The sequence below is a fragment of the Callospermophilus lateralis genome, chromosome 7 (genome assembly GCF_048772815.1).
Source record: "Callospermophilus lateralis isolate mCalLat2 chromosome 7, mCalLat2.hap1, whole genome shotgun sequence".
Classification (NCBI taxonomy): domain Eukaryota; kingdom Metazoa; phylum Chordata; class Mammalia; order Rodentia; family Sciuridae; genus Callospermophilus; species Callospermophilus lateralis.
This window is the reverse complement of record NC_135311.1, coordinates 29092992-29237170: the sequence shown is the minus strand read 5'-3', so window position 1 is coordinate 29237170 and position 144179 is coordinate 29092992. Positions and strand designations below refer to the sequence as shown.

General features: G+C 38.2%; 1 protein-coding gene, 2 non-coding genes and 2 pseudogenes across 4 annotated transcripts; all 5 read left to right on the top strand.

Annotated features, from left to right (window-relative positions):
• The first annotated feature begins 8635 nt into the window (after positions 1-8635).
• Positions 8636-9953, top strand: LOC143403925 (large ribosomal subunit protein eL19-like; annotated as a pseudogene).
• Positions 9954-62759: 52806 nt separating this feature from the next.
• Positions 62760-143632, top strand: Eeig2 (EEIG family member 2). 2 transcript variants are annotated; one of them, XM_076863158.1, is made up of 11 exons: positions 62760-62981; positions 101980-102100; positions 104702-104731; positions 112306-112422; positions 117546-117592; positions 125517-125620; positions 130463-130558; positions 130721-130910; positions 131095-131222; positions 132076-132145; positions 139083-143632. In XM_076863158.1, the coding sequence occupies exons 1-11, from the start codon at positions 62845-62847 to the stop codon at positions 139123-139125; spliced, it is 1083 nt and encodes a 360-aa protein (XP_076719273.1). In that variant the 5' UTR covers positions 62760-62844; the 3' UTR covers positions 139126-143632. The 2 variants fall into 2 exon arrangements, with proteins under 2 accessions (XP_076719273.1, XP_076719275.1); XM_076863160.1 differs by lacking the exon at positions 112306-112422.
• Positions 91462-93342, top strand: LOC143403398 (zinc finger protein 24 pseudogene; annotated as a pseudogene).
• LOC143405296 (U6 spliceosomal RNA) lies at positions 93836-93940 on the top strand. Its single transcript, XR_013092016.1, has one exon. It is a non-coding gene; the product is annotated as a U6 spliceosomal RNA (small nuclear RNA).
• On the top strand, positions 115025-115128 carry LOC143405371 (small nucleolar RNA U13). Its single transcript, XR_013092073.1, has one exon. It is a non-coding gene; the product is annotated as a small nucleolar RNA U13 (small nucleolar RNA).
• Positions 143633-144179: the final 547 nt, after the last annotated feature.

Here is a 144179-nt window from a genome sequence, read left to right as displayed (position 1 = left end):
TCTTCATGTTGGGTCTGAACTGGGGGCCCCTTGCTTGGGTCTGCCAGAGAGCTCCCCTAGGTGCCCCTTGAGCTTCCCTCTGTCTCATGGTCATCGTGCAGCCCATCTTCCCCATCCCCTCGCGAATTCCCCTGGTGTTCGTGAGTCTTCTGCTTTTTGGGTCCCTCGTCCTCGGTGGGTCGGGTGGGTACCTTGTCTGAGCACCTGGCTACAGTCATGGCTCTCCTCCCACCACACACCTACCGCGACCCCCAGCCGTGCCCTCCCATAGCCCTCCTTCTGGCCCCCTTCCATTGCCAGGCCTCCTTTGCCAGGTCCCTCTCCATGGATTCTCATCTGGACCAGGGTGCCTTATGAAAAACAGAGTCCTGCCCCTCGCCTGGGCCACTTACTCTTTCTGGGTGCTTGGTCCTGCACCAGGAACCATGACACCTGGTAGTGGCCCTGGGTCTGGAGCCTGACTGCCCCCTGCTGGATCCCTGACTTCCCTCCCAAGTCTTGCCCACTGTCCTGAGCCCCCTGCCCAATCCCTGGCCCTTGGCACTCCATTCCCTTGCCTGGCTCCTCACTTGAGCCTCTGGTGGCCCTTCTTGTTCCTTTCTTTTCTGGGCTTTGCCTGAGGGCCCCTCACTGGGGCCGCTTCTCTCCTCCCCTTGGCCTTCAGCCTTCCTCCCGCTGTGCCACCTGCTCAGATTTCTCCCCTCCCTCCCCTCCCCATCCATATCCATTTTCATTCACCCTGCCCCAGATGCTAGCACTTGACTCTTCATTACTGGGCATGGCTCCTTGCTTGAGCCCCTGGCTGTCCTTCTCAAGGACCCTTTCCTTTTCCTTGGTTTCAGGCCTCTTTTTATAGACCCCATCCCCTGCCTCCCCTCTGTTCACTGGTGCCATGGTATCCTGGCACTGCCAGGACCCTTCACTTTCCCTGCCTCTCCCTAGCCTGGGCTCCTCGAATGGGTCCAGGCTGCCAACTGACCACCCCCACAACCTCCATACACCAGGTATCCCCTCACAGTGCCCTCTTTGACCCTCCTTTGGTCCAGGTCCCTCTCTGAGGATCTACTCACCTGGGGCAGAGGAGCGGAATTGGGTGGTCTCTGCACCCTGAATGCTCCCTATGGGAAATACAGCCATGACTCTTGCCTGAGTCCCCTTTGCTGCCTGAACCTTGAGGCCTGGCAGTTAACATGCGACTTGCTTCAACCCAACCCTGATAGATCCACTCCCTTACCTCCCCTGCCCTCTGGCCTTGCATGCTGCCCCTACCCCAACCCAGACCTCCCTAACCCTCACCTTTTGCACTTCAGTCCCCGGGCCTGGCGCTCACATAGCCCCTGACAGTGTTCCTCATGTCACTTGGCGTAGCATGGAGTCTCTTCCTGTTGGGTCAGACCTGGTGATCCCTTGCCTGGGACTGCCAGCGTGCTCCCTTAGGTGCCCATTGAGCTTTTCTCTGTCTCCTCGTCCTTGTGCAGCCCTTCCTCCCCTTCCCCTTGTGCTTTCCCCTGGTGCTTGCTGGTCTCCTAATCCTTGGGCCACTCATCCATGTTCACTCAGGTGAGTCCTTTGCCTGGGTACCTGGCTTGGGTCCTGGATCTTGTCCCCCCACGCACCCACCGAGACCCCCCTGCTGTGCCGTCCCATCGCCCTCCTCCTGGCCACCTTCACTTGTCAGGCCTCCTTTGCCAGGTCCCTGTCCCTGGATTCTCATCTGGGCCAGGGCGCCTTATGGGAAACTGAGTCCTGCCCCTTGCCTGGGCCCCTTGCTCTTTCTGGGTCTTTGGTCCTGCACCCGGAACCCGGACACCTGGCAGTTGCCCTGGGCCAGGAGCCTGCCTGCCCCCTGCCAGATCCCCTGCCATCCCTGCAAACTCTTGTCTACTGTCCTGAGCCCCCTTCCCAAGCCCTGGCGCTTGGATCTCCATTCCCTGGCCTGCCTTCTCGCTTGAGCCTCTGGGGGCCTTTCTTGCTCTGTGATTCCCCGGGGATTGGACTGCGGGCTTCGCTGGGGCCAGTACCCTACTGCCCTTGGCTTCCCTGAACCTCATAACCCTACTGTCACCCACCTACCCAGCCCCGCCCTTCTCTGCCCTTTCCTGGCCTAGGGCCTCCTGTTGGTCCCTATCCTGGGCTCCTTTCTGGAGTCCTGGCCAGCACCCCATCAACACCCTTACTCGGGCCTTTCACGCTATACCCTCCTTCATCTGTCCTGTTGTCCCTGTTCCTGCTGAACCCCTTTTCAAGATTTCTTTCCCAGGATGCTCACCATGTCCAGGGGACTGGAACTGGGTATTTGGCCCTGTGGGCTCCCTTTAGGAAAACGTAGCTGTGCCCCTTGCCTGGGACTTTGGATTCTCTCTGCCCAGTCCATGCTCCTCGATCCTAACACCCAGCAGTGAACCTGGGCCTTGAGCTCTCCTCACCCTGTGCCATCCACTACCCTTGCTCCCCTTTCTCCCCTCCCCAGCCCTGTCTATTTCTATAGGACCCAGAACCGGGTCCTGGCACTTGGCTCCCCATTCTTGGGCCTGGTTCCTTGCTGGAGCCCCCCGTCACTCTTCTTGAGGACTCTGTCCCTGTCCCTTGATTTCAGGCCCCTTGCTTGGCCCCCCTCCCCTTCCTCCCCTCTGTTCCCCTTGTACTGTGGTATTTTGTCATTGCCAGGACCCTGCCCTCCCCCTGCTTCTCCCTAGCCTGGTCTCCTCCAATGGTTGCTGGCTCCCCACCAACACCCCCCCAATCCTGGACCAAAGGTATCCCTCACATTGCCCTCCTTTGGTCCTGGTCTCTCTCTGAAGATCTACTCACCTGGGGCAGAGGAGTGAAATAGGCTGGCCTCTGGGTCCTGAAGGATCCCTATGGACAACACAGCCCTGCCCCTTGCCTGGGCCCTCTTTGCCGCCCAAACTTGACAACTGGCAGTGGACTTGGGCCTCATGATGACCTTGCCCTGGGCGATCCCCTCCCTTCCCCCTCCTGCCCTCTAGCCTTGCAAGCTGCCCCTAAGCCACCCCAGCCCTTCCTCACCCTGACCCTTCGCCCTACAGTCCCCTGGCCTGGCTGCCAGCCTGAGCTCCTTACTGCATTACTCGAGTTGCATTCCTTTCTGTGGTGTCTCTTCCTGTCATGTCTGACCTGGGCGCCCCTTGATTTGGCCCCCAAGCTTGCTCCCCTCTGTGCCCTTCGCGCAGCCCTCTGTCTCCTCATCCCGGTGCCAATTCTATCTCTCCTTCCCCTAGTGCTTTTTCCTGGAGCAGGGGCCTCCTGCTCATTGGGTCCCTAATACCTTTTGGTGGGGTCCGTTCCTTACCTAGGCTCCTTGATTGGGTCCTGGCTCTTGTCCCTCTCTGCACCCGCTGTGACCCCCCACTGTACCCTCACATGGCCCTTGATCCTCATTTGGGCCAGGGCACCTTATGGGAAACAGAACCCTGACCCTAGACTGGGCTACTTGCTCTCCCCTAGGCCCTTGGGTCAGCACTAGGAAACCTGACACCTGGCAGTGGGGCTGGGCCTCAAGTCTCCCTCCCCCACTGCTGGATCTCCTGCCTTCCCTCCCCAGCCCTGTCCACTGTCCTGAGCCCCCTGCCCCAGTGCTGGCCCTAGGCTCTCCATTCCCTGGACTGGCTCCTCTCTTGAGCCTCTGGGGGTCCTTCTTGCTCCGTGCTTCCCTGGGCTTGAACTTTGGGCCTTGCTGGGGCCACTTCTGCCTGCCCTGCCCGCCCTTCCCTGCTCTCCCCTAGCCTGGGTCCTCCTCTAGGTCTCTATCCTAGGGTCCTTTCTGTGTTGTGTCCCTGCTGGGCTCCTTTTCCAGATCTCTTTCCCAGGATGCTCACCAGAGCCAGTGGCTGGAACTGGGGAGGTTTGGCTCAGCGGTCTTCCTTTGAGAAAAGGTAGCAGTGCCCCTTGCCTGGTGTCTTTGGCCTCCTTCAGCCTGGGCCCTGCTCCTCAATTCTGACACACTGCAGTGAACCTGGGCCATGAGCCCTCCTCTCCCTGTGCCACCCATTCCCCTTACTCCCCTCTCTCCCCATATACCACCACAGCCAGGGTAGAGGGGATTCACGCCTCCAGTCCCCTCTACCCTGGCTAACTTACTATACAAGCTCCCTACAACACCCAGGGGAGTATGGGCCTCACCCCACACTTACTGAGTTAGAGTCTTGGGATTAGCAACCAGGCTGAATTTTTAAAGTAACTCAGGTGTTCCATGAAAGAGAAGTGACCACAACACTCAGAGCGACCAAGAGAGCTTTATTGCAGCAGTGCAACAAAGGAGAAAAGAGAGAAAGAGAGCACAAGAGAGAGAGCAAGAGAGACAGAGAGAGCAAGAGAGAGAGGCCCAGCAGGAGGGAGTATTTATAGCCCAAATCTAATGGGGTCTCTGGGTCTGCAAGCTGCCTTGTTGGCACACAAGCGGGTTAAGTGCTCGGCCTTGAGCGGCAGGCAGAGTGTTCAGCCTTGAGCAGGGGAGGCAAAGTGTTCAGCCTTGAGCGGGGGCTTGGGCGTTTGGGCTTGAAAGCAAACAGGTGATAAAGAACCAGACAGAGGGTTTGAGTGGCCAGGTCACCCTGCAGCTAACTTTGGCATGCCCTGCAAACAGCTTACTCAGCCTGTCCTGCACCTAACATTCCGAATGAGAGTCAAGTTGAAAAACAACCGAGTTCCATCCTATAGAATCCTCCACCTCAGAGTTTCAGACTCATATATCTTAATGCAAACACATCTGCATGAGGAAATGCAGTAAGAAAAAGTTCTAGACCAACACAATAGCCATAGATAATATCAAGTATGGCATGAGAAACAAATGCATAGATGAAAAAATAAACATAAAATTGTCAGAGATGAGAAAAAGCATAGGAGAATAGATTCTGCTGTTCATTTTTTAAAATTGTAAATAAGGGCATCAGCTAGTTCTAATTTGAAAGGTAAGGTTTGAACTCTTTCATTATTGTGATGTAGTTAAAACCAGATAGAATTATACATATAGAAATTATCTAGAATGCATGCAATTTATTTTAAAGCTATACAACATTTCATTCTTATCCCAGAGTTATGAATAACAAAGTCCTACATAAGACTGCATATGTTGTACAGGAAAAATAGAAGTGTAAGTAATATGCTCTGAACATGTATGAGCATATATTCACAGCCACATTTAAACAAATTCCAGGTGGTCACATATCAAGTGAAAATAAGTCAGAGATTTGCAGTCTGGTAAGGAGAGGTTCTCTGAAGGGCACTCTGTGGAATGCATTTCTCTTAGTAGTAGCTCTGGTGGACTCAATACAATTCTAAGCACATTTCTTTAATCCTGGCCTCTCACTAGGTCAGCACCATCTGATTTCAAGCATTACTGTAGGAGACAGAGGGACAGTGATTTTTGAAAGGGCTGTGACAAACTTTCTCTGGAAATTGCTTTTTTCTTTTTTCTTTTGATCATGCTCAGAAACCCTGGTTCACCTTGGTTGAAAAATCCCAGGATCACCTCTATTTCAGCATAGGGGACAAACTGAGTGCAGCTGGTGGTCCTCAGACAGTAAACATTCCAAAAACTCCATTAAGGGATTTAGTTGTGTTTTTTTTTTTAATTGGCTGCTTAAGAAAGTACTTAATCAGCTTCCTATATTCTTTGTATCAGTTCAGGAAGATTCATCTGGGTAATTTAAGGACATGGTCTGGAAGAGAATATTCAGAGTTGGGAGGATAAACATATTTTAATATCAGATGGTCTAAAGGATCCTGAGGTTAGCTTTCACCTGAGGTAGTTCTCAACAGGTGGCCCAGTGACAATGATTCAAGGCAGCTCTTAGGTGCTGCCTGTTAAGTTAGGATCATTTTGGTATTTGCCAGCAGCTTACCACATTCTTTTGGTTTTTGTAGTTTGGGTGTTTACATTTACAATTATATTTAATAGTGATCATTTATTTGATCTCTTCTTTCCAAGGTCTTTACCTCTACATCCTTTCTGGTCTATTTTTGGGGTTTTTTTTTAGATTTTAATTTTTTGGTGCATGGGATCAAACCCAAGGCCTTGCACATCTTTCTCTTGTTTCACTATGTCGGATGCTATTTCTAGTGCAGAGTTAAATAGTAAACAGCAGCTACAGCCCCATTCTTGTCGTGTTGATCTACATCAAGGCACCACCACTGTGTTGTTTACCCATTGAGAATGATGCAGGTTGCCATCCCTCTCAGTCCCCAGATGAAGTGACACTATTAGGTTTTATGTGACAGGACCACCCAGGCATTCCTGGAATAAACTGTAGAACTGACAAATATAAGCAGCACAAGCCTGGCTGGGCCTAAAAAACGCTGCAGTACCTTTTCTCAAGTAAATAAATGAATAAACCAATTTCTAGACTGAACAATCATCACGGGAAACATACCTCATCTACCTCTGTATTTGTAAATTTTGAGATGTATGCCCTGTGAGAAGCATTTTCAAATGTCCTTACATATTTGTAACTGAGTATTTAAGTGACAAAGCCAGATGACTAGAGGAGATCTCAACCTTCAGAGAGTCTCTTACTACCCATTACACTCCTTCTACCAGCCAGGAAGATTTTGGAGGGTCAGGAGCCCAGGGAAACTCAACCCTGTTGCCCCTTCCCATGGGTCAGGTCTCACTGCCATTTGCAGTAGGTCACCTTCCAGAGCAGTGATTTGCACAGGAGAGACAGCAGCTCCTTTTCTTGTTTACTAGACTCAAAAACTGAGACATGTATTATAAAGCTGAGGATTATAAATAGGGTGAGATGCTAGAGACCCCACAAAGGCATGATTTCTTGACTTACTCCAGAGTGTACAGGTGTGTGGGGAATGGAGAAGAGAGACCAGGCAACAAGAGGAATGACAGCAGAAAATGACATTCCCACTGAGGTCTGCCAGTGAAGGAAACAAAGATATCAGTTTACCAGGAAACTCCATAATATTCTCTAGCCTGGTTATCTTACCATGTTTAAAGGCAGGTGGAAGTATTTTTTATTTAGAAACTGTTATGATAAAATTATACCTAAATTAAATTTATAATTATATCTATGTTGGGGTATAAAGTGATGTTTAATGATTTACAAATAATTAAATCAAGATAATTAACATCTGTCACCTTGTGTGAAGGTATTTCAAAGTGTATAAATACTTACTCCTATTATTGTGCGATAGTGGTTAAGAGCCTTGCCTTGATAATCTAACAACTCTACGAGTGAGCTCCAGCTCTGTCAGTTATGGGTTGTGTGATCTTGGGCCAGTGTAGTGATTAAGCCTTCATTTTCACATTTGTAAAGCAACGAGAATACACCACTCTCCTTCTTAAGGATGGATGAAATGAGAAAATGTACATGGAAGTACCATGAAAGTTCAATAAATGTCAGCTATCATTATTTTCTCTTTAGGTTTCTATAAGTAATATGATTCTTTTACGTTTCACACAATGGGGCTGGTGGGGGAAACCCAAGACCTTGGGGCAAAGAAAAGAGCTATTTATATCCCTGTAGTTTTTAATGATGTTAAGAACTATAATACAACTTCCTATAAAATACATTTTAGTTCAAAGTCAAGGGAGGTGTGATTCAGAATGTTGAATAAAGTCTAAGTGACCACAAATTCAGAGGAGACATGAGTCCTTAAAATAGATTGTTTACAAAAATTATATATAATATATATATATATAATGGTCATGCAAAGCAATATTCATTACTAGTGAATACAATATGCATATACTAATATAGACATTTAGACTTTTTTGTTCATATTGTATTCTATTTTAAACACATTAGTCAAAACCCAGAATATTTAGCTCACAGTATGACACATTCATCAAGCCCATGGGTCAGCACCTTTTTTTTTTTTTTTTTTTGTAACAAGATAGTAAATCCTTCAGGCTTTGCAGGCTGGTAGATGTGTGTCCCAACTACTCAACTCTGGTATTGTAGAGGAAAGCAATTACAGACAACTTATAAAATAAATGAGGATGATTGTGTTACAATACAATCTTATTTACACTGGCTTGTGATGCTAAGCCAGGAAGATCTCATGTTCCTCAAAGCCAGCTTCAGCAAAAGCAAGGTGCTAAGCAACTCACTGAGATACTGTCTCTAAATAAAATATAAAATAGGGCTGGGGATGTGGCTCAGTGGTCCAGTGCCCCTAAGTTTAATCCCCAGTACCCCCTACTGGAAAAAAACAACAAGTTGCAGGCCAAATATGGCCTGTGTGTTTTGTGAAATATATATATATATATATATATATATATATATATATATATATATATATATATATATATATAGAGAGAGAGAGAGAGAGAGAGAGAGAGAGAGAGAGAGAGGGAGGGAGGGAGAGAGGGAGAGTGTGTGTCATGCATTGCATACAGGATGTTTTGGTCAAATGTGAAAGATGAAAAACTAACATGATTCACTGAATGCTTCAGAAACAAGCTTAAGTAAATATGATCTCTGTACTATGTAACAATTTGTGCACTATTAACAAATGAAGACAATTGTGTGAATATATGGGTACATTATATATATGTAACATGTTACAAGTATTTAATGTTTAAATCTTATATATATTATGAAAAGCTTCAAACTATATTGGGCTCTTTCCTTTCACAGCTACAGCCACAGCCAGGAGGATGCTCAGGCTTCAGAAGAGGTGCCTCCAGTTCCCCCTATCATGGCAAAAAGAAAGTCTAGTTGGATCCCAATGAGACCGATGAAATCTCCAATGCCAACTCTCGTCAGCAGATCTGGAAGCTGATCAAAGATGGTTGATCATCCACAAAGCCAGTGACTGTCCATTCTGGGGCTCCATGCCAGAAAAATACCTTGGCTCCCCAGAGACACAGGCATGTAAGCATAGGTAAGCAGAAGAGTACAGCTAATGCTCCAATGCAGGAGAACCTCACCTGGGTGCAGAGGATGTGGATTCTGTGTAGGGTGCTCAGAGATACCGTGAATCTAAGATTGACCACCACATGTATCACAGCCTCTATCTGAAGGTAAAGGGCAATGTGTTCAAAAACAAGTGTATCCTCATGGAACATATCTGAAAGAAAAGTGACCACAACACTCGGAGTGACCAAGAGATCTTTATTACAGCAGTGCAACAGAGGAGAAAACAGAGAAAGAGAAGAGAGAGAGAAAGAGAGAGAGAGAGAGAGAGAGAGAGAGAGAGAGAGAGAGAGCAAGAGAGAGACAGAGATAGCAAGACAGATAGAGACAGCAAGAGAGAGGGGCCCAGCAGGAGGGAGTTTTTATAGCCCAACTCTAATGAGGTCTCTGGGTCTGCAAGCTGCCTTGTTCAGCCTTGAGCAGGGGGTTGAGTGTTCAGCCTTGAGCGGGGGCTTAGGCGTCTGGGCTTGAAGCAAATAGTTGATAAAGAACCCGACAGAGGGTTTGAGAGGCCAGGTAATCCTGCAGCTAACTTTGTTTGGCATGCCCTGCAGACAGCTTACTCAGCCTGTCCTGCACCTAACATTATCCCCAAGCTGAAGGCCAACAAGAAGCTTCTTGGAACAAGGGAGAGAATTAAATTACAGCAGATGGGATAGAGAGAGAAGATGGGAGGGGAGGGGAGGGGGGATAGTAGAGGATAGGAAAGGCAGCAGAGTACAACAGTTACTAATATGGCATTATGTAAAAATGTGGATGTGTAACCGATGTGATTCTGCAATCTGTATAAGGGGTAAAAATGGGAGTTCATAACCCACTTGAATCTAAAGTATGAAATATGATATGTCAAGAGCTTTGTAATGTTTTGAACAACCAATAAAAAAATTAAAAAATTAAAAAAAAAATAAAAATAAATAAAAGAAGAAGCTTCTTGGCTGACCAGGCTGAGACCTGCAGGTATAAGACCAAGGAGGCACACAAGTGCTAGGAGGAGCGCTCCAGGCCAAGGAGGAGGACATCATCAAGACTCTGTCCAAGGAGGAAGAGACCAAAAAATAAAGCTCCCCTCTTGTGTTTGTACATAGTGGCCTTGATGGTTACATAGATACTCCTTGAAATAAAAACAAGCTTTATCTGTTAAATATATTATATATATATATATATCCACAATTTTAAAAGTTAGCAGTTTTATAAATCTTCTTTTTTACAATAAAAAAAATACAATTAATCTGCTCTTTGATTTGTGAGGTTTAAAGAAGTCATGTTGCTTGTTTTAAAACCAGTAATAGTTCATCACTCTCCAAATATTTCTGCTCTGTTTCACATACTTTAATTTTTTTTAAATCTTCAACACCTTTCTGAACTTCTTTCACCATTACATAAAATATTCAAATTTTCAGCATTGAATTTTATTAGAAATGTATGATTTTCTTGTTGAAACCCATGTCATGAAAGTCTATGGATATATTTAAAAAGCTAAATAATGAAATGTAACTAAACCATAATATTCAGAAAGAACTTTAAGTGCATCCTGATGATGGTCACTGGTAAAAACTGGCAAAAACAAAAATCTTAGTACAAGAATATGTAAATGTAGTTGGCAACCTTTGGCTGATATGGAAAATATTAGAAAATGAAGCTGTCAATTGTCATTTGGAAAATAAAAGCTATGCTTAACAGAGGACAACTCTTTTTTACAACCATATAATTTATATATTTAAGATTTTGTTTTAACCATTGTGGTTAGAAATAATAATTCTATACTTAAGCACTTAGTTCCAGTCTAGAAAATGAAGCACTTTCTGGCTAATTCTATCAGTTTGACAACTGTAGTTTTTTGAAGATGAACTAAAAGTGACTGCTTTTTCATTATGAGAATGAAAAATCAATGGAACTTTGAATCATCACACTGTCTTTATAAGTTCCAAAACACAAAGTGTAGTGATGTGCATAATGAGCTCAGAAGGTTTAGAGAACATCACGGCCTGTTTGGGCTGCACTATTTTCTGCATTCAGAAAGCAGTTCAAGAATTTGAAGCTGAGCAAGATCTAGACATCTACTGAATTATTTTTTTCAAGAGGACCTTGGTTCAAGGGCAAGAACTTAATGTTTCCTGACAAAAAAGACAAGTGACTTTCTTCCTTTCTTTTTTCTTTTCTTTCTTTCTTTCTTTCTTTCTTTTTTTTTTTTTTTTTTTTTTTTTTTTTTTTGGTACTAGAAACTGAACCCAGGGGTGCTTTACCACAGAGCTACATCCCAGACCTTTGTATTTTGAGTTCTCCCTAAATTGCCCATGTTGTCCTTGAACTTGAGATTCCCCTACTCCACTGAGATTACAAATGAGTGTCACTGTACCTGGTATGTGTCAAATTTTTTTTGCAAACCAAACTTGAATGGCATTTAATTAAATAGCAAAGTTTGAGGTCATAGATGCATAACCTTGTAGATTAACAAACAGTTCCTTTGAGTTTGTTGAGTGAGATGAAATGTGCTTAGAACAGTACTTGACCTAATAAATTCTCAGTACACTTCACCATCTCTTTGTGAAGATCAATATTTCTTATTGTGTACGGTATATCTTGGGATAGTGGAACTGTGTACCTTGACACTTGACTGATAGTTTTGCCACTGGCCATGTTCACAGCCCACAATCCTCGTCCCTGCCACCTGGTCCTTCTCCCACATTCTTGGGCAGTGGTTTGCAGAGAGGTGCACACCAGCATCACTTGCAGGTTCATCATCTCCTCTGACCTCCTTCACCTGGGTTGCTGGCCTCTGTTCCGTGGTTCCCAGGCAGTGCTCATGTAATAAGCAGTCAAAATTAAAAAAATTTTAACTTATCTTTTTTAAATATTCCTCATTAGGAGCCCTAGATCTTAGGAGAGTAAAATAAATGGAAGCTAGCTGGGTTCAAATTCTGACTGAATGACTCATTGGGAGAGTAATTTGGAGCACATTATTAAACTAAGATCAGCCTGTTAGGCTATGGGATTAATACTACCTATTTCATAACACATAGTTGTTACAGAAATAAATAAGATAAATGGAATTAAGCACTTTGCATAATGCCCAGCATGGAATAAATAGGAATTACTAAACTTCAGTGCAGTGTTTTTTAGACCTTATAATTACTGATACCAGATTGCAGATCAAAGGGCCCTATTTTCATGTATCAATTAGAATTTAGCTCTACTAGTATCTAGAACTGCAGTAGCAACAAATGGTTTTTTTAATCAGTGTTATGAACTCTTGCAATAAAAATATATTAGAAAAAAAGTTAACAAAATGTAGTTAAATTTAAAAGTATATTCACTTATGTGCATAATGAGCTAAAGGCAGACCACAGTAAAAAAAAAAAAAAAAAATTAGAAAATTCCTCATGAGTTTCAGAAGTCTAGTTTGATCCCTGTTGAGCAGTTAGTCAACAAAAAACTTTCACTGTTTTAACACACCTCTCGCTTGGCTTTGTTTCATGGAAGAATTTTCAATCTGTTATTTTAGTGCTGTGCCAGTATGCATTTGATGAACTAGTTTTCCTGGTTGGTTTTCTATTTGTAACATTCGATTGATAATCAACCCAGATTTGTACAAAAGAGTTGGGACTTTTAAAGTCATTAGGATGCTTTTTTGTATATATACAGCAAAGAGGCTATTTTCCAAATGATGCTATTTTGCCAACATCATGAATGGGCTGCTGCCAATTTGACTGGCTTGGTAAAAAGATCCTCTTTTGGTTTCAGGATGTCCTCTTGTAGGTCACAATTTGCTAAGTGTTTTTTTTTTTTTAATGTAATGTTTTGAACAACCAACAATAAAAAATAAACATTTAAAATAATAATAATAATAATAGAGCCAAACTGTACGTGCTCTCACTATGTAGTGACAGGGGCCTTACTAAGCACCACATGTAGAGAGGTTAACTATCTTGCTCCAAGTCTCATGGCTGGGAAATGGCATGGCTGGGGTTGGCCTTGGACTTGGGGACCTGAGTCTTCTGCTTTTGCCTTCTAAAGTTAGCCCCTAATAATATGCGTTTGGGCACTTTTTGGCAGAGCTGGTATCTTCTGGCATAATTCCTTGTGAATGCATGCACTCCATAAATGTTTTATTGAATTGAATGCCCCAAACATTAAATTTCAGCTTTGACATAAAAAAAAAACTTTAGGAGTCAAATTTTTTTTAATATTTATTTTTTAGTATTTGGCGGACACAACATCTTTGTCTGTATGTGGTGCTTGAGGATCGAACCCGGGCCGCACGCATGCCAGGTGAGCGCACTACCACTTGACCAACATCCCCAGCCCAGGAGTCAATTTTTTTGTTTCAGGAGTCCAGCTATTTTCTACTTTGACTTTAATTGATGACAAAGAAGTAAAGGTGAAAACAAATTTCAGAAAGAGAAGAAAAATAATTTTTGAATTTCAAGATATCTTTTCACAAGAAAGAAACAAAGCATGACATTCATTTAAGTGACATTCATTAATCTATTTCAATGGCTAGCAAAGTTAACTAATAAAACCTTGAAGTTTGAACTTACCTCAACTTAATTCACCTTTTTTTAATTTTTTATTGTTGGTTGTTCAAAACATTACATAGTTCTTGATATATCATATTTCACACTTTGATTCAAGTGGGTTATGAACTCCCATTTTTACAGATTGCAGAATCACATCGGTTACACATCCATTGATTTACCTATTGCCATACAAGTGTCTGTTGTATTCTGCTGCCTTTCCTATCCTCTACTATCCCCCCTCCCCTCCCCTCCCCTCCCCTCTCCTCTTCTCTCTCTACCGCATCTACTATAATTCATTTCTTCCCCTTGTTTTTTTTCCTTTCCCCTCACTTCCTCTTGTATGTAATTTTGTAAAACCCTGAGGGTCTCCTTCCATTTCCATGCAATTTCCCTTCTCTCTCCCTTTCCCTCCCACCTCTCATCCCTGTTTAATGTTAATCTTCTTTTCATGCTCTTCGTCCCTACTCTGTTCTTAGTTACTCTCCTTATTTCAAAGAAGACATTTGGCATTTGTTTTTTAGGGATTGGCTAGCTTCATTTAGCATAATCTGCTCTAATACCATCCATTTCCCTGCAAATTCTATAATTTGTCATTTTTCAATGCAGAGTAATACTCCATTGTGTATAAATGCCACATTTTTTAATCCATTCATGTATTGAAGGGCATCTAGGTTGGTTCCACAGTCTTGCTATTGTGAATTGTGCTGCTATGAACATCAATGTAGCAGTGTCCCTGTAGTATGCTCTTTTTAGGTCTTTAGGGAATAGACGGAGAAGGGGAATAGCTGGGTCAAATGGTGGTTCCATTCCCAGCTTTCCAAGAAATCTCCATACTGCTTTCCAAATTGGCCGCACCAATTTTCAGTCCCACCAGCAATGTACAAGTGTACCCTTTTCCCCACATTCTCACCAGCACTTGTTGTTGTTTGACTTCCTAATGGCTGCCAATCTTACTGGAATGAGATGGTAATCTTAGGGTGGTTTTGATTTGCATTTCTCTGACTGCTAGAGATGGTGAGCATTTTTTCATGTACTTGTTGATTGATTCTATGTCCTCCTCTGAGAAGTGTCTGTTCGGGTCCTTGGCCCATTTGTTTATTGGGTTATTTGTTTTCTTATTGTTTAATTTTTTGAGTTCTTTGTATACTCTGGATATTAGGGCTCTATCTGAAGTGTGAGGAGTAAAGATTTGTTCCCAGGATGTAGGATCCCTATTTACCTCTCTTATTGTTTCTTTTGCTGAGAAAAAACTTTTTAGTTTGAGTAAGTCCCATTTGTTGATTCTAGTTATTAACTCTTATGCTATGGGTGTCCTATTGAGGAATTTGGAGTCCGAACCCACAGTATGTAGATCGTAGCCAACTTTTTCTTCTATCAGACACCGTGTCTCTGGTTTGATATCAAGCTCCTTGATCCATTTTGAGTTAACTTTGGTGCATGGCGAGAGAAAGGGATTCAGTTTCATTTTGTTGCATATGGATTTCCAGTTTTCCCAGCACCATTTGTTGAAGATGCTATCCTTCCTCCATTGCATGCTTTTAGCCCCTTTATCAAATATAAGATAGTTGTAATTTTGTGGATTGGTTTCTGTGTCCTCTATTCTGTACCATTGGTCCACCCGCCTGTTTTGGTACCAGTACCATGCTGTTTTTGTTACTATTGCTCTGTAGTATAGTTTGAAGTCTGGTATCGCTATACCGCCTGATTCACACTTCCTGCTTAGAGTTGTTTTTGCTATTCTGGGTCTTTTATTTTTCCATATGAATTTCATGATTGCTTTATCTATTTCTACAAGAAATGCCATTGGGATTTTGATTGGCATTGCATTAAACCTATAGAGAACTTTTGGTAATATCGCCATTTTGATGATGTTGGTTCTGCCTATCCATGAACAGGGTATATTTTTCCATCTTCTAAGATCTTTTTCTATTTCTCTCTTTAGGGTTCTGTAGTTTTCATTGTATAAGTCTTTCACCTCTTTTGTTAGGTTGATTCCCAAGTATCTTATTTTTGGGGGGGATATTGTGAATGGAGTGGTTGTCCTCATTTCCACTTCAGAGGGTTTGTTGCTGATATACAGGAATGCTTTTGATTTATGCGTGTTGATTTTATATCCTGCCACTTTGCTGAATTCGCTTATTAGCTCTAATAGTTTCTTTGTAGACCCTTTTGGGTCTGCTAGGTACAGAATCATGTCATCTGCAAATAGTGATAATTTAAGTTCTTCTTTTCCTATTTTTATGCCTTTAATTTCTTTCATCTGTCTAATTGCTCTGGCCAGTGATTCGAGAACTATGTTGAACAGAAGTGGTGAGAGAGGGCATCCCTGTCTTGTTCCAGATTTTAGAGGGAATGCCTTCAATTTTTCTCCATTCAGAATGATGCTAGCCTGAGGCTTAGCATAGATTGCTTTTACAATATTGAGGTATGTTCCTGTTATCCCTAGTTTTTCTAGAGTTTTGAACATAAAGGGATGCTGTACTCTGTCGAATGCTTTTTCTGCATCTATCGAGATGATCATATGGTTCTTATCTTTAAGTCTATTGATGTGGTGAATAACATTTATTGATTTCCATATATTGAACCAGCCTTGCATCCCAGGGATGAATCCTACTTGATCGTGGTGCACAATTTTTTGGATATGTTTTTGTATCCGATTCGCCAGAATTTTATTGAGGATTTTTGCATCTAGATTCATTAGATATTGGTCTCTAGTTTTCTTTCTTTGAATTGTCTTTGTCTGGTTTAGGAATCAGGGTGATGTTGGCCTCGTAGAATGAATTTGGAAGTTCTCCCTCTTTTTCTATTTCTTGGAATAGCTTGAAAAGTATTGGTATTAGTTCTTCTTTAAAGGTTTTGTAAAACTCTGCTGTATACCCATCCGGTCCTGGGCTTTTCTTAGTTGGTAGTCTTTTGATGGTTTCTTCTATTTCCTCAATTGATATTGGTCTGTATAGGTTGTCTATATCCTTCTGACTCAATCTGGGTAGATCATATGACTTAAGAAATTTATCGATGCCTTCACTATCTTCTATTTTATTGGAGTATAAGGATTCAAAATAATTTCTAATTATCTTCTGTATTTCTGAAGTGTCTGTTGTGATATTGCCTTTTTTATCCCGTATGCTAGTAATTTGAATTCTCTCTCTTCTTCTCTTCATTAGCATGGCTAAGGGTCTGTCGATCTTATTTATTTTTTCAAAGAACCAACTTTTAGTTTTGTCAATTTTTTTCAATTGTTTCTTTTGTTTTGATTTCATTAATTTCAGCTCTGATTTTAATTATTTCTTGCCTTCTACTTCTTTTGCTGTTGATTTGCTCTTCTTTTTCTAGGATTTTGAGATGAAGTGTGAGATCATTTATTTGTTGGTTTTTTCTTTTTTTGAGGAATGAATTCCAGGCAGTGAATTTTCCTGTTAGAACTGCTTTCATTGTGTCCCATAGATTCTGATATGTTGTGTCTGTGTTTTCATTTATCTCTAAGACTTTTTTAATTTCTTCCTTGATGTCTTTTATAACCCATTGATCATTCAGTAACCTATTGTTCATTCTCCAAGTGATGCATGATTTTTCCTTCCTTCTTTTATCATTGATTTTCAGTTTCATTCCATTATGATAAGATAAGATGCATGGTATTATCTCTACTACTTTATAATGTCTAAGAGTTGCCCTGTGACATAATATATGATCTATTGTTGAGAAGGATCCATGTGCTGCTGAGAAAAAAAAGTGTAACTGCTTGATGTTGGGTGGTATATTCTATATATGTCAATTAAGTCTAGGTTGTTAATTGTATTATTGAGTTCTATAGTTTCTTTTTTCAACTTTTGTTTGGAAGATCTGTCCAGTGGTGAGAGAGGTGTGTTGAAGTCTCCCATAATTATTGTATGGTGGTCTATTAGACTCTTGAACTTGAGAAGAGTTTGTTTGATGAACAAAGCTGCACCATTGTTTGGAGAATATATATTTATGATTGTTATGTCTTGTTGGTGTATGGTTCCCTTGAACAGTATGTAGTGTCCCTCTTTATCCCTTTTGATTAACTTTGGCTTGAAATCTATTTTATTTGATATGAGTATGGACACTCCTGCTTATTTCCGAAGTCCATATGAGTAATATGTTTTTTCCCAACCTTTCACCTTCAGTCTATGTATGTCTTTTCCTATCAAATGCATCTCCTGTAGGCAGCATATTGTTGAATCTTTTTTTTTTTTTGATCCATTCTACTAGCCTGTGTCTCTTAATTGGTGAGTTTAAGCCATTAACATTTAGGGTTATTATTGAGATATGGATTGTTCTTCCAGCCATATTTGTTTATTTATGTTACTTAACATGGTTTGTTTTTCCTCTTTGATTATTTTTTCCCTTTACTATACTACCTCCCACTGTTGGTTTTCATTGTTATTTTCCATTTCCTCTTTCTGTAGTGTTTTGCCGAGGATGTTTTGAAGAGATGGTTTTCTAGCTGCAAATTCTTTTAGCTTTTGTTTATCGTGGAAGGTTTTAATTTCATCTTCCATCCTGAAGCTTAATTTCGCTGGATACATAATTCTTGGTTGGAACGCATTTTCTTTCAGCGTTTGAAATATGTTGTTCCAGGATCTTCAAGCTTTCAAAGTCTGTGTTTAAAGATCAGCTGTTATCCTGATTGGTTTACCCCTAAATGTAATCTACTTCCTTTCTCTTGAAGCTTTTAAAATTCTCTCCTTATTCTGTATGTTGGGCATCTTCATTATAATGTGTCTAGGTGTGGGTCTCTTATGATTTTGCACATTCGGCGTCCTGTAGGCTTCTAGGATTTGGGATTCTGTCTCTTTCTTCAAGTCTGGGAAGTTTTCTCATATTATTTCGTTGAACAGATTGCTCATTCCTTTGGTTTGGACCTCTATTCCTTCCTGTATCCCAATGACTCTTAAGTTTGGTCTCTTTATGTTATCCCATATTTCTTGGATGTTCTGCTCATGGTTTCTTAAGAGTCTCGCTGAGCTGTCTATGTTCTTTTCAAGTTGAAATACTTTGTCTTCATTGTCTGATGTTCTATCTTCTAAGTGTTCTACTCTGCTGGTAGTATTCTCATTTGAGTTTTTAAGTTGGTTTATTGCTTCCTGCATTTCTAGGATTTCTGTTTGTTTTTTATAACCTCTATCTCCCTGTTTAGTTGATCTTTTGCTTCTTGGATTTGTTTATGTAATTCTTTGTCGAAGTGATCTTTCATTGTCTGATTTTGCTGTCTAATGTCTTCCTTGAGACTCCAGATCATCTGAAGCATGTAAATCCTGAATTCTTTATCTGACATTCCATCTGCTGCAGCTATTACCTCTTTAAAGTTGAGTTGACCTGCATTGCTTGTGGTCCTTTATTTCCTTGTCTTTTCATACTGCTCGCGTTTCTTTCTGCTTGGTGAAGCTGTTGTGTTATTGAATTTTCCCCCTGTATATTTATATTGCTCTTGTATAGTTGCAAAGTCTCCCTTGCAGGGGCGGTTGGCGGCTGTGCTCCTCCTCCAATTGGGGTGATCTGTCTATCACGCCGGCGGGCCTTGGGCCCCTTCTCCAGGTCGTGTGGTTTGCCTACCTTGCAGGCAATGGCTGGGCCCCTCCTCCAATAGGGATGATCTGTCTACCACGCTGGTGGGCCGCTGGGCCTGTTCTGGTTGGTCGCAGGTCTGCCTACCTTGCAGGCGCGGGCAGCAGCTCTGCTCTGCCCCTACTTCAATTGGGGTCACATGTCTACCATGCCAGCGGGCCGCTGGGCCTGTTCTGGTCGGTCGCAGGTCTGCCTACCTTCCGGGCACCTGCAGCAGCTCTGCTCTGCTCCTACTCCAATTGGGGTAATGTGTCTACCCTGCCGGCGGGCTGCTGGGCCTGTTCTGGGCGCAGGCTGTGGCTCTGCTCTGCCCCTCCTCCAATTGGGGTGACGTGTCTACCACGCCGGCTGGCCGCTAGGCCTGTTCCGGGTCCACCTTTTTTTTTGAAAGAATAAGAATTGTAGATGGACACAGTATTTTTATCTTTATTTATTTATTTTTATATGGTACTGAGGATCCATTCCAAGGCCTCACACATGCTAAGGCAAGCATTTTACCACTGAGCTACAAGCCCAGCCCTCACTTTGGTTTTTAATCACGACTTCTTGGCAAGGATTGAAATATGCAAACATATATGTTACATGACGATTCACCAGTGAGACATGCATCCCATTTTTCCGATGTATTTTGCTTGCATTCTGATTCCTCAAATGATGTAACCGATTCAAAATTTTCAGTTTCAATATCTGCAGTGTGGATATCCTATTGATACAAGAAAAGTTTTAAACTAAAGGTAAAACACATCTCAAAACAAACAGTTCAAAGACTATTAACTTGTTAACATAAACATCACAATTTTAATGCAATACTATAATGGTCAAAACTCACTTGCTTTGTAGAAAAATATTGTGACTTTGTGGAATGTTCTGTTGATATCATGGGTTTGGAAGAAGAGCTTTTATCCACCCGATGTGCAATAATATCTGTACTACATAAAACATTTTGTGGCTCTAGGGACCCATTGAAGATCTGTGCATTGGTAATGAGGAACTCTACCAACAAGGCCTGATTGGCATATGCAGCAAGGGAGGAGGAGATGGTACCAGGAGTGGTTGTAGGTCTGGGCCTCATGAGACAAGGTCCAAATACCACCCCCAAGTTTTTTGAGTTCATCAGATTTTCTTCAGAATGGTCCATAACCCTGAAAAGAAGAACACATAAAGTGTATGAGATTTGCCTATTAAAGGTCCTTAATGGTAGTTTACTATGACTTGAGAGGGTGGAGAAAACACAGGCTACAGAAGACTACAAAACATTTGTCAAGGGTCAAGTTTGGTGGGTCTAGGGAAAGAATCAATTGTTTCATTATGATACTTACCATACACCAAACTGAGTTTTTGAGTACTATATTAGGATAAAATGCATGAAAGTAGAAGGAACTACTGAACTCTTAGTAGCAGAAGGAAGAAAAACACCCCTAAAAATTGCTCCATTTTTGTATGTGGTATATACTCTCCATTTCTTATACTGGAAATTGAAACATCACTGTCAACTTCTCTCTCACTGCCCAGTTAGGTTTCTTTTCAAAAAATATTTTTAGAGATGGACACAATATCTTTATTTTATTTATTTATTTTTATGCTGTGCTGAGTATCAAACCCAGTGTCTCACATGTGCCAGGCAAGTGTTGTACCACTAGCCACAATCCCAGCTGCCCACAGCTAATTTTCTAGCCTAGATGATTCTCTCTCCTGAACATCTCTCTGTTCCATTGCCACTATCAATGTTCTGGTTTTACTTCAAACACTCTCAGCTTGTTATTTCTATGACTATCCAAGGAAATGTGTCTCTGCCTGGTTTAGCTATCAGGATGATACTAGATTCATGTATGGGTAAAGAAGCTGTGATATATATAAACTACCCCATTTACTATATATATAGTAAATGGGGTAGTTTTGCTATTTGTCTTTCAGAGGATTCATCACTGATGTATAGAAATGTATTTGATATATGGGTATTGATTTTATATCCTGCTACTTTGCCAAATTCATTTATTATTCTAGAAGTTTTCTGGTGGAGTTTTTTGGCTCCTCCAAGTATAAAATCATGTCGTTGGCTACTAGAAAAAGGAAGATGGTGTACTTTGGTTATATACAGGTCTGTCCCCCAAGAGGATGAGCCCACAAATAACAGAAACCCTGTATTTCCATCCTAGTTTTCCCAGCCAGAGCCTGGCACACAGGAGGCATCTGAGGGAACCATGTTTGCTGAATGAACATGTATTCAAGGCCTCCCTTTCCCAACAAGTAATAAAAACATCCTAAAAATCATTTTAAAAATCATACCTCAATAATATAAATGTTCTGAATACTATTACCCTGTACAATTAAAAATGGTTAAGATGGTATAAAAATTCTTACCACTTAAGATGGACGATAAGGTAATGTAGAGTGTTGTCTTAGAAGGTCCTTGGTTTTGAGAATAATTTGGTTGATTTCTATATATGTGTTGTCTTCAGAGTTGTCCCTCTTGGTGTCCTGTTCTTGGTTAATATGTTGGATGACATTTGCAAGCTCCATAAATTACTGGTACCATCGGAATAAAACCAATGGTTCTGGTAACTAAAGAAAAAAATTATATTAAAATTATATTTGGGCTGAGGTTGTGGCTCAGAGGTAGAGCGTTTGTCTAGCACATGTGGGGCTCTGGGGTTGATCCTCAGCACCACATAAAAATTAATATTTAATTAATAATTCAGCTACAACCAAAAAATAAATATGTTTAAAAAAATCTTCTACCTTTTTTTTTTTTGTTAAAGACAACTATAAGTGAGAGTTACTCAAATAATTTAGTATGTCCCTTTAGATTAACAAAATCTAAAGTCAATCTGTATTTATTTATCTCTTTTTCAGTACTGGGGATTGAACCAGGACCTCAAGCATGCTAGGCAAGCACTACAGTACTGAGCTTTATCTCTGCCCATAAAATATATGTGTTTGGTAGAGAAGTGACTTAGTGTTGAGAGCCAGCGGAGTCTGTATGGCCCCTGGCATTTTGCCAACAGTATTGATTGACAGGCGAGGCATTACTATACGCCTCTGCCGCTACTTTTGAGTTCTCGCACTACTTTCGAGATCTCGTGGGGATTTCCAGAGATTACCCGAGAGTTCCCATTGGTTGGGGAAGTGCAGGAGGAGGGGTTTCCTGGGGAGATATTTCCGGCTGCGGGGTTCCTGGAGGAGCCGCGTGGCATTCGGGAGAATTCCTGAGGAGCGTGTGTGAGGTTTCTTCTTGCAGTTCAAAAATAAAGTTTGTTCCTGCTTCAGTGGCTCATGATTTGTGCCCAGCCAGACTGCAGCAACTTAGAAAGCAAATCAAAATCTTCACTATAAATTGCATTTATGTTAATAAAAAATTAATAGATAATAAGTGAAATTCTAAACTTTAAATGAAGTTTAAACTTCAAGCTTCATTATGGGATTTTAAAACTCTTCATCTCTATCCTAAACACATTATATTCGCATCTGCCCCCCAAATAGCATGATCTTCAGCTGTTTTACTGGAACAAACCTAGGAGAGAGCACAAAATCAATAAAATGAATCAGAAGAGGCACAGATTTTTTGAGTAAGGGGTAAAAATATCAAAGTGCTACAGGGCCCATATTTTACTTGGGGCAAGAAAGAATATCAGCACAAGATAATATGACCTACAAATACATACTGTCAACATCTCATGAAACTTTAAAACAGGCTGATTTGCCATGAATAGATAAAAAAAAATCTTACAACAAATATCCACTGCCATAATGAATTTCAGTGTTTCTACTGATCTACAATAGAAAATTCAGTGAACCGTTAGCTACCTGATGTCCTATAATATCTGCGGAAAGTTAGGGTGTTGCCTTGTGATCAGTTACTATCTTCACCACTCTGGGATCTGAAGCAAGTCACTTAACCTCTTGGAGCTTTAGATCAATGAGTCAAATAAAGGCTACTCTCTGACACTATTGCAAGAATTGAGCACACTTTCCCAAATGAAAGTCTTACGCATACAAAATTCCCCAACAGAATGCAAGTTTATCATATTTGACCCTATTCATCTCTTCTCCCTGACTAACAAAATGAGACTAAGGATGACACATTATGAGACTTACAGTCATTCAAAAGTATCAACCTCTATTTCTCAGTTGAGGTGTCTGTAAAATGTGATTAAAGAGTTATCAATGCTTTCCTGGGCTAACATTGTGGATCCAGCAATTTACACTTAATTTCTTTCCCTCCTGCAACCCCACTAAAATATAGTAGGCTCATAAGGACTAGGAAAATAGAGAAAATAAAAAGCAACAATTCACAAGTAGAAGAGCAAATGAACAAGTCCTGATAACAGCATTTCCAAGAGAGCTGACCCCTTGTCACTCAACATGATTTACAGAATCCTAAAGGGACGTGGACAATCACTACCAGGTTCTCTGATCTTGGATTAGGTTGCAGGTGGGCCAACTGAGAAAGCTTAGCTCTTTATAGAATCCTGTCTCCACTCCATGTACTAGAGCAATCTCCTTCACAAAACTCTGGAAAATTTTTCTCTGTGATACAGAGGCTGTCTGCATCAAGGTAATGCCAAACATAAGAAACAGAGAGGTAACCGTCTTCAAATGGGGATTTGTTAGCTATATGCACTCTGAAAGCACAGATCCTAGTCATCTTATGCACCCTGGCTCCCACAGTATTGGTACTGTATCTCTAGGCAAGGAAAAAAAAACCTTTCCTGGGGGGACTGGGGTTGTGGCTCAGTGGTAGTGCACTCATCTGGCATGTGTGAGGCACTAGGTTTGATCCTCACCACCACATAAAAATAAGAAAATAAACTAAAGGTATTGGGTCCATCTACAATTTTTAAAAATGCCTTCCCAGGAGGATCACACCAGTACCAGAACAGGGAACTAGAGATATGTAGTTAGGCATATACCAAACAGTCCACCTAGACCACTTTATAGTAAAGTTCAAAGTTTTTAAAAAGCTTTGATGTGTTCAAGTGCTTCCAAAGCGATTTCAAGTCCAAACTCTAATGTAACTAGACACCATAAAAGACAAAAATCAAAATGGGTAGAAAAAGAACAAATTGAGGGTCTAAAACGATGCTGTCAATATGCTGCAACTAGTCAGATATGGTGAAAGAGTACAGGAAATGCAACTGATCTAAATTGAGATGTGCTCTAAATGAAAAATAGATACCAGATTTCAAAGAAGAAGAGCTCCAATACAAATAAATAAATAAACAAAATACCTCATAATTTAAATTACTAGCTATTTAAAATGTTAAATGATATATTAAAATTCGCTCCACCTAATTTTTAATTTTTATGTTGCTATAGAAAATTTAACATTATATATGAGAGTCACATTGTATTTCTACAGAGGTTAGAGGCCAAATAGAGATAAGAACCCTTAACAAGAAAAATCTATGAATAGCCACAATAAAAGAGCATCATATAATCATTTTTAAAAAATGTTATCAAAGGAATAGAAAATCAGACTTCTTGAAAATTAAAACATGATCTCACGAATGGAGATCATGTGATTTCTTTTAATGAAAAAGAGACTTTAAGAAAATCAGCAAGAAGAAAAAGACAAGGAAATGTCTTAGAAAGTTTTTGAAGAAAAACAAAAAGAACAATACAGGAAAGGTAAGGGAACTAGAGAACATGTATGCTTGCCAAGCAAGCGCAAGACCCTGAATTTTTAATTCCCAGGAGTACAAACAACAAATTTATATGTGTGTTAGTGTATGTGCACACACACACACATCTCCAAACAAGAGCTTCAAGTACAAATTACAAAGACAGAGGGTGGGTGGGGAAATGGGCAATAAAAATCAAGAAAAGTTCCATGAACTAAAGTGCTCACAACTGACAGAGCTCATGGAGTGGCCAGAATACTGGATGGAAATATATCCACATCAAAGTACATCATTATAAAATCTTAGAATAATGGGGGGGCAATGACATAGTCTATACCAATGAAAAATATGAAATATAAAATATTTTTGCTTTTTATTTGATGGTAGGTTTGGAATAAAAATTTAACCTGTTGAAGGTATAATTTTAACACTTCACAGATGTCATGTGAAGTAAATTCGGACAGATCTACTAAATGCCTTCCGTTTTCCAGAGCTTGACACAGTATTGCAGTTTTTGCCTTGTTGCCACTGAAGTGATAAATTCCCTTGAAGAGAAAAGCAAACAGTATACAATATTTTAATTTAGTACAAACGGCTAAATACAGACATCTAAACAGAGTTGATGGATCTACTTCAATTTTTATTAGTATTTAAAAAAATACAAGTTGAAGTCAAATAAATTAACATTTTCCAAATAAATATGAATAAATTGTTATTACAAATGGAGAGTGCTGATTTTCTTAAAGTCTCTTTTTCATTAAAAGAAATCACAAAGGCATCTATGTTTTTAGCGTTTTCAGAGTTAACAACATACTTGTAAACACAAAGCTGTCTTTTCAATCTCTTTAGCACACATTTTTATTATGAAAGGAATGCCATCTGGCTCCTTTTTGGCAATGCGTGAAAATTCTGCTCCAAATAAGTGAGTTTTTCCCCAAAGTTTCCAATGTCTGCAAATGATAGCTAAGTTTGCCATGCATTTTTTTTATGGCAGACAAGAATACACTGTAAGAAAATGATATTTGAAAACTGATTGACTCACCTTAAAATTATTCACAACTAAGCAAAGTACAGGCAGACTAATAATGACAAAAATAGTTAAAAAATACTACCTGTGGTTTTTGAATTACATTTAACAGCAAAACAAAGTAGAAAACTATAGAAATAAACTGTGGGACTTTATTAAAAATGTACTGGCAGAGCCAGGTGTGATGGCATATGGCATATGATTCTAGCTACTTCAGGGGTTGAAACAGGAAGATCACAAGTTGAAGGCCAGCTCAATCTAGCAAGACCCCATTTCAAAACACAATTTTAAGAAGGGTGCTTACCTGGCATGCGCAAGACCCTGAATTTAGTTCCCAGGAGTACAAACAACAAATTTATATATATATATATATATATATATATATATATATATATATATATATATATATATATATATGTGTGTGTGTGTTTGCGTGTGTGTGAGGACCACATTGTTTCCCCCAGTTATGTTTGGCTGGAGAGTCCCACACAATTTTGATTCAGCCTCTAAACTGGCTGAGTGGTTGTGTTTATGAGGTGGTTGTTTTATTCAGTTGTGCTCAAAATCAAGGTTGCTATAGATAAGCTTCTGTGTGGTCCTCCTGGGCCAAGGGAGAAATATATATATATATATATATATAAATCTTTTTCAAGATAAAAAACAGAATCAAACTCGTAAAGAGAAAAGAAATAATGTTTAATAAATTTCTCTCTGGAAGACATGAAGATATATATATATATATATATATATATATATATATATATATTCATGTGAATATATATGCATGTGTATATATCTAAAACAAAATCCTAATGTGTTTGTGTGTGTGTGTGTGTGTGTGTGTGTGTGTTAGCAAGTGCGTGTGCATCTAAGGGAAAAAATTAACTTTCTGATATGTAACATGAATTAACGATTGCAAATGTGTACAACATATAAATATATGTTTACACATTCAGGGTAGCTGAACAAGGAAATTTGGAGCCTGTTCCTCCTGTGTAATGGGAGAAACCACCTGGTCAGTGAGTCAGTGAGCTACCTGAAAATGACTTAGGAAATGATTGGATCATATGGGTTGTAACCTCATCGGTGAATTAATCCATTTGATGGATTAATAACATGAATGGATTATTGGGAGGTGGGACCCAGTTGGAGGAAATAGGTCCCTGGGGTCATGCCCTGGAAGGGTTTATCTTGTGCAGTGATGTTCTTCTACCTCATATCAAGTCCAAAGCAATGGGGCCGAAAACCATCAACTGAAACCTGGAAACCATGAGCTAAAATAAATCTTTCCTCCCTTTTTTGTTTATTTCAGATATTTTGATCACAACAATGAAAAGCTAACCCAGGGAGAAATTTAGAAATCTGTAATCACAGCAGCCACAGGGAGCCAACACAAACACTGAGCCAAAGAACAACTCAGCCACAGACCCACACAACAATGGAGACCAGCAGCAAAAGAACCAACCAGCATGCTAGAAGGATGTGCATAGGTCATGTGCCCCAATGCAACAGAAGTCACATCAGTGCTGGATGCTCTCTTGGGTAAAGCTTTAGTAAGCGATTGTTTTCTAAGATAAAGGAAGTAAATAATTCTCTCTTTATTTAAATTTATTTATTTTTTAGTTTTCGGTGGACACAACGTCTTTATTTACGTGGTGCTAAGGATCGAACCCAGCATCCCACACATGCCAGACGAGGGCGCTACCGCTTGAGCCACATCCCCAGCTGGTAAATAATTCTCAAAGGGGCTAATTCAGTTGCTTGACTAAGCTTTCAAAATATTCAGTTAATTTTCTTTCTCTTTTTCTTTTCTTTTTTGCCATTATTCAAAAGCTGGGACTTAGGAGAAAAGCCAGTTTAGACAAAACAAGCGCATTTTCTGTACATGTCGAAATTTTTGTTTCTGCTGAAATTTAGGAGCCTTTGTCCTATGAGTATTATTCTGGGCCCATGTTTTAAATCCTTTCCCTGTGAATTGATATTGCTGAATATTTCCTTTTGATCTCTAATGATATTGGGTCCACAAGACTAAAGGTGGTAGCCAACATTTTGGAATAGCAGAGCAGACATGTAAAAAGAACCCCAGTTTGCAAGTTGGGTACAGTGGCACACACCTGTAATACCAGCTACTCAGGAGGATCCCAAGTCAAGGCCAGTCTATGCCTCTTAATGAGACACTGTCTCAAAATATAAAAAGAGCTGGGGATGTAGCACACCAGGTAAGCACTTGCCTCGCATGAATAAGGCCCGGGGTTCAATCCCCAGCACCATTCAAAAACAGGAAGAAGTCACAGTCCTTGATAACATCACTGAGTCAGTGAACCAATTCTGAAATCAGCTTCCACTGGGATTCTTCAGATAAGAGATAAATTCAACCTCTATCTATTATTTAAGCCACTCTTTATTGGAGAAATCTGTCACTGACAGCTAGCAATAGAGTCAGAGAAAAAGCATACCACTTAGAATAATTATAAACTGAAATGAGTGCAATTTCCCTTCAACACACACATCTCTGTTTGCAAATATTCTACAAGAACATAATTGAAAACCTAATATATATTGGGGAGTGAAGGAAAAACATTCTGAAATAGCTGATATGTAAGCTAAGCCCAGAAAGATAAAGTATTAGCTAGTGAAAAGTGGGGAAAATAGTATTCCTTGCACTTTTAACATTCCTGAGAAGAAAAAGAAATTGGGAAGGTCAAGGAACTAAAGGAAATCTTCCATGACTGGAGAATAATGAATAGCAGGAGGAGTGGCACAAGCTGAGGTTAGAAGTGCAAGCAGGGACCAGACCATGCAGAGCACCATAGGCCATGATAAAGATCCCAAGAGCAACATAGACCTGTATTATCCAGGTAAAGTAGGTTTTGCTGTAATAACAACCCTAGAATGTCAGTGGCTTACAAGATGAATATCTCATTCATACATGTGCCCATCATAGTTTAGCAGTGGGCTCTGCACATGGGATGTCACTGTCCTTATTCTGGGACCAATGTATCCACCATGTGGAACATGGTTACTAGCCACAGAAAAAGGAACAAGACATGCAGGCTCAGTTCTTAAAGCTTCTGTCTGTAGGTGGCATACACAATTTCTGTGCACATTGTATTAGCTAAAGCAAGTGACAGGCCCTCCTAACTTCAAATTCTCCTGCAGGAAAGGAGAATAGTAGTGAACAATAGACAATATGACATTCTTTCCAGGAACCATTTGAGAGCTTTGAACAGAAAGCTAAGTGTGGTGGCACATACTTGTAATCCCAGCTACACAAAAGGCTGAGGCAGGAGGATCTCAAGTTCAAGGCCAGGTTGGCAACTTAGCAAGACCCAGTTTATAAAATAAAAACTAAAAAAAAAAAATTAAAAATTAGAGGGCACAGCTCATTGGTAGTTTGCTTTCCTAGCACGTGCCAGTCCCTGGTTTTAATCACCAGTTCCTCAAAAAGAGAGAGCTATTTTAGCAGCAAAAGAACATAATTTAATTCACAGTATAAAATATCCCTCTAACTGCTGAATGAAGAATAGAAAAAAATGCAAGAGCCAGAGAAGTGAGATCAATTAGGAGAGTCTAAGAGTGGCCAGCTTGGACTAGGATAGTGGCAGTTAGGAGTGGAAAAAAGAGGGAGAGAAGTAGACAGATTATGATATATTTTAAAAGTAGAATTAAAATTTTTTGTGAGGGATTGGATGAAGGGAGATAATGGTACCAAAAATAATTGTCAGGTTTCTGGCTTGAGACACCTTAGAGATGGAATTGCCAATCTCTGAGAGTGGGGATTATAAGATCAAGAGTCCAATTTTAGACATGCTAATTTTGAGGCACCTATGAGTCATATAAGTGGCAAAATTACATGCACACCTCAAGAAATAAAGGGCTGGGGGGCTGAGGGGCTGGGGTCATGGCTCACTGGCAGAGTGCTTGCCTAGCATGTGTGAGGCACTGGGTTTGATTGTCAGCACCACATATAAATGAATAAAATAAAGATCCATCAACAACTAAAAAATACTTTAAAAAAAGAAATAGTTCTGGGATGCGAACATAAATGTGTAAGTCATTTTGGTATATACATAGTTTTTAAAGCTGTTAAAGAGAATAGGATCCTAGACCAAGCTATGACAACTCCAAAGAGTAGATATTAGATTGGGACAACAGCACTAACCCTGTAAAGCATTTAAGAATTCAAACTCAAATTCAATCTGTGTGGACTTGAATACTGGGAAAAGTTACATAAATCCTCTGAGCCTTAGTTTCCTCATCCACATTATTTCTGATGGAGCAGTCTGTTGTGAGGATTGCATTGAAAAAAATGTACAAACATACAGTCTAACACATAGAAAAGTACTTCCTAAATCATAGCTATTGGTACTTCTATTAAAGGAGAAAGAGTCTTGAAAGAAGTGGGAGAAAATAAGGAAGTGGATCATTAATGAAACCATATGAGGAGACTGTTTTTAGGATGAGAGAGGTGCCAAAAATGCCAAATGCTACTGAAAGATTGAGTAAAATGAAAATCTAGGACTGAATTGTGTCCTGAATTTGGCAAAAAAAAAAAATGCATCCGCATTTTTTAAGCATCTTCAATGAATTGATGGGGCAGAAATCAGTTAATGAGTGTTAAGGACTAGAAATAAAAATACATTTCAGGTGAAGACCTAAATGTAAAAAGGTGAAACTTTAAATTCTAGGAGAATTTTAATCTCCTGGATTTAAATTAAACCTTTAAAATATCAATATAGAAAAGGAGTTCCAAATTCAAACACACAAAAAAATATATATATATAAAATATAAATTTGGTAAAGTTTAAAACATCTGTATAACAAAATATATCATAAAAGGTTGGGGGGGGGGGAACCCCAGATGGAATGAAAATACAAACCTTACAACCAAAAACAGATGATGCTCAGAACATACAAGGAATTCTATAAATCAATAAGAAGAAGACAAATTACCTAATAGTCAAAGAAATAGGACCTCATAGGACCTACAATTTATTAATGTTTTCATATTGTCACAGTCCTCACTTCATCATGTCCTTATTTCTCTCTTTAGTCCCACTTAGATTACATGATCCATCATCTTAATCGGTATCTTACACATCCCTTTATTCCCTGCTCCATAATCCATTTATCTTACTCATTTTCAAAATTGCATCCTTGAGAAAATCTGATTCTCTGTATTCATACCTGTAGCTGACTTCGGCTTTAGATACTCCTCCTTCAATACCAAAAAAAAAAAAAAAAAAAAAAAAAAAATAGGTGCAAACACTATTAAGAGTTTGGAGATATAACAGTGGAAAAAAGATATGACCTTGGGGAGAAAGGGCCCATTCAGTAGCTTCCATTTCTTAAATGAAAAACAAAGAACTATGGTGAAAATGAGGATGTAAGAATGTGAAGCAGAAAGCATCAGAAGGACAAGATGTGAAGATCAGACATTTGAGGAAATAAGAGGTTCAAGACCATTACTGTGCAGAATGAGAAGGCTGTGTTTCAAAAGAAACAAGACATTCGGGCCCTATGAGTACCAGTTTGGGGCTATGAATTTATAGGATATCAATTTCTGAAATTTACTGGGCATCATGTAGCTCAAAATTGAGCACATCAGCCCTGACACATGCCTATAATCCCAGCAGCTTGGGCGGCTGAAGCAGAAGCATCACAAGTTCAAAGCTAGCCTCAGCATAGTGAGGTCCTAAAGCAACTTATGGAGACTGCTCTAAATAAAAAATAAGAAAGCATTGAGCACACCAATCTTATACAGTTGTAATGGACCATTACATCACACCTTCTGTCAGAATACCCTTATGCCAACCTCCACTCTGATGTGGCATACAGACATCCTAATGCACTCTCACAGAGGCTCTGCACCTCCTCGTGCCACTTAGTACACATGGCCGATACGTGGCAGAGCTATAACACAGGAGGAGTCAGGATCCTGTGGACGACAGAAACTTCATGTCAGACCTGGTACACATAGATTTGTGTGTGACAGAAATAAACTCAGACCTTAAGACACTAGTATTTCAGGTTTTCTGCCTCCCACAGTTGATCCTAATTCTAACCAGCAAAAATCTCCAGTTAACTAATCAGAATAACATAACCACAAAAGTACCCATGTTAAACTACAGTCAAGGGCTGGGGCTGTAGCTCATGGCAAAGCGCTTGCCTAGCATGTGTGAGGCACTGTGTTCGATCCTCAGCACCACATAAAAATTTACAAAATAAAGGCATTCTGTCCATCTACAACTACAAAAAAAAATTTTAAAAACTACAGTCAAAAAACAAAAGGTTTGAAATGGTGAATTATATCAAAGTTAAAATAACTTTAGTTTTTTATGGAAATAATATATTAGAAATGTTTTACTAAATTTATAAATACATGTGAGAATGATATTTCTAATAAGGAGTTTTACAAAAATGATAAATGAAGACAGGAGCAATTGCACAGATTGCCTCAGCATTTTCTTTACCCAACATTCATTGAGTACTATGCCATGCTAAGCAGTATATTGGCTGCCAGGGATACGAAGATAAAAAAAAGAGTCCCTAACCATTGAGGAGTTCACAGAGACATAAACAGATGAATTTATGTATTCTAATTTCCAATAGTATTTATTTGTTTCTGAACATAAGTAGTTGATTAAACAAATGGACAAAAAAAAAATTAACCTGTAGAAAAGAAATCAACTTTGGTAGAGAAAAGGGCTAACTGTAATTTGTCTTTCTGAGCAGTAGAGGGCGACAGAACATCAAAATGACAGCTTGAGCAAGCCTCTGTGGACCATGTTGTAGGCCTTTTTCTATAAAAGTAATTTATTCAACCAAGTGTTTTTCCCAGGCTCAATGACATATTTAGCTATGAATATACAAATTGCACAAATTCATTCTGAATGAAATACATTCATTATTTGACAAAAATCAGATTTAAAATAACAATTTTAATTTATTCCTGTGGCATTTATCATTTTTTATATTTTTTTCTCCATGTTATAAAATCATGAAAATTCATCATTCAAGAAAATACATTTCATCAGGTTTTTAAGTATTGCAGATTACTTCTTTCTAATTGGAATCTTCCCAAGATTAGTTAATAAAACACAATGTGGGCACCAGCTGTGGGTTTTGACCAAAGAATAAAAAAAAATTCTTCAAATTACTTGTGAATAGCATCTCTTTGCAGCATAAAAATTGACAACTTTCATTTATGTCATCTCCTTTGACTATAATTCATATAAAAATATTCACGTTATCAAAGCTTTTCAAATTGCACTAAAGCATTTTATATTAATCCACAGTGGGTTTGCTACGAAAAAGAAGGGGAAAAATGGCTTTTCTTCATCATAATGTTTTGTTTTTAGATTACTGTGGAAATGCTCCTCTGGGTACCAGTGAGTTAGTTAACTCTCATTTGGAAAGTTATCAGCTGGCAGTTATTTGTGGAGCTCCACTAAATGCTCAGCTTATAAGTATTCACAGAAGGAGATGTTTTAAATTTGAGCTAGGGCAGTTTCCTAGGATTTCTATAACAAATTAAACCCCATGGCTTAAGACGACAGAAAATTCACTGTCCTAGTTCAGGAGGCAGAAGATCAAAATAAAGGTGTTGGCAGAGTGGGTTCCTTCTAAAGGCTCAGAGGAGATTCTGTTCCTAGCCCCTTCTCTAACTTCTGGTGGTTGCCAGCAATCCTTGGTTTTTCTTGATGTGTAGCTGCATCACTTTAATCCCTGCCTTTGTCATAAGAGGTATTCGCCCTATAAGTATCTCTGTGTCTTCCCATGACCTTCTTATGAGGTCACCAATCATTGGATTTGGAGACCCATCCTAATCCTGTATGGCCTCATCCTAACTAATTACATATGCAAAGACCTTATTTCTAAACAAGATCATATTCTGAAGTTCCAATGGACATAAATTTTGCAGATTCCTTCTTCAATCCACTACAAATAGTAAAGCTATTTTATATGTCTTCAAAGAAATCTTTAAAAGGAAGAAAAGTATTTTCTGTTTGGAAATGAGTACCAAATATATTATATTCAAAATAGATGCATACCAAAATGTACTCAACTGAATTTTTTTTATTTACTTCATTTTCATATTCATGTTATTTATGTTATCTTGTACAGGAGTTTTGAAGTGTATAAAAAAATAACCCATTCAATATACAATATGTATAACATAAACTGTATGCTGCTCATTGTCAACAAATAGTGTATACATTTTATTAACCCTGTAGAATTAATAAATAAAGGAAGATACAGTTAAATCTTACCATAGGTAGAGTCCAAAAAGTTCTATCATCTGGGAATCATGACCACATTATTGCAAGGTTGGAAAAAACCACAAACTTCTCAATTAGCTTTCCAGTTAATGTGTTTTTTAATTTATGTTTACATTTATAAAATGTGTAAGAAACAGACAAAATTATTTTAAAATTGTACCATACATTAAATTAAGAAAGCCCCAAATAATCACAGAGCACTCATTTCCTGACTCTTCACCCTGCACACCTTTAGCCTGTCCCCATTTGAAAATTGCAGCCGGTGAAATATGAAACCAATTACCAACCCAGTTCTATCTCAATATGTATTATCATTTTTTTCTTTTTTGTTATAGATGGACACAATACCTTTATTTATTTATTTATTTATTTATTTATTTATTTATTTTATTTTTATGTGGTGCTGAGGAGCAAACCCGGTGCCTCACATGTGCCAGGCAAGTTCTCTACCACTGAGCTACAACCACGGCCCTGAATTCCATGATCTTAGAGACACTTTCAGAGTTTTTAGAGAATAAAATCAAGACTAAAGAACTTTTAAAAGATGATAAAGGGAAATGCCATCATGTTGCTTAATGACAGGGATGTGTTTTGAGAAACACATTCTTAGGCAATGTGCACATACACAAACCTAGGTGGCATAGCCCCACTGCACACTAGGCTGTATCTTATAGCTACCACGTATGCGGTTTGTCTTGTTGATCAAAGCATCTGCATGCAGCACATGACTCTACAATAAATTGCACAATTCTCATTATCAGAAAGGAGGGAATGCATCTGGGTTTTGAAAAAAGTCAAGTTTTTAATAGCAATGAGTTGTTTGGAAAATATCTCTCTGAAAGATGAAGATAGCAGATAACGTCTCTTAAAAATTCCTAAAATAATCACAATAACAGGCTTAATAAGGGTACTATGTTGTTTTGTTAAAATGAAGGTCATAATGCTAAACCACAACTCAGTCAAGGCAGTTATGGTTAAGGCTAAGCCAATGATTGTTCCAACTTATTTCAAGAATAGAGGTTAAAGAACTGAAACAAATGTCCTCCAAACACACTTCAAATATTACCCTCCTGCCTGGCCTTTTGGTAGGTACAGGATGACAGATTCTACGAGCCATGCTCTCTGATAAAAACCCAAGGTTAGTAGTCTGAGCTGTGAGTTCTGAACATGCTTTAAAACAATTGAGCAGACAGAGAAGTGACATTTTAAAGATCATATAGCCAAATCAAACTCTGGTGGAATACATGAAAGATTCCTGCAAGGAAACTTCTGGGGTTTCAAAACCCAGCACAAGGCTTCTTCTTCCCTACCTTTCTAAGGCCTAATGGTAAATGGGAATTAATTCAGAACACCAAGGAAAGCAGGAGGAGAGTTGCCAGTGCAGGATGGAGTATGCAGGAAGTGATTTTAGTGTAGGAGAGATCAGTCTCCATGGCAGAAACCCACAGAAGCTTCAGGCTCAGTTTGCAGGTGTCTCTAAAGGCAGGGAGCCGAGAGGCTAAAATGGAAGGATGTATGAAAGTGGGCCTAGCACATGATGGCACCAGATGTCTGCCTACACTTCCTGCCTTCCTCTGCCATTTTTAAATACATGGAATACCAACTAGCATTTCACCTCTGGGAAAAATAAAATAAGGTTTCTTCTTCTGAAAAACAGAATAAACTGAGGAGCATTAGGTTATGCTGAGGATGGACATCAGTGTCCCAAGTAAAGCCCTCTCCCTTCTTCTTTTGAGTTCCAAACCTTTCCCTGCAAAACTAAAAGGCATTGACATTCTAACCCCAAGATTAAGGCAACCCGTGGGGAAATCTGTTTATTAAAGCTATGGTTAGCTGGGGCTGGGGTTGTGTGGCTCCATGGCAGCACACCCGACTGGCATGGGTGAGGCACTGGGTTTGATCCTCAGCACCACATAAAAATAAATTAATTAATTAATTAAAATAAAGGTCCATCCACAATTTTAAAGAATATTATTATTATTTTTTTTTTTTTTAAAAAAGCTGTGGTTAACTATGTACCAAGAACTTGGCTTCCTCATTCCTTAATCTGGTGCTTTCCTGGGAAGGGACTACCAGACTGGGCATTCCATCTTCTGGCCTCCCTCATATCCAAACGTAGCCATTTAACTACATGGAACATGAGTAGAAGTGGTGTGTGTCACTTTCAGGCCAGGGCTTTTAAGAAAGCAACTGTGGAGCTGGGAGGTGTAGCACCATGGTAGAGCACATGCTAAACATCTGTGAGGCCCTGGGTTCTGTACCCAGTGGATGGTGGGGTGGTGGAGAGGAAGTGGGGAAGAAAGGAAGGAATAAAGAAAGAAAAAGTGCCTTTTCACATTCTCACTCACTCTCTGCCAGTCAGACGCAGAAGGCACAAAAGTCAAAGAAGATGCCTGTAGGTAGCATCAGTTGAAGGAGCCTGGGTCTCTGAGTCACTACGTGCGGAAAAGCCACCCATGAATCAGGAACATCTGAACTATGCCGCAGTTGAGAAACAAGCGTATATCATAGAAAACCATGAAGTTTTGAGGCTCATTTGGGTAACCAGCATTACCACAGTTAATCATCCTTCCCATGTACATGGAACTCCCAGCACAGGCACTTAACCTGTGGGAGGAAAGACCTACATATTCAATTGGAAGAAACTCCAAAAAGCTATCCAGAACAGTCCCATTCGTAAATATGATGGACAAGATCACAAGAAGGAAAATAAGCAGAATAAACAAACAAATTCAAGATTTACGAATCCAGAAAGAAGAACAGAGATTGTCGGCTTATGGAATAGGACAAAAAAAAAAAAAAAAAAAAACTAAAATTTTAAAATTTGTGTTCTTAGAGAAATTTGAAAACGTATTACTTCCTTCCACAAAACTGGCACTAGATAATCCTACCCCTCGCCCTGTCCCCCCACACATCAAAATAAAAATACGAAAGGAGAGTCTTGGAAATAAGCATATGATTGCTAAATTTTTAAAAATCAATTGAAAGAGCCAGGTTTTGTGGCACACCCCTGTAATCCCAGGGACTCAGGAGGCTCAGACAGGAGGATCACAAGTTCGGGGACAGCTCCAGCAACTTAGTAAGACCCGTGTTTTAAAATAAAAACATAAAAAGGACTGGGTATGTAACTTTGTGGTAAAGTGTCCCTAGGTTCAATCCCCAGTAACCCCCTCCCCAAATAAAATTGAAGTGTTGAAAGACAAAGCCTAGGACCCCTTCTAGAACATAAATCAAAAGATGAGAAAAAGAGAGCTTCAGAGAAGGTGAAACAAAGAAAATAAATCCAGAAGTTCCAACACCCCGCAAATAGAATAGAGAAGAAAAAATAAAAATAAGGAAGAATGAAATGGTAAAAATTATAGAGAGATCTCCTCCCAAGTTAAAGACATAACTGTTCCTAGTAAAGGGGATAAATGAGCACCAAGGGAAAAAAAAAAGACCATCTCACATCACCATTAAATTTTAGAACACCAAATGATTAGAGAAGGTTTTTAATTTTTTTTTTTTAACTGTGGTAAGAACATATAAAATGAGGTCTACCTTCTTGACAACATTTTAAGTTTATGGGACAGTGTGTTAGCTGCAAGCACAGTGTTGTATAGCAGATCTCTAGAACTTACTTATCCTGGTTAACTGAGAAACTTTCTAGACATGGAGCAGCAACTGTCCATTTCCTGCTCCCCCAGTCCCTGGCAGCCACCATTTTTTTTTCTGCTTTTACAAATTTGACTGTTTTAGGAATCTCATGAAAGTGGAATATTGCAGAAAATGTACTTCTGTCATGAACTCATTTCACTTAGCATAATGCCCTATAGGCTCATCTCTGTTGTCACAAATGGCAGGATTTCCTTCTTTTTATGGCTGAATAGAATTCCCATTGTGTACAGACCACATTTTCTTGATCCATTCACCTCCTGATGGACATTTAGTTTAATTCCATATCTAGGCTATTGTGCACAGTGCTGCAATAAACATAGGAAAAGTAGATTTCTTTAAAGTCTCTAGAGAAGAAGACGGGGGGGGGGGCGGGGGGAGGTCACTTACCAAGAAACAATAATACACTGGCATCAAACTTCTTATTAGGAACACTCTGTGCTAGAAGAAAACGGAATAATGTCTTCACAGTTAAGAGGAGAGAGAAAAGTTTGAATACAGAATTTTGTGCTCTGCCAAACTATAAATCAATGTGAAGGCATATGAAAGACATTTTCAAATTTGCAACTGCTCAGAAATTTCATCTCCCATCTATTTGTTTGTGTTTCTGTTGAATATGCCTTAGGATATGTTCCAGAGAAGTGAGGTACAAACCAACAAAGATGTAGAATATGAGGGAGTGGAACTAGGCGTGAAGTTTAATCAAAAACAATTCCAGGGTGAGAGTTGTGCATGGAATTTGCTAAGCAATCTAAATCAGAATAGGAAGCCAGTTGGCCCCAAATACAATGTCTTCAAGAACAAAAATGAAATGTGGTCTACATTAAAGATAGAATAACTATGGAAATGGGTGGTATCCATGATACAGAAAAGAAATCTTCTCTCAGTAAAAAAATAAAAGAAAGACAAACGGAAATTCCAGGAAAGACAAACAACAAAAATTGTGTAAAATAACTCATGATATGAATCCAAAGCCTGTTAAAATACAGCATCATTTTAAGCTATTTCTGAAATGATAAAAGAGAATTTATTTCATTTGGACACTAGAACATTCTTCTCCAAGGATTCTAGAGATCATGACTTTACACCTATAAAAAGAAATGTAACCGTTGCACATTATTTGACTATGCAGTAAATGATAGTTTAAAAAAAACAATAATATAAATTAGGGAAAGCACTAATTTTCAATTTTCAGGATCAACCTATAAGCAACATGTGAAAGATGGGTTTCTGTAAAGAATGAATTTGTCATTAACCTTGAAATGCAAAAATAAAAATCAGCTGACAGAATGTGGGGGTTAGGATACAAGCATGTGGAAGATGGAAGAAAGGGAGAAAAGGTCCAATTGCCTCATCAAAGCATATCCAGAATGGGCTATTTCACTAACCCCAGGAGCTCTACCTGCTTAGAAGGAACCTCATCTTTCTGGGTTAATTAGGAGCTGCATGGTCAGTCCCCTGCCTCCAGCAACATCTTCCTGTACTTCTCAACATGGAAGGCACACACAGCCTTCTAAACACAGGTCAGACCATGTCACTTCTCTGCTCAAAACTTTGCAGTGGCTTCCAATTTAACCTAGAGTTTTTTTAAAAAAATCCCTAAATTGATCCATGTGGCCCTTCACCATGTCACACTCCTGCTTTGAGGCTTTTGCTGTTGCCCCTGTCTGGAAATTTCTTCCAAAGATATTCACATGGAATATGGAAAGTGAATAGATAGTGTCTTTCATGATTTTGTTTTGTGGTCCTAGAGATAGAACCCAGGGCCTCCTGCATGCTAGGCAAGTGCTTTACCACTGAGCTACAACCCTAGCCCTTATTTATTTTTATTTTGAGACAGGGTCTCCCTACGTTGCCCAGTCTGGCCTCAAACATGCAATCCTTCTGCCTCAACCTCCTGAAGAGCTGGGATCACAGGTATGAACCACCGTACTCAGAAGACAGTGAATTTTGAGAAATAAAGAAATATGAGCAAAAGCATCTAATTGAATGTCTGGAGGTCATTACCAGAATACTAAAAAGAAAAAAAAATAATTATTTTTTTGCAGTACTGGCGATTAAAAAGTGGCCACTGTTTCTACATATGTACAACAATAGAATAACACAGCAGTCCACAAACACAATGGTTGTCCTATAAGATGATATCCAGTGGTTGGTGACATGGTAGTTGTCCCAGTTTGTATAAGTACATACTGTGGTGTTCCTACAATGACAAATTGCCTAAAGATACATTTTTCAGGACATAGCCCAACCACAGGCAATGCATGACCATATGTATGTTTGTTATGAGCTGAGAAACAAACATACATACACACCAGATTACCTGCAGATGTAATTTTTCAGGGATCAGTTGAAAGGAATACAGGGGTAAAAATCAGTATTAAAGATTTTAGTCTTTTTAACCTGCCCAAAAGAGGGAGAATATTTGCCTGTGGCAAGTGGGACTAGGAAGAGGGCAAAACACTTGTTTTTCGGTAGAAACTCTTCAGTAGTATTTTATTTTTTCTTTGATGGAAATTAAAGAAAATCAATTTTAAAAAAGAAAAAAGAATAAACAGTTCTCAGTTCAGTCTAGCACACGCAAAAATGTACCCTAGAACCCCAAAGTACCATCACAACTGAGATGATGCTAGATTTGGAAATTTTCAAAGTATTACCAGCTGCTCACTAATAAAATAACATGAAACATTTGGTTTTAAGCATTTTAACTTCTTGATATCAACCCGCAAGGGTTTCAAAATGTTCCTCTATTAACAACATAGTCACTATATGAACATCAGGGCCTCTTCTCTTATCCACCTGTCAGCTGCTGGGGAACTGGTCCAGTATTTTAGCATTTGATCTTATTTTCTCCCTTCTGGATCACGTGGTTGGCTTGGCCTCTTTATGAGATTGCCAAACGCAAGTGTAACATGCCAAGCCAAACATCTGTCACTAGGCAGCAGGAAATTAATTGGTCTTACCTAAAAGAGTGTTTTCTACACCAGGAACACTGTAGTCATTAAGCCAAGATGAGGACCCAGCCCTGGTGAATGGTGTGGCCGGACTTCAAGGTCTCGGGGAGCAGCCAGTTTCTCCCCTGGAGGGCCCAGCCTCTCCTTGTGAAGCCATGTCCAGAAAGAGAACAGGGCGGACATTCTGATGAGGAAGCGATAGGCAGGTCTACAAAGAGTTCTTTGAGTCACTTTTATAGTTTCTATAAAACTCAAGGGCTAAGACCCATGTTTATTCATGGGTCAGCCTTGGCATCTGATGCAAATGCTCTTCCAAACCCTAGCTGGCCGGGGGCATAATAAAGACAGCTTTTGTCCAGGCTGCAAGCAAAAGAGAAATTCTGGTTCTCTACCTCTGATTTTATCCCAGGCAGAAAGGGAAGAAAACAACAAAAGATTCCTGTATCTCCACAGCAGATCTTAAGCATGGGAATGAGTGTGTTACCCTGGTTACGACCATCAGTTGACTACAACACAGGTAAGTGACAAACCAAACTGGACTGTGGTGCCACATGCCTGTAATCCCAGTGACTAGAGAGGCTGAGGCAGGAGGATAGCAAGTTGGAGACCAGCCTCAGCAACTTAGTGGGATCCTGTCTCAAAAGAGAAAATGAAAAGTGCCGAGGAGGATACAGACAGCTCAGTGATAGAGCCTTACCTAGCATGTGCGAGGCTCTGTGTTCAATTCCCAGCACCAGGAAAAGGGGAGACAAGGGGCGGGGTGGGTGGGTGACAAGCCATTTGAGGTGTTTAAGATAACAGGGACCAAAAACATTATCTGTGCATTTATGTATGAACTTTTGGGGAAAAAAGGCCTGAAGGCTGTATTGCAGTCCCCATGGGTAAATTTATTATGTAGTTTATTACGTTTACAAGACATCTAACAATTACATTTTGGAAGGGGATGTTTGGAGAGTAGCATGTTGTTAGAGTGCATGATTAGCATGTTCAAGGCCCTAGGTTTAGTCCCCAGCACTAAAAGATACAATATAAATAAAATAAAAATTGGGAGAAGTTATCAAATATGACATTCATTTTAGAATTATTAATATCATTCCATTTTTTTCTGACAATATTACTCAAGGATTGATTGTCCCTTAGGTCATTCTTGCTTCTTGAAAGAAAACTCCTATTATCACATAATTAACTACCCTTCCCCCAATTCTCCAAAATAGTGGGGCGATGGGTTAGAAAGGGAACTTTGTTTTAGAGTACTTTTTTAAAAGCCCCCCACTCCAAGTACTGGAGATTAAAACCAGAGGCACTCCACCACTGAGCTACACCCCCAGTTCTTTTGTTGTTGTTGTTGTTTTTAATTTTGAGACAAGGTCTCACTAGATTGCTGAGACTGGCCTTGAACTTGCAATCCTCCTGCTTCAGCCTCCCTAGGCACTGGGACTACAGGCATGTTTCACTGTGCCCAGATGTTTTAGAGGAAAACTATTCCTCTGGTGCTTAAATCTTCCTGTGTTGTTTCAAAGCACTGGTCACCAGGAGTATATGAAGCTTATCCACAATTCATTTCCTCCTCAATCTCATTCCATCTAGATGTCCAAACAGAAGTCTGCAAGCAGTTCTTGTCTTCTCCTCTCCCTTACTCTCCACATCCACTCATCCCCTACAAAGTCTTGCATGCTATAATTCTAAAATACATCATGAACTTTTCCTCATTCACTGAATGTCCTGCTACAATAGTAATTTTTTTAAAAAAGAAGCATTTTAAAAAATAATAATAATAAAGTAGCCTATGCCTTGTAATGCTTAGTATGGTTCAGGTGCTCTTCTAAGTACTTTACACGAGTTAATGCATTTACTCCTATGAATAACGCGATAAGGCATTCTAGTATATTGCCACTTTAAGATGGAAAAAAAGATACACAGAGAAGTTAAGTGATTTTTCCAAAACCACACAGCGAGGAAATAGAGGAGTCAGAAATCAGCTCCTAACTGATCCTCTGCATTCATACCTACCGTGTTCTAATCCAATTTCCACATGAGAGCCAGTATGATCATTTAAAACAAATAACTTATAGATAACCATAAATTCCCTTAAGGTGAAAACAGAAAATACCTTAATTCTTCTTTCTAACAACCAAATTGAGCCAGCTTCTCAAGACTGATTCTTCCCTAATGCCTAGGGCAAGTCCCTTGCCTTTTGTTGATGTTCTTAGTTAATAAAATTTATTTTAATCATGGAGTAGTCTCATCTTAATAATAAAAATGCCCAATCTGGCATGTTGGCTAAAACTATGAACTTCATTAAAGTGAATGCTTTGTCCCCAGCTCCCACCCAGACCTGCCTGGGCTGTGGCCTTTGTGGTGGGGTCAGCCCCTCTCCTTTGGCCTTCCTCCATTTCACTCTCTCTGCTGACTTTTGGCCAGCCAGGGCTTCAGGGGCCAGCAAAGGAAGGGAGATAAGAGACAAGAATGTTCTTGTGTGACAGGCATAGATGTAACTAGCATTGATACGCCCTGGCCCTGATAAGTGTTAAAGTCCACTCTGGCTCTCAGGGCCCTTGTGAGCACCTTGGACACTCCTCCGTGGGTTTTCCTGGCCATAGCTCTACCAAAGCAGGCAAAGCCTCAAACGTAACTGGACGTTTACACGCCCACTCCACCCCAGCCTCCTGCAGCTGCTGAGTCTTAGCACTTGTTTTGCTTCTGCCCTGGGGTGGGCAGAAGGCCTCTTAAGCATGATCCTCGTTCAAATGACTTCAGGTACCTATTCCTACCAATGATTGCATACTTCTGAGCGCCAATGAAGGGTTACAGCTACTTTCCAAACAGTTCCTTGTTCCGGTGCCAGTAAACTCTTCTCCAGGTATTTCTGTGACCTGTGGAATTCAGAGGGTACAAGTCAAACACTCCCTGTCTTCTCAGTGAAGCCCCCTTCACTGGGCCTGAGGTGAAGTATGACCCCACCAGGGTCATAGGGAAGCCTCACCCCGTGGTGAAGGGTCTTTCCACGAATCTTCCCAGTCTCAACTAGCTCCTCACCTCTTCGATTTTAGCACTACAGTGTCAGACTTAAGATGGGCAGGGGAGGGCTGGGATTGTGGCTCAGCAGTAGAGCGCTCACCTGCCGGTGCAAGGCCCTGGATTCAATCCTCAGCATCATATATAAATACCTAAAATGAATAAAGATATTGTGTCCAACTACAACTAAAAACTATTAAAAAAAAAAAAAAAAAGACGGGCAGGGGAGTGAGGGTCCACAGAACTGGTTTTCGTATGTGTTTGGTTTTGGGTGCTGAGGCTCTAATCCAGGGCTTTGCATGGGGGGCAAGCGCTCCACCGCTGGTTCCCAGCCCCACAGAACTGGTTTTAAACACCTCTTGTGTAATTCTGCCATTGCTGATCTGACTTGAACACTTCACTGTGGAATGTGGGGGTAATTGAGCCCTCTGCTGAAAGTGAGCCAGAAAGAGTCCCAATTTCACATCCTCTTAGAAACACATCCTATTGTCTTCCCATTGCTGCTGGGATTGAATGTCAATCCTTTAATATGTCTATGGAGCACTGTGTCTGGTGGCACTTACCTACCGTCCAGCCTTGTGGGTCCAGCCATACTGGTCTTTTTGCAGGTCCCTGGGTTCCCTTAGCCCTTTCCTATCCTCTGTTTTTTATTTTTGGTGGGGGGGAGACTAGGGATTGAACTCAGGGGCACTCGACCCCTGAGCCACATCCCCAGCCCTATTTTGCATTTTATTTAGAGACAGGGTCTCACTGGGTTGCTTAGCACCTCGCGCTTGCTGAGGCTGGCATTGAACTTGCAACCCTCCTGCCTCAGCCTCCCACACTGCTAGGATTGTAAGCCTTGCTCTCTCATTTTTTAGGCCTCTTAAGCATGATCCCAGGTAGGCATTAAGACCAAGGGTTTTGATGTTTACCTCATAACAAAGGACTTTCCTGAAATCGCTTCCATCCCCCACCCGTTATTCTCATCCGAACATATTATTTTACTTTCACAGCTTCTATCACAGGTTATAATCCTAAATTGTAACTATTTGCCAAAGCATTTCCATCTTCCTCATACAACTGAACTTCATTTCCCCGTCTCACTTGCAGTTAGCTGCAGCCAGATGACTGTTCTAACCAAGGGAATACAGGCAGCTTCCAGGTCTAGCCTGCAGAGTTCTGCCACGAGTAATCCTCCATTGGCTTTTTCCATTCACCAACTTCATAGATAAGATTTAAAGACCCAGAGGAGTATAGAACTGCAAAGGAGAGTGGGTTAGTGCTAATGGGGGTGGGGGGTCCAGGATCCTCAAGCCATCAGCAACAGCCTGATTAGATCATTCCCTAACCAAAAGCCAGCTTTTACTGGATTAATCCATTGACTTCTCTCTCTCTCTCTCTCTCTCTCTCTCTCTCTCTCTCTCTCTCTCTCTCTCTGTCTCAACTGGACTTTGAACTCAGGGGCACAGTGCTGCTAAGCCACATCCCAAGCCCTTTTTATTCTGAGACAGGATCTCACTAAGTTGCTGAAGGTCTTGCTAGATTGCTGACACTGGCCTTGAACTTTCATGCCTCCTGCCTCAGCCTCCCAAGTCCCTGGAATTAAAGGTAAGCACCAGGGCACCCACAGGAGTTTTCTCCTCATAGAAGATTCCAGTTAATAAATTGAAGAAAGAATGATAGCATTAGATTACCACCATTTTAAACACTAATGAATTAACGAATCTAGACAATGACCACCAATGACTGTTATTGGTGATGCAAAGAGGGATCTTTGAGATTATTCACAGAATACTAAGAACACTTCATTGAGTCCTAGGGCTCTCTTTTCTATTTACATTCACTTCCAGATGATCATAACCAATCCCAGGTTTTTAATACATCTATACATTGATAACTTCTAAAATTTTATCTCCTTCTCTAACAATCCAGCAAAGTTCTAACCACTCTTCTGATTCCTTTTTTTTTTTTAAGAGAGAGTGAGAGAGAGAGGGGAAGAGAGAGAGAGAGAATATTTTTAATATTTATTTTTCAGTTTTCGGCAGACACAACATCTTTGTTTGTATGTGGTGCTGAGGATCGAACCCGGGCCACACGCATGCCAGGCTAGTGCGCTACCGCTTGAGCCACATCCCCAGCCCCTCTTCTGATTCTTTATCCTCTACTTTTGTGATTGTTCCTTGAAGGCAATTGCTCCTTCCTGCCTCTGGGCCTTTGCATCTGCTCTTCTTCTGCCTGGCACACTCTTCTACCACGTGTGCTCACGGCTTTGTCACTCACGTCATTCAGACATCCCAGAGAAGCTTTTCTGGACAATCTATCAAAAAAATAGCACCTTAGGGCTGGGGCTGTAGCTCAGTGGCACAGCACCTGCCTATCATGTGTGAGACACTGGGTTCGATTCACAGCACTGCATATAAATAAATAAAATAAAGGTCCAATATATTAAAAAAAAAATAGCACCTTAGCCAGACTCAGTGGTGCACATTTGTAATCCTAGCAGTTTTGGAGGCTGAGGCAGGAGAATCTCAAGTTCAAAGTCAGCCTCTGCAACTTAGCAAGACCTTGTCTCATAATAAAAAAATAAAAGACAAAAGGGGCTGGGGATGTAGCTCAGTGGTTAAGCAACCCTGGGTTCAATCCCTGATACCCCCCCAAAAAACAGAACCTTGCCTCTTCCCATGGCCCCCACCCACTTTGACCATCTCCTTCCCTTGTTTTACTGTTTTCCGTTGCACTATTATCACTTGATATTACATATTCGCTTACTTGTTATGTGTTCATTTAAAGCCTGTGGAAGTTCATGAGCACAGGAATTTTGTGTGCCTTGTCCACTGCTGTTTCTTCAGTGCATAGAAAAAGTGCTTTCAGTGTGTAGGAATGCAATATATATATTTTTGAACAAACATATGAATTAATGGATTCTAAACAAATGTGCCTGTTACACTCAATTAGAGTTTTGAATCTAATTTAGCAAACTCTATATATTGCTTACTGATTAGGTAATCTGAGGAGAGTTGTTTAATCTCCCTGTGCCTCAATTTCTTTATCTGTGAAATGGAAGAAAATGTCACCTATTTCATTGAGTATGAGGTTTGAATAAATGAATACATGAAGTGCTTATTCTGGAAAAATGCCTAATAAAAATAAGTATTCAATTAGTGCTTGCTGATATTTGTTGGGTTTTGGTCTTTCATTTTATTTATTTATTATTTATTTATTTTGGTGGTGCTTGGGATTGAACCCAAGGCCTTGTGCATGTGAGGCAAGCACCCTACCAACTGAGCTATATCCCCAGCCTCCTGATATTGTTATTGTTACAGAAATCTAGACTTTCAAAGTTTAAATTAAGGAGGTAGAAGAAAGGGCCATTTTTCACATTAGAAAGAACAGTTGAAAATCATAACAAATGTGTATTAGGATTTACAAAGCAGAGGTTAAAAATAGCAGAGAAACTTGAAATGAAAGTCTTAGAAACCTCTGCCAGTTAAAAATCAATCAGCAGCTGGGTGTGGTGGCGCATGCCTGTAATCCCAGCAGTTTAGGAGGCTGAGGCAGAAGCATCGAGAGTTCAAAGCCAGCCTCAGGAAAAAGCAACATGCTGAGCAACTCAACGAGACTCTATCTCTAAATAAAATACAAAATAGAGCTGGGGATGTGGCTCAGTCGTCGAGTGCCCCTGAGATCAATTCCCAGTACTAAAAATAAATAAAATAAAAATCAGCAATAAAGACAAACGAAGTCTGAAACTATGATGGAGCCATTCAAATTTGATTAACAACCAAAAAAATTAGTTTATATACAACTTTTCAGGATAACAATTGCAGTATATATCAAAGCACATCTGTATCTTTAAAACAATAAATGCCACAATATCAGCAAAGAAGATGGAATCCTTTCCCACTGTCTTTGTGCCTTCTACACCACATAACCACCATGTCCCTCTTTACTAACAGCTTCCATCTGGAGGAAGCAGCTCCAGCCCAAACTTATCACATTAGTGCAAAGCCAATAAACTTGACCCACAAAAAGTGTTCTACAAATGAAGGTGATTGATTAGCTAAGTGTTAACTATCAATTCTGCACTAAAAATAAGCCAAAAATTGAAGCAAAAAAATATGGATATTTTTGATAAAATTTGCTTTTAAGCCAGTTGCTTATGCATTTATCTCTGTTTCTTTTCCTACATGTCATTAGGGAAATAATTTTTTTTTCTATCTTTTGTTGCTGTTGTTGTTATCTGCATTATTCTGGTGTTTTTACTTTGTATTAAAACCACCCGGATTCTGCTGCACTCTCCTTTGGCCAAAATGACTTGCCAAGCATTTGCATTTTTCTGTTCCCACAAAGCAACCTCCCATCTTTTCTTAGAATTTCAAAGCATGCCAAAGAAAGGAGATTGTGCTGGGTGTCTCAACATACCTTGAGCCTCAGCCCTCCTGTCCCTCCAACCGCCAGACAAAAGAAGAGCTTCTCATAAAGACAGCTCTTTAGATTCAAGGGAGAATTAAAAATCAGTGAAGTTAACTATGACACTATAAATACCATACTAGTTGAGCCTACCGCATAGTCCTACTGTGATTTCAGATTGAAAATGCAAAGCCATAGATATGGAATAAAGTATTGCTTAGGATATTTTGTGTTATAAAATGACTCACTTGTAATAACAGATCTTCTCTCCCTATTTAGTTCCTTGTGAAGCAATTGGTTAAGCACTTATTATTATTATTATTATTATTATTATTATTATTATTTTTAAATCTTAATCAATTCGGAAATTTGAATACTCCTTCTCAGAGAGATTTCCAACTGAGAAATTGTATTTCATTTCATGACAGCAATTGTTTATGGGCTATTTATTTTAAATTTGTTAAGCATATCAGGTTTAATCCAGAAAGTCCTTCAGTTTAAGTGTTCAAAGAACATGTGAGCTAAAAGCTTAAATCAAGTCTTTCCAAGGATGGACACTTTGTTTTTGTTTTTGTTACAATAAAGATCTTTTGTGCTATTTTAAGGATCTCCTTGGCTAAAGATTTTGAATGCAGTAAGAAAATCTATAGACCTCAGACACTTGGCTAACCAGGAAGGTCAGTTTAAGGTTACAAGAGGCATTTTTCCAACCCGTCAGTCTGAGAGAATAAATCCACTTAAGTAATAAAGGAAACAGTATTAAATACAAGTAACCTGGACACTCACTCATTACCTCAGTGCAAAAATTCAAGATGTCCCCAGTGCCCTTCTCATTTTCGGCTTGGCATCAGTTAAGGTAAAATATAATATATATATATATATATATATATATATATATATATATATATATATATATATATATATGAATAGATGAATATAGATGCCTAAAAATTATGTATATTCTTTTTTCCAGAATGTAGTTTAAATATGTTTCTTCCTTACAAGAGCATATTTTCTAATGTCAACTTAAATCTGTTTTTCCTCCTGCATTCCTTAAATTTTCTTGAAGTACCACTATCCTCTCTATCAGGAAGACTTTTATTACCAAAGTCATTTTTTAAAATTATTTCCTTCTTCAATTACTATATATAATCAGTTTTCAGGTTCTATTGATCCTAGTTTTGCAATAGCCTCTCGAAGTGCCTTCCTCTCCAATCCCTCTAACTCCGAGGGATTACCTGCCCTGCTGTGATAACTACTCCTACAATTTGTCCCTGCATTTAGCCTCTCCCTATTTCAAGGTAAATAGTTCTGTCAAATCAATCTTTTAATGAACAACTATGATTTTTTATTCTCAGTGCCTTACAAACTGCAAAACAAAATCTAGATGCCCCTGTCTAGCATTTAAAACCAGAATATGAACCACGATCTAGATCCCCAAACTGCTTTTCGTCTACTTTTCCACAGCTAATTTTTTCCTTTGTTTTTAACTTTGATTCTTCTCCTCCCTAACTTCATGCTTTCCTGCCTTGGAAGTGGCCTTTCCTTCCTTCTCTGCCTTTGTAGATCTGACACTTCCTTCAAGGCTCAAGGTCTAGCTCAGTGCCACACCCCCCACAAAGTCTTCTTTTCCTGTCTGGAAGCAATTGCTCCTACCTCTGAAGTACTCTGAATATGGTTATGTAAATGCCTTTTTCTCAACTTTCTTCTCAGTATTTTTCTACTCCCAATTCCTCAAGAAGATCAAACTCTCATTTGTTTCTGTATTCTCTAGTTGAACGCACAGTAACACCTGCATACTGAACTAAAGAAAGTTGAAGAAATAAATGTGCAACATCACAGCAGATAAAAGACATGATCTAAAAAATCCTGGACTCAATGCTGTAGCTAGACACTAGCAAAAAAGAAAAAACACATTGAGAAGGAATAAATATTTATGTGTAGGTAACAATATGAATGAATTTTTTTTGTGTATGTGGTTCTGGGGATTGAACCCAGGGCTTTATGCATGCAAGGTAAGTACTCTACCAACTGAGCTATATCCCCAGCCTGAAAGAATTTTTTCTAAGAAGTATCTCCTCAAAGTATTTATTCTAATTAACATATTCTACTATAAAGCTTGTACCTAGTTATTTTTTTCCTTTTTTTTCTTTTTTTTTTTTTTTTTTTTTTTGGTATTAGAGATTGGCCTCAGAGGTACTTGACCACTGAGCCACATTCCCAACCCTATTTTGTGTATTTTTTAATTTAAAGACAGGGTTTCATGGAGTTGCTTAACATCTCTCTGTTACTGAGGCTGGCTTTGATCCTGCTGTCTCAGCCTCCCGCCCAAGTTTCTGGGATTACAGGCGTGTATTTTTTTAGTTGTAGATGGACTCAATATATTTATTTATTTATTTATTTTTATGTGGTGCTGAGGATTGAACCCAGGGCCTCACAAGTGCAAGATGAGTGCTGTACCACTGAATCACAACCCCAGCACCGTGCCCGGCTTTTGTGCATAGTTTTTTAAAAATATTTTTAGTTGCACAGGAACACAATACCTTTTTTCTATTTATTTACTTTTTTGTGGTGCTGAGGATTGAACCCAGTGCCTCATACATGCTAGGCAAATGCTCTACCACTGAGCCACAACCCCAACCCACGTGCATAATTTTTAATGGTCATGTCACTGGAAAGCAGAGAGCTAAAACTCCAAACTTTGGTTCTTGCGTTCTGATGAAAGAAAATTTAAAGTCAGACACCAAAAGCCATGCAAGAGAACTTTATCATAAATAAATGTAAAGAGAAAGTGAGGTGAAAGTAAAGTAAAATCAAAATGAGGCTTAAGCACAGAGCACTGTCAAGAGAGAGGATGGGCTGTCTCCCAGCAGAGAATGACAGAGGAGACAATGCGGTCTCCAGGTTCATTACTGTGTGCTGTTTACCAGGAGAACTGGGGACGCCTTCTGCACTCTTTGCCAATCAGGTGTTCAACTCCTCCTTCACCTCAGGCAGTGGAGTTTTTGACCTTAGCTGGTACTCTCTGGAGCTGTCATGGTGGCCATCCTAATTGGGGGGTGCCAGTCGGTCATCTACAAGTCCATCCCATGTTAATGTGAGCACTGGAGTCAATAGCCAGTTAGAAATTACCTTAGGGCACCTGTGCTACTAAAAGAGCCTTTCTTCCCACACCGATGGAAACACCTGCAGCTATAATTCCTAGCTTTACACCAATCTTAATGGATCTTGTCAAGAGTTAGTCCCATTAATCCTTTTCTCTTGATGTGTGTTCCCATTATCTCCTTTGCTTCTGTTTATTTTCTACAAATTAACTATCACACTCTGCTTTCTCATCTACTTTGGAAATAGTTTAAGGGAGACCCTAAAGTAGTTTAAAGAGCACTTGTGACCTTGCCATGAATTTCACTACTCATCGCTAGCTACTGCCTCACAGACAGATATGAAGAACTATTCTACTTTCTTTATTATTAGAATGTAGCAGTACTCCTGATTTGGCCCTAGCTTGTTCAAATAACATTCAAAACACCATCAATTCTAAATATGACCCGAGTGAACATAGCACCTGGTAACCATTTCCTGAAAAATTAAGTCTTTTTTTCACTATGAACTTTTTAGATCACCCTTAAGACATCATCAGATTTGTTCTTGTTTTGTTTTGTTTGTTTTTTTCCCATGTGTGCCTAGCAAAGTCTTGGTATTAAAATGAAACAAAACCTCACTAAATATTGAATGAATGAATGAATTAATTAATTAATCAGCCACATAATCAATCAATCAATGAAATGAGAGTGTTCATAGTACTTGTTTCATACTATCTTTATATTAAGAAATAAAGCCAATAAAGTGCTTGGTTCCTACTATCTCTGTATTAAGAAATAAAGCCAATAAAGAGCTCCACAGATAACAGTAAATACTTGCTGAGTTTAATTCATGCAATTTTAGAGTCAAAGAGGACCCTAGAGATGATTCCAGTTATTTCTCTCCCCTCTATGAGTACATAGTGGTTTTGAATATGTATTAGCAAAAACATTTAGTTTTTCTCCCTCCTTGAGGGCAAAGATATTATAATGACCATCGTCCCTGCCTTCACTTCACCTGTTCACCTGTTGCTTGGGAGATTGTAGGCACTCAAAAGCTTTCTGAGTGATGACGTGAGAGTGCATGTAGCCCTCTGTTGTCCAATAAGCAGCCATTAGCTACATGAGGCTATTTAATTAATTAGAATTAAATAAAATTTAAAATCTATCCTTTGTCACACCAGCCTCATTTCAAGTGTTCTGTCACCATATGTGGCTAGTGACTGACACATAAACAGAGAACAATCCCATCATTGTAGAAAGTTCTATTGGACAGTGCCGGTCTAGACTATTTCCCTCACTTTGCAGAACTGAATGAGCTCGGGGAAGTTGTCACTTGCACAAAAACAAGCTATTAGAAGCAGAACTGGGAGTAAAACCAGGAACTCCTAAATCAAATCCATTGTTGTTAAGTTATAGCTGATTCCTTTCAGAATTCCAATTGCGTGTAACCTTAACTTAGAGTTCCAGTGATATCATATGAAATATGTTCTTTGTCTTATGATTGCTCTAGGAGTTATTTACATTTTAATTGATCAATTTGCATGTTTTATAAAAAATATACAGCAGGTACAAAATGTATCTAGGAGTTCTCTACTTCTGGTGTATGAGGAAAACATGATGCTAACTTTCAAAGTGCTTTCAATGTGTTTAGCAAAACAAAATATTATAATATTCTGGATTTTGTGCCAATTTAGTTAGAAAATTGATTCATAGAATGGGCTCTGGTTTTAAACGGTGCTTTTTGTTTTGGTTTCTTTTAATGCATTCCTAGGTTTGCTGATTTGTAAAAATTGACTGGATCTTAAACAACAAATGAATACAGTTTATTATGACTTAAAATTCAAAGTTGGTTTGAATTTGAAAATATTTTCCTGCTTCTATAGAGACCATCAGTGTTTTTTTTTTTTCAATGCTTTTACAGAAAGAGTCTCATTTTCTACAACTTCCATGATGTGTTTAATTATGAAATTAGTGTTTAGTGTTCTCTGGAAAGATAAATCCATTTTACCCTGATAGGACAGGAATAATTATAAAGAGTTGACAAAGCCACTGTTCCTGATCATTCCTGTGGCTTCTCTAACTGTAGACTGTCAAGAAGGCCAGGAAAGGAAGGACCAAGTAAGAATTTGGAGATCCCCTACAGGCTATCCCCTAGAGGACGTAGAGCTCTCACAGTTGCTCAGCTGAAGTCACTCTTGATCCACTCGAGTTATGTCCTAACTAGAAAAAAAGTTCTTGAAAAAAAAGTTCTTGTTTCTTTTTGTTTCTTCGTTTTTTCATTTGAGCTTTATAGTTATACATAGTAGTTGAGTTCATCCCAACAAACTCATGCTATTTTGTTTTGTTTTTTATTCTAGGAATTGAACCCAGAGGCACTTACCATGGAGCTACAACTCCAACCCTTTTTTATTTTTTATTTTGATCTCCTAAGTTGCTTAGGGCCTTGCTAAGTTTTCCAGGCTGGCCTCAAACTTGTGATCCCCCTGCCTCATGCTCCTGAGTTGCTGGGATTAAAGGTGTGCACCGCCACACCTGGCTAAACATTATAGTTTTTGATAGAAAATTCTACAATCTAATATTTGTTTTTTTTTAAACTACAAAGGCAATTTTTCAATTTTTCATCTTTCCATAGAAATTTGAACATGGGTCAAACAAAAAGAACTAGTGATGAAAGAGATCAAGTTTTAGCATTAAAAGATAACTCAGGGGCTGGGGTGTGGCTTAGTGGTAGAGCACTCACCTACCACGTGCGAGTCCCTGGGTTTGATCCTCAGCACCACATAAAATAAATAAATAAACAAAATAAAGGTATTGTGTACAACTAAAAAATAAACATTAAAAAAGTAACTCAGAAAGGTTCTATATTTGAAAGCCTTTATTCTTCAATCAGGTAAACTAGTATTCAAGATGATTATGTATCAGTTCTTAGGGATCAAGAATATCTATTCAACCACAAGACCAAAGAAAAATGTGTGTTTACCACCACATTTCTTTGGAAGTGAACTTTTAAAATTTTTTTTTAGATTTGATGGACCTTTATTTTATTCATTTATTTGTATATGGTGCTAAGAATTGAACACAGTGTCTCACACATGCTAGGCAAGCACTCTATCACTGAGCCACAACTTCAGCCCCAGGAAGTGAAATTATTTTAAAAAGCTTTTTCTTGGCTAGGAATGTAATTATTTCAAGCTACTATGTGTTTTTTAAAACACACACACACACACACACACACACACACACACAATAAATGTTATAGACTCCCAACAGGGAACAGGCTGATAGAGCCTTTTCCATCTACAACACCTGGCTTCAAAGGTCATTCTTGACACCAATATGCAGCCATCAGATGGGAAGAAGAGTGGAAGGACCACACCCAGGAGTTCTTCATGAACCAGGCTTGGAAGTTGCAAACATTTCGTTGACTGGAATTGTCTTGCAGCTGCATCTAATTGCAGGGAAGACAGGGAAATTTATTTAATTGAACTGTCTCTTCCAGAAGAAGAGAAAGCATGTTTGGTGATAACCTGGAACTCTATGCTATCGTCCATCCATTTGGACACCAAGTCACCATTGAACCCTTTTTTTGCAAACAAATAATACGCTCATTCCCTCACCAAGTAAGATAACCTAAAATCCCACCCAGTCGCTGCATTAAATTCAAATTACAGGATCCCCAGGCAATGCACAGGATTCTCCATCTGGTCTGGATATCACTCCATATTATCCTGTGGCCCAATAATTCTCAGCCAGAGGTAGTTTTGTGCCCCAGGAGATATTAAACAATGTCTGGAAACCTTCTTGACTGACACAATTGGGGGAGTGAGGTGGATACTATGGGCAACCAGTGGGCAGAGGCCAGGGAGGCTGCTGAACATTGTATAATACACAGGACAGCCCCACAAAAAAGAACTGTCCAGTCCAACATATCAGTAGTGCTGAGGGTGAGAAACTCTACTGCAACCCATGAACTAATATCTTTTCCACCCCGCACCCAGCATGTAACAATGCAGCAAATTACTGCAGTCAACATGTCCAGGTAGAAAAGCAGGGAAAGGAAGACACTGGCCTATGCAAAGATGAGATTCTGCTAGGAGGCACTGTGATGGACCTGAATGGGAAGTTCCTCCATTTGACCCTGACTTGGTCCTCTCTGGTCACTGGCTCTGTGTTCTGGAAGTTCTTCCTCTAAGCCTGCATTTGAAATGGGTATTGAGAAGCATGACGTCTCTAGGGAGAGTACAGCTTTTAAAATAAGCTCTTAAGTGATTTTCTTAGCAGTACAATTTCTCAAACGCTGAAAAGACTTCTGATCCATTTGCTTCCCAGTCAGTTCCATAAGCCAGTAAACATGAAAGTTTCCTAGAGATAATTCTTGATCCTATTTCTTTACTTCTTCACTCCTATGCCTCTTTTCCTCTCAATTTGAAGGGGCTACTTGAGACCTCCAATGTGAGGCCACGCCCTAAATCTAATTTTTGCTGCATGACTGACTTTTTATGGGCCTTTGTTGTTCAAACGCTTTTTCAGATTTATTTCCTATTCTTTGAAGTATAGAACAGTCAGTTTTGCAAGCTTTCAAGGCTCCAAAGTTCTGAACTCTCTATATTCCTTTTTCATCAACATTTGGAACCTGTTAATTATTCTAGGAGCTCATCTTATTTTTTTCAATATCTTGTTAAATACAGTCAGTGAATACAGCCTACCAGCATTTCACTTTCCAACCTCTTCTAGAGCTATGGGATTTGGAGGCCTCTTATTTTCTTTCCACATTTCTGCAGGCAATTCTTACCAAATGTCTTGTGCTATGGTTTCAACATCCAAAATTTGTACTGAAACTGAATCCATATGGGATAGTAAGAGGGAGGGCCTTTAGAAGGTGATTAGAGCTCTTCCCCCATGAGTGGATTATCTCATTTGTGTGATTGATAGATTAACGCATTAACAGGATAATGGATTGAGAGTGGGTTTGCTACAAAAGGCAGTTCTCAGGGTCCCTGTCTCCTGCTTGTTATGCCTTGCACCACTTTGGGACTCTGCCATCAAGAAGGTCATCACCAGATGCATCCCTTTGACCTTGAAGCAGAACTATAAGCCAAAAAAACCACTTTTCTTTGTAACTTATCCAAATTGTGGTATTATGTTTTTAGTAGGAGAAAAGAGATCATTTTGTCATGGATTTCCATTTTCCAGCCTCTGGTAAGTTTTCTTGTTGTCTACTGCCTTGACTAATTTGAGATTTTAAAATAGCACCCTGCTTCTGTAATGCTAGTTGTTGTGGCAAATATATCTCAAAGGGTCACAATAAATTTTTGTTTCTTGCTCGCTTAACAGTTCAGTGTAAGCATTCCTGGCCAAGGGGGTGGTAAGGGGGGTAACTCTTTGCTTCATAATCACCTAGGGATCCAGGCTAATAGAGGCTCTATCATCTCAATATGTGATATCCAAAGTTTCCCTTGATGTCAAAATCTGACCAAAAGGTGTCAGAAATGAAGAGGATCATGTACGGGCAGTCTCTATGGACCAGGCCTCAAGTGAAGGTACCACCACTTCTGTTCACATTGCACATTCATTTAAATGAGATTTAAATAAAAAAGGAGTGTGCATCCTCTAGGAAGTGTTCTTGAAGGGAGGGAGCATGCTTTTCTTCCTACCATCTTCTCGCTGACTGAAATTGAGAAATGGTGGTTGGAGCAGAAGCAGCTATCTTCAACCCTCTGGTCAAAACCACACATTAAAGATGATGGCGTAACAGTGCATGAGTTCCTGAGGGTCAAGGAGCTCCCATGGCAGAGCTCCAGGCTGTTTACCCACTGTCTTTAAGGAAACAATGAGCTCCTGTCATATTTAAGCCACTGCAGTTTTGAGTTTTATTTGCAGTGAATCTAACTTAACTTACAATGGTATTCTCTAATTGTTTGGTATATGGCTATTTTCTCTTCTGTCCACCTCCACCTCTTTGTATTGGTGACTTCTGCTATTTCCTTCTCATCGTCCAGAGTACTTTCAGAACTCTCAAATCTTTAGCAGCGAGTAGTTTTAGCACTTATTTTACATCTCTATTATTTCACCTGAGAGATAAAAAACTTAGGATTGGTCCATAAATTTCAGATCATTTCAAGAAATATTTTTTGACACTCACTAATGTCAGGTCCCAGACTGGACAGAAAACATACAAAGATGCTTAGCAAATCATCCCTGCCTTTGAAGAACTTGCATTACGGGAAGATTACTGGTACCCCTTCCAACGTCCACTCCACCCTCCTGTTTGAAGAAGTTGAAAAGCTAAAATTGACATTTCTCAGAATCCCTTCCCACTTGAGTTCTAGGTACAAATAAGGTCTGCCAAAGAGATATACTTAGAAAAAAAATGTACAAGTAAATGAAGGTTACCTTCCTGCATTTACAGGTCACTTGTAAGTGAGGTATGATGACATGTATATGACAGTCACACTCCCCTATGGTCTTCATGGTGTGAGAGCCAGTGCTGACATCAGCAATAACAGTGTCTAATCCTAAGGATATTCCAGTCAGAATAAGCCAGGCTTATTAGTACCAAATGATTGGGGTGGGGGTAGGGCTGGGGTTGTGGCTCAGTGGTAAAGCACTCCTCTAACATGTGCGAGGCCCTAGGTTCAATTCTCAGCACCACATAAAAATAAATAAATAAATAAATAAAATAAAGGTAGTGTGTTCAACTAAAAATATAAAATAAAATATTTTTTTAAAAAGTAACAAATGATTCCCAAAATCTCAGTGGCCTAATGCAGTAAAAGCTTCTTTCTCACACCAAATTGTTTACTGCAGATGTGGACAGTTGCTCTCCATGTTCTTAGAATCTAGGATGCTTCAACTTTGTAGCTACTATATGTTACCCCAGGGTCTCTTCCATGACTTTTGTGGCAGGGAAGAGACAGTCAAGAGAGTGCTCACAAGCTTGTGACGAAGGTGTCATCCTGGAACACATTACTTCCTCTCAGATATTATTGGCTAGAATTAGTCACATGGTCCTATCTACCAGTGGGCCTAGAAATAGTAAGCTTCCATATTTGGAAGTAAAGGAGTCACACAAAAGGAAACAAGAATGTGAAGAGAGAGCCTACAGAATGGGGGAAAAAGTCTTTGCCACCTGCATCTCAGAGCATCAGTTTCCAGGATATATAAAGAACTCAAAAAACTTAACACCATCTGGGAGTGGTGCTGCACACCTATAATCCCAGTGGATTGGGAGACTGAGACAAGAGAATTGTGAGTTCAAACCCAGCCTCAGCAACTGTGAGGCACTTAGCAACTCAGTGAGACCCTGTCTCTAAGTAAAATACAAACTAGGGGTGGGGATGTGGTTCAGTGGTCAAGTGCCCCTGATTCAATCCCAGTACCAAAAAAAAAAATTATAAATAAATAACCCAATCAATAAATGGGCAAAGGAACTGAATGTGCACATCACAGAAGAAATACAATCAGTTAATAAATACATGAAAAAAAAATGTTCAACATCTCTAGCAATTAGAGAAGTGCAAATTAAAAATACCTTGAGATTTCATCTCACTCCAATCAGAATGTCAATTATCAAGAATACAAATAACAATAAATGTTGGTGAAGATGTGGGGGAAAAGGTACACTCATACATTGCTGATGGGACTGCAAATTGGTACAACTATTAAGAAAAGCAGTAAGGAGATTCCTCAGAAAACTTGGAATGGAACCACCATTTGACCCAGTTACCCCATCCCTTGGCACATTCCCAAGGGACTTAAAATCAGCCTACTATTGTGATGCAGCCATGTCAATGTTTATAACAGCTCAATTCACAATACCTAAACTATGGAACCAACCCACGTGCCTTTCAACAGACAAATGGATAAAGAAAATGTGGTATACATACATAATGAAATATTACTCAGCCATAAAGAAGAATGAAATTATGGCATTTTCCATCAAATGGATGGAACTGTAGACAATCATGCTAAGTGAAACAAGTCAATCCCAAAAAAATCAAAGGCCAAATGTTCTGATATGCATATGCTAACACACAATAAGGAGGGGGGTGAAGGGAAAAATAGAAGTTCATTGTATTAGACAAAGGAGAATGAAGGGAAGAGAGGGGCAATGAGAATAAGAAAGACAGTAGAATGAATTGGACATAACTTTCCTATGTTCATATATAAATACACGACCAGTGTAATACCACATCATATACAACCACAAGAATGGGAAGTTATGCTCCATGCATGTATGATATATCAAAATACACTCTACTGTCATGTATAATTTAAAAAAAAAAACAAATAAAAAAATTTTAAAAGGAAGTAAAGTAGGACCAGACTAGTAATGTTCATCATAACTGATATGACTTTGGACTCACTATTCTGGGGATTTCTACTCCTCCATCCCTTGCAGGGACCTCAGAAGCACTGAAAGGCTGGATGAAATTCCTTTGGGTTTTGAAATATCTAGAGTGGTTGTGGATACCTACAGTAAGCGCTGGCTGAATCAGGTGTGTGCTGGTACTTCCTATCATTTTACCACTACCCATCCTTACCATCTATGCCTCCTAAGGCTGTCCTATATGAACTGCATATTCCAGGCTCCTTTGCCCTCTGATTTTGGTTGGGTGGGATCATGAGAGACTCCAGCAGGAGAGGAGAAAACAGGAGTTGACACAGATCAGGATATTTATCTCTGCCTCCTTTCAACTCCCCACCAAACTGTGAGTTCTTGATCCTGCCCCCAACTCTGTAGGGTCCTTTCATTAAACTTCCCTCATCTAAACACTTTGAGTATGATGTCTGTTTTGACCCTGACTCATAGTAGGTGTTTAATAAGCAAAAATTTTCGACTATAAGCCCAAAATAGAATAATAGACTATCTCCCATCTTCCAGTTTTACTACAGATGTAGATCTTTCTAAGATGCCCTTCTTCTGCCTTAAAACGTCAACGGCTCCCAAGTATACCCGTCACCACACCCCCACTGTAAACTGCAGCCAGACAGAAGTAATTTCAGTTCCCTCTGCAACGTGTTCTCTTCCTCTGAGCCTCTGCACACTCAGAGTAGGCTGGAAACTGCTCCCCACCCCCACTCTCATCAAAAAGTCACTTACCCTCAGAAGCTTCCCTGAGATGGTAGAATACTCTCCCTTTGCAGTCTTTATGTACATTATACAGAGAGAGTATTCACTGTTACATTGTACTACAATTGCCTACTTATCTGTGTCCTCCAAGACTGTGATCCCTAGGACAGGGAATGAGTCTTTATCTCTCTCTGTGTGTCTCTGTCTCTCTTTCTGTCTCTCATTGATCTGTTGCTTTTCTGTTTTCTTCCATTCATTTGTAAGCCCCTGTATGTCTTATTCTTATTCATTTGTATCTAGATCCCAGCTAACAGCCTGGCACACAGTAGGTCTTAGTAACTGCTGAGAGCCATTGCCAAGTAGGTATGACGCATGGCATGACCCAGGTCATTTGCAGTGACATTGCGTGAAAGGTGACCTTGCTCAAGGACCAGGGTGGATCCAGGTTTAGGGTGTATCCTGCTGGGATTAGGGAGTATCCTGCTCCTTGAGTTTAGGGAGGTTCCAGGTTTAAGGTTATTCCTGCTGGGATACTCCCATGTTGAATGGTTAAAACTCTCTCTTGGCTTCCAGGTCATCTCTCTTTCTTGATTTTCCTCTTTCTCTGGCTCATTGTTCTTGGAAGCCTTCACAATCGGCTCCTCCTCTGTCTACCCATTAACTATTCTTCAGAGAAGCTCATTCTTATCTGCCTTTTGGACTTCAGCCATCAGTAAATACCACAATCCCCAAAAGCATATTTTCAATCTTAACCTTTCACATGAGCTAAGGCTGGCCCTCTCTCCCTGCAAGTAGTTCAGATAAAGTCTCATTATTTCTCCATTCCCAACCTGTCCTCCTCCTGCTTCCAGTACTCAGTCCACCCAGGTGTCCAAGTGACAAACTTCAAAGTCCTCCAACTCTTTCCACTGTCCCCCCTCCCCCAACCTCCATCTGTCCTGCTGGGCAACAAGTTTCATCCATTCTCACATTTTACACTGTTTCTGGGTCTTTATTTTTCCGATTTCTTTTACCAAGAACACTTTCCCCCCACTTTATTTCAAATCCTTTGCATTCTTTGAAATTCAGAAAACTGGTCAATTTTGATTCATTGCTTCTTCCTCCAAGTTCTACCTAAGTTCTACCTAAGTTTGTCTGCTTGTGGGTTTTTTTTTTTTTTTTTTTTTGTATGTTTTTGCAGTTCTGGGGTTCAACCCCAAGACCTTGCACACGCTAGTTAAGCACTCTACCACTGAGCTATAGATCCCCCATGCTTGTTAAAATTCTGAGGCAAGGTTTAGGTTGCCCAGGCTGGGCTCCCACTTGTGATCCTCCTGCCTCAGCCTCAGAAGCAGCTGGGTTTGATGGGTAGCTGAGCCGAGTAGACGGCTAGGGCACCTGGCTTGATGCCACGTCTTTTAATGTTGGATCTAAACATGTCACCATCAGTAGAGGGTAAAATTCTTAGGTTTTTTTTTTTTTTTTTAATCATTGGGACGAGCCTGTGATTGAAATTTATACAATTAAAATATTTTATATGAATGAGTGAATAAACGAATTAACTAGGAAAGAGAATCTTTTCAATTACACCCTTTCAGAGGTTACTGCAAGAGAATCTTTGAGATTAAAGGATAAAAATCTCAGTTTAAAAACCTGAACTTTGTGTAACAAAGTCAACATACACTTCAACAAGATACTGTATGTGCTTATACTCGGCAGGTAATTGCTATACACGTAGCATTATCATTATTATTTTTTTTTAAAGCTTACCCTGAAGAATTTGATTTTAAGCATTTTCAATTCCGAGTATGGGCAAATTTTAAAAGGGAAGGTGTGATTTTAACTTCTTCTATGCTTTTTTTTTTTTTTTTTTTTTTTAACCCTGGGTGACAGGCATTAGATAAGGCATAAATGAGGGAAAAAAAAAAAAAAATGCCTGTATCAGTACAGGGCTGGGCACTTGGTAGGCCCTTAACACATTTTCCTTTCTTTCCTTTTTCCTCTTCTTTATGTCATATTTGAAAGTTCGCGAACGTTGAGAATTTAAAGGAAATTTTAGTTTTGGGATTTTAGTTTTTGGATCTCAAATTGACTAAAACAACATCATATACTGAGGGTCCCTATTAACTCTAAAACCCAAGTGAAAGAAATCGCTAGAAAGGGAGGGGAGAAAAGAGGCGGTGCAAAAAACTGAAAGCAAAGGCGCCGAGGAAGCTGTAGAAGGAAGCTTTTTTGGCTGCGTTCGTCTTTTTTTAACCCCGGAGAGGCGTGACCCGCTAACTGCCGTCGCGGATTAGTTTCCCCCGCGAGGCGCCCGCCCGCCGCGAATCTCCCCGCCCTCCCCGTGCCTCCCGCTTCCGCCCGGAGGTGCGCTGCAGATCGCGGCCGCTGGGGGCGCCCCGGGCCCGAGTCGCTGAGGCGGAGACAGCGACCGTACTCTTGAGCTTCGCCTCTCGCAGCTCTCAGAAGGGTGGCGACGGCGGCGAGGTGCGCACCAAAGGGCGCTCTTTCCCCGGGCGAGCTGCAGCACAACCGCTTGCCGAAGGCGGCCGGGGTCCGTGCCGCAGCCGCCGCGCTCCGGCCCGGGCTGCCGCGAGAGGCGGCGGCGGCGGCGGTCCCGGCCCCGGTCGGCCCGCGGCGCCCCCCGGCCGCGCCCCCGCTCGCAGCTCGCGGCCCCGGCCATGGATCTGGGCGGATCCGGGGCTCAGCGGAGTTAAGGCGGCGGCGCCCGCCCGCGCAGCCCGCTCGCCGGCGCCTGGCTCTCACAATGATGAAGAAGAAGAAGTTTAAGTTTAAGGTGGACTTCGAGCTCGAGGAGCTCTCCTCGGTACCCTTCGTCAATGGGGTCCTCTTCTGCAAGATGCGGCTGCTGGACGGCGGCAGCTTCACCGCGGAGTCCTCCAGGTAAGGCGCCCTCCACGCCTCCCGAGCCCCGCGCCCCGCCTGCGCAGCCTTGGCTGGTTCATGGACAGCATCCCTTCCCTTGGCCCCTTCGTTCCAGCCAGGCAGCCAGCCTCCTGAGCTCGCTGTCCTCCAGGGACCGTTCTGAAATCAGTCAGGAATGTATCGATCAGCACAAAGTGCTTCGCAAATGGGTTTATCTAGGTTGGCCTTGGCTTCTGCGTTCCTGGCTCCAAATGGTTCCTGGTGTCAGCTCTTTCCTCCCAATTCTCTAGGAATGGGAGCGAAGGCCAAAGGGAGAGAGAGAGGATGCTTCTTGTTTCCCTTAAGACATTTCCATATTTGTAAAATACAAAGTGCAATTGGAGCTGTTGTTAAATACAAAAATGACCCCAGCTGTTCACCCGCTCTGAACAGCCTGTGCTTGGTGTCACTCTTCTTTCTGGTGGGCTGGAAGGCGTTTTGCGCGCCCAGATTGAGGCTGAGGTAGGCCAGGTCGGCCTTAACGTAAGACAAGTGTTCCTAGCAGATGAGGCAACAGTCCATGAGACTATAGATTGCACCTCCAGTTCTGAGCTAATGCTCATCGAATTACCTGTCTTGAAGTGACCACTGTGAGTCTCAATGTGGGGGACTTAGAACCAGGAGGGAAGCCCAAATTCTGAGCTCATTTTGAAATGAGCCTCTCCTTGTGTGCCCCATGCACTCTCTGGGAGAGACATTAGTAGCTTCCAGAATGCAGCCAGGTGTGGCAGTGTTCCTTGAGTAATTTCAGGGTTATTCACAGATTGACAGATTTGCCCTAGGGTGTTTTTTTTCTTTTCAAGAAAATAGAAATCAAAAAGTTAATAACTGAATTTTTGAGTTCTGAGGTCAAGGAGAAGGGTTAACAATCTTTGTTTAACCCACATACAGTGGTCATAGACTTTATTTTTACACTAAAAATATTGTACTTTCTTTTTTATCTGTCATCCCATTAAAATTGTGAAGGAAATAATGTCAATGGATTGTGGAATTGGAGCCAGGAAATTGTCCACTGTGGCAATATTGAAGTCTATGGGAGCCCGATAATGTCTAGTTGGCTAAACCAAAGGATGTATAAAGCTCTATTGATTCTCAAAATTAATAAATAGTCCACTGAGGATAATTTTAAAAATTAAATTGTAGTAACAAATCTGAGGTTATTCAGCTAATTAATTATAGTACAATAATTTTTAGCACACCTGTAAGAGAACAATGAATGATGCAAATAAATATATATATATATATATATATATATATATATATATATATATATATAAAATACCAGCTCCCAAGGTACCAAAAAGCCTATATCAATTCTGAATGTACTGTAGGTGAAAGTGACAGTCTTGTTCTGCTGCTGGATTCTACTCCCCTACCTGGAGCAGTTAGGTGAGTACTCTTGGCCCAATGGTGACACCTGGTGGTCAGGACACTTGCCGACAACCTTCTTAAAGTCAGTTATTTAGTCATTGCAGAAAACATGTCCACTAGGCCTTTTGAATATAATTTTTTTTTTCATACCGGGGATTGAACTCAGGAGTACTCAACCACTGAGCAACATCCCCAGCCCTATTTTGTATTTATAGACATTGTCTGGCTGCGTTGCTTAGCGCCTCACCATTGCTGAGTCTGGCTTTGAACTTGCGATCCTCCTGAAATATACTATACTATTTAACTCTCACAGCAAGCCTAGGGATCCACATTTTGTGAATAAATGACTCAAAGTCCCCACAGATGATATGTGTAATTCGGAGATTCTGATACAGGTGTAACTTCAAACAGGGTGATGCCAGATAAAGGGGGAAAGTGTGTTCTGTGCTGAAGAGTTTCTAAATAGGCAGCTTCCTAATGGATTTAAGGTGCAGTGGGTATCATCTTCCAACTAAAATCTGGCTTTAATCAAGGTAAACACAGGTAAGCATATTGCTTGATTTTTTTTCCTTTTTTTTTTTTTTTTAACCTTTTAGGCTGAGCAGAGAATGAGAAAACTCTGATTCTTGATTCATCACCCCATTCTCAATTCTTTTTTTATTTTTTTTTTTATTTTTGTAGTTGTAGATGGACAGAATGCCTTTGTTTATTTTTATGTGGTGCTAAGGATCGAACCCAGTGCCTCACACAGGCTAGGCAAGTGCTCTGCCACTAAGCTACAGCCCCATCCCTTCTCCTCAGTTCTTATCATTACAAATTTGTATTTATGGAAAAAAAGAATAGTGCTTGGTACAGCCAAACAAACAAACAAACAAAAAAAAAAAACAGAGTTTGAGAGAAATGATTCAAAATAAGAAGTATGTGCCTTTGAAGTTAGGTAGAGAGAATTAGCGTAAAGCTAAGAACAAGAGTTTGGAATGAGGTAGGTTTAAGCCTAATCCCAGTTCCACCGTGGTAGACCTGGTTGTGGTTACTTAGGCTCTCAAAGTTAAAAATCTGTAAAATTGAAACAGTCGCTGACACTTGAGGCGATTTTGAGAATTTAGTAAGGTGATGTGCCTAAGACACCTAACAGTGCTTTGGCGTCCGGTTGGCATTTAAAGAGGAGATGAAGAACTTGTTCAAGAAGGTCTGTTTGCTTTAGATGTTATACTTAATTCCTTTTTCTTAACAAGTACAAAAATGTTGATTTAAGAAATATTCCTCATTTTACAAGAGAAAAAAGAAATCCTGAAATACCAGTGGTAAGTAAATTATTTTAAAATTGCATAACTCTTACATAGTGGATGCCAGTCTAGGAATGCAACTATAATTAAATGCTAGGCTTTAATTTCTAAAACTGTGTTTGTGGGACCCTTTTAAATCAGAAACATTTAAACACTGTAACATTTCTCCCATAAAAATGTGAAATCAATAATATGTAAAAGGTATAATAAAGCACACTCAAGACTGCTATTTTTAGAAAGGTTTACCAGGTTGCCCTTGGCTAGTGTCTGGGAACCTGAGTGTAAATGAAAAACTGTCCTGTGATAAGCTTCACCCTTTATGATACTATATGATATAAAACTTCATCTAAATGATACAAGCTGCTCAGTGTGCCTAGACTGCACAAAGTGTGATCTGTGATAAACATCTTCTGAGAGTCATGCATTTGGGTCCAAATTAAGTAAAGGGTGCTAAAGTAACCAACCTAATAAAAACCTTCAGCATTGAGTCTCTAATGAGTTTTCCTAGTAGACAACACATGTCACAATTTGATGCTAAAGAAATTGTGGCTGAGTCTGCTTTGTATCCTGTTGCTGTAATAAATCGTAGCCATAATACAACTATATGCTAAGTCCTGTGAGTTCTCCTAAGGAATCACCAAACCCAGGGATGGCCTTGGGAACCCCCATACATGAACTAATGTAAAATAATATTTGTTTTGTTAGAGAAACGTCTTGGAGATATATAGAAAATTCTCTCTCACACACACACACATACACACACACCACACGCTTGGCTTTGTATAAAACCTAAACATGCAGATAATTCATTGTTCACCAAATATTAATTGTGCATTTACCAGTTTTCTAGCTGTTAGGAGCTGTGAGAAGTACAACAAATAAAGGGTCCACAAAAAATTACCTCAAGTTAATAAAAATAATTATAATTATTTGTCAGTAGGAATCAGTATGACTTGCTGCCCTGCCTGTGGGTCAGATAGTATGTGAGGGTTGTTGAAATTCTAAAGGAAAAGAGTTCATTTACAGCTGTACTGGTTACTGGAAACTGTATTTGCATTTCAGTTGAGCATGCTGGGAGGATGAATTTGCATTGACAAGAAAGTGAGGTGAGAGGGCAGCTTGAGCAAGACATTCATAGAATTGGTTCTAGATCATCCTGATTCCACAGAGTTCAAGTTGAACAGAAGCAGAAGATAAGATTAGAAAAAGCCTTTGAATGCCATTATAAAGAGTTTGTTGGGGCTAGGGATGTGGCTTAAGCGGTAGCGCACTCGCCTGGCATGCGTGCGGCCCGGGTTCGATCCTCAGCACCACATACAGACAAAGATGTTGTGTCTACCAAATACTAAAAAATAAATATTAAAATTCTCAAAAAAAATTAAAAAAAAAAAATAAAGAGTTTGCTTTCCACGGCTCATAGGATAAAATTCAAGCTAGAATTCTTGAACTGAGTTGTAATGTGATTAAAGTGATATTTGAGCTTGCTGGCAGGCTGATGCTTTTGAATTCAAGTGATAATAGATGAGATGAGGAGACAAATTAGGAGCCTGTTAAAATAACGCAGGCAGGAGCTAATGAGATCCTGAACTCAAAGTTTCTCATATGAGTGAATGATAGATGAAAATGCTGTGACAGATCCCTTGATGCCAGGAGAGAAATAAGGGAGTCCAGACAACTCTTTGTTTTGTTTAAGAGGAATATTGTATATGATGGTAAAAGATATGAAGAGTTAAGTTGATAACATGATACATTTGAGATGACAGTGAGTCCGATAAGCAGTTGAAGTCACATTTATTGTGATATATGTGTTTCTTAAATTCTAGTCTATGGGAGCCATACAAGCCTGCTTATTTCTCACTTAGGTCTTCCTTATACTGTTTTGCCCTTTTAGTGATTGTTAGTGAAAATTAATTTTAGAAGGATCCAGTTTCTCCGGGGAATGTTTGTTCAGTGAAGAGGTTAAAAAGAAATAAGACTTAAAGGTATTTATTTGTAATGAATGATGTTATTGTTATTATTTTGGTACTGGGAATTGAGCCCAGGGGCAATTAACCACTGAGCCTCATCGCCATCCATTTTTATGTTTTATTTTGAGAGGGGTCTTGTTAAGTTGCTTAGAGCCTCACTAAATGCTGAATCTGACTTTGAACTTGGGATCCTTCTGCCGTAACCTGCCACGCTCCCAGTCCTTGGGATTACAGGGGAGAGCCACTGTATCCAACTATAATTGTTATTAAAATGGTTAGATTTTACATAACTACAATTATTATACATTTGGAAAATATATTGTACAATTATATTCATCTATTCAACTGAAGCCAAATTCTTGCATAATAAAATATTTTCAAAGATCTCTTAGACAAAATATTATATTATTTGAATCTTTTTAGAGTTCTTCTTTTGTAAACATTTAAATCACTTTTGAAGTTTTATTAAGATTGTCAGGATAGATTTAATTCTGTTCTGCTTAAATAAAGGAAGAAATTTTTTCTACATATTTTAGGCCAATTTCCCCCATTTCTTCATCTGTGTGTGTGGGGATACTAATAGCTAAAGTAAATTTTCAGGTTTCACATGAGTTTGTGGCAAAAACACATGTGAATTCAGGGAGTGTCCAGGAAGCTACTAAACACATCTGTGTATTGGATCTTTTACTTTGTAAACAAGCTAAAAATATTTCTCTCTTTTTTTTGTCAAAGACTGTCTTTGTTTTCAAGATTTTATTTGTTTTTTTAACTTGTATAACAAATATTTGCTTATTATTTTAACTAAATTTTTTATTGTAATTTGTTATACATGATGGCAGAATGCAATTTATTTCATATTACACATATAGAGCACAATTTTTCAAGTCATTGATTGTACACAACGTATTTTCACACCATTTGTGTCTTTGTACATGTATTTAGGGTAATGATGTCTAACTCATTTCACCATCATTCCTACCCCGTGCCCCCTCCCTGTTTTCAATATTTTAATTCACTGCATTGTTTATTTCTTTTTACTAATTTTCCATACTTCAAAAGTAATATAGACTCATGTGGAAAACTTAGAAAAGCAAAAAGAAAAGAACAAAAATTGCCCATAAGTGAACAATCCAGAAATAAACACTATTACTGATATTTTGGTGTATGACCTAAGAACCTCTATCAATCCCCACATATACATTTATACATAGACATATATGCACACCCCCTCCACAATCATCAGCTTTTTAAAAAAGAGATCATAATGTACTTAATACATTTTTACTTCTATATCATTAAATATTCAATGTTAAAGTGCTTTAAAATTAGTATACTATAGTGATCCATGCATACCAATGTTTATAACAGTGCGGAGTAATAGAACCAGTCTAGGTGACCATCAACAGATGAAAGGATCAAGAAATATATATATAATGGAATATATATAATATATATATAATGGAATTCTACTCAGCCATAAAGAGGAATGAAATCATGGCATTTGTGAAGTAAACGAGACTCAGAAAATCAAGGGCAAATGTTTTCTCTCATATGCTGAAGCTAGAGTAAAATAAGGGGGAAAAGGCGGGGGCCCCAGGCAAATAGAAGGGAGACCAATGTAGTAGAAGAGGAGGATTGAAGGGGAAGGAGAAGGGACTGTAAAAGGGAGGATGCAGAATGAAATTGACCAAATTTATGATCTGTACATATATGATTGTACCATGATGAATTCCACCTTTATGTGCTCCTATAAAGCACCAATTTAAAAAACAATAAATACATAGAAGGAAGATGACAGTAGAGTAGAGAAAGGGAATAGAGACAGGGAAGAGGTGAGGCAAAGAGGGAGTATCTGGGACTGAAATGGAGCAAATTGCATTCCAGTCATGTATGGATTATATCAGAATGAACTCCACTAATATGTATAATTATAATGTGCTAATGAAAACTAAAATGTTTCAAATAGATGAATATCATTCTATTTTATTAATTTCCATGATTTATTGTACCAACCTTTTTGTAGCAGTCAGGTTTTTGTTGTTGTTTTGAAATGCTGGGTATTGGACCTCTACCTCTGGGCCATATCCCCAGCCCTTTTTTTCCTTTGTAATTAATATTTTTATAAATAAACCACCATAAGCATCCATATAGCCTAATTTGGTGCATGATGATTTAGGATGAACACTCAGAAATGGAAATATCTAGTAATGCATGCATGTTTTTAAAACCTTTGACATACTGCCAGTTTACCCTTTTTCATTAAATTGAGTTTTGATGATGAAGAAAACACTAATAAGTATCAAATATCAAAAGTAACCAATATTAGAAAATGTTGTTTGACCATATGGCAGATAATTGTTTACACCCTGGTTCCAGCAATCACCCTTCTGGGTGTATATCCAAAGGCAATGAAATCAGTATGCTGAAGCGAAGTCTGCACTCCCATGTTCACTGCAGCATTATTCACAATAGCCAAGACACTGAAACAACCTGTCTGTAACAGATGAATGGGTTTTTAAAATGTGGTATATTCAATGGAATGATATTCAGTCTTTAAAAAGAAATAAATCCTGTCATTTGTGACAAGGTGGATGAACCTGGAGGACATTATTCTAAATGAGGTAAGCCAGGCATAGACATTGCACATGTGTAACATGAAAAAGACCAACTTATGGAAGCAGAGAATAGAATGGTGGTCTTTCCACCATCTTTCCACCCTTTCCAGAGCATAGGGGTGGAAAGTATGGGGAATTTCTAATTTCTGTTAGAATGAATAAGTCCCAGAGATATATTTTATATCATAATTATTAGAGTTAATGTACATTTATAAATTGCTGAGAGTGGCTGATAAATGTTCTGACAACAAAAAACAAGTGATTGGTGAAATTATTAACTTAATTGAACCATTTCATAATGTACACATATATCAAACATCATTGTACACTATGTAATAACACATTATGAAATATATAATTGAGTGCACAATTTTTGTGTGTCAACTATATATTAATATAAATAAAGATGTAAAAAGAACTCTTTATATCCTCGCTGGAAACGGAATCATCAATTCACATTATTATAATTGCTGTGATCTACTAATAGCTAACATTTATTTGAGCACTTTCCTAATATATTTTTAAGTCTTTATGTTAATCCTCAAAATAATCTTATGAGGAAGCACTATTATTTTCTCATCACTATTGCTATTATTACCACTGTTGTTATTATTACTGTCATTTTATGCCTGAAGAAATAGAAACACAAAGAAATGTTGAAAGTTAGTCAGCTAGTAAGTACAGAACCAGGAGGCAGGCAGGCTCCAGGGTCCATTTTTAATCACTAGACTTTAATGCTGCTTACGTTTTGAGTTGTATGCTTTCTCAGCTTTATGTTTTAGAAAACAAATACATAAATATATATAGTATGACTTTTCCTGAATGTTAGTTATAGGAAACTGGTTCCAATATGTGATACACTAAATGGCTTAGTAGACCTGGACCATTTACACTTGCCTCAAGATAACTGTATATAAAAGATAAGAAACATAATTCTCATGCATATACTCTATTTTTCAAGCTGTGGCTTTCTAGTTCTAAGTCTGCAGAACTCAGTCTCATTACTAGGTATTCATGCCTTGTAAAACTTTTGCTAATACCATTTTATGCCACTAATGGCATTTTATGCCATTATATCAGTAAGCCATGCACACAAGGCAAGAGAATCTCAAATTCAAAACCAATTTGGGCAACTTGGAGAGGACCCAAAATTTTAAAAAGGGCTGGAATGTGGCTCAGTGATAACATACACCTGAATTCAGTACTCAGTACAAGAGGGTGGGGGAGAGATGAAGGTCTTCAAATGCTGAGAATTGAATATATATAATATATATATATGCTTATATAGTATATAAAATATGCATGTATAACATATATATACTATATGTGTATATATATGCATGTATATTTTACATTCCTAATTTTACTCAATTCTTACAAAACCCCTTTAACAGAAGTGAGAAACCATCGCTACTCTTCTTGGTTTAGGAGATATGTCATAACACATTTTTTATTTCTTTAATATTAAGGAAATTTATTACCAGAATAGGGGTTTAGAAAAAAGAAAAATATTGAGCAAAGACCATGCATCCTATTAAAGGCCCTGGGTTCCATCATCAGCACCATGTATAAATAAATAAAATAAAATAAAGCTAAAAAAACAGAAAAGTAAAATAAGTATATCTGACCTTACTGTCACAAGAGCACAAAATGAGGACCAATAGGTGGGAGCTCCAGGGGAGCATATTTGTAATCAACCTAAAGGAGCACTTCCCAATGCTTTGTACTGACTGGACATTGAATGGGTTTCTTTGAGAGGATAGTGGCGTCCTAAGCACTGACTGAATGACTCTTTTGGGAAATGTTGAAGAGAAAATCTTTGGAAGTTTTTTTTTAATACTTTTTTAGTTGTAAATGGACACAATATCTTTTTATTTTTTTAGAGAGAGAGAGTGAGAGAGAGAATTTTTTAATATTCATTTTTTAGTTTTTGGCAGACACAACATCTTTATTTGTATGTGGTGCTGAGGATCGAACCCTGGCCGCAGGCATGCCAGGCAAGCGTGCTACCGCTTGAGCCACATCCCCAGCCCCACAATATCTTTTTATGTATTTATTTTTATGTGGTATCAAGAATCGAACCCAGTGCCCCACACATGTGAGGCAAGCTCTATCACTGAGCTACAGCCCCATCCCAGAATCTTTGCAAGTCTGCTAAATATTGTGTTCCCCTCTCTCTGCAGTAGATTAAATACCTGTGGAACTCAGAAGTTATTATATGACTTTCTCTGATGAATGAGATGTGAGCAAAAGTGGTTATCTGCCATTTCCAGGCAAAAGGTTTAAGAGAGATGATGCAGTTTGCTGTGTCTCTTTTCCTTTTCCAAAAACAGCTGTCCATGTATGGTCAACCTGGTCACCAAATGAATATGGTATGGTGCAGAACCTCAGGTGACCTACACTAGGCATTAGCATGAACAGAAACAAACCCTTGGATGTTTTTTGAACCATCAGATTTTGGGGGTTGCATATTAACTGAAGCATAACGGACCCTATCCTGACTGATACAGAGTCTTCTTGATTTAGATGACCTCTAAAACCACTTGTATACCTGAAGTTTTCAGGATGTGATATCATCTGCAGTATTTTTTTGTTGTTTACTTCCTTATAGTTGAGTTGTAATTGTCAAAGGTTATAGAGCCAAGAAAAAAATCATGAATTGTTGGGTTGTAACTCAGTAGTAGAATGCTTGCCTCGTAATCATGAAGCCCTGGTTTTATCCCCAGTACACCCCCACACACATACACAACACACAGGAATCATGAATTGTCAAAGTTACCCTTAAAAATAATGAAAACACCCACAAAACCAAAACAATAAATGCAGTAGTATATGCATATCTGTTAGTATTATACATAAATTTACATGAAGTTGTTGGATTCTGTTTTTAAGGATCATGTTGCATGACAATACATATCTTTAAATTCTAAAATTATACCTGTGTAGCAAGATGTGCATGTTTTAATAGTTACCAGGAAACTAAGGCCAGAGTAACTGAAGAAATTGAAATTGGTGTCTCCCATTTCATGCTGACTGGGGGCTTGTGCTCTCTGAGTGGAGTGGTGATGGAGACCCTGTTCTCTTTTTCCCCACTGTGACTCGAAGTGTTGTGTTCCCTAAATTACATGTGCCATGCCATGATGCAAATGTACGGTACTTCTTTTCTTCCTTATAGTTTGAGTATTAAGGGCTGGGGTTGTGGCTCAGTGGTAGAGCTCTTGCCTAGCACGTGTGAGGCCCTGGGTTCGATCCTCAGCACCACATAAAATAAAATAACGATATTGTGTCCATCTACAACTAAAAAATAAATATTTAAAAAAATAGTTGAGAATTAAAAAGCAAGCTTAGGTCCTGAACCAAAATTTCAGGTGACCATAGATTTGGAGAGACCAACAAATTTGGACAATATGTTCTTGTGTCATAACACATTTATTTTTAAAAAGTAACAAGTAGCTTAAACAAAATAGAAGTTTATTTCTCTCTTATATAAAGTCCAAACTGGCATGGTAGTTCTGCCTTGTCTAGTTGTCAGGGGCCTGGACTCTTTTTATCTTGTTTTCAAGGTATTGTGCTCATCCACAGGGATTAACTTGGCTCACCCTACATCCGAATTCTAGCTCCAGCCTTTGGGAATGAGGAAAGGGGATGAGGAGGTCCTTTCTACTCACAGTCCATTGACCAGAACATAAGCAGATGTCACATTCTATTGTCAGGAAGGATAAGAAATGTAGTTGTTGCTGGGTTCCATATACCTAGAAAAAAAATCTAATTATAATAAATGGAGGGGACAGCAGATATCAGGAGACAATTAGCCTCTGTACACCTTTCTTTTAGAGATGAGAAAGTTGATCCTCAGAAAATAATTTGTTCAAGGCCGCACATAACTAAGATATTTGAAAGACTGTCCCATAAAGAGGGCATAGAGTTATGCTGGGTACATCAGAAGTCAGAACCAGGACTGGTAGGGAGACATTAAAGGAGGCATGTTTCTATTCAGCTAATATTAGAACAAATAATTTTCAACATTTAGAATAGTACAATAATGAATAGGCTACCTCAGTGCTACTACCAACTGAATGGCCTTGTCCATTTGTCAGGGATGTCATTCTTTTTTTTTTTTAATATTTATTTATTTTAGTTTTAGGTGGACACAATACCTTTATTTTTATGTGGTGCTGAGGATTGAACCCAGTGCCTCATATGTGCTAGGCGAGCGCACTACCACTTGAGCCACAACCCCAGCCCCGGGATGTCATTCTTAGCTAGGCACCATGCCTGTAATCCCAGCACCTTGGCTGAGGCAGGAGGATTGCAAGTTTGAGGCCAGCCTCAGCAACTCAGACTCTCAGCAACATAGCAAGACCCTATCTTAAAATTGAGAGAAAGAGAGGGGGGGTGGAGAGAGGGAGAGAGAGAGAGAGAGAGAGAGAGAGAGAGAGAGCGCGCGAGGGAGGACATTCTTCATTACGAAGATGGGTCACTTAGGTGATTCTTAAGGTCTTTTCTAATTCCAAGAGTCTGTGATTGAGCTTTCAGTTTTGTCTCCTGATACCTGGGTTCCTAAACCTTCCTTTTTTTAGCCAGGACCAGTCAGCTTATATTAGCCAAATATGTGTGTGTTTGTTTCCTTGGTAACCTATCCTTTCCCTGCCTCTGCTTCAATCTTCTTTTAGTTGATTCGCATTCCAACCTTTCTTCAAGATCTAGATATAATTTAATGTCTCATCAGTTTGATTGCCATACCTGTCCCAACCTACAGCCTACACACTTGTTTCTCTCCCTTGGTGTACATACTAAATATGTTGTTAATATGTTGGTTATTTGTTTAATGAATGAAGAACTTTCCTCACCATCCTACTTTGACTTCTCACCCGGTTGTTATAGTTCTTGTTCCTACCAGTCTCTTCACACCAAATTTATTCTTTGAATTGCCTTTATGGATAAATAAGATGCTGTGTAAAAATTGCAGTAATACAAATTCCAAAAAAAAAAAAAGAAGAAGAATGCCGCAGTCTCTGGCTGGGCACAAATCACGAGTCTCCACACAGCTTGTAGATTCAAACAGCAATTCTTTATTCCCGAACTCACACCGGCCGTCTACAAACACGTTCTAGGGGAATCCACGTTCTCTGCCCAAATCCACTCTCTCCCAAATCCACTACTCTGCCCCAAATCCTCCGCACTCTGCCCAAATCCACTCCGCATGGGCTTCTGTCTCCCAAAATATACTGTCTGACCCTAAGCACTCAAGAGGAACTCAGCAGCAGGATATGCCCTATTCTAAAGGGGGAACACCCTAATCTCCTATTATGCTAAACTGCCCTATTCTAAAGGGGGAACACCCTAATCTCCTATTATGCTAAACTGCCCTATTCTAAAGGGGGAACACCCTAAACACGGATCCTGCCCTGGTCCTTGAGCAAGGTCACCTTTCAGAAGTCCTTCCACTAGACAGCATGGGAGTAAGCTGGCTAGGAATTTGTCATACCTACTTGGCTGATGGCTCCCAGCAGAAGAAGAAGAAAATGAGGAAAGTAAGAAGTATTTAACTCCTTTTTTTTTTTTTGAGGGGAGTTAGGAGACATGTCTTAGAAGATATTTAAGTCTAACTGGAGGAGGAAATAGAGTGGCAGAAGGAACAGCATTTGCAGCAGCATGAGAAACATGGTGTGTTGAGGGCACAGTGAGGATACTGGTATTTGCTGCCACAAAAAGATAGGGAGAGGAAGTGGTTATTTCAAGGAGTCTAGATTTGAGTGCATTCTGTATCTAGGGAGCCAAAAACAGAAGAGTGACTTAAGCAAAGTGGTAAGTTGGCTTTGGGCTAAAATTGAGGTGAATTCACATTTGAAAGACCACCTTAGCTTTCTCAGCAATCAAGAAAGGTAAAGTATGATAAAATATCAGAAAAGCTTCTACAAGTGATGGAATAGGAAGCAGAATAAAGGAAAGTCCAAAAGGCCCCACTGAAATTTTAAAATATGAAATTTAGTAACAGTAGAATGCACATTTATACAGTTTTCTCCAGCAATGCTCATAGGTTAGGAGTAGGAGAAAATGGATGGTAGGATTGATTCAGGTTTAGAAGTTTATAGCTAGATGGAAGGGTAAGAAGGCAAGGGATTAAGAGTGTTGAAAGAAATTTAAGGAATCAATTATGGGATCCAGATTGCATAAGGAAGGAAATCACCAGGAAGATAAACCTGGAAAGTATAGAATGTTTGGAAGATGAGGCCTCAGTGATGTCAAAGAAGGTGCATATTTAAGCAGTAATGCTGTGATGCTGGATTAAGCTGGAGGAGGGGTAGGGATTCAAGAGTGGGATATTAAAGCCTGAGATTCCTTCAGTAAAGCAGTGTAGAGTTGGCAAGGTCAAGGGCATGGGTGTTGCTGAATGGCATGAAGGCTTGGGTAGGGCAAAGAACGCTGAGCCTAGGGTGTAAGGTTATTTGTCTAGTATTAAGGTGAAGTTGGGGTGAAGAGAGAGAGAGATTGCAAAACAGATACTTCAACTGTGGTATCAACTAGGAGAAGAGCATGACATAACCAGACATGTTGTACCTTGAGGTTTTGAGTCTTAAGTTTGAAAACAGAAGGGTGACAACCTGCAAGTGACAGGGTGCTGCAAAGTGCTGGTGCTGCCTCAGGACCTGTGGGAGATGGAGGTGGAGAATAAACCTCCTGCCAGCAGGGGCATAATTCCAGTGGCATCCTCTTGAGGTAGCCAGGTTTCAATTAGGCAGTAAGTGGAGGGTTAGTGAAAAGACTGAGAACGTGAGGGTTTGTTGAATCCTGGAACAGGGGTTTCAGGTGGTGTGACAGAATGAGGGGAAAGAAATTTGCAATAAGAGAATGAATCAGAGTGAGAAAAGACAGAGCAGACTGGGAACTGAAGGAGAGTAGGTGACCAGGACTACCATTTTCATCTTGTTCTGTGGATTGTAGGGATGAAAGGCATAGATAGAGCTGAGAGGCCTGAGGATGTCCAATATGGACATGAAATAGTTTATATCAAAGGCCCCGGAGATACAAGGCGCCTCTCACCCCTCTACCTACGGATTTAATCTTCATCATCATCTGCCTATTAGCTCTCATTTCAGAAAAATAGTGTTCCTCCTACTCCCTGCCATCCCTATATCTTTGACCCAATTCACATCTTATTTTCATCTCCTTGTTTTGCTATGCAATTCTGATCCAAATTTTATGAAAAAAATAAACTACATTTCCTATCTCTTAAGCATTCCTTTTCTCCCTTTTAACCCTTACTCTGAGTCCTGTTGTACCATTTGACTCAAAAATTGTTTTTGCTAATATCATCAGTCATCTCCAATTGATATAACTAGTCAATATTTTCTCATTTGTATGTGTGTGCTCTGCTCAGAACTCTATCAGTACCTATTTCTTAAAACTTGACTATTTTGTTTTCATGAACCATATTCTCTACTTTTACCTCCCAGTTCTCTATTTCCTTTACTAAATTCTCTGATGATGTTACTTCTCCCCATTTTTAAAAAATCAATTTTATTTTAAAAACAAGTACATAGTTTCCATATACCTCCTGTGCTCCTACGCAAAGAGCCTTCCCCACCATAGTAATCCTGCATTTGTTACAGGGGTATACTTGTTACAATCAGCAGTCTACACTGACACCTCCGGGTCCCCTAAAGTGCATAGTTTCCATTAAGGATCAATCTTGGTGTTAGGTATTGTATGAGTTTTGACAAATGTGTAATGACATGTATCCACCATTGTAGTATAATACTGAATAATTTCACTGCCCTAAAAATCCTCTGTAGGTTTCCTATTTTCCCTCTCTCCCCAACCACTAATCTTTTTACTTTCCCCATAATTTTGCTTTTTTTCAGAATATTATGTAGTTGGAATCGAGCAATATGGAGCCCTTTCAGACTGGTGTCTTTCGCTTAGTAATATGCATCTAAGCTTCCTCCACGTCTTTTCATGGCTTCCTAACTTTTTTTTTTTTTAGTGCTTAATAATATTCTATTATCTAGAATTCAATTCATTTGTTTTCATCATAACATTCTGATTGCTTCCAAGTTTGGGCAGTTATGAATAAAGATGCTATAAATATGTATAGTTAGGGTTTTACGTGGATGTGTTTTCAATTCACTGGATTAAATACCAGAGAACATGACTGCTGGACCACATGGTGAAAGTGTTGTCCACCCTTTTTAAAGGTGAATGGTCCATAGGAGACCAATCATTAGTATTCTGCTTTGTAAACACTTAACTTAAGGTCAAAAATTTAAATGACTTACCCAAGGATTACACAGTAATAAGTGATAGAGCAGGTCTAAACTTTGGGATTTCTCCCTACTGGTCCAAGACTTTTTATTATCTTATGTGGCTTTCTCATTACATAACAGAGAAAAAGTTTAGATTTCTTATCCAGGGGTCTCAGTCTAAAATTATCACAAAGCTCAAAAAAGACTGCAGTAACGTTGTGCCTAGAACTGGGTGGGGAAAAGGTACAAGCTAGAAAAGTATAATATTTTAAGGTCTTCAAGAGTGATGAGGATATTAAAGTTTCTAATAAACCCAAGAGTTTTATTTATATTTAAAACATGTTAAGTCGATAGTGAAATAGCAACTTATAGGAGGGAAGAAAATACTTAACAAATCACATATCCCATAAGGGTTTAATATCCAGTGTTGGGCTGGGTTGTGGCTCAGTGGTAGGGCACTTGCCTAGCATGTGTGAGGCACTGGGTTATATTTTCAGCACCACATGGAAAAATAAATAAAGTAAAGTTATTATGTCCAACTACAACTAAAATTATTTTTTTAAAATGCCCAACGTAATGGGCTGGGGTTGTGGCTCAGTGGTAGAGTGCTTGCTTAGCACATGCGAGGCCCTGCACCACATAAAAATAAATAAGTAAAATAAAGGTATGTGTCCAACTACAACTAAAAAGTAAATATTTTTTAAAAATCCAAAGTAAATAAAGAGCTCCTTCAACTCAACAACAATAAAACTTGATTAAAAAATGGGCAAAGGACTTCTCCAAAGAAGTTGCACATATGGCCAATAAGCACAAGATGCACAGCATCACTTATCATTAGGGAAATGAAAATCAAAAAACTACAATTAGGAACCACCTCACACCCATTAGGATTGGCTACTATTAAAAAATAATAATAATAATAACAAGTGTTGACTAGGGTATGGAAAAATAGGAACCCTCTTGTGTTGTTGGTGAGATAATATAAAATAGTACAGCCAATATGGCAGTTTCTGAAAAAACTTAATAAGCAATTCTACTTTGGGATATAAGTACCCAAAAGAATTGATAACAGAAACCGAACAGGTGTTTGTACACCCATGCTCATAGCATTATTTGCAGTAGCCAAAAGGTGTAAGCATTTTAAGTGTCCATCAAAGGTTGAATGGATAAACAAAATTTGGCATACACACATATGGTAGAGTAGTATTCATCCTTAAAAAGGAAGGGAATTCTGATACAACATTATGAAATTTAAGGATACGATGCTATGTGAACTAAGGACAAATAGTGTATAATTCTACTTAACATTAGTTTAATCTTATCCAGAGTAGTCAGATTCATAGAGACAAAAAGTTAAATTCATGGTTGCCAGGTAATGAAGACTAGTGGAATGGGGAGTTGCTTAATGGAAATGGAGTTTTGGTTTTGTAAGATAAAGAGTTCTGAAGATTGGGCACACAACTGTGTGACTGTAATTAACCCACTGAACTGAACTGTACACTTAAAAATGGTGGTGATGGTGAGTGTTATGTGTATTCTACCATTATTTTTAAAAATGAGTAAATATTTTCACCAAGCCCCAGATTTTTGTAAGGCTAAGCTAATTATTTATATGTTATTATATTCAAGTAAAGTACACGGATGTCAAAAAAATTTTTTTTCAATACTCAATTTTTGATGAGTTCAGTCAGTCACTCTACTAACTAATATGATTTAGTAAACTATAGACTATAGGGTTAGGCTTATACAGTGATTAATTTTTGTTTGACACTTATGGAAAGTTCCTTCATCATAGTATAACTGTTTAACTCTGAGGCATTGCCAGGTTGTTTTTCAAGAGGCTGCACTAGGAAATGCTTTCTTGACAGAAAGCATCAGTGCAAGCAAATGTGCTTCAGATTGGTTGGGTTCTGGGGGTGCAGAGTTCTACAAAATTTAGATTTCAATCCAAGATCATGGTAAAACATGTGAAGTTCAATGCCAGGACTGTGATGGTACAGGAGGGGAACATGGAAGGTGCCTACAGGACCCTCAGCAGAATCCTCACCATGGATGGGCACTGAGGACATGAAGCTAATAGCCATGCTGTGATGTGCCTGGCCTCCTGTGACGCCAGGGAAACTGTGAAACTGCTAGTGGATCCGCAAAGTAGAAATGGCTTCAAAAATCAATTCATTTTTTATCACTCCCCAGTACGGGGACTGGAACTTAGGAGCATTCTACCTCTGAGCTGCATCCCCAGCCCTTTTAAAAAACATTATTTTGAGACAGGGTCTTGCTAAGTTGTCCAGGTTGGCCTCAAACTTGCAATCTTCATGCCTCAACTTCCTGAGTAGTTGGGATTATAGGAAGGTCAATTTCTAGATTTTTTGTTTTTTTGTGGTTTTCTTTTCTTTTTGGTATTCGGGACTAGGTGCGCTCAACCACCAAGTCCCATCCCCAGCCTTTGTTTGTATTTTATTTAGAGACAGAGTCTCACTGAATTGCTTAGCCCCTTGCTTTTGCTGAGGCTGGATTTGAACTAGCAATCCTCCTGCCTCAGCCTCCCAGGCTGCTGGGATTACAGGCATACGCCACAGCACCATGTGGAAGGTCAGTTTCTTGATGTGAAATAATCAGGCAGATCTGTGGCAGGGCTGCTTAAGCCCGTGGATAGAAGATCCATACATTTAGTTTTTGTCTCCACCTCTCTTTTTCCCCTATTTTCTGTTACCTGTCGTTACAATACACTCAATCATGTATGTGCATCAAGGCCTGCAAATATAGACACCATCCATTAGTCAGTGATGGACCTCTCTTACTAAGTTGGAAAAAACAGTCCAAAAGTACTCTAGGAGTAGAGTGGAGGTTGCCAGGGACTGGGAGTTATCTTTATTGGGTGAAAAGATTCAGTTTGCCAAGATGGAAATGTTCTGAAGATGGTTGGTGATGATGGTTGCACAAATGTGAATATACTCCAACTGTACAGTTCTAGTTAAATATTAAATTTTGTAAATATATATATATAATTTTTTTTAGTAAATTAGCCTGATTCAGAAAGTTAAGGGTTGAAAGTTTTCTCTCATAGAAGGATGCTTGACCAAAGAAAGGGGGAAAAGTGGGGGAGGAATCCTGTGAAAATAGAAGGGAGATCAGTGGAGCAAAGGAAGGGGATTGATGGGGAGGGAGGAGGAATGGGAAAGGAGAGGAACAATGGAATGAAATTGACCAAATTATGCTATGTACATGTGAATACACCACAGTGAGTTTGACCTTTATGTTTGTAAAAAGAACTAATTTTTAAAATTATAAATAAATAGAAGGAAGACCAGTAGAGTAGAAGAAGGGAAACTGGAGGAGGGAGAAGGAGAGGGAAAGGGGAAGTACTGGGGACTGAAGTGGAGCAAATTTTATTCCATGATGTATAATTATGTTGAAATGAGCCCCACTATTATGTGTAACTATAATGTACTAATAAAACATTCAGAAGTAAAAACATATGCTGTCCTGATGAAGATTTACTACTGATAGACCACTCTTTAAAATGCCTTTTTGAATTGATTTTTTTATATGACAGCGGAATACATTACAATTCATATTACCCTTATAGAGCACATTTTTTCATATCTCTGGTTGTATATAAAATATATTCACACCAATTCGTGTCTTCATACATGTACTTTGGATAATGATTTGCAAACATAAGTCAAAATGTTATTTAAGTCAAAATATCTGACTTTCTGTCATCTCATTTTCCCTTTTCTGGTTGAATCCTATCACTCTTATTTCAAAACTTAGCTCACATACCACTTTTTCTAAGTAGTCTTCTCTAATTTCTCAGTCAGAATTAACAGTTCCATTCTTTCTTTGAACCTAGACTAAACCAGTAAGGGGAAAGAGCATATGACTCAGTAAGTCCCATAAGTATATATGCAAGAGAAATGAAAATAAAATGTCCATATAGAAACTTGCACATGAATTTTATATGGCATTATTCATAAGAGTCAAAAACTATCTAAATGACCCCAGGATCTGTCAGCTGAATAAAATGTGGTGTATCCGTAAAAGGGAATATTATTTGGCAATAAAAAGAAATGAAGTACTGATACATGCTGCACTGTAGGTGAAACTTGAAAACATCATGTTAAGAATCCAGTCACAAAAATACCACATATTGTGTGATTCCATTTATATGAAATATCTGGAAAAAGCAAAATATTAGAAACAAATGGTAGGTAAATGGCTGTCACTTGAGTCTGAGGGGTGGGAGGGAGGTACAGAATGACTACTAATTTTTTTTTAGATGTAGATGGACAAAATACCTCAATTTAATTTATTTATTTATGTGTTGTGCTGAGGATCAAAACCCAGTGCCTTAGCAAGCACTCTACTATTGAGCCATAATCCCAGCCCAGCAATATGATCTTTTTTTTTTTTTAAGGAGAGAGAGAGAGAGAGAAATAGAATTTATTTATTATTTTTTTAGTTTTTGGCGGACACAACATCTTTGTTGGTATGTGGTGCTGAGGATCGAACCCGGGCCGCATGCATGCCAGGCGAGCATGCTACCTCTTGAGCCACATCCCCAGCCCGCAATATGATCTTGAACTCACTTTTTTACGATTCTAAAATTATAACAAGATCAGTATAGAAAATTTGGAAAATGCATAAAATTACCAAGAAGGAAAAATATTACCCATCAGCGGTTATCACTGTTAACATTTTGGAGTGTAGCTTTCTAGTTTCCTCCGATTCATTTCTTTACATAGTTGAAACTAAATTGCATACATGTATTTTAACTTGTTTTGTTTAAATCTGACATTATAAAATAAGCATTTTCCATGTTGTTAAGAACTTTAGCATATGTTATTTTAATAGCGACAGGCATAATATTCTTTGAGGATTGGAGTGTAAATTAAGGATTGTTCATTTTGGATATTCCTGTTGTTTCCAATTAACTGCTTTTATCTTTTATACATATTTCTTTTGGGTCTCTGAATGTAAGGTGCAAGCAAGGTATATGAAGGTATGAAGGTGGTTGAGGGATAGCAAATAGGGCCAGAGGATGGAATTTTTGTAGAAAAAGACCAGTTTCAGGAAAATGAGGGGCATGATACACCAATAAAAATATGGAAAATAAAATGGCTCTGGCAGTGTGGATACATGGGGTGGTGTTAGAGCTGCTCTCTTTATTTGACAAGCTATTAGCGAGCTCTGAGGGAGAACTTTCATTGAGTCCTAGGAGCAAAAACCAGGTTTCCAGGATTAAGCAAGTGAGCAGGCGGTGAAGTTCAGAAGCATGGAATGTAACTGTACTTTGGGGAGGTTTGTTGATGAAGAAAAGGAGAAAAATAGAATTAGGTTAAAGGGGGGAAACAAGAACAAGTAGCAATTTTATTTTATGTATTTATTTTTAAAGATAGAGACTGGAACATTGTTAAGGCAGAGGTATAGCATAAGAGAAAATAGGGGGTTGGGATTGTGGCTCAGGGGTAGCTCACTTGCCTGGAATGTGTGAGGCACTGGGTTCGAATCTCAGTACCGCATATAAATAAATAAATAAAGGACTAAAAAGAGAGAGAGAGAAAATAGGGATACGAGTATTAAAAACAAACTGAAGATTGGAAGTCCATCTGCTATTTTACATTTTTTTCTTTTTTGTCTTAACTTTGGTAAATAGTTTCAGAAGAAATTTTTAGACTCCTCCTAATCATTTGCTATTTCCATGCATTGTGGCTTAGACTATTTTAGCCTTATGAAATGAGGAACTACACATAATGTTGATTTTAGACTTTGCATGTTTGTTTTTGTTTCATATGAGTCATCAGTAGCATAGCATTAGAATAAGCTCATTTAGTAACATCCTCTCTCTAGTTAAAATTTTATATATTTCCTTGTCCACAGACTGCAACCATATTTTAATAGCAGTTTCTGGGAATTCTCTAATGCTGATATCTAAACAAATTATTAACATTTTATCTTCTATTGTTAATCTTTTTTGACCTGTTCAGGTTCCCAGTTTTACATTTTTAAAATATCACCTCTATGTCTCATCTGTGCATTTTGGTCATTCCTTATTGTTAATAAATGACTTCTAGAAAGCGCACATGACTATCTTGCTTGAACTGTTCTGTGAACATTGCAATTTTCATGTACAAGATATGAACAGCTTCAGATATATTAGCCCCAGCAAAGTCATTACAAAAGATTGTTCATAGAGTTTTCAAAAGAAGATAATTGGTTCTAAAATTTTGCTTTAGGCTAAATTAATAAAGAATCTTTTATAAGCCACTATAAATGATAACTATAAATGACACAATTTCTACTAATGGAAAAATAATCATCAAGCTAATAATACAGATAATATGTATTTGCAATTAAATAAGTTGATAATTGTAAATTCATTATACTAATAAAGTGTCAGGCTTCCTTCAGCAACCAGGAACTCAGTAATAACTGCAATATTAGCACTTAGCATTTCCTCATTTGAGAAAACTAATAGTATCAGCTGGTGACAAGTCAAAATGAATTTGAAAACTGTTTTTGCTAGTCTAACTTATGTAAAATCTAGTTGCCATATAATTCTCTGCTTTATTATATTGCCTTAAAAGAAACATCTGTTTAGCATTCAAAATAATTAAGAAGAATATTTTTTTGTTTTAAATATTTTTTTTGCAGTTTCTCTAACTCACCTACTTTGTTCGCTCTGAGGTTTCCTAGATATGAGAAGTGGTGTCAGACAGGTCAAGTGATGCAATGTGATGCATAAATATGAAGCTTATTTGTACTAATTGTGATCATTATCAGCAGGAGATTCCACAGTAAAACTGTGCCACTATTACACCAGAAATAATGCAATCCTAGAAGAAAATATAGGGTCAACACTCCAGCATACAGGCATAGACAACCTCTTTCTCAATAAGACCCCTAAAGCTCAGGAAATAATGCTAAGAGTTAATAAATGGGATGGAACCAAATTAAAAGGCTTCTGCACAGCAAAGGCAACAATTAGGAATGGAAAGAGAGAACCTAGAGGATGGGAGAAAATCTTTGCTAGCTACTGTTTTGAGAGAGGATTAATATCTAGAATATATAAAGAACTAAAAAAAATCAAATAACCTAATTAATAAATATAAACATACTAATGAATTAAAAAGACACATCTTAAAAGAAGAAATACAGATAGCCAACAAATACATGAAAAAAATGTTCAACATTATTAGCAATTAGGGAAATGCAAATCTCACAACAGTCAAATGGCAGTCATCAAGAATACAAATAATATTAAATGCTGGAGAGGATGTGGAGAGAAAGGGACACTTTTACACTGTTGGTGGGATTGTACATTAGTACAACCACTATGGAAATCAGTATGGAGGTTCCTTAAATGGAACCACCGTATGACCCAGCTATACCACTCCTTGGTATTTATCCTAAAGAATTAAAGTCATCATGCTATAAGGATACATGTATATCCATGTTTATAGCAACACAATTCACAATAACCAATCTATGGAGCTAGCCTTAGTGCCTATCGACAGATGAATGGATTAAAAAATGTGGTGTACATACACGATGAAACTTTATTGAACCATAAATAAAAATAAAATTATGTCATTTGCAAGAAAATGGATGGAACTAGAGACTATTATGTTAAGCAAAATAAGCCAAACTCAGAAGATCAAGGGTTGTTATGTTTTTCTCTGATATGTAGAGGCTAGAGAGTAAAAGGAAAACAAAAGTTGGGGTGGATCTCCTAAAAATCAGTAGGAGATCAAAAGAGGAAAGGAACCAGGGAGTGGGAGAAGGGGAGTGAGGGAAAAGTGCTAAGGAGTGATATTGGCCAAATTATATTCTTATAATGTGTGCATGTATGAATATGAAACAAAAAATCCCATCAATGTGTATAACTATGATACACCAATAAAAATATTGAAAATAAAATTCAAGAAAAAAATTGTGCCATTAAAGAAATACCCCAGCATGAATGCTCAGTACAGGCCTTTTATATATAGCCTCCTTGGAATCTCATCCTTTCACAGATGTATAGATAGAGCCCTTCTAGGCTCCTCCCCAGACCTTCCTTCAAAGTAGAGCTAGCTAGTAGTGTTGCTGTTTCTTTGATGGTAATTTACTTCAGCTGCAGGAGTTTGTATCCTTGTGATATCATTATCATAAGGATAACCCAGAAAGCCAGAACGGACCTTCACTCTAAAGTTTTGCAGCACTCTTTGTGCTGTTTTGTCACACCCCAACTGTGTCATTAGCTCTTTCATTCTTAATCTCAATAATGTAAACATTTTGCATTCTTCTCCTTATCTGTCTCTCCAAGAATGTCTTGGTGGCCTATACAGGCTTTTCTGACTTCATTACTTAATATTCCTGTTACAGAAAGCCCCCATACATTTTACTCCTCTAGAATTATGTATTTCTCTTTTGATAAGAACAAAGTCTTTTTGTTCAAATATACAGCAGAATACTTTTGTAATACATATCAAAATTTCATTAAACTCTTATTCTTTGCTCTTGTATCTTTTCTTTACAAGGCAACTATTACAGACCTACATGTAGAAGACCTCAGGAGTTTACCAGAACAAGAGAAATATGTTAAGCAGGGACATAAGAAAAGCTTTGGAGTGAAGTCTTAAATCATAACATTTTGTGGTTTATGTAAAGCTTTATGTGTAACTATAAAAACCTGTAAATATTCCTTCTTAAAGTTTTATTTTTAATTAATAAACTAATCACATATGTTTATGGGATACCATGTGATATTTCAGATAAATTAGCATATGCATCACCTCAGTATTTGTCATTTCTTTGTGATGAAAGCTTTAAAATTCTGCCTTAGCTATTTTGAAATACACATTATTGTTAATTATAGCCCTCCTCCTATTTAACTTAACCTCGTGCCTGTTTACCAAAGTCTCCCCTTTTCCCCATCTACCCTCCCGGCTGCCTCCTGCCTCCCGCCTCCCTGCCAAACACATGAGACTTGGTAAACACCATAATACTTTCTACTTCTATGAGTTTGACTCTTAGATTCCACATGTGAGAGCATAGGTTTTTTTCTCCCATTACTTGGCTTATTTCACTTAACATAATCTTCTCACTTAATCTACTGTCATCTATGTTGTTATAAATGACAGAATTTCCTGTTTCCATAGGGTGAATAGTATTTCATTGTGGATATATACCACCATATCACCTTTTAAAGAATCCCTTCATGTGTTGAGGGATACTTAGGTTATTTTTATATCTTGGCTATTGCAAGTAATGCTTCAGTGAACACAGTGGTATATACACTAAGAGCCACAAGTTTCTTGAGGAAACTGACCATAAAATCATAAAATATGTGATTATAGAAACTGTTCACAGCTATTATTTTCACCTGTGTTTTTAGAATACTCACAAAGGGCAAAAAGTCTTTTTGTTCAAATATACAGTACTTTTAAAATAACAGGTAACCTCAGTTTTTCTTAATTTTTAAGATGTAGCTTTTTTTAAATTTTTTCATATTATTGTATATTTCTTTGTCTTATTCAGAAAGGTGATAGTTTTATGCATCTCTGAGAAACATTTTTTACCTTCTTCTGAAAGGCATAGTTTGGACTAGGTATAGACTCCACAGTTTACATCCACTTCTGAGTTCTATATTCCCTTGTTGCTTTCTCCATTTTTTTATAATTGCAGGAATGGGATTGAACCTCACGTTTCATTGCACTTTATTCACAAAGCTACATTCCCAACCCTTTTAATAAGTGTGATGAGATGTACCCATCATACAGTACCATGCAGAATGTATCCATCATCCAGTACTACTATGTAGTGCCAGGTAGAATAGTTCCATTGCCCTAAAAATCCACTATGTACCATCTCGTCTTCCTTCCTCTACTCCAACCCCAGATCCTTTCACTTTCTTTTTAGTTTTACCTTTTTCAGAAGGTAAACTGATTTTAATTTCCTATGTCCTCGCAGGATTTTTAATCTTATTGAAATTGGGGTGTTTGGTTTTTCTAGACTATGTTGTGTGTTCTCAAAATTTCATTATGAGGTCTTTCCTTGAATTAATCTAGGAATTTTTTGTTTCATTTTTTATTGTGTCTTCTGCATCTGTATTGTTCTTTCTAGAAAGTGTGGAATTGATGCATTTGTATAGCTGTAGCCAAATAAATTTATTTCCTTCAATGAATGTGACTTTCAGACTCTGTACAACAAGTGAGGTCAAGCAGTATTTGTCTGTGTCTGGGTTATTTCACTTGGCACAATATCCTCCAGGTTTATCTACATTGTTGCAAATGGCAAAATTTCTCCTCCTCAACCTTTTTTTTTTTTTTTAAGGCTGAATAGTACTCATTGTGTGTGTGTGTGTGTGTGTGTGTGTGTATGCATGTATATGTGTGTGTGTGTGTGTGTGTGTGTGTGTGTTTCACATCATATTTTCTTTCTTCATTTATCCCTTAAGGCAGTTTCCCTATTTGAGCTATTGCAAATAATGCTCATTTCCTTTGGATAAATACCCAGGGATAGGATTGCTGGATAATATTATGGTTCTATTTTTAATTTGTTTAATGGTAATGGAAATTGAACCCAGGGGTACTTTACCACTGAGCTTAATCCCACCCCACCCCACATACCAGGATTGAACTCAGGGGTATTTGACCACTGAGCCACATCCCCAGCCCTATTTTGTATTTTATTTAGATACAGGGTCTCACTGAGTTGCTTAGTGCCTCTCTGTTGCTGAGGTTAGCATTGAACTTGTGATGTTCCTGCCTTGGCCTCTGAAGCCACTGGGATTACACACCTGGCCCAACCCTTTTTATTTTTTATTTTGAGACAGGGTCTCATTGAGTTGCTGAGGTGGGCCTCAGACTTGTAATTATCATGACTCAAAGCCTCAAGGCTGGGGTTATAGGTGTGAGCCACCAAACCCAGCTTCCAGCCCTTTTGAGACAGGTTTCACTAAATGGCTCAAGTTAACGTAACCTGTGATCTTCCTGCCTGAGCCTCCCAACTAGTTAGAATTATAATTGTTCACCACTGTGCCCAGCTCTTTTTTTCATTTTTTTTTTTTTTTTGAGGAGCCTCCATACTGTTTTGTTTATTGGCCATACCAGTTTACATCCCCACCAATACTGTATAAGTGTTGTCTTTTCTTCACATCCTGGCCAGAACTTATTCTCTTTTATCTATTAAAACTTATTCTCTTTTATCTATTGCTTTAATTGTTGTGGAGTATTATCTCATTGTTGTTTTTATTTACATTTCACTGATGAATACTGTTAAGTATCTTTCATATTCCAGTTGGTCATCTGTGTGTCTTCTTTTGAAAAATGTTTATTCATATTTTTAGCTCATTTTTTTGAGTTTTTGCTTGTTTTGGTTGTTTGTTGTTGTTGTTGTTTTTCTGCTATTGAGTTGTGTGAATTCCTTATATATTTTGAATATTAATCCCAATGAGACAGTAATGCCTTCTCCCACTCCATAAAATGCATGCTATTTTAAAAATTTATATTTCTCATTAGGATTTGTGTGATCCAATAGAAGTATTTTCTTATATGAAGCTACAAAGATTTTTGTAACGTTTTAGGAAAGTAAGTATCACACAAACATTTGAGGACCTGCTACATGCCAAGTAGTGCTATGCTGTTTCTATGAAAGTTCTCATTAGAGCAATTCTGGGCAATGAAAATTCAATGATAAATTTGTCTATATCAGATCTCTTTCTTTTTTTTTTTTATTCCTCATAATGAAAGAGGATACCTCTCCTGTCCGGCACTCATTCTCCTAACTGTCCTCTGAATCCCTTCCCTCTGACTTTCTCAGGACTGGATCTCCTCCATTATTCATCTTCAGCTTTTTTCCATGCTGGTTCTTTCCTATTCCTACTACAGCACACTTAAGTCTCTTGGATGTTAAAATGAATTCCTTCCTTTATGTCATATCCCATCTGGCTGCCACCCTGAATTCTCTCTTTTTTACTAAAAGACTTCGGATGAGTTGTCTGTGTTCCCTGTTTCCATTTCCCATGGTCATCTGGCTTCCACCTTTTCACTGAAACTGCACTCACCAGTGTTATCAGTGACTTCCTTGTTGCTAAATCCAGTGTGCCCTCTTTAGTTCTACCTTACCTGACCTCTCTGCCACACTTGATAATGTTGAGCAATTCGTTCTTAAAAATCTTTTCCCTTGGTTTTGGTGATAACCTAATCTTTGCTTCTTCCTCTGTTGACATTTTAGTCACCTCTGACTGCCCACCTTCTCCAATACCCAAAGTATTGGTGTTCCTTGGAGTTCTAGGCTTTCTCTTCCATTCCTTCTGTGCCCACTGTTCCCAAATGGCCTCGTCCATTCCCATTCTTCAGTGACCATTTACATGATTAGGGCCTTCACATTTGTATTTTCAGTCCTGACCTCTCCTTTGAGTTCTAGCACTATATGTCTCTCTGCCCACTAAACATTTCCAAATGAGCCACTCCAAAATCAGATTTTTTTCCTCTCCCTAATCCCACTAGCAAAATGCATCAGTGAATAAATAAGTAAAACAAAATATTCTTGTGTTCAGTTTTTCCAAATGAATGATACTACCTTCTACCCACTTAAGCCAAATAAAGACACCTCTGGGGATGTCAGATTAATTTAACCTTAATGTTGCAATTAAAAGCCACAATTTTACTTGTTTTTGCCTCCCCAAAGGTTTCTTCTCTCTCTCTCTCTCTCTCTCTCTCTCTCTCTCTCTCAGCTACATCTCTTAACACAGAGATCTTCATTAATGTTGAGGAAGAAAATTCTCTTCTTACAAATTTGTCCATTGTTTGACTTTGGTGGACAAATTTAAATGGACTTAGAACTACTACACATATTCTTGATAATAGCAGCTTCTAAGCATTTATTTTTGAGATACACTATAAGCCAGACACTGTTATGAATACTGTGTAATTTCATTTCATTTCTCCAGATACCTCTGTTTCTTAGAAGAGAAAAATTGAAATATGGGGAGGTTAGAGAATGTGTCCAGTGTGAGTGACAAGGGGCAGATAGCAGAGGCAGCATCTGAACCTGGCTCTGGGTATGACCTCTTAACCTTGTCACAATGCTACCTGGCAAACATCTGCATTCCTCATAGCAGTTTTTTATTATTATTATTATTTAGTTGTAGTTGGACATAATACCTTTATTTTATTTATTTTTATGTGGTGCTGAGGATCGAACCCAGGGCCTTGCACGTGCTAGGAGAGCACTCTACTGCTAAGCCACAATCCCAGCCCCCAGTGGTCTTTTTTTTTTTTTAAATCTTTTAAAAAGTTTAGAGTACTTTGAATTACTAAGACATGATATAATTTTAAATGTGTGCCAAGAGTATACTTTTGCATATTGTTCTGAGAATAATAATGTAGTTTGCTGGTAGAATAAGTAGTCACAAAAGTTAGGTTCATAATTTTTATTCTATTTTAAATTACTTTTATTTTTAACAACTTTCTAGATTTTCTTTTGACTGTTTTGAAGCATAAACAATGGCCATAGCAACTTTATCTTCTGAATTCTTTGCTTATTTTACATCACATACAGCAGCTCTATCATTTTATCTTAGAAGTAACTGGCTTTCTGAGCTGCCTACGCCAGAAGTTTCTGGGAAATCATTTGAAGCAGTTTTTCTGCATCTGCTATGGACAGCAAAGATGTTGTGGTTCCTGAGCCAGGGGAGTACCTATGAAGAAAGTGGGACATTTCCCTCAGGTTTTCATCCTGCCTTGACTGTATTTTCTTGAAGTACTGTAAGTCAAGGTGTCTGTGTAGTTAGTGGAAGAAGATTCAGCACTTATCCCAACTCTAGATGAAGAGGGAAAAATTCTGATAGTGAAGTTTGAGTAGAATCCTGATAGTGAAGAGAGATCAAGTATTACCTGGAACTGTCTCCCTGACCCAAAGGTTTTTGATAGCAATTTGAGCAGTGTGGATATCAGAATTCACCTGGGCCCCATGAGACAGTGACCCAGCTCTGAGAACTTTGCTATGTATGGCTCAGGCCAGAGATGCACACAAAGGGAAAAATCTTGAGGCTGGTAATGCTGGAGCAGTTTTTGCAGTACTACCCAAGGAAGCACAGAACTGGGCTTAAGAGCATCATCCAGAGTACAGAGGAGGCAAGGACTGTGCTGAGGGATTTGAGAGTGAACTGGTTGACCCTGGAGAACTGATTCTATCCATTGATAGGAAGTGCTAGTAGGAGGTAATATCTCAAAGAGAAGCTCAAGGAATATGAGTTCTGAGCTTGATGCTGTGGAGAACCAGCTCATATAGGCATCCTGGACATTCTGTTCCCTGAGGCACTGTGATAATGACCCTAGGCCTGAAAAGGGAGCACTGGCTCCAAAGCAGGAAACTCCTTTGGCAACACAATCTCATAAAGTTCCTGGCACTCTCGATACAGGTCTTTCTCCAATTTTCAAATATGGAGAAAACTGTTTCCCAAATGGCAGGTTTGAAAAAGAGAGAGATCCCTCTAGAAAGAAACAGGATATATGTGGAGAATGTGGAAAACCTTCAGCAGGGCTCAGTTTTTGTTCTTCACCAAACAACCCACAGTGGAGAGAAACCTTCTGGATGTGCTGATTGTGGGAAGGCATTCAGCAGAACTTCCACCCTTGCGCAACACCAGAGAAGAACATTATAAACATCTTGAATGTGGGAAAGCCTTTCTCCAGAATTCTGGGCTTATTAATCATCAGAGAATCCATACTGGGGAGAAATCTTATAAATGTATTCAATTGGGAAATCCTATACTCAGTCAATGCTCAAACTTTTTTAAACGTCAGAGGACACAATGCAGAAGACATTGCCAAAAGAAGAAGTATTTTTTTTTCCAGAAATGAAGACAAAAGTAAAAACAAAAGTGATATAGATTACCTTTTCCCTATATACAATCAGAATATCCACTGGAAAATATTTTTTTAAAAGTCTTCACTCACCATTATAATTTTATCTTCAAAGAAGTGCCTAAAAACTGAAATTTTAAACTTAGTTCAGTTATTAATATCTACATTTTCTACATAATATTTATATTCTATATTTTTTCCAAATAATGAACTATCTGGTTCTTTGTCCCTTCCTTAAAAGTGCCCTTTTTTAGAAAATTACCTTATTTCTGTGTTGATCATTGAAATGTTCTTTGTAAAGATACCTTCCCTTCTTTAAAAGGCGACACTGGAATCATAAAATCTGAAAACCATCTTAAGTCATTTTGAAAACTATCTTTTAAAATGTATCTGATTCCTTTTCCCTAATTTGAATATACATTTGAGGAAATAGAAAATAAAGGACTAGTAAGAGCTTCAGAGTAGAATGAGCTTTAAGATTTAAGGTAAGGTGTCTGCTTTGCAGCACATATACTAAAATTAGAGCAATGCAGAGAAGATGAGCACAGCCCTGTGTAAGGACAACACACAGATTCGTGAAGTGATCCTTTTTTCTTTTCCCCCTGAAATAAAGATTCTGCTCTCATTGGAGGAAAAAATATCTCAGATAAGAAGTAATGATGATTTTTTTAAAAAAAGTGAATAGGACATCTAGATTGGAGAAGATATAGGCATACTTTGATCTAAGCATTGAGATATATCAGTTTATCTAAGTGCAGTCCATCCTCCTACAGGAAAACTCAAAAGCCACTCACTCGATCTAATTTGGGGGCATCTTATTAATGAAAATGAAAGTTTCCCAATATATCATTTAAAAATAGTCTAAACAGTAAAAGTTGTAAAAGTATGAAAGTTGAAATTATAATTCTAAGCCAGGCATTGTGGTACACACCTGCGGCTACGGAGGCTAAGGCAGGAGGATCACAAGTTCAAAGCCAGCCTCAGCAAAAGCGAGGCACTAAGCAACTCAGTGAGACCCTGTCTCTAAATAAAATACAAAATAGAGCTCCCCAGCTCAGTGGTCAAGTACCCGAGTTTACTTCCCAGTACCACCACCCTACAAAAAAAAAAAAAAAGAAAAGAAAAAGAAATTATAATACTAAGTACAAATTTTTGGGTGAATGATGAAATTTTTGGTGAATGATGAATAAGATAATACTCTGTCTTGGGCTGGAATTGTGGGTCAGTGGTAGAGCGCTTGCCTGACATGTGTGAGGCACCGGGTTCAATCCTCAACACCATATAAAAATAAATAAATAAAATAAAGGTATTGTGTCCATCTACAACAATACAAAAAAAAAGATAATACTCTGTCTTGGCTTTTAGGAAAAAAAGACTCAAAAGATCAAATTTGTCTTTATTTTGCCTTCATTTAAAAAATATTTTTTCCTAGTACATGGACATAATACCTTTTATTTTATTTTTTTAATGTCCTGCTGAGGATCAAACCCAGTACCTCACATATGCCAGGCAAGCACTCTGCCATTTGAGCCACAACCCCAGCCCCATTTTGCCTTTATTTTTGTTAAGGACAAAATTCCCTGGCAAGTGAGCAGCACTTTAAATTTTCAATCCTAACACATTAAAAAAAATGTATTGAAGTAATATATTGTAGTAATAGAGTTATTTATTCCTTGATTGAGAATCCTAAGTACTGCGGTTCTACTTTTCAGTTAAAAACTCTGGAAGTCAAAATACTGAATATGAGAAAAGACTTTTTTTATAATGGGCATTATCATATGGAAAATGATCCATGCAAATACAAATGTTTTCTTGTTCCAGACATTTGGGTTATATCTGGTGCTTGGATCAAATTTTAAAATGGAAGATGAGATTTGCATGAGCTTGTTTAAAAGCATAGCACTAAATGCCTGGGCCAGCTGGTGAAGAAGTGAGGCAGAGGGGAACCTGTTTATAGATTTTTCTGATCACTATGATAAGAAATGTGCTTTATAGATTAAGATTTATTGAAGTATAAATATATAGTGATGTATTTTAAGTTATTCAAGAAAATATTGGGACTTTCATTTGGGTCTTTTTGTGGCTGAGAGGAGATGAGTCAGTATCCAATAAATTTTAAATTCCTCTGCTCTAAGATAACAAAAAAGAAAGAGTTGGCTTTTCACAGTCTCAACACTAATCATACTCTGTTGCTTTGTTTCTTGAAAGTGGTTAAGCAACCATAAAAAAACTCATAGGAAATTAATGACTCACATAACGGAAAGCATTTGCTAATGTGACATTTGTTTCAGTTGCCAACTAGTCTTGTATGTTTCCATGGTAACCCAGCAGTATAACAAACTCACAAACTAAAACTAAATTTGCCACTTTTTTGGTTTATTTAGTTTGGACAGCTCTCTCACAGCTGTGTGTGTGTGTGTGTGTGTGTGTGTGTGTGTGTGTGTATGTGTGTATGTGTGTGTGTTTACACATTAAATGTTACATAAAAAAATTCTGAGTAATTGCCTTAGGCACATAAACAAAATCTTTGTTTCTAGATCTTGTTTGATAATTCAGAGCTATTTGATGTTATAAAACTAAAAAGATTATTTGATTAACATATATATATGTTAAATTTGTATTTATATATTTGAAGAAGGCAAATAATCTAAGTAGGAATCTCAGGTCCCAAGGAACAGGGCACTACCAAATAACCTCCTTTTGTTTGTTTTGTTTTTTATTTGTTCTTTTTAGTTATACATGACAGTAGAGTATATTTTGACATATTCATACAAACATGGAGTGCATCTTATTCTAACTAGGATTCTGGTCTTGTGGTCCTACAGGATGTGGCAATCCACTGTGGCGTATTTAAATATGTACATAGGAAAGTTCAGTCAGATTCATTCCACTGTCTTTCTATTTCCTACCCACCATCCCTTCTCTTCATTTCCCTTTATCTGATCTACTGAACGTCTATTCTTAACCACCCCCCAGCATATCTTTTTGACTTGAATTTCTTTTAAGAAAGGACTTATCAGTAATTTTTTTGTTTGTTTGTTTTTTCAAAATATTTTGTTTAGTTGTAAATGGACACAATACCTTCATTTTATTTTTATATTTATATGTGGTGCTGAGGATCAAACCCAGTGTCTCACATGTGCTAGGCAAGCACTCCACCACTGAGCTACAACCTCAGCCAGTAATTTTTTAAGCTTATACATTAGTAATTTTTTAAGCTTATACATTTTAAAATTCATTAATAATGTTTGTTCATTTGGAATGTGTATAACAGGAGAGTCTGCCAGAAAACAGGCAGGGAAAAAGGAGATGAGGACCCTGGCTGGGGGAGGAGGACTGAATGGAATGTTGGGGAAGCCAACTCAGCCAGCTCTTCCAGCCCTCCCCTCAGTGACCCTGCTCCAAGATAGGGGGAAGGGAGTGCACTGGGGAATTAAGAGAACCAAGGAAGACTAGGTCACAAAGAACACCAGGCTTTCACCTGAGGGCTGAGTTAGGGAAAATTTTCTAGAGAGGTAATGCTAAACTAAATGATTGAAAGTTGAAAGAGGGAGTAGATGGCATGCAAGGAAAGAAGACATTATAAACAGACACACCACTGAGAAACAGTACGAAGTAAATAGGAACAACAGGCAGCATGAGGATAGACAGTGTCAAGAGATAAGACTAAAGATAGCCAGGGATTTATCCACAGATTCCCTCTGAAAGAGGTTGGACTTCATCTTATAAAATATGAGGAAGCAGCGAAGGATTTTTAAACGGAACAATGACATCATTGCATTTGTATTTTAAAAGGAGCTCTTTGGTAGCAGTGAGGAAGGTAGATTTGAGCAGGAGCCATTAAGAGGGCTCTTGCCATATTTCATGGAAGAGATAGAATCTAAATTAGGACAGTGACAATAGACACAGGAAAGGACTTGATTTCTAAATAGGCAGGAAGTAGCATAGATAAGAATTGGTAACATAGGCAGGAATTTATATCCCACAAATGACTTCACTTGTTCATTGGATCAGCAGATATTTATTGAATGTTTACTGTAGTTGGAAGCCTGTGTCTATAATATTATGTGGACCATCTATTTTCTGCCTTGATCATTGGTGGGTTTCTTCTTCAATAAAAATTCTTTGTTATGCATGCTGTAAAGTAATTAGGAGGCAGATATGCTTTCCACAGATCTAGTTCATTCCAACCCTATCTCTTGGCTTACTGGACTTTCTTATTCACTATAGAACCTGTTCCAGAGTCCTAGTATGTATGTCACTCTGCTACTTTGGAGGCAGTATTCATGTATCTGAAGGGTGTATTAACCCACACAGGAAGTAGACCTGGGCTGATTTGTGGCTTCTTTAAGTGGGTCTATGCAAGTCATGAAAAATATATACAATAGATTTCAAAGCATTTCAACCATACCATAACCTTAAATGAAGGCACTGGGACTGTGGGATTCCTGAGGCACCTACCACAATGGGAATAACATTTGAGCCATGCTGTGGTTTAGATGTGAGGTGTTCCCAGAAGCTCACATGTGAGACAATGCAAGAAGGTTTGGAGGAGAAATGATTGGGTTATACCCTTAACCTAATCAGTGAATTAATCCCTGGTGGGATTAACTGAGTGGTGACTTTAGGCAGGTGGGGTGTGGCTGGAGGAAGTGGTTCAATGAGGGTGTCACTATGGGAGAGTGGAGTCTCTCTGCTTTCTGATTGTCATGTGAGCTGCTTCCCTCTGCCACACTCTTCCACCATGATATTCTGCCTCATCTGAAGCCCTGAGGAATGGAGCCTGCTATCCATGAACTGAGACTTCTGAAACTGTGAGACCCCAAATAAACTTTCCCTCCTCTACAATTATGCCGTTCAGGTGTTTTAGTCACAGCAGTGAAAAGGCTGACTAAGCAAATTCTTACAATCTTCATTCAGGAATGAACAGATCTAATCTATATCAGGATACAGTTCAGCTGCATGTAACAAAACTCAAACATTTTAAATAATAAGATTTATGAAGTTTGGATGGAGACAGTCCAGGGATATGTTTATCAGGAACCCACCTTCCTACTTTCTTGGCACCACCATCTTGCAGCTTTTCCAGGCAGAGGAAGGAAGAAATTGTAAAAGGTAAAAGGATGTGTCTCCACTATCCCTCTTTTACTATACCTTTCCAGAAATCACATCCAGTTGCTTCCATTTATTACTCATTTATACTCAATTCCATGCCTACTCCTAGCTGCATGGAGACTTATCAAATGTAGTCTTTTAAGTGGACACATAGCCAGTCTGAATAAAATCAGGATTCTGTTAAGGAAAAGGAGAGACTGGATAGTGGATAAACAACTGACAGTCTACCATATGCTAGGCAAACTATTGACTAGTTTAACTACATAGTCAAACTGGTAACTAGTCTGCTGGTGAGGGCCATGATGGACAGATGTCATGGGCCTAAAGCATTACTTAGAGGCCAGCAGTACCAGGTTGGATCTCCCGTTAACAGGAGAACATAGGAAAAAAAAAACTTAGTTTTATAAGTTCTTAGTATATGAATAATAGTTAAGATCATCGGAGTAAAAGCTAAGGATAGAAACTTGTTGGACATCAACATTTTAAGGTGACAGGAACAAGAAACTGAGAAGAAATACTCAAAGAAATTGAAAGAGAGAAGAATATTTCAAGAATATATGAGGGCTGGGGATATAGCTTTCCTCTCATGCACAAGACCACAGGTTCAATCCCCAGTGCCACAAAAAAAAAAAAAAAGAATATATAAAAGGATCAATTATGATAATTTAAAAAGAGCCCATTGGATTTGGCAATTAGTTCCTCACTGGTAAGCAGTTTCAATGGAGAGGTGGAGGTAGAATCCTGATTAGGGACACTGAAAAGTAGCTGGGAGGTGAGGAGATGGACAATGTCTACACTGTAGGCATTCTTCAAGTTCTGGTTCTAATGCTTCTTAGCTAAGTGACCTTGGACAAGTCACTTATTTTCTCTGTATTTTAGTTCCTTTGTTTAGCAAGTGGAGCCAACAGTACCCTCTTCAGACAGTTTTGAGGATTAAATGTGTTAATATATGGAACATCCTCACAGCAGTGTCTGGTGTGCGAAAAGCTCTCATCCGTAAATGCTGTCACCATTGTCATTAGTATCATCTTTATTTTATTTTATTTTAAAGTACTGGGGATTGAACTCAGGAGCACCTCACCACTGAGCCACAGCCACAGCCCTATTTTGAAAAGAGACAAAGTCTCACTGAGTTGCTTAGTGCCTTGCTTTTGCTGAGGCTGGCTTTGAACTTACAATCCTCTTCTCTCAGCCTCCTAAACTGCTGGGATTACAGGCATGTGCCATCACACCTGGCATTAGTATCATCTTTAAGAAGCTTGAACCTAGGGGCAAAGAAAGTGATAATAAGTAGGTAGTGTTTAAGTACACTTGGACATAAGGTTATGGAAGTATATTTTCCCCCTTAATATTTAATGTCATATTCTTTGTTAAAACTTATTATCTCTCTTCTACACTATAATTTCAATTATTTGCCCATATTTCTAATGCTCTGCTATAGTTTCTTAATCTCTTGTTTCTAAGCCTACTAGGCTTAATGTTGGCTTCCTCTTCTCTCTTGCTAGACCAGATAAATATTTCTGTGACTACATCTTTCCTGCTTATTTATTTTTTAAAAAGAGATATCCACATACAGTTCACTTGATTTTTACAATTTTTGTTACTCAACTTAAAGCTGCATTTGTGCAAATGATAGCATGTGCTGTTTAGTATCTAGAATACATTATCTTTTAAGGATATTTTAAACTAGATAAAAACCTAAAATATATTTCTGTAATTAGTATGGTTGAGGAATTACTGATGTTTCACAAATAAATGAAAAGTGGCAGAACTTAAAGCAAGGTTTTAGGGCTTTGCAAAATTAATAGCTTTTTTGTATCTAAGTGTTAATTCTTAGAATACTTGATAACATTTTAAGATATTGCTGTGGTTTGTGTCTTAAATTTGGGTCCAAAGGTGCAGGGTCTCTGGTCTAATTTCTAGGTCCTTGATCCACTTTGAATTGTATTTTTGCATGGTGAGAGATAGGGGTTTAGTTTCATTTTGCTGCATATGGATTTCCACTTCTCCCAGAACCATTTGTTGAAGAGGCTATCTTTTCTCCAATGTATGTTTTTGGTGCCTTTGTCTAGTATGAGATAACTGTATTTATGTGGGTTTGTCTCTGGGTCTTCTGTTCTGTACCATTGGTCTACATGTCTACTTTGGTGCCAATACCATTCTGTTTTTGTTACTATAGCTTTGTAGTATAGTTTAAGGTCTGGTATTGTGATGCCTCCTGTTTCACTCTTCTTGCTAAGGATTACTTTGGCTATTCTGGATCTCTTATTTTTCCAAATGAATTTTATGATTGCTTTTTCTATTTCTATAAGGAATGACAATGGGATTTTAATTGGAATCCCATTGAATCTGTAGTATGGGTAGTATGGTCATTTTGACAATATTAATTTTGCCTATCCAAGAGCATGGGAGATCTTTCCATCTTCTAAGGTCTTCTTCAATTTGTTTCTTTAGTGTTCTGTAGTTTTCATTGTAGAGGTCTTTCACCTTTTTTGTTAAGTTGATTCCCAAGTTTGTTTTTTTGTTTGTTTGTTTGTTTTTGAGGCTGTTGTGAATGGGGTAGTTTTGCTAATTTCTCTTTCAGAAGATTCATCACTGATATATAGAATGCATTTGATTTATGAATATTGATTTTATATCCTGCAGCTTTGCTGAATTCATTTATTAATTCTACAAGTTTTCTGGTGGAGTTTTTTGGATCCTCTAAGTATATAATATAATCATGTCATCAGCAAATAATGGTAGTTTGAGTTCTTCTAGGAAAACAATTATTCTTGCTTTCTGAGGTTTAGCACCCTGAACCTGCACAGGATAGTACAAAGAACAACATGTATAAAAACCAGCAAACTTGAAAGAGTGAATTATTGGAAAAAATAGAGATTTTCATTTGTAGGCAAGGGGACTGTAGAGTTAAATGAGCCTGGTTTGCCAGTTCTGCTTTTGCTGTATAAATGACCTTGAGTTAACTTCCCTGCTGAGTTTCAGTTTCTCTGTCTACAAAGTGAGGGAAACACCAGCTACTTCCTAGGGTTATAGAGAATCAAGTAGTGAGTGGTAAGCTCTCAGTAAATGGTAGCTCCTGTTACTAAAACAGTACTGTCATACTCTATCTTAGAGTAAATATTTTTATATTTCCTATCTCTTGCACTAATCATAAACATAAGCCCTGCAGGTTAGGAACTCTGTACTTCTCATCTTTGTATTTTAAACATCCAGCTCTTACCAACACACCTAAAATGAATGTGCATTGTGTGTTGAATGAAATAATAATGAAGCCTCAATTTTTACTGACTGATTTGATAAGAAAAAATTCATTTTTTTTTTCAGTTTCTTGTATATAAATTAAAAGTTTGCAGTTATTTTCAGATCATTGTTAGGAACGTATTTTCTTCTTGCTCTTATATTTACAAATGATGACTTTTAATATATCACTTTGCATTATAGGCTTGAGTGAAAGTGTGGGTGTGTTTTTAACATGTTATCAATAATGAGTAATTGCCCCCCCCCTTTTTTTTTCAGGGAAGTGGTTCAAGCGAACTGTGTTCGCTGGAGAAAGAAGTTCTCATTTATGTGCAAAATGAGTGCCAGTGCTGCCACAGGAATCCTTGACCCATGTATCTACAGAGTATCTGTGAGGAAGGTATAAAAAGAGCCTATTACTTCTCCCATTTTAGAAGCCATAATTCCATAATTGCTGACTCGTTTTATTTAGCTCTGCTTTTGGGTTAGAACTGTGGTGATTCATATATAATTTACTTCACAATTACAGCAATAATTTAAATTCCTATGACAAATATGATGAAAAATCTGAAGTTATAAATTAAAATATTCAAGAACCCTCATCTCACTACCACTATTCATGAATATTGACTTTATTTACATTAGTTTGGGGACTATGTATGTCTATATTCTGCCATTTATTAAGTTCTTGTTCTTTGATAGGCATTGTTCTAGGAACTTTATAAATATCAATATCTAATAACAGCTCTCTAATTAGGTGTTATTTTCTTCATTTTCAGGAAAACTAAGTTTCAAAGAAGTTATTTGCCCAAATTTACATTGTTAATAAAGGGGAAGGAGGAACTCTTAACACAGACTTTTCTAATTACAAATACATGTTTTGTTTTTTATATTTCTTTTCCACATATTAGATTGAAGGATATTACCAATAATCCACAAATATGATAATATCATCTTGTATGCTGTGCATGTGTGTTATGCTGCCTCTCAGGGTAAAAAAGAGGAATCCATTAGTCACCACTACTAGTGAATTAATAAACTCTGGCTTTAAAATATAAACTTTGGCCAGGTGTAGTGGCACAAGCCTATATTCCCAGCAACTTGGGAGGATGAGGCAGGAGGACTATAAGTTCAAAGCCAGCCTCAACAATTTAGTGAGGCCCTAAGCAATTTAGCAAGACCCTGTCTCAAAAAAAAAACAAAAGATGTAGTGGGGACTGGAGATGTGGCTCAGTGGTTAAATACCCCTGGGTTCAATCCCTAGTACAAAAAAAAAAAAGTAAAGTATGTTTTATATTACATATTTTTAAATTACCAAAGTAATTTGCATACATTGGCAAAAATTAAATAGAAAAAGATTTAGAACAAAAAGCGGTCCCTTGTCTTGCTTTTTTTTTTCCACTCTAGTCCTATAGCCTAGAAAAACAATGCTGTATGTTTAGTCTTTGTATCCTACTTTTTGAATGAACTGATAGCACTATGATAAATGTGGCTATATTTATAAAATTCTTTTGTATTGCTCAGTCTGCTCAGTTAAAATATAACAAACACATGTGTATGAAAATAATTTTAAAAGTTTGAAGACTTTAATGAAGATAGACCTCTTTAAATGGTCCTTTAGAGCAGCAGTCATTAAGTGGTGGCGAACTTAAAGGAAGTCTGGTACAGTGAAAGTGTACATGGGCTTGAGTCCCATTGGTCATGTATTAGCTATGAGACCTGAGGCAATTCTGTCCTATAAAATCTATCTCCTCATCCAAATAAGGAATAATACTTTCTTCTTCAGGAAGGTATAGGGATTAGCTGATAAATAAGTAGAGCATCCTATCATCATTCCTTTCTACCTTGATTGCTGCTACTCTTTTTTTAAAACCTTTCCTAATTGGAGTTATCTTTTTTAAATTTTAATTGTAGATGGACACAATACCTTTATTTTATTTATCTATTTATTTATTTATTTATATGTGGTGCTGAGGTTCCAACCCAGCGCCTCACATGTCCTAGGCAAGCACTCTACCACTGAGCCAAATAGTAACCCTAGCCCTTCTAATTGGAGTTTTGATCATGATTTCTGAAAGATGACTTGTTGATCTTTGAATTTTAAGATAAATAAAACACGACAAGTTTAAAGCGTAACTTCAAATAAAGATATTCAAAGTTTGTTTTTAAAGAATAATAAGCAAGAACTAATAATACTACAAAGAATTTGGCTCTGATCATAAAGGCAAACATAAAAGCATAATATACCGTGTGCTAGAAATTCTTCTGAGTGTTTTATACTTAATTCTTGTAGCTGTGATGTTTGTTCTAAATACAAACATTTGGCAAATTACTATACACACACATAAATTCAAATAAAATATTGATATATATTATTATTTTTCCACTTTTGTCAGTCTTGTTTACCTTAGATAAGAGATTTTATACTATTCTATCTGTATGCTTTTATATGCACAGAGCATCTTTGGAATACTTTATAAGAATTGATAGCAATGGTTGTCTCTGTAGTGAAGTTTCAACTTGTTGAAATCTTTCTATAATATATGAGTATGCTTACCTGAGTAAGTAATTTAACCTTTTTCAGGCTTTTGCAATAGGCCTAGGGCCTACTTCAGCGTATAAATAAAATATTAGCTTGTCTTCTCGCCATTTGTGGTGTTCTTATTAAAGTTACATGCTACAGCCACATGGTGGCTTGTGCCAGTAGTTCCAGCTACTCAGGAGGCTTGCTTGAGCTCAGGAATTTGAGGCCAGCCATGGCAACATAGTGAGACCTCATCTCAATAATAATAGTATTGATATTAAAAATAATAAATTATACATTAAGTAAACATTCTGGTCATTGGGGAAATTTTGAAGAGTCTATACAGTTAGATTTAAGATCATTAGATTTTAACTGTTTTGTAAGCATATAAATATCTACTTTGGCATTGTTTGATGTATGTTTAATTTTAAGTCCTTAATTATATGATGTCCTTATAGTGTTTTCTATGTTTGGCAGGAATTAAAAGGTGGAAAAACTTATGCAAAGGTAAGTGGATGTTCTTTAACTCTTGGCCTATGTAATATCATTCATCACTATCTATAAACTTGATTCTAGTTGATATTCCAGATTCACTCATTTTGAGTAAAGCAATTTAGAGGTTAAACAGTTGGAACCAACAATCAGTTATAGGCATATTCTTTCTAAATGCTTATTATGAGATGTTATTTTTGGGCTTTAGCTTCCCTCTTAGAAAATGACCTCTGGTTTTCTTGAAGCTGTAGCTTACTGATAATTCAAACTCTTTCCTTGGTGGTATTCCCAGGATCCTCCTCTGTAATCTCTTAGCATTCTGTACACATTCATCTGTTGGTGTTTACAAAGGATTGGTTCCAAGGGTCTTCTCTCTCCCAGGATAAAAAAGTTAAGCCTGTTCAAATCCCTTATATAATATGGCATAGAATTTACCCAGGAGGCTGAGGCAGGAGCATTGCAAGTTCAAAGCCAGTCTCAGCAACTTAGCAAAACCCTAAGCAATTTAATGAGACTCTGTCTTAAAATACAAATAAGTAAATAAATAGGGACCGGGGTCGTAGCTCAGTGGTAGAGTGCTTGCCTAGCACATGTGAGGCACTGGGTTCTATCCTCAGCACCACCTAAAAATAAATAAATAAAATAAAGGTGTTGTGTCCATGTACAACAAATAAATAAATAATCAGACATAGTTCTTGCCTTTACATGTATCCTCCAATATACATACCTTATAATGCCTAATACAATATAAACTCTGTACATAAAGTAGTTGTACTATATTGTTTAGGGAATAATGACCAGGAAAAAGTCTGTATATGTTTAGCATAAACACAACTTCTAAAAATATTTTCTATCCAAATTGGTTAAATCTACAGCTTGAAAACCTATAGATGCAGAGGGCCAACTGATATATCACTACTTCCTGTTGATGCTTTACTAGCTATGTGAAATTACTAATGAATATGCTCTTTTTTTTTTTTTTTTTTTGCTGATTGAAGAAATGAGTAAGCAACACATGCTCCTTTTATTTCCAGTCTCTGGTATTTTCATCATAGCCAAGAATATGGACACTAATTTTTTTTTTCCCAGTACTGGAGATTGAATCCAGTGGTGCTCTACCACTGAACTACATCCCCAGCCTTTTTTTATTTTTTTATTTTGCAAATGGGCCTCGATAAGTTGCTGTGACTGGCCTTACACTTGCAGTCTTCCTGCTTCAATCTCCCGAGTAGCTAGGATTACAGAATGCATCATTGTGCCCAGCTCTGAACCCTAGTCTTAAACACTAAATCTAGTAGTTTGCAATGTCAGCTAAGATGTTCTTTGCTACAAGTAACATAAAAACCTCCTCAACTAGAGATTTTTTTTTTTAATCTCATAAAACAAACATGAGACGGAGCTGCTTCAGGACTGGTTAATCTACTGACTGAAGAACATTATCAAGACCCCAAATTCTTCTCTTTCCATTATCTCATTCTCTTCACGATGGCTTTGTTCTTGGCTAGCTCCTCTCCTGATCACTAGGTGTCTGGCTGCTCAACTTATAGTGAGCCCATTCACTTTTGACAGAATTCAACTGCTTCTCCATGCATTGCTTCTTTTTAATGAGAAAACTTTCCCTACATGGCCCTCCGAGGATTTTCCCATACTTATAACTGGCCAGAAGAGGGTCGTATGCTCACCCCTAAGCCATCTGTGGCTATAGGAATGGATTGCCATGGTTATCGTAGAATAACCATAGTTTAGTAATGAGGTAGGACTGGGTTACCTTTCTTGTGCACATGGATGAACTCAGGAGAGTGGACACCTGAATACAATCAAGGCTTTGCTATCAAGGAATAGCAGGGCATTGAATGTTGGGCAGGCAAACAAGGTCTGTGATGGCTGATAAATCCTCTTGATTTTTTTTTCCTTCTGAAAAGCTTGAAGCTATACCTCTGTCTACTGCCAAGACCACTGCCTTGGGTTATGCCTTCATTATTTCTTATTTGCAGTCTGTGTTGGCCTCCTGTCTGGTTTCTCTGCTTCTGTCGTCTTCCTGTATCCTCTGCCAGAGTTGTCTTTCTAAAATTAAAACATAATCATATCATTCTCCCACTTTCAGTCCTTCAGCAAGTTATTCTTTGCTTCTAAAAGAATTTTAGAGTTCTATAACCTAGCATGTAAGACCCATTTTGGTTTGCAAATTATTTCTGCTACTTTCCTTCCTCCACAACCACCCATCCTTATGAGACATTCTGCCGTCATAAACTTCCTGAGGGTCTTATGCTATTTTAGCTTCTTTGCCTTGTGACTTGATGGTGTCCTTACTATGCATGTATTTCTCCCTCCCCTTATCCTGTCAACTCACGTATCATTAAAGACTCAGCTTAGTCATCCTACTCCATTGAGAATTTTTCTTCTTTCTTATAGCTGTGTCTTCCTCTATCACCGCACTTGTCACACAATATTGTAGAAATTTATTTTATTTTTCTGTTTTCCCACATTAATCTATGAGAGTAAGAATGATTTTATAAAGGCTGAGAGGTAGAACAGTTGCCTAGTATGCATGAGGCCCTGGGTTTGATCCTAGCACCACAAAAAAAAAAAAAAAAAATGTCTCTATTCCCAATTACTAACATTACCTGGAATTTAAATGCTGAAAATTATTTTCTGAATAATTAATATCTATCACAGATACAGCTTGTGTATGTATGTGTGTGTATTATTATGTATTATTCTCACGTATGCATTATTCATCTTAGTGAAGCCAGAGAAAAAGTTATAAGAAAGTATGGACTCTTTGGTCCCTTGCTAGAATATAAGTTCTTTGAAGGCAGAGTATTTCTGCTATTCTCCACTGTTTTCCTGTGTCCAGAACAGGTCCTGGGACATAAAAGGTGCTCAATAAATATTGAACTATTCATTGATACCCTTCAGCCTAAAACATCATACACTAACATATTCCATATTTTAACTGTTTTAATAGGGAGTAGGATCTTAGTTTGGGATGCTATAATATATTATCATAGATTGGGTGACTTAAACAATAGACATTCATTTCTCATGTTTCTAGAAACTGGAAAGTCCAAGATCAAGATTCTTACAGAGCCAGGTGCAGTGTTCCTCACCTATAATCCTAACAGCTCAGGAGACCAAGGCAGGAGGATCGAAAGTTCAAGGCCAGCCTCAGCAATTTAGTGAACTCCTGTCTCTCACACACGCACCCAAAAAGACTGGGGATGTAGCTCAGAGGTAGAGTGGGTGCTCTACCATTAAAAGAAAGAAAGAAAGATAAAAAATGTTGACAGATGTCATGTATCTCATGAGAACCCACCTCCTGGCTTCTCCTTAGATCCTCTCATGCCAGAGTGCAAAGAGGAAGCAAATTCTTTCCTTTTTTTTTTTTTTTTTTGTTTGTTTGTTTGTTTTACTTTTAGTTATTAAATCCAAAGTCTCTTTACCACTGAGCTACATTCCCAGCACTTTTTACTTTTTATTTTGTGATAGGGTCTCACTGAGTTGCTTAGGACATTGCTAAATTGATCCTCCTGCTTCAGCCTCCCAAGTCATTGGGATTATAGGTTTGTGCCACTGTGCCCAGCTTTTTCTACCTTTTTAAAAGAGGTTCAGGACTGGGGGTACAGCTCAGTGGTAAAACGCATGTTTAGCATGTGCAAGGCCCTAGGTTTGATCCCCATCACCAAAGGCTTCACCCTCATGACCTAATTACATCCCAGAGGCCCACCACTTTATACCATCTTTTTGGTAATTAGGGTTTCAATATGTGAATTTTGGAGAAACACAAACATGTAGTTCATAACAGAGACAGATCAGGTTTTTTCCAACTTAGTGACTATGTAATACTAGTATTATTACAGTGGGTGGTAAGCCAGCAAGCTGTCTTTCATTCAGTAAATATGTTGTTAAGTGCCTACCATGTGCCAGACATTTTTGCTGACACTATTCTAAGTACTAGAGATATAGCAGTGAGCAAAACACACAAAAATCCATGCCTTTAGTGAAACTTATATTCTAATTGGAGGTGACAGAGATGGGGGAGGACAGACAACAAAATAAGTATGAAATGTATGTGGACATGATATAACAACTAAGGAGAAAAACAGAGCACATAAGGGTCAAGGGCAAAAACTTTAGGAGAAGGGAGGAAAGGGGGACATTTCAGGATACGAGAAATGACATTTGAACACTGACATGAGTGCAGTGAAAGAGAAAGCTACAAGACCATGTGACAGTTTCCCAGGCCAAAAATCAAAAAAAAAAAAAAGAAGGGCTAAAGACCTTGAAGTGATCTTGGTGTTTTCAAAGAACAGGACATTGTGGCTTGTAGACCGAAGACAAGGAGAGAGAGAGAGGAAGTGAAGTTGTCCTAGGACAGAGGAATCAGAGACCATGTAGACAGCTTGTTCAAGGAGTTTTATAGTTATTTAAACAGAGACAGAAAAATGATCCAGTATTCTGGAGAGGGAGGAGATTTTGGTTTGTTTTGTTCATTAAGATAAGAGAAAAACCAACTGAGTGTGGTGGCACGCACCAGAGACTCAGAAGGCTGAAGCTGGAAGATTGCAAGTTTGAGATCAGTCTCAGCAACTTAGCAAGACCCTGTCTCAAAAGAAAACATAAAAAGAGCTTGGGCCAGGCGTAGTGGCACATGCCTGTAATCCCAGCGGCTCAGGAGGCTGAGACAGGAGGAACACAGTGAGAGTTCAAAGCCAGCAAAGTGCTTAACAACTCAGTGAGACCCTATCTCTAAATAAAATACAAAATAGAGCTGGGGATGTGGTTGACTGCCCCTGAGTTCAATCCCTGGTATGCGCCCCCCCTCCCAAAAAAAAAGAGCTGAGGATGTAGTTCAGTGGTAGAGGGACCCTGGGTTCAATCCCTAACATTACCCCCACACAAAGGAAAGATAGGAGAAAATCCAATGTAATTGTATACTGATGAGAATGACTCAGAAAAGAAAGGAAATTTTAGAATGCCAAGGAGCATAAAGAACTGCTAAAATGATGTCAGGAAGCTAGGAGGAGAGCAGTTGGCCTCAGGAACACAGCCAGTTCATCTCAGCATTGTAAGTAAGTAGGCATATACAGAGCACAAGGGCAGGTAGGAGAATGGATGTGGCTGGCAGTAAGAGCTTGTGGAAGTGAAATGCTCTTTTGATTGCTTTTATTTTCTGAGTGAAATAGAAAGCACGGTGATTGGCAGAGAGAAGACAGGAAAGAGGTGTTAGAGGTTTAAAGAAAAGGGTAATATATGAAATAAGGTGTGTTGATAATGTGTGATCAAATAAGTCACATGCATCTGCATATGCTCAGTTGGATATTGTTTTGTCCTGGATAAATCCAGGACAAAAATTCTGCTGATTTGTTGGCCCGGAAAAGGCAATAAGACCAGAGCGTACTCATGTAAAAATGAGGTATATGTTACTTGTAACTAGATTGTGCACCTAACTTACTGCATTTGGCCCTTCAACTATACTCTAGGTTCTTACTCTTCATTCTTCCTGTACAAGTTAAAAGCTACTGAAATAATGCTTCAGTCTTCAATTAAAAAATTCATCTCAGCCATGTGCAGTGGCAAATGCCTGTATCCTAATTAGGCTAAGGCAGGAGGATTGCAAATTTGAGGCCAGCCTCAGCAACTTTGTGAGATCCCATCTCCAAATAAAAAATTAAAAATAGGTCTGGGGATGAAGCTCAGCAGTAGGGCACCCCTAGGTTTAATCCCCAATACCAATAAATTAATTAATTAAATTTCATTTTGAATGCCATTTATTTGTGCCACTGTAAAGCCTTAAAGCAAACAATCTCAACAGGGTTTGAAATGTATAGTGCATTTTATTATAGGTTCACAGAGATGTGCTTGTTCAATTCATGTTTTTGTTAATAAAAGTTTAAGCCAGGCATGGTGGCTCACCCCTGTAATCTCAGCAATTTAGTAAGGCAATAAGCAACTTAGTGAGACTATCTCAAAATAAAAAATAAAAGGGCTTGGGATGTAGCTCAATGGTAAAGCACCCCTGGGTTCAATCCCCAGTACCAAAATAATAATTAATAACAATAATAATAAAAGATTCTACATATACATAGTCATATAAGGCAAGACAGTGTATTCAGGAAATAATGACATAATGGGATTCATTTGTTTTGCCTGTCAGAGATGGGATAGGATAGAGTAACATCAGAAGACTGTAGAGCAACCTTTGATAACTGCAAAAGAAATGAGCACCAAACCTGTTGTGTCAGTCAGCTTTTCCTCACTGTAACCAAAATACCTGTCGGCAATAACTAAGAGGAAGTAAAGTTCACTTTGGCTCATGATTTCAGAGATTTGTTCTATCACTGACCAACTCCATTGACCTAGGTGAGGCAGAATATCATGGCAGAAGAACATGGTAGCGGGGCATGATGACTCACGCCTGCAATCCCAGTGACTGCAGGATCTGAGGCAGGAGGATCACAAGTTCAAAGTCAGCCTCAGCAATTTAGTGAGACCTTAAGGAACTTAGCAAGACCCTGTCTCAAAAAATAAAAAGAACTGAGTGATTAAGTGCCACTGGGTTCAATCCCCAGTACCAAAAAAAAAAAAAAAAAAAAAGAAGAAGAAGAAGAAGATGATGAGGAACGTGGTAGAGGAAAGATGCCCAGCTCACAACAGCCAGAAAGGAGAGAGAGAGAGTGTAGGGAGTGAGAGACAAGACATAATCCTCCCTTCCTCCACCACATCCCACCTGTTTTCACTTACTTCCAGAGTTCACTAGATCATTAGTTCATCAAATGAATTAATCCACTGATGAGGTTACACTTTCCATAATTCCGTCATTTCATCTCTGCCCAATACATGAATGCTTTGGAGGACACCTCATATTCAAACCATAACACCTGGTGGTAATAAAAAAGAGCAACAGGTTTGAACTATATTTCTGGGTATCAGCAGAGAGGGTGAGTGTAAGCCAAAACTATAAGAAAGGGAGGGAAAGTTTCCATAAGGACAATCAACGAGGCAAATGTTGTGAAAGACGGGAGGATAAAAGAGGTTTGTACCAAAGCTCATTTAAATCATCCTACTACTTGCACAGAGTGAGAACTTTAATCTGCAACTATGTGCAGTTACCAGTGGTTAGCTCTTCCATAGAGCAAGAACCAGAATAGAGGGGATTCCGATCAATTTTCTCTATCTATATGCAAATGATTATTGTTGCTGTGATAGTATTTCCCAGTGTGGTGTGTCACTGCTACTTGCAGTGATGTTATTTGTTTGATATGCATTAATTGTACTACAACAGAAATATATTTATTTTAATGTATACTGAAAAAATATTTAGCACATCAAATCTATGATATTGGAGATCTTGCTTAAGACAAGAATAGAATAGGTAATACATTTTTATTAAAAAGCCAACCAATTTAAGGGCACGTATAAAGCAAATAATAGAATAGGAGTTGTTAAAATGGCAAAATTGCACAGGACCAAATTTTGAGAAAACTTGTATAGAGCATGGACTGAATATTTATTTTAAAGAAAATATGACAGAATGTGATAGAAGCCTACTAGATATTCTATTAATATAATTCTCTTTCTTTTCATAGCTGGGCTTTGCAGATCTAAACCTGGCAGAGTTTGCTGGATCAGGAAATACCACTCGTCGCTGTTTACTGGAAGGCTATGATACCAAAAATACAAGGCAGGATAATTCCATTCTTAAAGTAAGCACCCAAGATTGACATGCTGACAAATGAGAGTCTCTACCTTTAAATAAGCAGAGGTATATACTGTCAAAGACAAGAAGTAAATCAGTACTGAAATCATAAGCTGACCACACCACCGAAATACTCACCATGAATGAGGAAAACTATCCAAATCACAGAAGCAGTGAAAAGTAACAAAGTTTACCTTTGTGACCTTAATGTGTTTCTTTGTCATGCTGCAAGATTCAGAGAAGAACACAAACAGACTACTACAACACAAGTGCTCATTGGGAGGAAGGAGCACAATGAATGGATAGATACCTTAAAATGCTTATAGCTCCCAAAAAGTTATTTCCAAAGCAACTGTGATGGATTCATGGCCATCGCGGGGTTTCCTTGTAACTAGGAGAGTGATAGGAAAAACCCACTTCTGAGCATCTGCCCTATTTTTCCAAGTGCTATCAGGAACTACATGTTCTGGTAAACACTTGAGAGACTATACACTTCACAATGTTGAACAAAATACTAAATAAGATCCATTGAAAAGATATTTGGAAAGTATCTTATGCCTAATAAAAGACACAGGATAAACCATTTGCTATATTTTAGTTTCTTGCTTCCACAATGTGGTAAATTACCTAATAAGAAGAAAAGGAAATACTTTTAAATAGAACCTGGATGCTTTTTATTCAGAAGTTAGTGCAGCAAAGAATGATCTTATACCTATAGTTTCCAAACTTTGTTTTTAATAAATATTTGACTCTAAAAATATAAAAATTCCTGAAATTGTTTCTATTTTTATTTTTTTAATATTTATTTTTTAGGTATGGATGGACACAACACAATGCCTTTATTTTTATGTGGTGCTGAGGATCGAACCCTGGTCCCGCCTGTGCGAGGCGAGCGTTCTACCGCTGAGCCACAATCCCAGCCCATGAAATGGTTTTTATTGTCAGTCCATCCCTCACATGAGTTTAGCAGCTTTAAAGAAAGATGAGATGGGTAATTAATATGGAGTAATTAATATAAGATGAGATGGGTAATTAATATGGAGTAATTAATATGGTAAAAGAAGATAAAAAGAAATTAGAAAAGCACCATGCTATAAGCTTTATGTTGGTTGTATAGTTTTATGGTTAACTCTGAAATATCTCTGTGGGATAGGCAGGATTGGATAGATAGGGAAGATTTCCCTTTTTGTAGATAAAGACACTGAGACTCACTTGAGTGTATCACAGAAATAGTCGATGGCAGACCGAGGCCAGAATGCATGGTTTCTAATATCTGGTCAGTGGCCTTTAAATTTATTTTATTCATTTTATTAGTTATATTTCATGAAGTCTGTCTTTGAATTATACTGTTTTCATTGGAGAGTGAAATAACTGTAATTTCAGAGCTTCACATTCCTTAGCATCAGCTCATAGAGTGGTTTCCTTCTGGTTCCCCAGTGATTCCTCTGCACCATTTCTCCCACTGTGTCTTACAAAACACACCTTTTTGAAGATCACACCAGTTATCTGTAACTCTCCCTCTCTTGCTGATGTTTACTGACTACCTAGTCACCTTCTCTTCAAGCTCACAGGTTTTCTCTTTATCCCTTTTCGTGTTGTCATTTTTGAGTGACCTTACAATCTATGCAGGCGAGCTATCTTTGTGAATGTGTTGTGTATGTATAGTCTCTTCTAATTGCTGATCTTAAATGTGCCTAAGACCCTCCTTTCCTTAAACTGCCTATTTCCAGCAACATTTTCTTCCTCCTCTCAATCCTTACTCCCATGATCACTTTCTGGGTTGTTGTTTTGTTTTTTCCCCCCCTGGAGCTGGGGGGAATTGAACCCATGCATGCTTTATGACTATATCCCCAACCCTTTTTAAATTTTATTTTGAAGTAGGGTCTGACTAAATTGCCCACATTGGCCTTGAACTTGGGATCTTCCTGCCTCAGCCTCCCGAGTAGCTAGAATTAGAGGTGTGTGCCTGGCTTTAGGCTTTCTTATCACTAGAAACTTTACCACTTCCAAGTTTTCATTTTGAAGTTTTCCCTCTCTCTTCCCACTGTCTCCTATGCGCCCAGCCCCTTTGGTTTACTTACTTAGCTATCTTCAGCACCACCACTTTCTCACTTTGCCACTTTCTCACTATTATCCGCTCCCACTTCCTTTCCCTTCCATCTTGATCCATTTTAGATTCCATGGTTCATAAGTATCATAATCCTAATACTCCTGGCACCTACGTCTATTGCTTTCCCTTAAGTAATCTCCAACCGTTATTGAATTCAGCTGTCTATCTTCCCCTACTTGCTGGAAAAAACACGTAACCAGGCTAGCGGCCATTACTGAAGTCACGTTCGCAGCCAACCCACAGTCGTCCTCTACTTCCTTTCCCAATTTTTTAAAATGCATAATAAACTTGCTTTATTGAAATATGGTTATCAACAGGAAAAAGTAAACTGAATCATCACAATTATTAGTTATTAATAGCTACTATATTTCAAAATCAGTACAGTGTTCACTAAAAATAAGAATTTCATTACTAAAGGGAAGAACTCAATAATTTCTTTTGTATCCAAACTTAGTTTAACTGTTTTGGTTTATCTTGTCTGTCTTTAAAGGATTTTTAGATCCTTTTCAGTTCATAAGTACGATGATTGGGTGTTCATGCTGTAGTGTGAGATGTGCCCCCTTCTAACCCTTGTTGTGACGTCAGCACATTACCAGTGTGATGTTTAAAAAAAAAAAAGGCTTTTTATGAAATAGTTATTTCCCAGCAGCTTGGGAGACTAAGGCAAGCCACCCTCAGCAACTTAGTGAGACCCTCTCAAAATAAAAAAATAAAAAGGGCTGGGAATGTGGCTCAGTGGCTAAGCAACCCTGGGTTCAATCCCTGGTATTAAAGGGGGGGGGGGAATGTGCTAATTCCTACATATCCACATGAATCTATTCTGAATACCTGTTATTTATGGAGAGGAGAAATGAGTGCCTGAAGTTGATCCCAACTCTAGCACTCACTCCTACTTCCAATAAATTCTGGAGCAGCAATAATCTAATTTGGGGTTTGAAGGTAAATATAGTGAAGCCATCTGAAGTGAGCTCTGAAGTATCCTCATCGTTAACTCCCAAAATTACCAAGCTAACTCCTTTCTTTCCTTTCCTCTAATCAATTAATCCCTCTTCTTTTCAAAAACAGTCTCTAAATTTGTGTTCTTGATTCTGTGTAGTCTACATTCTATTTATAGATTGCCCCCACCACTTCTTTCCTCTTTATTTAGCACCAATGTCTTAGAATTATATTTTCTTCCTTTTTTGTTTATTAGTTCATTATAGATATAAATAATATTAGGGTTCATTTTGGTATAAATATACAAAATGAAGTACAATTTACTCCAATTCACCCCTGAGCACATCCCCTCCTCTCCTCCCTCCTCTTGTTCCCCTTCCTGTACTCTACTTATCTTTTTTCTATTTATTTATCGCTTTTTTAAAAATTAGTGCACTATGGATATACATAAAGGTAAAACTCACTGTGGTATATTCATGTATGTATGTAGGAAATTTTGGTCAGATTCATTCCACCACTCCTCCCTTTTCCCATCCTTCCTCCTTCCCCCTCAATTCCCTTTCTCTATTCCACTGAGCTCTAACCTATTTTCATATCTTTCCCAATTTTATATATTCTTTTTCATACCTTCTTTCTCCTTATACCTTTATATACCACTCTTGCCCTCAGCTCATGCCCTTATCTTATCCTTTATTAAGAAAATAGAAGTCATTACATTCAAATGCCCTCATTTTCCCATCACCGAACTTAAAATTCTACCTGACTCTCCAGACTCACTATCCTTTTCGCCCTCTATTATAGCAAGTGTCAGAAGTTCATCCCTCCTCTCAGCCTCTAGAATCTAAATCTTACCTAATCAAGGGGTTTTCTCCTTGGATTATTCCCTCTCTTAAGCATCTCTTCTAAGGATCCATTCTTATCAATGTATAAAGAAGCAGTTCTTTATCTGTCTCCCTTTGTGTGTGTGGTACTGGGGACAGAACTCAGGGACTGGTGCTTGCTAGGCAAGTACCCTACCACTGAGCTACACCCAGCCCTCCCATATTTTGAAAAGCAGACACAAAACATGCTCCTCATCTCTTCCAGCTACTGCCTTCTCTGTTCTTCCGCACTGTGCGGTTTCTTAAAAGATGTCTGTTTCATCTCCATCTTCTTCCTGAGACATTCAGGATATTCAAGAGTGCTATCTTGATGGAATTGTAAGAAAGAAGAGGTGATAAGGAAGGTTATGTTTGACATTTAAGGAAAAGAGGAATAGTAATGGATGCACTGAGGGAAGAGTTTTCAATGAAATAAGGTTATAAAAGATACATATTAGCCATTAACTGGAAAACATTTAAGAATATATTCATTCCTATTATTCATTAAGACCTTGAATTTGGGTTATGCAGTCTTGGGTTAAGACCTCAGCTCTTCTCTTTGCCAGCTCTCTGATCTTGAAAATACAAATCTCTTTGAGCTTAAAATGAGAATATCACTTTCTCATGGGAGTATTAAAAATTAAATTAAATGCTACATGTAAAACATTTAGCTTCTCCCTGTCCCATGATAAATTCTTAAATAATGACCATTTTAACATCATTTTTATTACCATTATTATTCCCATAAGAATGTGAAATAGTCCTATGGGTGATTCTGAAAAAGTAGTCAGCACCCAGAGAAAAGCATTTCAAGAAAGAAGAAAAGCTCTAAATCCTGACCTAAAGCAGAGGCCAGAAGCTCTCTGAGAAGCCACCAGCAGACTCTTAAGCAGCACAGGAGTCTGGGAGTGAAGACATGAACTAGATGAGCACAGAAGGATTGTTACTAGAGAATCACTTGCTTTTGTTTTCATCTCTTCCAATCTGATTTTTTGTAATTATGATTTTGAATGTTTAAAATTATTTTTAATTTTTTATCTCTATGAAGCAGTAGTTTAATGTTGAGTACAACCAATTTGACTATCATTTTATCTAATGCTTTATAAATAGAAAATAATGGGCTTCATGTTGTGGGGGAAAGAAAGATTCATCATACATAGCTTTGCTCTTGAGAGATATTTTCTAATTATGATATTTCTTGTTCTTACGATATTTCTTGTTTAGGTTTTGATCAGTATGCAGCTGATGTCTGGTGACCCGTGTTTTAAAACGTAAGTTGATGTCCAATAAATGAGTTACTTATCTGATAGTATAACAGATTTGTTTAAATGGTAAGACCCTATCTTACACCCTACGGAAACAGCATTGAACAAAATAGACTAAGTCACTGCCATTTTTGTTTTGTTTTGGTTTCCAGGGATGGAGCCCAAGATTATTTAAATTCTGAGCCACGTCCCCAACCCTTTCTATTTTTTATTTTGAGACAGGATCTTAGTTTCTTAGAGCTTCACTAAGTTGCTGGGTCTGGCCTCCAACTTCCAGTCCTCCTGCCTCAGCCTCCCAAGTCACTGGTTTATAGGCATGTGCCACCACACCTGGCAGTCATTGCCATTTTCGAATTCATATGTTAAGAGGAAAACAAATAACAAAACTTAAGTAAATATATATATAAACATAATGATAACTACTTTGATGAAAAATAAAGCCAGATAGCAGAGAGTGAGACTGCTATTTTATACCAAGTAGTCAGGAACAGACTCCCTAGTCAAGATGATATTTGAGTAGAGACCTGAAGGAGATGGGAGGCAAGTCATGCAGATATTTAAGGAAAGAGCATTTGAGGTAGAGGGAACAAGGCGAAAAGCTGTGAGAGAGAAGTGTTCTTGGCATGTTTAAGTGTCTGCCAGGAGACCAGTACATGTAGATCAGAGTGAATGAAAAGGAGGGTAATAAGAGGTAAAGTCAAATGATAGAATCTTGCAGACCATTATATTAAGAACTCTACTTATACTCTGAGTGAGATAAAAAGCTAATGGAAGCCAGGTTGATGGCACATACCTGTAATTCTGGCAACTCAGGAGATTGAGGCAAGAGGATCACAAGATTAAGACCAGCCTCAGCAACTTAGTGAGGCCCTAAGCAATTTAGTGAGACCCTGTCTCAAAAAATAAAAAAGGGCTGGGGATGAAGTAGCTCAATGGTAAAGCACTCCTGGGTTTAATCCCCAGTACCAAAAAAAAAAAAAAAAATCTAATGGAAGTTAGACAATGGTGGCACGTACCTGTAATCCCAGCTACTTGGAGACTGAGGCAGGAAGATTGTAAATTTAAGATCTTTTTGGACAGCTAGGCCTTTTCTCAACATTAAAAATGAAAGTGTTAGGGATATATTTCAGTGACAGAGTGGTTGTCCAGCACACACAAGACTATGGGTTTTATCCTCAGTACTAGGAGGAAAAAAAAAAAAAAGAGGTAATAGAAGTTTCAAGCAAGGAGTACAACTATCTGACTTAGGACTACTAGGTGGAGAACAGACAATTTGAGGGAGCACTGGAGCGTACCGAAACAGGTAGATAATTAGACTGAATCAATAGTCCAAAGTTTGGGGTCTGAGTAGCAGTAAGAATGTTTTCACTTACTGAAAAACCACAAGAGGAACAACTGGGAGCTTGGGCGTTAGACATGTTAAGTTTGAGAACCCTGTTTAATCCCCAGCAGGACGAGTTAAATAGGCAGGTGGCTATATCAACGACAGGCTGCAGGCATAAACTGGAAATCATTATATCATCAGCATACAGATAGTAATTAAAGCCACGAGGCTTAGTAAAATGATCTAAGTGGACTGAGTATAAATACAGATAAGGAAAGGGCCATAGTTATAGTGTGAGACACTCACTCCAGCATGTAGAGGTTGGGGAGATGGGAAGAACCAGTAAAGAAACAAGCAGTGAGCCACGAGAAGGGAAGCAAAGGAGAGCACTTCCTGAAAACCCAGTGAAGAAAGTGGCTAGAAAGGAGGCGCAGCCGGCTGGGGGGTATACTGCAGCAGTAGGTCTCAGAATCTGAGGACTGATTTGGCATCTAGAGACGTGGATGACTTTAACAAGAATTTTGGTAGAATGCTCTTAGACTAAAGCCTTTTCAGAATGGGTTCAAGAGAGTTTGTGAGAAAATTGCAAACAGCGAATATAAATAATACTTCTGGGGAATTTTGCTGGGAAAAAAAGGAATAAAAAGATGGGGTCATAAGTAAAGAGAAGATATGGGGTGGGACTGGGTTTATTTATTTTTAAAAATGGGAGCTTGAACAGCCAATGGGATTGGCCCAATAAAGAGGGAGAAACCCAGTGATGGGAAAGAGAAAAGGGTCAATGTCCTTGGACTATCAAAATGAGGGCAAGGAACATGGCTGTTGATGCAGATATGTGGAAGCATATGGAATCTCCTGTCTAACTGCTTCTGGTTTCTTAGTAAAATAGGAAACAGAATGATCATTACAGCAAGGACAGGGTGGGGGTGTGCAGAAAAAGGAAAATGATTGTTAAAGTCTTAGATTGTGAGGTGAACTGGGGAAATGCAGTAGGATTGCCTGTCAGCAAGCTTGAAGACACTTATTAAGTATAAATGAAAATTGATTAGATAATATTTAAACATCTAAGGAAAACATACTTAGGAAGTAAATATTTATTTCCCTCTATATCAACTTTGTGTTTTTAATGGCTCCTACTATAACTTGGGAAGTATTGTCTGTATAGTTCTCTAGTTTCACACTGTTTTGTAAAGATGAAAAAATATATTTTAATACGAATCTATTCTCGATTATACCTATAGAGCCAGGTGCAGTGACATACACCTGTAAGCCCAGCTACTTGGCTACTGAGGCAGGAGGATCTCAAGTGCATGGCCAGCTTCAGCAGTCTAGCAAGACTTTGTCTCAAAAAATTTAAAAAGGGTTGGGGATATAGCACAGTGGTAAAGTAAGCCTGGGTTAAAAAAAAAAAAAACTATACATTTTGCTATAACTTCTATTCTATTTTCTCACAAGCCATAAGTTCCTGGTTCATTATTTACTGTTCTCTTAGGATTAAACAGTTTTTGCTATACTATTTTTATTCTCTCAGAAAAACAATTTGTTTTTCTAGTGGAATCAGTTTAGGGATAAATAAGAAAATGAGCAGCAAAACCTAATAAAAGAAAATGAATTCATTATTCCTTCCTGTGAACCTTTTATGAACTTTTCTGGCCCTTTCTTTGCATTTTACTTCTCTACTTAGGAAACTCCCATATCAAAGAGCTCAAACATAGATGCTCTGATGTTCTGTACAAAGATAATTATCTCTACAAAGATAATTCTGACAATATAGAGTTTATAAAAACTTTGGTAATAAGCATGAGAATAAGCAGGGGGTTGGGGAGTAAAGTTTAGTGGTAGAGCACTTTTCTATAATGCACAAGGCCCTGGGAACAATCCCCAGCACCAAACAGGAAAAAAAAAAAAAAATCTGTTGAGTACTCTCCCTTGCATATTCCCAGAATCTCTTTGGGAGCATCAAGAAGCCAGTTTTTAAAGCATTGCTATAAATGGCTTTGGTGCATGCCTCTAGTCCCAGCGACTTGAGGGGCTGAGGTAGGGGATCACAAGTTTGAGACCAGCTTCGGCAGCTTAGTGAAATCCTGTCTCAAAATAAAAAATAAAAAGGGCTGGGGATATGGCTCAGTGATTAAGTGCCCCCTTGTTCAATCTCTGCTATCAAAAGTAGATAAATAAATAAATAAACTGAGGATGTAGTTCAGTGATAAAGCACACCTGGGTTCAATTCTTTTAGTAGGAGGAAAATTTGGTGTATATGCCCTAGCTATCCCACTACTGGGTATATATCCAAAGGAAATGAAATCATACATCAAAGCTACCTACACACCTATGTTTATTACAGAACTATTCACAATAGATGAGACAGGGAATCAGTTGAGGTGTTCAACAGCAGGTGAATGGTTTAAAAAAATGTAGTACATATCCACAATGAAACATTATTCAGCCATTAAAAAAGAATGAAATCCTGTTACTTGTGGCATCATGGATGGAACATGGAGAATGTTATAGAATAAGCCAGGTACCCATATCTCACTCATGTTGAAGCTTAAAAAGTACATTCATAGAAGTAGAGAGTAGAAGAGTGGTCACCTGAGGCCAAGAAGAGTAAGTGGAAAGGGTGATAGAGGAAGGTCAGATTAATGGGCGCCAAAATACAGTTAGGATGAATGAATACCAGTGTTCTGCAGCACATTAGGGTGAATATAGTTTACAACAATTTATTACATCTTGTATAAAGAGCTAGAAGAAAGGAGTTCTGAAGTTCATAAGACAAAGAAATGATAAATGTTTAAGGAGGTAGAAATGATAATTACCCTGATTTGCTCATTACACATTGTATAAATGTAACAAATTGCTGCACTGTACCCCTTAAATATGTACAATTTTTTAAAAGTGTTAATATAATCCAAATTGTCACCTAAAAGGTGAAGAAATTAAGACACAGAGGAATTGGGGGACAACCACATATCTTTGTGTAAAGCAAACATGTAACTAACTGCTGGAGTGATGCATTCAACTCTTCTCACTGCTCTTGTCTAAAGTTTTTAATGATGTCAAAATTTTAGAATATACTAGAGAAACTAATAAGAGTACAGCAGGGCTGGAGGGATAGCCCAGTGGTGAAGCACTTGCATAGCCTATGTGAGGTTCTGGGGTTGTTCTCTAGCACCACCAAAAAAAAAAAGTCAAGCTTGGCATCATCAAATTTAAATTCTAGTTTTAATATTTTATGAACAGAATATCTGTGACATAGATTGTATGATTTTTCTGAAACCCATATTGTATACCATAAAACCAGTATTATGAAGAAGATAGCTGGTCAGCTAACCTAACCACCTACCTCTAATCTCGAACAACTTAGCAAATATCCACCAACTCTTATAAAAGGGGGAACTGACTCTGAAAAGTGCTGATGAAGAAATAGTATATTTTGAGTGAGAAATTGCATACTATACTAGAATAATCTGGTGATAAAGAACATTAGGAATGATGAAACTCTTGAATGGTACGATTCTAAAGCATTTGTATTCTAGAAGAAAGGGGCTTACCATTTGTCATAATGATTTCACAAATGTTACAGTCTCTCAATTTAATTTTTGAAACAGCTCTGTGATTTAAGTATCATGCATATTTTTGAGGGAGGGCTTTGGGACTGAGGTTTAAGTAACTAATTTGTCCAGAGTCTAAGGAACCACTCATTGATTGTGTTGATTATCTACCCTGTGCTGACAGATGGGTCCCTGCTATGACTGAATTCACTGCTGATTTAGGAGACCTACACATGGCATATGATGTAATTGGGATCCTAATCACTGTTCCTTGAAAGCCTGGGAAATCTTCACTGAGGGAGTAACACTGAGCTGAGTTTGGAAGGATGAATAGGAACTCATTAAGCACAGGAGGTGGGTAGAGACATTTCAAGAGGAGAAGGCAGTTTGCTTAGCATCATTATAGCACATGGCATATTTATGGAATGTCTCATGGATAGTATTGTCATTATAGGAGGTCATCCCCTACACTACTATCTCCTCTCCATATTCTTTATTTGGAGCAGAGGAAGGTACTAGGGACAGAACCCAGGGCCTTGCATATGCTAGGCAAACACTACCACTGAGCCATACCTTTGGCCCTGGGTATTTTTTTGTTTTCATTTTTAGAACTGGAATTGTACCTAGGAATGTGTTATCACTGAAATACATCCCCAGCCCTTTTTATTTTTTTGAGACAGGATCTTGCTAAATTACTGTGCTCAAACTTGCAATCCTCCTACCTCAGCCTCCAAAATCACTGAGATTATAAGCATGCACTACCACACTCAGCAAGATTTTAGATTCCTAATTTGCTGTACTATCAATCCCCAGGGTCAGTGAATCTTCTCCATAATGCTTAATTGTCCCAATTGTTGAGTAGTTAGCACAGATGACTGACATTGTTAAGAGTTAGCGTTCCTCAGGTTTTCTGAGGCTGCAGAACAAGGGGTGCCGAGTTGAGGTATTGCTCAAAGTGCTGGACTGTGGAATTGAACTGGATGGGCAAGAGTGGAGCCAGAGGAGACTGATAGGGACGAAGCCAAATTTGGGGAGTTCTGAAGGGTTGGAAACAGGTCCAAGAGCTAGAGAGATAGAGACACTATAAACAGGTCACCTGTGAAAGGGAAAATGAAGCAACTGGAATTAAAAAGATAAGAATTTCTACTGTCATATATAACTAAAAAGAACAACAACAAAAAGATAAAAATTTGGTCACACAGAAATGAGTCAGCCATTGATGATTAATGACTGTGAGTAAAGACTCCATTTTTTTATGCATCTTCTACATATTAGTTTTTCCCATGAAAAATTGAATATAGAGTGGGTTTTTTTTTTCGTCAAGCTCTTGTACATAACTTAAAAATGTACATAACTTAAAAAAATTGTTAATTAAAGAGGTAGGTCTGGGCAGAACTGAAAAGGGTTCTTATATGCCATTCTAAGGATCTTGACCTTTATCCCAAAGGAGCCATTGAAAAGTTTAAAATCAGAAAGTAACATGTTCAAAGGCACATTTCAGAAATCGTGGAGTGGAGATCTGAACCCAGTTAGGAGACTCTCAAAGTCACCCAGGAAAAGGCACAATGGTGGAGAAGAAATTATAACTAGGAAAACTATTGGAATCTGGGGTTTAGAGGTTGGTTGGGTATAGAAATATAGTAGGAAGGAGACAAAGGCAATATCCAGGACTCTAGTTTTGGTGACTTTGTGGAATCTGATGGAATTCACAGAGATAGAGAATATAAGAAGAAAACAGCTTTGGGCAAAGAAGAGTTTAGTTGGGCATATATTGAGTTTGATGCAGTTCTTGGACCAGTCCTGGTCAACATCCCAATAGAGCATGTAAGTCTATAATTTAGGAAATCCTCAGCTGAAAACAGTCTGTAAGTTAAATGGATTAGATGGCAATCACCCTGTTATGATGGCACATGCCTGTAATCCCAGTGACTCCCGAGGCTGAGGCAGGAGGAAAGTTTGAGGCGAGCCTTAGCAACCTAGGGAGATCCTGTCTCAAAATTTAAAAAAGGGCTGGGGATATGGCTCAATGATAAATACCCCTGGGTTTAATCCCCAGTACTAAAAAAAAAAGATTTAAAATAAAAATAAAAGATTTGATGGCAATCTTCACTTTTATTTTGTATTAATAGGTATTAATCATACAGATTAATAAGGTTCAGTACAATATATCAATATATGCATAAGCATGCACTGAACAAATCCAGCCTCACTTTATGATGGCAGTCTTTATCCCCCAAACCTAAATAGCCTGAGAATTCCATTGAGATAATATAATAAGAATTTAAATATTACCATAAAGTGGGCCAGCTTCACAATCCCTTCAGTCAGCTTCCAGTTTTATCTCAGATCACGATGGGATAATTTCTAGGAAGTTGTTGTTTTCCTCTGGAATATCAGCTTCAAAAGGTTAGAGATGTTTTAAAATGAAAATCCCTATTAAAAAGAAAACTGTTAGAACTCAAACCTGTCCCTCCTTGTTTCACAAGTTCTACATGGAATAGGAGGAGCCCTGAATTAGCTGAGGAAAATAGCTGAGGTCCATCACCTCCCAGAGAATCCAGCCCCAAAAGCAAAATAAACTATCAGGGCTCTCTACTGACTCTCCTGGATCAGGTGAACTATTTACAGAGAGAAAGGTAGAAGAAAAAAAGGATGGACACTACTTAGGAGGTTAGTGGGCAGAAGGCATGATGTCATCTCCTAGCCTCAGATGCAGAGGGGCTTGGTGCCTTCTTCATCGGCTCAGAGGTGCCTCCCACCTGCATTGTCAATACTGGGTGCACACTGCTGTGGGAATCCTCCCTTTTCAGGACTTTATGCAGACAGTGCCCTTTCTACTCTCATTTATTTTGTTGTATAAAAAAACCTTTTTCCCCATGAATTTCATTCAAGCTTTTAAGAGATGCTTATACATTATTTTTTGATTTTTATTTCTTCCACCCTCAAAAGGCTAACATTCCAAGTCAGCTTCATAAGGCTGTGTACTGACTACACAGGTATTCCTTAACTGTTTTCAGACTTTCAGGCTCTGATGCTTAGAAATGTTTATTTACAGACCTCCCTCTACATCGATGTCAATACCAATTGCTGGTGAATCTGAGTCTCTGGAAGAAGACAGGAAAGGTGGAGAGACTCTCAAAGTCCATCTTGGAATAGCAGGTATGTATGTGTAGTTTACTGATTTTTTTAATTTGTGAGAAATAGTATTACTTGATCTCCTAAAAAATTCCCAAAATTCTTCCAGATTTAAATTTTTACTTTTAAGAATCAGCAGAGTTTTAAATGTGCAATTCTTGGTAAGCCAGTGCTTTATTTTATCTAAAGTGATGTGCTTTGACAGACTGAAAAGCTAAATATTGAGTTGACACCCACCCCCCATCATGTGCCTCTCCTCCCAACAGATGCAACAGGAGACTACAGATTTTTCTCATTCCACATGTCCAGCAACTTCTGCCAGTCACCTCTCAGGTGTTGCTTCTCTTCCAGAAATCACTTTCCCTTACCAGTGGTTCCCAGCCCTTGGTGTAGGTCAAAATCACCTGGAGAACTTGTTAACACAGATTGCTGACACCAGCAGCTATGCTTTTTGACTCAATAAATCTGGGTTGTATTTTGTATTAAAAGCAAATTCCCAGGTAATGCCTATGCTACTGGTCCCTGGTCCACACTTTGAAATCTTCTCCAGGCAAACTTTCAGTAAGTCAGAATCTGTTCTATGAGTTAAAAACAGGGTGGCAAGATGTGAAGTTGGCTAGAGGGGGACTTGGAAACCTCTTTCTATCATCCAAGTTATGTGACCCAGATCTATTTATTGTTTTAACAAACAGAGGGTTGGAAATGTAGATTAGTTAGTAGAGTTGCCTAGCATGCTCAAGGGAGGCCCTGGGTTGCATCCCCAGCACTGCAAAAAAAGGGGGGGGGGGATACACAAAGAAAGAGAGAGAGAGAGGAAGGAAGGATGGAAGGAAGGAAGGAAGGAAGGAAGGTGAAGTTACATTGAGAAAATAAACTTTAAAAACCCATTAGCCCTACATCCTTCTGTGTCTACTGCTGTGCTGTAAACTCAGGCAGGTTCGTGCTTGTCATTTTAGAGATAGATGTCTGTGTATATTTGGAGAAAGAGAGAAATCATCAAGATATACATATGTATATAGATACACACACACACACACACACACACACACACACACACACACAAAAATAAATTACATATATCACTCTTTGATAACCAAAAACTTCCAGAAAGAATAGACTTGTAATTAATTTCTTTCTTTTTCTTTCTTTTTTTTTTTTTTTTTTGTGCAATACTGGGTATTAAACCAAGAAGTGGTTTACCACTGAGCTACATCCTCAGCCCTTTTTATTTTTTGAGACGGGGTCTCACCAAGTTGCCCAGACTGGCCTCAAGTTTGCCATCCTCCTGCCTCAGCCTCCGAAGTATCTGGGATTGCAGATGTGTGCAACCATGCCCCATCTTCCCATTTATTATTTTTATATATTTATTTATTTGGGGAGGGGGTACTGGGAATTGAACTCTGGGCTTTCAACCACTGATTCATATCCCAGCCCAATTTTGTATTTTATTTAGAGACAAGGTCTTACTGAGTTGTTTAGCACCTCACTTTTGCTAAGGCTGACTTTGAACTCAAGATCCTCCTGCCTCAGTCTCCAAAGCCGCTGGGATGAGAGGTGTGCACCACTATGCCCAGCCCGTTTATTCTTAAACACATTTGCAATCTGATTCTTATCTTTTTTTCCTTTTTTGATGATGTCTCCATATATGATTGTCAAATTCTATTGTTTTTGTTGTTCTCCTCTGACTTGGCCACTTATTCTTTCTTGAAACTTTCTCTTCCTTTGGCTCCTACCTCTCTGACCTTTCCTTTTAGAACTTCTAAAGCCTTCTTTATCCTTTTCTGTGTTCCTCTTAAATATTGATGTTCTGTTGGGTTTGGTCTCCCCTACTTAACTTTCCTGTGCAGTGTCATGAATAGTCTTGGATTTAGCTATCACACAAATATAAATATGATCATATAGGTGTGAGTTAAATATTTTTGTTTCACAAACTTATGTTACTGGACTTTCTCCCTGAATTCCCTCCTGAACTTTCCAAATGGGTTTTGGAAAAGTTCACTTCATGCCACCTATTACATTGAAATCTATCTGTTTATCTTTCACTCCATCCAAACTTTAGGTATTTTTTATGATCTGACCTTGTCTTTGTATCCCAGCATAAGGCCAGGAACATAGTCACAATGTCATGGCTTTGAGCCTCAGCCTTCTGAGTAGCAGGGATTACAGTATGTACCACAATGCCTAGCCTTAGGCACTCTCAGGGGTCTTGAGTTTCACATCCATCATGGTCTTCCTAACTCTTCCTCCCATATTTTCTATTCCAGTTAACCTGACACAAATTTCTGCTTAGTAATTGAGTCCTGTCATTTGTGCCTGCTTAAAAATATATATATAAACATACATACCCCCACCTCCCTCCCTACCCCCTCCCTCCCCATCCCTCTTTCCCCCACCCCTCTCTCTCAAATGGGTTACTGTGAAAAACCTTTACTTCTTTTTTTTAATCATTTTTTTATTTGTTCTTTTTAGTTATATAAAAATCACAGAAGAATGTATTTTGACATATTATACATACATGGAGTATCACTTCCCACCTTTGTGGTTGTACATGATGTGGAGTTACACTGGTAGTATATTCATATATGAATACAGAAAAGCTATGTCCAATTCATTCTCTTTCTTTCCCATTTCCATCCTCCCTCCCATCCCCTCACTCCCCTGGTCCAAGTGTGAACCTTCCCCTCTTCCCTCTCCCTGGCCTATTGTGAGTCAGCATCTGCACATCAGAGAGAATGTTTGGCCTTTGGATTTTGGGAATTGGCTTATTTCACTTAGCATGATAGTCTCTAGTTCCTTCCATCTAACTGCAAATGTCATAATTTCATTTTTCTTTATGGATGAGTTATATTTAATTGTGTATATATATCACATTTTCTTTTTATCCATTCATCTGTTGAAGGGCACCTAGGTTGGTTCCATAGCTTAGCTAGTATGAATTGTGCTAATATAAACATTGATGTGTCTGCGTCACTATAGTATGCTGATTTTAAGTCCTTTGAGTAGATACTGAGAAGTGGGATAACCGGGTTAAAAGGTGCTTCCATTCCAAGGAAAACCTTCACTTCTTCATCTTCTGTTCATTCTGTTGCCCCAGTAATCTTCTCAGAATGTGGATTGGACAGTCACACTCTTGCTTTGAGCCATTAAATGGTTTGCTTCATAAACTCACAGGAAGTCCTTCAGTTTATCTCTTCAGCCTCTTTTCCCTTCAGGCCTCAACCCCTCTACTCTTTGCCAACTTTACCAAACCATTTGCTTCTCTACAAGCAAGGTATGCACTTACTACTATGCCTTTCCCTCCTCATCTACCTGAGGGATTTTGAGACATTGTTAAAGGCTTGGTTAGCCTCTGTGAGCTCTTTCCACTGTAACCAGGTGATGTTATGAGCACTGTCCTTTAGAGCTCTTAACAGCTTCTTTGGAGTGCTTATATTTTAGTGCTTACAGCATTGTTTTCTGTTTGCTTCTAGCTCTAAACTCTGAACATGTATTTTGTCTTATTTATTTTATACTCCTATACCTTTGTACTCTCTTTGTATACCTTGGGCACCTGACTTGGTAAGAACTTAATAAATATTTATTTTTTTTTTTATTTTTATTTTTTAAATATTTATTTATTTTTTAGTTTTCGGCGGACACAACATCTTTGTATGTGGTGCTGAGTATCGAACCCGGGCCGCACGCATGCCAGGCGAGCGCGCTACCACTTGAACCACATCCCCAGCCCAATAAATATTTATTGAACAAATAAATTTTTAAAACCAGGAGATAAATGGATGAGTTACGATCTGAGTAGTTTGGGCTCTGTATAATTCTCACTATGAACCAGCTCTATGAATGTGTTCTGTTGGAGTTAACCTTTGGGATTAGGACTGGTGCAGAGATAGATGCTCTTATGCTTGCAATCTGTCCAGAAATGAGTAACCTTCGCAGATGGCCAGGTCACTCCAGTAGCTTACTTATTTGGCAGCATTTGTTGGTCCAACTGTGTACAATATCATTTATAGAACTGCTGCTATAATTACTATGTTACTCAATTGCTTTCCTTCTGCTTCTAATTTAAAAACAGTTCTAGTTTCCAAATATTTCATCCTAATGAAAATGGCCACAGTTCTGCATTCAGTGGGAGAAGTCTGTTTCTGGAAGGACATAATTGGCATCTGGAATATGCATGTGATCAGGGAACTACTAGGAAACAGTTTGAGCACTGCTTTTTTGTACATTTACTTTGAAACTGAGTACTGTAATCAATTTTGTAAGAACTTTCCATGCTACATTAAGCCATAGATGTGATGCAAATTATAACCTAGCACTGGCAACACTAACATTAAAGTAATAAAGTGGTCTTTACTTTAAGGCCATGATACATTTTTAAAGAAGCAAGATTTCCTCAAAAACCACTCACTCTAAATCTGGCAATTTTGTGAGAACTTAAAGGAATAAACTTGACTCATTTTTATTAGAGAAGTGCTGAGCACAAGTTATAATATTTTTAAAATATGTTTTTAGTTGTAGATGAACACACAGTGTCTTTATTTTTATGTGGTGCTGAGAAGCAAACTCCAGTGCTTCACACATGCAAGGCAAATGCTTTACCACTGAGCTACAGCCCCAGCCCAAGTTATAATATTTTTAAGATAACATGCTGCTAAATATTGTGAAATATACTATGAACTAAGATATTTTATTTGTAAGATTTTTAAAAATTTTCTTGCAATGTGATTGTACCGATTTAAAGAGATCTCTGTCACTTTATAACTTATTTTTCTTGAAAATGAACTTAACAGCTTATAAAATCTGAATACTAGAATAGAGATTGACCATTAATTTTTGGTAGTAATAACATCATGTTATGACTTATTGCAGATCTTTCAGCAAAAAGTGCCTCTGTTCCAGATGAACTTGGTGCCTGTGGACATTCCAGAACATCAAGCTATGCAAGCCAGCAGTCAAAAGTATCAGGTAGAGGCTAGCAGTGAAGTTGAATCCCTTATTTCTTATTCCTAAAAGGATTTGAAACTGCTGTTTTGTGGGAGAAGGGTGTTAAGTATTTTGTGGGAGAAGTGTTAGATTACAGTGTGTCTGACATTAGTATTATATCCAAAGTGATTTTTTCTCTGACAGGGTATAGCACATGTCACTCCCGGTCATCAAGTTTCTCTGAGCTCTGCCATAGGAGAAATACCTCAGTGGGAAGTACATCAACAGGAATTGAAAGTATTCTAGAGCCATGTGATGAAATTGAGCAAAAAATAGCTGAGCCAAATCTTGATGCAGCTGATAAAGAAGATGTAGCCTCTGAAAAACTCAACAGGTATCCTTTTAGTTTAAAGATAAATGTAAATTTAAAAAAAAAAAAAAACTTTGCCTAGCACTTGCCTAGCATGTGTGAGGTTCTGGGTTTATTCCCTAGTACCACAAAAAGAAAAGAAAAAAAATATTTTTATAAAATAACGTATAAAAAAGAAAAAAAAAAAACCCTGTGATTCTTTTTGAAGATGCCCAATGAACCAGGATTCTGTAGAATCTCAGATGAAGCGAGTTGATGACACCAGAGTGGATGCAGATGATATTGTGGAAAAAATATTACAAAGTCAAGATTTCAGCCTAGATTCCAGTGCAGAAGGTATGTAGAGAACTGTTAAGTATAGAGTTCTGTAACCCAGGTTTGTACAATCTATGTGATCAGCAGGAAAGTGACAGTACATCATGCCACTGCTACGCACTTGTAAAAGAAATTTGATGCTCATAAAATCTCAAGATAACTTTGTAGCTTATTTATTTCTGAGAATGGTTATTGAGTTTGGGAAAGAAACAAACTTTAATTAAAAGTGATCAGTCTTAGAGGGGCTGTCGTTCAATGGTAGAGCCTTTTTGAGGTCCTGGGTTCAATTTTTAGCACCCCAAAAAACAAAAAGAAATTCTAAAGAATATTTGTATTTTACAATTATGTTTCTGCATCTGCCATGTTCATATGCCTTACAATAGAGATCTACATCTGTGTCTGTGGTAGTACTTCAAGTCACAGGATTTGTAAAGTTGGGCTAGTGGTTTTGAACAATAGGGAATAACATAGTCCTTCAATCCCTCCTTAGTGTTTTCCCTAAACTGTAAATTTATGTGCCACGAATTTGAAAAGTGCAATTACTCAGATGAAGTTACTCAGATGGTGTGTATGGAGCACACTTAACAATGGACTTAGTTCCATTGTGTAATGGGTTGTAAAGAGAAATAATTAAACCTTGTGAAAAATTGTAGGAAAGACTGTCTTCTTTACTCAGTTAAAAGAAAAAGAGTTGAAGGGAAGTTGATCAGAAGTAACTATTAGAATAGCTTTTAAATTGCCAGGTACATAATTGTTTTTGAGTTTTTGATTATTTTAATAAATAAATGTGAATTTTGAATTACTAAAATATGAATATTATTTGGCAGTAGCCTAGTAAGTATCCATTTAACAAAATTTGAAATGTATATTGCAGAAGAAGGACTGAGGTTATTTGTGGGTCCTGGAGGAAGTACAACCTTTGGCAGTCATCATCTTCCAAACAGGTATGTAGTCCAAATAGTACCTTATTAAAATACAGACTTAAGTTTTAAAAAATGCTCCAGTGGAGGACAAAGGTTGCAAATTTTTTATTAGACTGAGGCTATACAATACTAATATTAGTGATTGCATGAGAAGAGTTAACAGTTCTTGGTGTAGTTCTCACTTTTCTTATTCAGGATGTGTTGAATAAGAAAAAAATAAAATTTTATAAATTTGATAATTTCCTTAGATGTATTTTTTAGAGTATATTAGTAAAGGACTAGTAGAGTACCCAGACAAGTTGCAATATAAAAAAATTGTTTAGAAAAGAATCTTAGTCTAATATTTTATTTTTGTTTTGGTTGGTTTTTCTGTATTGGAGATTGACATTGCATGTTTTTTCCACTAAGCTACATCCCAAGTTCTTTCTCTTCCTCTCTTTCTGCAATGCTGGGGATCAAATCCAGAGCCTAGCACATGCTAGGCAAGTCCTATACCACTGAATTATACCCCCAGCCTGCAATCCATTTTATTTTTTATTTTGAGACAGGGTCTCACTAATTGGCCTAGAATTCGGCAATTCTCTTGCTTCAGCTTCCTGAAGAGTTTACAGGTGTGTGCCACTGTCCCCACCTCTTGGTCCAGTATTATAGACAGAACAAAGTAAAACCATATTTCCAGCCAGTGGCCTATCTTTTTTTATTTAATTTTTTCTTTTTAGTTATACATGATAGTAGAATGTATTTTGACATTATACATAACATAGAATATAACTCCCCATTCTTGTGGTTGAACGTGATATGGAGTTTCACTGATCATGTATTCATATATGAACATAGGAAAGTTATGTCCCATTCATTCTGCTGTCTTTCCTTTTCCCATCCCCCGTCTATTCCCTTCAGTCCCCTTTGTCTAATCCTCTGAACTTCTATTCTTCCAGCATCCACATATCATAAAGAACATTTGACCTTTAGTTTTCTGTGACCTTTCTGTTATGTGCAATTAAGCACCCACTCAGCAACATAAGCTAATAACTAACTTTTCTTGCACTCTCCTTTCTTACTGCTAGAGTCTAACATACATTCCAAGTTAATTTCTAAAGCCAGGTGCAATGGCACACGTCTCTAATTCCATTGACTAGGGAGGCTGAGGCAGGAGAACTGCACCTTCCAGATCAGCATAAGCAATTAAGCCTCAGCAACTTAGTGAGACCCTATCTCAAAAGATAAAAAGGGCTGGGGCTAACAGAGATATGAAAAATTGTGGTATATATGTGTAATAAAAATTTTAATGCCAAAAAAACACAAAGTACATGTATAATGACATGAATTGGTGTGAACATACTTTATATACAAAGATAAAAATTATGCTCTATATGTGTAATAAAAATTGTAATGCATTCCACTGTCATATCTTTAAAAAAATAAAATCAATTCAAAAAAAAGGGCTGGGGCTGTAGCTCCTTAGTAAAGTGCCCCCCACCCACTGGATTCACTCTGCAGCTACCAAAAAAAATATCTGAAAACCAAATATCATTTTGGTAGTTATTCAGATTCAGATGGAGAAAAGTTACCTGCCAGACCTACCACCCTGATTCTCAATATAAGTTGAGTATTCCTTGTCCAAAATAGTTAGGACCAGAAGTGTTTCAGATTTCAGTTTTTTAAGTTTTGGAATATTTACACTGACATCACCAGTTGAGCTCCAAAATCTGAAACTTTTAAGCAAAATGCCATCCTCAAAAAGTTTCAGATTTTGAAACATGTCACATTTTCAGATTAGCGATAATCAGTCTATACTTCAGAATGGTGAGTACAGCTGTCAAGAACACCTTAGGAATTTTGATTGTCCTCTTCCCCACATCCCTTCTGTGCACCCCTGGCACTGTTTCTATGTAATATTTATGTACAGCTTACACACAACAGAGTAAATCAGCGTTGCAGGGGTATGGGAGTGCCTAGGCCAAGACATTTGTTTTATTATTTCATGCTCAAAATATGAAAGAATTTTTAGTTCATTTCTTGTACCAGTATTCATTTTAATGAGTATCTCCTATGTGTCTAGCACATTATAGAGCCCAAAGGATACAAAATAGTGTCTAATAGCAAATACCTACATCATTAACTAGAGTCATATATGGTAGATAGGAAAGAAAGAAACATAAAGATGCTATGAAGAAGTAATTTTTTAAATATTTTTTAGTTGTAAATGGACATAATACATTTATTATTTTTATGTGGTGCTGAGGATCTAACCCTCACATGTGCTAGGGAGGACTCTACCACTGAGCTACAGCCCCAGCCCTGAAGAAGTAATTTGAAAAGCAGTTTATAAAGGATATAGCACAAGTTAGACCTTTAATTAATCTTCATGACTTATCCACTCATTAAATTTAGTTAACTTTTGGACCTGCTTGTGGATAAGGATACAAGGAGGAAAGACCCAGCTCTTACCCTCAGCCAGCAGATGGTCCTAGCACATGGAGTTGGCACCTCAGCCAGTGGACCAAATTACCATTGCCTGTTTTTGTAAAGCGAGTGTCATTGGAACACAACCATGCCTGGTTATATATATACTATCTGTTACTGCTTTGATGCTGTAACAGCAGAATCGCATAATATAGCAGAGACCATGTGGCCCACAAAGCCTAAACTATTTATATCAGGTAAGATAGACAAACTATAAATAGTAGAGGGAACTCTGAGAGAACAGCAAAGGGACTCAGGTGGAGAAACTCCCTGGAAGAGCTGACGCTTGAAGAGGGTCTTTGGGAGAATAAATATAAGTGGGTTTTTAAAATATTTATTTATTTATCTTTAGGTTTTGTTTTGTTTTGTTTTTTAAGGTGGACACATTATTTTGCTTTTATGTGGTGCTAAGGATCGAACCCAGTGCCTCATGCATGCTAGGCAAGCGCTCTACCTCTGAGCCACAACCCCAGCCCATAAGTAGGGGTTTATCAGGCAAATTCAGGGAAGACAGATATTCCTGGTAATAGGAGCAAATGAAATGAATTTATAGGCATTATAATTATACAATACTTATTATAGGTAAAATTGAGTATTTATTAGTTATGTGCCAGGCATAAGCACATATATGTATTGTATTCATTTATTATAGTATCTTTCAGTGCACACAACACACTATAATTAGTTATTTAAAACATGGAAATAGATGCACAACTATAATCACAGCTGCTTTGGAGGCTGAGGCAGGAGGATTGCAAATTCAAGGTCAACCTGGGCAACTTAGTGAGATGCTGTCTCAAAATAAAATTGAAAAAGAAGGGGGCTAGGGATGTAACTCATTGCTTTCCCACCTTGGGGTTTGTTCACTAGCACCACAAAAAAAAAAAAAAAAATGAAGTTCAAGACCAGCATCAGTAACGTAGAAGAACCCTATCTCAAAATTTAAAGACGAGCTGAGGGTGCTCAGTGGTAGAGCGTCACTGGGTTCAATCCCACTACAAAAATAAAATACGGAGACAAAGATACAAAGAAGTAGAGATCATTTGCCCAAGGCCATAAACTAGTTGAGTGGTGAAACCAAGGCTCAAGATTCATGTCTCTTTAAATCCAAAGCCCATCACTCTTAACCACTTTGACCTTACCAACTTCTAAATAATATGACCTAGTTAGAGAATTGCCTAAAATATTTCTTCCCAGAATGGGTCATGTGAAAGTAATTTTGAGGACATAAGGTTGGTTGAAAAGTGTCCTTAAGCCCAGTAATAAAGGCCTCAGTTGATATAATGAAGAGTTTATTCTTCCTCATATCTACAGTAGGAGCCATTGGTGATTTTTGCATTGAAATGAGCTATCAGAATGGCATTTTAGAAAAGTGACCATAATTTTGTCAGAGCAAAGAAAGATACATCGAATACTTTCAATATGTGCTATTAGTATTATTGTTATTCCGAAAAAAGAAAGATGAATTTTGGTTGAGCGATCATCTAAAACTTAGGATATAAAAACATTTATTTAGTAAAGAAGCTGATTCTGGTTCCCACCCCCTTTTCAAATGAATGCTAGAATAATCACCTGGGGCCCGGGGTTGTAGCTCAGTAGTAGACTATTTGCCTAGCATGTACAAGGCCCTGGGTTTGATCCCTAGCACTGCTAATAACGAAAATATGAAAAAAAGTACAATAATCATCCAATGCATGAAAGCCTGAAGTGTTCATTAGGTGTCAAAGTAAATTGTTCATATGACATGCCACAGAAACACCAAAGAACATCAGAGAGAATATGTCATGGTGAAAGATAATGGGCCACAGAGGCAGATAAACATGGGTTTCATTCCTGGATTAGCTATTATGACTCAGCTTAGCTATGATCTTGGCTAACCACATCTCTCACTTGCTACCAGAAACAGCACTGCATCAGTAGGGTTAACATCACAGGCTCAGGAGTTGGGCTGCTTAGTTTAGTACCAAGTTTCACTACTTATTAGCTGTGTCTTTGAAAGTCATTCTCTTTGCCTCAATTTCCTCACCATAAAATGCTGCTAATGGAAACTATCTCATAAGAATAATAAGGTTAAAATTAAATGAGGTAAGATATGTACACGCTTATAACAATATCTGGTATGCAATAAGCATTCGATCACTTTATATACACTAATTGAAGATCTGTTGCAGAGTTAATTCTGGAGATTAAGCTATTTGAAGTGCCCAGCATGCTGCTTATAACATAGGCTCTCAATAGATAATGGGTATTTATCAGAGAAGTTATCATGTCAGCATTAGATCTGTTCTGTAAGATAAACTATGATGGTACAAATGAAACCAGAATCATTTACCTAGGACAGAAGAGAATGGAGAGAACACAGCAACAAGCCACACAGATTTGGTGAGGGCTTTCAGCAGTAACCTGTCTGAAGTCTAGTGGATACTGATTGCCTGCACAGGGTTTCTTATAGGGTTCTGTGTGCACCTGTTTGCTCAACTTTATTTTCTAAAAAGAAGTCTGCTTTGATTTCATTTTTATTCCTTTGTATGTTGTTTTTTATCTCTGATTGCTTTTAAGATTTCCTCTTTTCACTACTTTTAACAGTTTGACTATGATATGCCTTGATGTATTTCTCTCTGTATCTATTCTGCCTGAAATTCATTAAGCTTCTTGGATCTCTGGGTTTATAGTTTTTATTAAATCTGAAAATTCTCCTACCCTTCCTTCTGGTATTCTAACCTTCAAATTCTATCCACCAGCTTTTCTGAGCCCTGACCTCCTACTCCTCCACTCAGACCACCAAGTTGTTAGGTCCTCCCTCCCTGCAGATTAGGGAGATCCTGAAGCAAACTGCTTCAGGCAGCAAGTTGGGGCCATTGTAGGACTTTCTTCATTGATTTCCTTTTTGCTGGGAAAACAGTCTTGCACTGCCTATTGTCCAGTGTGTGTAAACTATCATTTTTTATGTTCTATTGAGTTTATAATTATTCAAGGCAGGAAAGAAACCTTGGTGCCTATTATTCCATTATGGCCAGAGCGGAGCATACTTAAAAGGACATCCCAAAGCCAGGTTCCTTCAAATTATGATTGTCTGCTGGGGCTAAGGTTGTGGCTCAGTGGTAGAGTGCTTACCTAGCACGTGTGAGGCATTGCGTTCCTTCCATAGCACTACATATAAATAAATAAGATTATGATTGTAGCCTGTGAGTTGTTTGTTTTCCTCTTTAAGCAGTGCTGGGGATTGAACCCAAGGCCTCACACATGCTAGACAAACATGCTACCACTGAGCTAAATCCACAGCACACAAATTCTGATTATCTGTGGCTACAAATGGATATTCATTGGTACTCATTTGAGGATGGTCCCATCATTTCTTCTGTGCAGTGAATCTGTTTTAATTTTTTGGTGGGGGATGAGGTGCCAGGGATTGTACTCGGCAGGGGTGGGGGGACACTCGACCACTGAGCCACATCCCCAGACCTATTTTGTATTTTATTTAGAGACAGGGTCTCACTGAGTTGCTTAGCACCTTGCTTTTGCTGAGGCTGGCTTTGGACTCGAAATCTTCCTGTCTCAGCCTCCCTAGCTGCTGGGATTATAGCTGTGCGCCACCAAACCCAGCTGTGCGCCACCAAACCCAGCTGTGCAGTAAATTTGTAAGAACCCTCAGCAGTCAGTTTAGAAGTCCAACTCAGTTCATGATGTACTAATAACCACTAACTTATTGCCATCTTTTAAATTTTTCTCTTAAAATACTGTTAAGCATCCAGTGCCAGGATGCACACCTAAAATCCCAGCTATTTGACACACTAAGGCAGGAGAATCCCAAGTTCTAGGCCAAGTTGGCAACTTAGCAAGACCCTATACCAAAAACAAAAATTTAAAATGTCTAGAGTACATGTAGCTCATTGGTACAGTACTTGTTGAGCAAAAATGAGGCCCTGAGTTCATTCCCCAGATCTACCAAAACGAAAAAAAATGACATTTATGTATTAACTAAAAGAATTCTCTAGCCAGTTCTGGGGCATGCTCCTGTACTCTAAGCTGCTCAGGAGGCTGAGGCAAGGAGGACTGCTTGAACCCAGAAGTTCAACAACATAGTGAGACTTGGGCTCAATAAGATAACCACACTACTATAACAACTAAAGACTATCATCATTAACTGAGTGCAAGGCCTGATGCAATGCTGAAGTCACTTATACTCCTGGAAGAGATCGACTTTTTAGCATTTGTATATAAACATGTTTGAAGAGAATATTCCTTGTAGCTGTTTGTTGATAGGTCAAGAATTGTGTTATTAGGTTATTGTGGAAATAAGTAGGAAGATCAAGGCCTAGACTAACCCAATGTATTAATTATAAACATTTACTCTTTCAAGTATTTTCTACTTGTGATACCTTTTAACCTTGTAGAAATGAAATCTAGTAGAAAACTGTTCAGTGCATTCTCTCTCAATTTCAAACACTTCAGCTCAACATTTTGAAGGTTTTTTTCTCCCCTGCTGTTCTAGGGTGGGGTCTGGAGCTTATGAACAAGTTGTGATCAAACGCTAGCAGTCAAGCCGGAGATCTGAAGCTTCCCTGTGGATTTAAAGTGTGGGCAGTTGATGTATGGAGGCATTTTAGTCAAGCACTTAAAAGGAATCTGTGAACCTCATCTGTCAAGAAGAAAGCCAATGCTGATTTCGTCTCCAAAACCGCCCACCTTCCCCACCCAGTGAGAAGGAACATCTGAATGGTATTCTCAAGGCAGTGTGCCAAAGTGTGCCTTAGAGGTGCATTGCTCCTGTGGCCACTGCACATGACAGTGAAAAACTGTTCTTTCTTTCAAAATACCCAATGGGAAAACAGCACTAGATATGTCTGAGTATAATTTTAGTATTCAAGAGTAAAATCTGTGATAGAAGTGCTCAATAGATTGGGCTGTATGTTTTTTATTTTATTTTTACATTTTAGATATAAGTGAATATAATTTAAATTTAAACCCTATAAATTCTGTCAAGATAGTTATTAAGTCCTCTTAAGGAAATATTCCATATTATACTACCTAAGGTATTATACTGTTAACTCATTTTGATGCAATAATTGATATAAAGTGTGGGTGTTCATGCTTTGGGAAAATGTTTTACTACAATAACATAAAATGCTTAAAATTATTATATATCAGTCATAAATCAAATGACAAGTGTGTTTAAGTCTGAGGTAGGTGAATGGATGTAATGTTGTTATTATGTGGTATATAGTATTGTTATTTGTCATTAACATTAGATGAGCTGCAGAATCCCCACTAGCACTATACGCGAAGATTTAAAATAAGTTTAATATTCAATGTGTTAGGCCACTATAAGGCACCCAAACAGAAGAACTATTTTAATCCACTGAATTAAGACCTGCTGGTTTCAACAATCAAAATTTAGAACACAAGGAAAATTGTGATATGATCTGAAACAGAGCATCCTTTTCTATGAAAATTCAGGTTTGTCTAAAGCTGAAATTTACTCTGACATGGTAGTGGGTAGAAAATAGGAAACAGCTACTTAACATTACTGAGCTGAAGGATTGGTAGTTTTCCATTTTAGCTTTCTATGATCAGATATTATATTTTCTTCTTTACTATATCAAAAACAATTTGTTTTGAGGCAAATATGGCTTTAAAATATGAATATCTCATCTGGTTTCAGTTTCACAGCACAGCATATAAACTTTAGAGGTTTTCTGCTCTTACATGACCGTCTCCATGTGGAAAGATCAAAACCTTCTTGGAATCAAATAAAAACTCAGTCACTGAAGAAAAACAGATTCCTTAGAACCATTGATGTCCCAGTCCTTAATTTCAAAATCATGTTCAAGAAAGAAAATGTCAGAATAAAATTGGTCTAGCTTTCATGTTGGCAAAATATCCAAATTTAAAGGTTTGGGGAAAAAAATAGAAAAGTTCATGTTAGGACTTTTTTTTTTTAATTTCAAAGATTGGGTATCCCATGTTAATAAATTTTTACAAATAGATTCTGAAATTTTTAAAATATTCTGAATTCTTATTTAGAATATTTTGGATGTTGAAAAGGTTTTCTAAGTCCAATATGTTTTTTATTTTTTAAGATATATTTTGAAGGCCATGTGTAATCCCAGCAACTCAAGAGGCGAAGGCAGGAAGATCTCAAGTTCCAGGCCAGCCTCAGCAATTTAGCAAGGCCCTAAACAATTTGAGAGAACCTGTCTCAAAAAATAATATATATATATATATATATATATATTTTTTTTTTTTTTTTTTTTTTTTTTGAAGAAAAACCATTGACCTGAATATTTTAGTGAAATTATGCTTGGTTAGTTCTCTTAGTCCAAATAAAGAAAATGATTTATTAAGAAGTAAAGACTCCACTGTTCTATACAACTACAGTGCACTGGTTTTTTAAAATGTGGAAAGAAAAAAGAAAAATCCAAAGCAACAGTGACTGTGAAACTAAGCAAAAAGGAAGAAAGACTTGTCTGTCTTCAAGTGAACTGATCCTTATTACATATTATGGAAAGAAGCAAAGTTTTAGAGATAGGAAGATAGAAGATATTGTTTAAAGAGATATTTATTATGACATTTTTTAAAACATATTTTTCTATTTTCAAAATATTGTTTCTAGGCTATATTTTTATTGGCATTTTGGCAGATGATTTTGCAGTTTTAAAAATGATAAAACTAGATTATAAGCATGGTTCAGTGAGGATACTCCTCAGACCTGTAAAAGGTGCTTTAGTCAGGGCAGTGCCTCTGTCTTACTCATCCCTGGTGGTCCTGTCTTTATTCAGATTAGTTCTTGGTATTTAAAATGGTACAGAATGCTTTTTTTTTTTTTTTAATGAAATGTGAAGAGATTTTAAAAGCATGAAAATCATGCATTTATAATTTTAGCAGCCACCAAACCCATCTTGATTTATATAGTAGTAAATATTAAAAAAATAGTAAGCAGAAACATTAGTTAAGAAGTTAAGAGGGGAAAAAAACTTAATGGCCATGACCTTTGCAGTCAAAGTCTGGATTCATTTTATTTATTCTCATATTCCAATGGAATACTTTGCATTCAAATTTTGCTACAGTCCTATCAGAATATTTATTAAGGGTTGTTAAGAGTTAAGTGCCTGCCTTACTTCTATAGTTTTTCTTTCCCTAAAACTTGTATTGTTAATCTCATGTAGCTAATGAAAAAAAAAAAAGCTGCTTATTAAATACAAAGTCCTGGGCTGGGATGTAGCTCAGTGGTTCAGTGGTAGAGAATTTGCAAGTCCCTGGGTTCAATCCCCAGGGCTGGGAGAATGGGGGTGGGCAATATATATAAAGAAAGAGACTTTGTGTGTATATGATATCTATATCTATCTATATTTTTCTATCTATATATATGATATATACTTATATCATATACACACACACAAAGCCCACTTTTTAAGTTTAGATAATTGGACTTTGAAACTTTTGATTTTGTTTTAAGAAAATGGGTTTTGAAAAGTAGATTCTTAATTAATTTTTAAATATTAAAGTCAAATTTCAAATAGCCCAATGTTAGATAATTTGCAAATATGTAATACTTTTTCTAGTTCTGTCCTAGAGAAAAAGACTAATGGCAGTTTAAAGCCACATGTTTGGGATGAGGTAAATAAGAGTCTTAAATATCTTGTTGAGAAGCATACACAGGCCAGTTAGGAGACCCTCTTCCTGTGACTTGAACTGATGTTAACTCAGACAGACAGGATATGAAGGAAGGGTAGCACAGGGCAGAGAAGGCCCAAAGGCTTCTGTGTACAAATAACTAGTGTACATTAGTATTTATGATCTGAAAAAGTCTTGAACAATAATTCTAAACTCCACCTTCCCATTCCAGCATAAAATTATCAGAATAATATCCAAATTAGATTCTTCTATATATGCTTTTTTGAACAAAACTGTGAGCCACAAATGTTGACCACTTAGCTCTTTTGTTGCTGCAAGGAAAAAATAATCTTCAACTTGCCTCCGTTCAAAATGTATTCAAATTCAGGCAGCAATGAGTTTTAATAACTTAAAGATCCCAGAGTAATTTTAGACTTTCAGGTTTCCATGCTAACTAAACTGCTTTGCAAGCTATAAAATATTTCAATGCTCTGAAGTGCTCTGAAGTATTAGGCTTACAGTATGACAAATCCATAACAAATCTCTGAGAGACAGACTGGTCTCATATGATGGGGTTGCATTCTATTTTCTTAACAAGGCTTTAATTTGGGCAGTTCTGAAATTATGCTTGGTCAGTTCTCTTAGATGGTACGTCATGTGAATATAATCAAGTACAGTAGTTGAAATGATAAGCCGCTGTTCATATGTTGGCTTAGGTACTATGCATAATGTTAATAGCTGAGATGTTAAAAAATATAAAACATAAAGGGTAAAATATTCCTGCATTAAGCCTATTTTAAGACTGTCCTGAAAATAAAGGCCTTGTTCTCTTAAATATGTGATTTTTCATAAGATAATGTATACATGCTGTATTTTAAATAGTCATGTGGGTAGTCTTCCCATGTGACAAAGCTGATAAAATTTTTAATTTACATACAATGTATTCTGCATTTTCAAATGTTTGTTCATTTCTGTATGTAACAGAAAATTCTCTAGCTGATATTCATTGACCAAATCCCACACAAGGGAAGACATTTTAGAGTATATACAAATTTTATTGTTTTTTTGGAAATAGATCTTATTTGGGGATCACTTTCCTCTTGTGTGTTTATTTGACCCTTTGGTTGATTACCCACAACCTGTATTAACTTCCAATCAATCAATTTATGAAAAATGCTATTGGTTGCAGGGGACTGGCTCAGTGGTAGAGCACTTACTTAGTATGCACAAGGCCATGGGTTTAATCCCCAGCACCACCCAAAAAAAAAAAAAAGGTTATTGAAGTGATTCCATCAGTATGCTAATACTTGGAGAATGAACTTCATATTTATATATTTCCTTGTTTCAAACTGTACAATGATAATCCAGGCAATGTTTCTTTTTTTAACAAAAAAATTTATTTGTAAAATGTTTGTAATATAAAGATGAATCTCATACATGTTCAATAAAATATATATCTTAAAAGTTTAGATGTTCTTTTTATTTCAAAATTAATGTTCTGTCATAAAACTGTGCCAAGGTAAGAAAATAAATAGAAATATAACTTTCTTGACTATGTAGTATCAGATGTAGCTCCAGTGGAGACATCTGTCCAAACCGTGGGGCAGCCCATGGAGTGGCATGGGCTTTGGTGAGAGACAAACCTGAATCTGAATGCATACTACCTTCTGAACCCATTTCCTCATCTAGGAAGGAGATAATACAACTGACTCTGTCAGATTGTGATGAAGAGCATGAGTTAAGAGTATGCTGAAAAATTGAAAACAAATTAAAAAAGAAAAAAAATTCCATTTAGTAGGCTGAGGTGTTTGTTTTGTTGCTTTTGTTTTGGGTACTGGGAATTGAACCCTGGGGCTGCTCTACCACTGACCAATATCTCTAACCCTTTTTATTTTTCTAGACAGGATCTCACTAAGTTTCCTAGGCTAGCCACAAACTTGTAGTCCTTCTGCCTCAGCCTCCCAAGTCATTGGGA

Excerpts from the sequence above, each read along its gene's own strand:
- Eeig2 (XM_076863158.1), top strand. The coding sequence starts at position 62,845 with ATGATGAAGAAGAAGAAGTTTAAGTTTAAGGTGGACTTCGAGCTCGAG. Across the intron at positions 102,101-104,701 it reads ACAGAGTATCTGTGAGGAAG|GAATTAAAAGGTGGAAAAAC; the intron begins GTATAAAAAGAG and ends TATGTTTGGCAG. Across the intron at positions 131,223-132,075 it reads CCTAGATTCCAGTGCAGAAG|AAGAAGGACTGAGGTTATTT; the intron begins GTATGTAGAGAA and ends TGTATATTGCAG.